Consider the following 144,179-nt stretch of genomic DNA (forward strand, 5'->3'; position numbering starts at 1 on the left):
GTTTGTCTTTCAATGTTATATGAGATAGGCTACTTAAAGTGAGGTTCCTCTGGAAATAAGCCTCGGCTTTCTAGGATCTCCTTTTAGTTGACCTTGTACCAGTGATTTATACTGTCATGAAATTGTACTTTTTTCTATTGCAAACTTAATTCTTCAATCAATCAATACCTTTCCCTATGCAAACTTCTAATACTTCAATCAATGGTATAATGAGACACCACCAAGCACACAGAAACCCCTAGGTGGCGGTAGCGGCCTCTATCAGCTTTGCGGACTTCACCAAGCATATGGTGTGTGACGTCACATCGTCCTCATCCCCTCCATCTTTCGCTCCGCCGCATGTCGACTCTGTGCACATTCACACCAGGTTTGGACTGATAATACAACTAAATTATCCGCTCTACGCACGTATATGTAACATATTAGCACAGTTTAAAGGGTGTACGGACCGATAGTTTGGTTCACGGACTTCGACGAGTCTGGGAAACGCGGGTATTTATTGACAGCTTATGAGGTGGTCGAGTGTTGAACAGGCTCTGCTGTGTTTTCATCTTGTATCATAACAGGTTGACATGAATGATCAGCGTGTCTGCTTTGTGTGGCTTTCATTGCCTGTTATCATCAGTGGTGGAAAAAGTACTCTAATGTTTTACCTAAAGTAAAAGTGTCAATACTGCAATGTAGAAATATAATTGTTACAAGTAAAAGTCCGGGAATTCAAAATGTATTTTGAGTAAAAGTACGAAATTGTTGGCATCAAAATGTACTTAAAAGCACCAAAAGTAATGTGTAATGATTGGAAAATAGCAGATCTACAAGCTCAGATAGGCTATTTTCAAACGGCCCAGGTATAAAATAGGGCTAAAGACAATTAAGTGGTTTATGTATGTTTTCTTTTTTAATTTATGTATGTTTTTGAATTTATATCTACAAAGTAACTAAAGTTTTCAAATACATGTGGTGGAGTAAAAGTACAGTATTAGGAGGATGTAGTGGAGTAGAAGTGAAAGTATTGTAATTTGGAAATGCTCCTGTAAAGTACAGTACTTGAGTAAATGTATCTAGTTACTGCACACCACTGGTGTGTCTGGTTTGTGTGGCTTGCTTGTTACAGTATATGCCCGGTGCGATTGAATGCATCAGCATTCATTCTGTGCATGTATATCAGGCTGATGGGCTTTTAAATCCACTCTGCTCCATTGCTAGCTCATTATTTGCTACATGTAGCTACTCTAGCTACTCTAGCTAATATCGCAGCAAGGCCAGTAATCATGATGGAAGCAGACTAGTAGCATGCCTGGAGCTAATCACTATAATAATACATAGTGTGTGATCGGTTATCTTGACATTTTCACAATCTTGTCACGTTCACAATGTACTGTACACCTGTTTTATAGTAACAACATGAATCAAGAGAAATTGGCCAAACTTCAAGCCCAGGTGCGGATAGGAGGAAAGGTATGTTGACATCCAGGAAATCACATTGTTTGGCTTGATATTTCAAGGTGGGGATCACAGTTATTACTGCACAATAACCATATCAGCTGTCATGGATCAGATAAGACACAGATAAGTGGGTGTTGTCAAACAGACAGTTAAGGCTAGCTGCAAATTGCAACACTAGATTTCTTTTAAATCGGTTGAATCTAGGGTTGCAATACCTCCCATAGGCAGCCAATGCATCAAAACAGTTTATTGCTATCTGATTGTGTTAAACGACGTCAAGCTCACAAATATTGGGGTTCTATGGGAAGCTTGGAGTATCCTCGTTCTATCTGAAAAGTGTTTGATTCATAAAAACCCAGCGTATGCATGTTATGAGTTACTTTCTGTGAAGAAATTCAGTTCAGGTGATTATATTTTTCTAAGTGCTGGAGTTTGGAAGCGCTCGTGGGAAGTCACTCAGCGGTCCTGTGTACCAGCTGGTTCTAAATGTCACATAGCCTAAGAGGCAGTGGGACATGGCGTTATAGAAGACGAGCGCTTCCGAAGTTCAACACTTAGGAAAAAAAACATGTCTGCTCGGATTTATTGACAGATATAACTCATAATATGCCTACGCTGGGTTTTTATGAAACAAACACTTTGGGCCCCTAGTTTGATATGGGACTCATATCTACGTGTGCCTATCATTTGCACGTCGCTTCAAGTAGATCGACCCTTTCCCCCCACCTCCCAGTTCCTCTGAATTTGTGTAGAGCAATAACTACCAATCGTATGACTTTTGGAATGGTTGACACATCGGTTAAGAAACGTGGTGTCCGTGATTCACGTTATGAGGAAGCCAATCAATATCTGATCTATTTTTGTTTTCACAGAGGCAAGAAGCGCCTCTGTGAGCGTGGTGTTATTTTCTTTCCATTTCATTCTTTTTTCTTTCCATTTCATTCATTTTCGACGTGCGAAAGATAGGCATCGACGTGCGAAAGATAGGCATGCCACTGTAAAAAACTGTCTATAAAGGGTATGCGTGTGATATCGTCATCATACCCGGAAGTTATGCGGGAACACCTACTGAATGGCAAAAAACTACTTTCTGGCCTTGACAGCCCATACATCCAAACAGAAAAGTCCTTTCGGATTACATTAAACAACGTTAAACTCACTTTGCCACTCGATTTGCCATTCACTTTATGCATTGTGCATACCCTCTATTGTGAATTTACGAATGGAACCATTTATAAACAATGCTTCCATTTGTAAGGACCCTTGCGTCCCTGATATTCTGCCTATTATTAATCAAGTCGTTCTTGTGAGCTATGCTCAGCCCCAAGCTAAACCTTTAACTGCGTTCTGGGCTTATTATGTCTGCTTTGGTTTCAGGGATCAGCTCGTAGGAAGAAGAAGGTGGTACACAGAACAGCGACAGCTGATGACAAAAAACTACAGAGTTCATTAAAGAAATTGGCTGTCAACAATATTGCTGGAATTGAGGAGGTAATTGAACGCACAACTGCACTGCAGACTGGAATAATGAGTTTCACTGATATAGCCATTTAGCTGTAGTAGAGGCGAAATTACATTCTTAATTAAGCCTTAATTGGTGTGTGACACATGCCTAAACTGTGATTGTTTTTAACATCTAAATTAGGGTTATAAAACTTCTATGAATTCTTAAAGAGTAGGCTATAGTTTTTAGATGATGCAATTTGGAACTTTCTAGCACTTCACCATTAAAAATATGGGTCTATTTTTACTCCAGTTGTTCACAAATATTACTAATGTAAATCTATTGTTTGTTCTATCAAGAAGAGCCGAGTCAATCACATAGAGAAAATAAAAAAGCATGTCTCAGCTGATATTTCTTTTCTCTTTTCTCCACATTTGTTTATGTTTGGGACACTGATTAAACACACACACATGTCCAGTATGACATAGTCTTCTAAAGCATTATTTTGTACGTTATAGTTTTTTTTCTCTCCCTGCATTTTGGTGCTTTATATCAAAGTATAAGTATAGAGAGACAGGACACCAAAGGCAGAGAGAGATGTGGTTGAACTTAAAAACGAATATGTTGCTGTTTGCACTTATCTCATGTACAATGCACTGATTCTCTTTTGCACCTTAATGTCTAATCTCATGTACGTACCTACTACCTGCTGCTATGTGGACCTACCAACACTCTGCCTCCCCTCCCTCAATTACTTTCTCTTCTTGAAAACAACTAAAACGATGGAAGTTGCACAAAAATGAATTCCACCCACTGTTTTACTGTATACATGTTAACCTGTGATGTGACAATAATGTCGATTGAATTGGCTGAGCTGCCTGGCACCCCATAGCCTTCTTAAATTGTTTGAAAACCACCCTTGATTAAATAGTGTTTCATGTAGGGATGGGACGATGTGCGATATTATCGTTTATCGTGGTGAAAACACTCACATTAATCGTATCGTGGAGATTTAATTTATCGTCATATTGTCCTCCGTCATGCACTGGGATCAATTCACCTTTATTTGCAGAGCTGCATGTCCGCTACCATTTAAACCCTCTATAATTAGTAAAAGTTACTTATAATATACCTACTTGATACAGTCTTTTTTTTCCACTCTTATCAAATGTCTTTGCCAAACAATATCCGCTCTACAAGCTCACAATGCATTGTGAGCTTTAGGGATGTTCCTAGCGACTAATTTCACTGACGTGTACACGACAATTTGTAAACGAATACTCGACTAGACGAAAATGAATTGTTATTTTTTTTTTAATTGTAATTTCACACAGAAAATAGCCAAAACTGAGCACTTCGATCTATTAGGGCAAACCTCGTTTGAAAAAAGTATCAAGAGTATATAAAAGCCTTTTAAAATGTTATATAATATTGAAATCTTGCTCAAATTGATCAATTACGTCATTGCGTGAATCTGGGTCAGATCAATAATTAGCGCATCAGTCTCAGCTTGGTCGCTACAACAGCTGATGTCTGTCTGACTGGAGTCGCTATAGTAACTGAGCAACAGCTCTGTTCTCTTCAAAGTTAGCTACATAATGGTATTCCATACTCAGCCAATGTATGATTAAGCATTCTCCTTGGCTTGTTCTCACCTCAAAATATGGATTAATTCATGGACCGGATCACAGATGCAGCGTGCAGGCGAGTGATTCACATCCAGTATCTTTAAGATACACGTCGCTTAATTGCCATTAATTTACTTGCGCAGCGGACAGCCTGCCTGGTGTGTGGCTGCGTGCAGCCATGCACACTCACTGCAGGTCAGTGCGACCACTGCAGCGCGCAACAGTCAGTCAGACTGTGACACCGACAGTCATGCTCCGCAAATCAACCAAGGGATTGCTTAATTTGCTTGTTAAAAAGTAACATTTTATTAAGAGAAGACAGTAATATGGGCGCAGAGTTTAAATGTTTAATAAAGTTAATATCTCAATAATTAAAAATATATTTAATAGAATAATCGAATTGTATTTTCAAAACGAATAGTGGTTTACAAACCGTGTACACGGATAACCGAATACACGCGCACATCCCTAGTGAGCTTGTAGATCTGCCATTTTTTGGGGCAAATGTTCCACCCCAGAATGATAATGGATGTTTGGGATATTTTGATTATCGCAATAATATTGTAAATCGCGATTTCTTTGGTCACAATAATCTTGATATGAAACTTTCTTATCGTCCCATCCCTAGTTTCATGATGTCCTACCTTTAGCACAGAGCCATCACATTCACTGTCGTCAACATGGAATAAAAGTTGGAAATCATTTGAAGGCCACTTTTGTAAGCATAACCCTAACTGTTTTACCTTTCTTAGGTGAACATGATCAAGGACGACGGCACTGTGATCCATTTCAACAACCCCAAAGTGCAGGCTTCTCTCTCCGCCAACACCTTCGCCATCACCGGCCACGCCGAGACCAAGCAGCTAACAGAGATGCTCCCGGGCATCCTCAGTCAGCTGGGCGCCGACAGCCTCACAAGCCTGCGTAAACTGGCAGAACAGTTTCCCCGGCAAGGTGAGTCTGTCTGTCCTGCAGGGTGTGTGGCAGCGTAGGGGTGGGCGATATGTAGGGCTGTCACAATTATTACATAATTGTCTAATCGTTATTTTTGGACATAATCGTGATTCTTTTTCATAATCGTCATAATCGTTTCCATGTTGAAAAATGTTCATATATTTAAATAAAATGTCAAAAATAGTGGAAATGGCAGATCTACAAGCTCACAACGTGTCGCATCGCGACGCGTTGTGAGCTTGTAGATCGGCTATTTCCACTATCAATGTTCTTTTTTAAGTTTAAAGTTGTCAAATATGTCAGTAATTGTGTCATATCTACCATCATGTGCAACTTAAAAGCAGAAATGTAATTGTCAACGACAAAAACACAATTAAATCTGGTACCATTTGTATACTGTCAGAGTTAAGTATACAAATGGTACCAAATGGTTCCATTTGTATACTGTCAGAGTTAAGAGAGAGACCTTGCCATTGTAAAGTTTGAGAACTACTGATTTAGACCAAAATGCAGGTTTAAATTGAATTCTGCAATGAATCTGTTGTATTAACAATTCAACAGGATTTAAAAACAATAAGGATCCCTCATTGTATCATGATATACATGACATTTCTGAAAAGTGATGATTTGGGGTGCTTTTTTTTCTGCTTTTTGACACAATATTCAATATTCTTTTTACATAGATCTGTATGTTGAAATAATGTGTGGTTGTCACACATGGACTTGTCTCACTGCACACCAGTGTGCCAAGGCGCACAGTTTGAAAACCACTGGCTTAGTACTCTATTGAATATTCCATTCCACTCAAATCTATATTTTGTCAAAATGCAGTACCTACAATACCAAAGTAATTAAAACATTTAAGCAATTAAATGTACACCTATCTTTCATGAACTTCTTCAGGGATGTCGTTGTGTGTGTCATGTGGATACCATTTGTTTAGTAGGGATTCTTTTATGCTTTGTTTTTCTCCACATGATAGATGTGTAATTTCCACATGGGTCCTAGCCATATGATACTGGATCTTGTGTTTAGGGATGTCACGATATGACATTTTGACGATTAATTGTCACTCAAATAATTGGCGATTAACGATTTAATTGTGTATTTGTCGTTGATAATTACATTTCTGTTTGGCTTTTATGCTTTGAAGTTGCATATGGTAGATATGACACATAACCTAAATATACAAATACATTACTGACATATTTGACAACTTACTGCTTAAAAAATAACATTGATAGTGGAAATAGCCGATCTACAAGCTCACAACGCGTCGCGATGCGACGCGTTGTGAGCTTGTAGATCTGCTATTTCCACTATTTCTGAAATTTTTCAACATTCACAATTATGACGATTATGACAAAATAATTGCGATAATGTCAAATAATCACGATTAGACGATTATGTAATAATTGTGACAGCCCTATTTGTGTTAGTCCTGCCCAAGAAATACTTTGAAAGCAATTATTCCTAAGTGGTGCATTTTCACTGAAGTGAAATTCATAAATATTTCAAGCATGATTTTGAAAGGTTTTTTCGTGGTGGTACTTTTGTAGGACTTGTGTAATTTAAGAGCATCTGTACGGTGCTGGAGTCTAGCCGTCTACGAGAGGGTCTGTGCAGTGGCGCCGGCAGTGGTAAAATAGTGAGGGGACCGTGATGTGGGCGTGGCCAGGTGGTGACGTCATAACCGTAACCAAACGTACACCTCGGACTTTAGTATAACTATCACAACAATCACTAGCACAATGTGTTGTTAGATGACAATTGTTAGTAGCTCTGGATTAAGAATTTAATTCAACTTTTTCACAATACATAACTTGTTTTATCCTGCTTTTCTTATTTCAATATTAATTATTATGCCCTACAATGTTGTACGCCTATGCCTTGTTATGCCTTCTGTAATCTCGGCATGAATGAGGGCTCTGCTGCGCTCAATGTATTTTCGAGAAAATACATTAAGTTTAAATGTGAATAAAGTAAGGGAAATTCCAGCTGTATAGTGAAAGTTAGAACGAACTGCTTTTACATCGTAGTCGACTGAGTGAGGAGAGAGAGAGTGACCGAGCCGACGCTGCAGCCCGGCCGTCAGTGAAGAAAAAAGAAAAGTAGACCTACTCACATGTTTTACTTAGAAGTCCCATGTCCAAAATACTTGCATGACGTTTTGGTATCAAAATGTAGCTACTGTATAAATAAAACGTAGTCATTTGCAGAACGTCCCATTTCACAGGTTTTAAAAAATGTACCATAGATACAAATATTTTAGCAGATCTAAGCTCACAATTATAGCTAAGCGTCGCATTGTGATCTTGTATTTTCATTTCTAATGGTCTAAATATATAGACTGAACTGGTTAATGTATGCCTTTATAATAATCGAAATCTGCAAAGTAACTTAACTGTTTTCAAATATTTGTAGTGGAGTAAAAGTAGCCTACAATATTTGCCTCTGAGAAAGCCTAAAAATTGTACTTACAGTAGGCTAAGGCTACTTGAGTATAATGTAGGCTAATTTGTTACTTTAGGCTACCATGCACTGCAGCCTGGCCGTCATCAGAAGTTCAGAACCGGTGGAACATGTAAGCAGACAGACTTGTGTATTGGAAGCAATTAGCATGAGTGACTGGGGGTCGCACTGGGCGGGGCTACTGCCCTCGCGCCGGTCGAGGAGAAAAAATACAGAAAAAAAAGAAAAAAAAGCTCGATAGCCTGAAAAGTGGGGTGGCAGTCCAGCCCAAACAGTCCATGGTCCGGCGCCTATGGGTCTGTGTGTCTGTCGATTTGTAGTAGTAGGGATGGGACGATATGAAAATGTCATATCACGATTATTGTGACCAAAGAAATAGCGATATAATACAATATTGTTGCGTTAATCAAAATATCCCCAAAACATTATCTTGGGGCGGAACAATTGCCAAAAAATAGCAGATATGCTCTGTTCAGGCTGAATCCTTGTCCAAATTTGAAGTCATAAGTCGTAGATTTGCCATACTGATGTCATGAATGACGATAGAGATTCTGCATTGGGTCAAGAGTAGGGCTGTCACGATTATTACATTTTACATGACGATTAATTATCACTCAAATAATTGCGATTAACGATTTAATTGTGTATTTGTCGTTGACAGTAAGATTTCTGTTTGGCTTTTAGGCTTTGAATTTGCACATGGTAGATATGACACATAACCTAAATATACAAAGAAATGACTGACTTCATACTTAGAAAGAACATTGATAGTGGAAATAGCCGATCTACAAGCTCACAACGCGTCGTGTTGCGAGCTTCTAAATCTGCTATTTCCACTATTTTTTACTTTAAAAAAAAGATATGATCCTTTTTCAACATGGAAACGATTATGACGATTATGCAAAATAACCACAATTAGACGATTATGTAATAATTGTGACAGCCCTAGTCAAGAGCCCCCGGAGATCATTGAAGGGATTCCCCAGCTAGATGATTGATAGTTAGGAATAGGGATGGCCAAATGGAGATTCTTTTCATAACCGAAAGGCCTTATCAGTTAATTAACCGTTAACACATGGGCGGCCAAGGTTTATAACATTTATAGCTGTTGCTGGTGCCACCATTGACTTACGTTATGTTTTGATGAGCCCCGCAAGCTTCGTGCGTGTGCACGTGCGTGTCCAGAGAAGATTGAGGAGGTACTCCATTTGTTTACAAACGCTCGCGAAACTCGCGGTAAAAAAATCGCGGTAAATTCGCGGTAAAGTGTCGCCGTGAAAACAATCAGCTCTCTGCCTCCATGGGGCTGTTTTTACCTCATTCTCAGATAAAGCCGTTCTTATGTTTCAAAGTAGAATCTAAAGCCATGTAAAATCCTTCCGTGTGGGGAGAGACAGGGGGCTTCCTGCCCTGGCTGGGTGACGTAATGGATTCAGGGCATGCAAAGGGAAGCTGCGGTCTCGAAAAGTTAACTATTTGTTGACTCGTCCCTCGACGATATAACTTCCTGTGGCAGGGTGACATCTAGTGGCCATAACTCGTCCCTGAACGCGTTTGGCTCCCCAAGTGTTAAGGAAATGTCTTCAAAAATGCGTTAAGGAAATGTGTTCAAAAATGCGCTATTTTAGCGATTTAAAAAAGGAAATACACCCGTTTTCCCCATAATAAAGTGCCATATTTACACATTACAAACAATAAAACTAGGAGAAACAAGAATACAAATGTTTTCTAAAAGAAATGTGTTTTTGCAAAGAAACGGTGGCATTGAAATGATCAGTCTGTAATGTGATGCGCTTTCGCCAGGCACGTGCGCACATACAGCAAAGGGGGCTGGAGCCCTTAACTTTTATCAACAGAATTGTCCACCAAAAGGCCATTCAGCCCATGCCTCTCTAACATTCTGTGCACTCCCTGGCTATCGCCTAACTAAACAGCCGCAGCGAGATGCTCGTATGTAGAACAATAACTTTCAATCGTATAACTTTTGGAATGGTTGAATCGGCTAAACGTGATGTCCATTTCATTAATTTTCTTCTCTCTCGCCCGTGTTTTGTGTGTGCTGATGCAGCGATCATTGAATTTGCGAGTCTGAGCTCAGCTTTGTTATTTTCGCATATCCTACTCTGTAACCAAGACGACTTTAGCGTTCCTCACGTCATCAACATGTAACATTAGAAAGTTGTGTTTTAAGCTCTTCTTAAACGGGATTCAATGTGACGGGGTCTGTTTTGTAAAATCCAATCGATGACGGAGCATTTGTTGAATAAGTCAGCGTGTACGACTCGCGTCGCAGACTCGCAGTTGCGTGAATGCTCGATGTTACACAGACATTGGTGTCCCAGAAATGTGTGACCACAGCGCGTAGTTGCATGGTTGATGACTTGATGTTGCGTAGATATTGGTGTACGGGGCTTTTGGTGTGACACGTGGGTTGATTTCCTTTTTCTTTTCTTTTTTATCGGTCAAAATTGACCGTTAGTGCTTACCGGTAACCAATTTCTTATCGGTTTAACGGTAACGGTTAGCCGTTGGCCATCCCTAGTTAGGAACCAACCCAGTTAAATTAACACTGAGGGGTTTAAAGCGTAGATTGGCGTCCACAGACATACAAATCTTATCAAATGGGTCCGTAGGCCTATCAAACTGGGGGTCCTGGAAATGAAAAAGGTTGAGAATCCCTGAGCTAAGCAGTAAGATATGTCCCTTGTTCCTTATTCCAGCTCTTGACAGCAAAGCTCCAAAGGCAGAAGACATTGAGGAGGAGGATGATGATGTTCCAGGTAAGACTGTCTGTATTCAGCATAGTTTGGACACGATATGCATTAGGAAGTCATTCAATGTAATATCACAAATAGATCAAATCTGTTCTGTGGAAATTACAAACTAAAGATTCATTAATGGTAGCTACTGTCTTTCTTTTAAGTTCTGTAGCTTTTATAGGAGAATTACAGACTAAATCACTTCCTTACCTTTTTAGTGTTATTTTATTTAAAAAAAACGTGTTATTTTATCAAAATGTGCAATATTGTCCATTTTGGCCGACTCCACCAGCCCACAACCGGAGCAGCGGGGCTTACCCAAATACTCTTATTCCATCGCTCCAAGTACTCTTTTTTTCGGTACTTCTCTGCTGTTTATTAAACACACTGATGAGCTAAGTCTCGCGAGAGGTAAGGTAAGCGATTTAGTACGTAATTCTCCTTAAAAATATATCAATTATTTGGCATAGCTGTTTTGTTTTGTTTTTGGGCACATTTCTCTAACTTCACAGTCAAAACCTTTCTGTCTACATTGTTTTTTTCCCCTCATGCAGATCTTGTGGAGAACTTTGACGAAGCATCAAAGAACGAGGCCAACTGATGTCCCCCAACCCCACCATGGTTCCTACACACATTGGACTGCAGTGAAGCAAATCAAACTCCCCCTGGTGTTTTAACTCTAGCTATCAAGACATATCAAATCCTAAACCCCCCCGTCAAACAGAGACTTTTCTATTCCCCAAATGCCTCCAAGAACGTCTTTGTCAGACTGGCTAGTGCATTTAAAAAAAAGAAAGAAAATGAAATAAAAAAGGAGTCCCTCTCTTTGGTCAATAGTTAAAAAGTACCTGTCACCACGATGTCCGCAGGATGGCAGTGGTCATAAAAGCTAGTCTTAAGATTTTTTGTTTTGTTTATGAAACTTGAAAATAAAAGCGATAAACGTGTTCTATATGGTGCTGTGGTTATTGCTCCGGTGATGTAGAACATTATATTTAGCTAAATTGGACACCTTAGTTCAGGGGTCTTCAACAGGGGGTCTGGGACCCCTAGGGGGGTCCTCAGAGTTACTACAGGGGGTCCTCCAAATCTTTGTGTGATAGAAACTTTTTTTTCTCCTTTTTTATATGAACCACTTGAACCCTAGTGTCCCTATTCTGAGAACTTTAGCCAGAAATAGCCGATCTACAAGCTCTGCGAGGCGTGAGCTTGTAGATCTGCTATTTTCGGCAAAGAGCTTTGGTGTAGAGGGGAAAAAGAGCACACTAAGTACAGAGTGAAAGGTCAAGTTTATTATGTATTGACAGTTCGTTCAAGTGGTTAAATATCTGAAAACACAAATTGACATGAATCCAAAATACACTGATGATTGTGCTGTCAAAAGATGAAACCATATGGAACCTATGAACAGGTTGTGGGGGTCCCCGGTTCATCTCTCTCTCAACTAAGGGGTCCTTGGCCTGAAAACGTTGAAGACCCCTGCCTTAGTTCATTCTTTTATTTTTTACCGCAGACATTTAGTTTAGTCGAGGCTCCATGGATGCTTTCCAAGCAGAATGCTACAGTGATGGCATAGACCCCAAGTGATGATGCAGTGCAGTGCTGATGAGTAGCCTATAGTGTACATGCCTCTCCATTCAATGATGCTGATCAAGCAACTTGTCCAGTTTTATTCAACAGCAGTGTGTGTTAAACATCAACCGACTTTGCATATAATAATTTGTTTTAATCCATGTTTTAGGCCTAGAATTATTTAATGCTTTAACTGTTGAAAAATAGCAGATATACAAGCTCACAGCGCGGCACCGAGTGCCACGCTGCGAGCTTGTAGATCTGCTATTTTTGAAAAATTGTATTTTTTGCAAGTCTTTGGATATACCTTTTTAAAAGAATATTTGTAAAAATGTCAAATATTTGCTTCTGGTTGGTCCCTCGGAAAAACATATTTTGAGATGGGGGGGTCCGTGGCCAAATACATTTGCTTTCAGGCCTAAATGGTATAATCAAAAAAGGTCATGTCTTATTGAAAACGCTTTTTTACACTATGCTTCTACTGTTTTCTACTTTATGTTTTCATATATACTGCACACTGGAGAGATACATTTATGCACACCTCTTGAGTTTCTTCAAAGAACTGCAGTGAGGGGAGAGGGGGGGGGTCATAGAGAGGGGGGAGAGGGGGGGCAGCCAGAGAAGCTGAAATCATCCAATCCCCCGCTTGTGAGGCAGAGAGAGAGACCGCTGCTTAATTCTGTTCCCCTCTCAGCATACAGCAGCCCGCAAATGTGCTATAGATTAAAATGCTCAAGTTCTTCACTGCCCGGGATGAGCAGAACGAGAGTCTTCTGGGCGCAATAACGGAGGGTAAGAATCTTAATTGATTTCATTCAAGGGATTCTCATTCAGTCGTTACTGGTGCGTTTATTGCAGGATTATGTATGGTTCTGTTCTGTGCCGCCTGTGTTTATGTCAGAGGGAAAAAACGCTGATTTAGCATTTGGTGGCGCTCGGTGATCATCATAGCCCTCCTCTCTCCACCTTAAAACATGCGTGTGCCTCAACGCACGGAGAGCGGGCTTCACTCGCAATTGTTTTTATTAAACGGCGAATATTATAATTATCATCAGGGAACATGTTCTGCTTGAATTCGCCTTGCGGGACGGGGAGCAAATGTCGCATTGCTGTGTTCAGTGATCGCAAGCGGATTAAACATTTCCACGTGTTGTGATAGGCATAGGCTAGATGCGTCACTGTCCCGCGAAACGAGCGCTCAGTCAGCTGAAAGCGAGCAGTCACACTGACCGGCGATGGTCCGTCAATGTGCTCTCTGCTCGGTGGTCCGCCAGCATGACTGGCAGCGACGGTGGTCTTTAGCAAAGCACCTGCAATGCAGTTTTATCCCGGCAAAATAGTTTATTTGAGAGAGTTTTTTTTGCCACATTCTCGGTTTATTTGAATGAGTCGGTTGTATAGCCTATTATGTGGTGTGTTGAACTATGACAGCGACAGTGTATGAACTGTCGACGTATACAGGAGGCCTAAGTAGACAGCTGAATATTTGCCATATCTTTTTTTTTTATTATTATTCTTCTTCTTTTGTCAATTAGTTGGATGATGATCCAGTGCCTTAATTCATCATGAAACACTGTGTGGTTACTGGGTAAATGAAATTGATAGCCTACTATAGATTATCTCAATGGAATCTATGCTGTCCAGTGTCAACTGTCAACAGTTATTAAAATATCCATTTTATAGGCCTATATGCTTTAAGCTGACTGAGATAACCGTGGCTGGTATCAAAACAAACCCATATTTGCTTAGACCTTTTGTTTACCATGCTGAATAAACAGGCCCATATAATAGCCCTATGCCAATTCATACATCATGAAGGTGCAACAGCCCTACAGACAGAAAATCAATGGTTCAATTATTGCCAGGCAATATATTAAGCCCTAGTCTGTCACTATACTATGTAGCTATACTGTACCACAAGACCATGGCATATGGTCATAAAAATGCCATAAGCAAATATGTCTTTAATAACATCAGTTATGCATCTACAAAAGATATTATACAACCCAAGATGACTATTGCACAGGAACAGAAAGATCAATTTGTGGTTCTGCTGTAGCCTACTGTATATTGAACACAGAATCATTTCAAGCCGTCGAGGCTTGTTATGGGCTTGCTGAAAATGACAGATTTCAATGGGAAAATGTAGCCTACAGAACCATTAAGAGTTATTTACATTGCATAGCACTAAAGGACCATTCATTGGCTAAATCATCCTTTGAACATTGATGGTTCGATAAAGTACCTTTCGGTCCGCCAACCGATCTGCAGCAGAACTATCTCTCTTCAGAGAGTAGCTGGCATCCTTTTAGCAATGACGATATTCCACTATAGTGTGACTCAGCTCACATACACCTTTCAGGGGCAAGAAGTGATGTAATGGGTCTTCAGTGATGATTGAAATCTATTAGCTTAGTGAGGGGGTGATGATATAAATGGGCCCAAGCTGTTTAGTGCCCATTATTACTCCAGGGAACACAAGTTTCTCCAACTAATGTGTTATAATCAATGTGTGCGTGCGTGTGTGCATGCGTTCTCGGATTGGGTCCTGAAGCATTAGTGTGTCCTGCTGTGTTGAGTGCCACTGGTGCGTTATGTGGCATTGGTCTGTGTGTAGAGAATCAATGTGCACTCGAGTGTGTCCTTTGGCCTGCTTGAGTGATGGAGAATAGATTCTTTTATAATCCTAACACACTCCCATATCGGCAGATGAAGGGGACACTCCGTCTCTAATGGACACCAAGCACCAGTGGCTGAACAGACCCTGCCTCCTGGTGCTCAAAGATGGGGACGTCACTAAACCAGGGCTGGGCAGCTGTGCTCACATCAGACCAGAGTCCCCGTCCAAAGCCCCCGCGGATGGAACCGTCCAAGGTCCCGATGGGAAGCCCGTCGCGGGCCAGAAGACGTCAGAACCCGCTCAGCCGTGGCAGGCCAAAAAGAGTCCTGCGGCCCCGCAGCTGCAGAGCCAATCTCAGAGGCTCCTCAAACACCTGGAGGAGGGCCATTGCACTGTGACCACCCTCTCCACGTGGGGGGAGAGGAGCTTCGGGGAGGCCTGCAGTCCCCTGGTGCTGAGCCCTGCTGAAGCTGCGTGGCCCGAAGAGGAGGAAGAGGAGGAGAATAAAAAGCCCCAGTCGCTCCCGTCCAAGGAGGACTCTGTGATCGAGGAGAAGGAGGTGGAGGAGAGCGGGCTGGAGCAGCCCAGTGCTTCAGATGTTCACCTGGACGAGGTGAATGGCAGTCTGGAGAACAATGAGCTCCGGGGACGTATCCCAGAACCTAATGGACACCATGAGACCAACGGAGACACTCTGGCCCAGGCAGCCAGTGGAGTGGGAGTGACGGGGGCTGACACCACAGCCTCCTCCGACGTGCTAGTCCCAGTAGATCCTGACAACGACTGCCAATCGGGTCCGGTTGGTATTCTGGCAAAGGAGCGAGGCTGTGTCCTTGGGGAGGTGGCTCCTGTGTGGGTGCCTGATGCCCAAGCGCAGGTTTGCATGAAGTGCGAGGTCAAGTTTACTTTCACAAAGAGGAGACACCATTGCCGTGCTTGCGGGAAGGTAAGAAAATGGGTGACACATTAGAAGATCTATTATATTTAAAGTTTAGAATTTCGATATTTAGTGTGATAAATAACTGCTTGTTTCCTTTTTTATCCTATCAGTTCAATCTCAAATTATCTTTAAGTGTGTTGAATGGTGGTTCATTGTGCAGATGGTGAATTGATGTGTGCCCATGTGTTGCCCAGGTTTTCTGTGCAGTCTGCTCTAATCTGAAGTTCCGTCTCACACACCTGGATGGCAAGGAGGGACGTGTTTGTGTCTCCTGTCACTCAAGCCTTCTTAAAAGTGAGAATTCAACCCTTGTTAAAAATGAGAAAGGAGTCGTTTCAGGACAAAAGGTCATTTCAGATAATGTTTACCACCAGGGAACCCGCAAATATAGCCATATCCCCTGAAGGCTTCCCTTCACCCCTTCCGAAATGGCCTGGCCTACCCCTACAATGTCAGAAAATGTTTGAAAAGGTTACAACATTTTTTACATTAATGACATGCCCAAAATAGGCATAGGAAATGGATCGCACACAGTGGCAAGAGATACTTTTCTTTTTGCTTTGTTGCATCTTAGGATGAGAAACAGACATTTTGGCTATCCAGCCTTGTGTACACTGAGGAAGGCCGGATACCCGAAACCTCTGTTTCTCATCGTAAGATGCATTAACTCTTGCCACGGTGTGATCAATTTTCTATGCATGTTTGATGATCTAAGAGGACACCACACCAGTCAAGAGCGTGGTGGTAACAAAAAAGTCTATTCAATTCCTAAAATAGGGACACCAGATTGAAAATTGTTAAACTAGCACATTTTTTTTCTTATGAATTTAATTAGAATTTAAATGATATAGCGTGTTTATTTATTTATGATTCACTTGAACTTTTTGGTTTTCCAATTGCGCCCTCTGCGAACTTGGCAGCCCCCACTTGGTACCACTAAAAAACTGCATTGTTTACAACATGTGGCATGACTTTGCTTGACTGTCACACTTTGTTCCCCTCAGGGACACCTCCCCGAGGGAGGAGGAGGGTGTGGTTTGCCGATGACATTCATAAGCAGTCGGAGTCTGCACCGACCACACCGGTCAGAGCAGGGCCCACTCTCTCACCACTCATGAGAAGACCCTGCCGGGGAGGACCGGTGGAAAGCCCCGTCGGCTCACCTCAGACCAGGAGAGCCGTTCGGCCACAGGAAACCAACATCAATGTGAGATAATGATCCTAACATTCATTTGACTGTGGAGAACAACATCGTTATCTCCATATTTAAACTTTGTTAATGCCCTGTACTTTGTCATGCTATAGTGTCACACAAAAGTAGCTAAAATAGCTTCTCGGCTTTTGAGCTTGTAGAGCTTCTATTTTCCATATTTCTTTATTTGAATTCTGAAAAGTAACAGTTTTGGACATATGAGGTTTTCCATCTGATAGCAACGGCATGATGTTTTTGTTCAGTGAAATTCTACAATTTACTCAATAATGACCCAGGGAACTGTAGATTGCCTTCATTGTTTTCTTTACAAGACCTTTTTTTTATTACCTAAGGTTCCAATAAGGACTGTACCTGTCCATCTGGTGCTTTTGGTTCAATCTGTATACTCTCAGAGCCATTTAATGGTTCCTAACAATTAAATCATTTAGCTGTCCCCTGGTTGTCCCCGCACCCAACGTTGAGAACCAGTTATTTTGACTACCGGCTATAATACGTATCAATGTATGCCCACTCTCTCTGCCTTGTGCCCCTGCCCCCTCTCTCCCCTCTGTCATATAGGAGGCATGTGGCCCATATGGTTGGGGGACTGCAGCTATAGTGAGCAGCCACATCAGTAGCTCTGCCAATCTTATCCCCCTGGATGGCCTACCTCCAATCCTCACCTCAACCGGAGTGAAAGGAGGTACAGTAGGACGGGTTCTATTCACGTGTTATCACAACACAACGTACAGTAATGGTCTCCCATTGAAGCGAGCTCAGAGACTGTACAGCACAATGTTATCTTGTGACTAAAAGGTCATCGTTTCATATCGCCACTAATTACCCAGGACACACTCTCTGGCCTCTGCCTATCCTGGACGATAGTGTGCCTCTTGAACAAGGAGCGTGTGTCCCGGTGGAATTGCTTAGTAGTACGGTTTAGCAGCTGTATGTGCAGCACTGTGTGTGTGTGTGTGTGTGTGTGTGTGTGTGTGTGTGTGTGTGTGTGTGTGTGTGTGTGTGTGTGTGTGTGTGTGTGTGTGTGTGTGTGTGTGTGTGTGTGTGCGTGCGTGCCTGCGTGTGTGTGTGTGTGTGCTTTCTCACACCCTGCCACTAATCTCCACTGGCCATGATAGTTAAAAAAGAAAGAAAAAAAAATAATAGCTCTTACACACAAGTTCAATCAAGGTTAATTAACAATAGCAATGAATGCTAAACTGATGTTAGATTCCGATGTTTAAAATCGGGCTCATCCAAGAAATATTCATTGTTATGTGTGTCCTTGAGCCAGCTTTCTTACATAAAAATTTAATGAAGCTTGCGCTCGTCCTCGGCGACCACAGATAAATCTCAGAAGCCTGCCGGAGCAGATAGTGGTGAAAGTGAGAGCACAGAGTGTCTGTGTTTGAAACAGACTCTCCAGGCTGATATCTGTGTGACCTTGTGTCTTCCTTAATATCTGTGTAACCCTGTGTCTTCCTCAGATTATACTGTGGAGGAACGACCGTCTGAGGTGCTTCTCATTCAAGAGCTGGAGAGTGGCAGGCCCAAACCTCTGGTCTTTGTCCTCAACGCTAACCTGCTTGCCATGGTCAAACTGGTTAACTGTATGTGCATTTGCTTTACTTGCTCAGCAGTCAGTAACTCAGCAGTTTGCGTGAAAAACAGCTTACACACGTCATTGTCGGGTATAGTCTTGCGTAGCCACTGCGATCTGAGATCTCCTCCTATAGACGCAAATTGCAACACCTAGATTGTTTATAATCTGATGAATCTAGGTCCATCAAAACGTTTTTCTTTCTTTTTTTTCTTTCTTTTTTTTGTTGCTATCTGATTGTATTAAACAACGTCAAACTGCAAAGTGTTTGTTTCAGAAAAATCCACCATAGACATGTTATGAGTGACTTTCTGTCAAGAAATTCAGTTCAGGTGATAATCTTTTATAAGTATTGGACTTTAAAGCGCTTGTGGGATGTCGCTCAGCGGTCCTGTGTACCACCTGGTTCTAAATGTCACATAATGCAGGAGGTAGCAGGACGTTGCGATATGGAAGACAAGTTTGGATATGGAAGACAATCTTTCTGAAACAAACACTTTGCAGATAGAAAGAGCATAATTCAAGCTTTCCATAGAGCCGCAATATTGGTGACGTCGTTTAATACAATCAGATAGCAAAAAAAACAAACAAGCATTTTGATGCATTGAATCCCTATGGGAGGTTTTGCAACCCTAGATTCATCAAATAAAAGAAAACCTAGTGTTGCAATTTGCGGCTAATCTCCTCCTACCAATACATCTGGTGGCATCTAAATTCAATCTAGTTGCTAAAACTGTCTGGAGACAATTTGGAGATTAAAAAAATAACTGCATTGCAGAAACAACGCAAAGACAGAAGGATTGTTTCCAAAGCAGTAGATTTAAAGGTGATACACCATGCATTTAAAAAGTATTTATGTCATATTGTTTATGTCCCAAAAACGTTTTTCAAAAGGTTTGAGGCTAAATTACCACTCCTGAATAGAGAGCCTCTCTCATTTTTGAATGGCTCTCAGAGCATTTCAGCTGCAGTACCACCTTTGGCCTGAACTGCGCCACCCCCCCAAAATCTTTTTGAAAAAATAAAAAAAAAAATTAGAAAAAAAAATCTTTTTAAAAAAAATGTTTTTTTGAAAAAAAAAAAAAAAACGGCCGATGATGACGTCACAATCGGCAGCAAATCTGGACAGCCTGTTTTAAGAACCCGTGGTATACTTTTAACCTTTTCCTTCTCAAAACCAGAGAAAGACACAACGGTCAGAAATGGGACTTTGTGAGGATAGAAGGTGCTAGTGGGACCCCAAAAAAAGGTTTTAAAATAGGAAAAGTGAAATTTCATGGTGTATCACCTTTAAGTTTGTTAGAGGCCGTTCTGGCCACTGTTTTAGCAAATACATTAAATGTAGATCTCCCCAGACGTATCCGTAGGCGCAAATCTGATCGCCGGGCAACGCAAAACTGCACGTCTTGCAGCGAATGATAAGCCTATAGACGACACTGATTCCTGAGGTTGTATGTGGACTCTGTGTAGATGTCAACAGGAAGTGCTGGTGTGTGACGTCGAAGGGCATGCATGCAGTAGGCCAGGTGGAGGTGGTGATACTGCTGCAGTGTTTGCCTGAAGAGAAGAGCTTCCCCAAAGACATCTTCAGCCACTTCATTCAGCTGTACAGGGACGCGCTCACAGGTCAGCCATTGCACAATAGTGTACTTGTGGAGTGTGGTTCTTTGGTTTAGCTCACTGTTGGGATTTCACTCTTAGGTCATGAGGTACTCATTTGATCAAATAACATTCTGGGGCTCTTTTAACGTAGAAACAAAGAGTCAGAACATTGTTACATGTTAGTGTTTTGTGCTGGTGACGCCCGAAATGCAGGACACCAAGGCAAGATGTAGTACACACCTAATACCCCAAGACTGTGTGTTTTAATGCAGGTCTTGCAGGTGACACAGATGAACAAAGACAGGAGCTATCAAACTATACTATCACACTGACACCACACTAACAAGGACTGACAACAAGACACAAGGGAACAAGACAAAAATTCACAGGGGAGTGATTACGAATGAGAAACAGCTGAGGCAGACAGGAATAATAGATCTAAGAACATACTGTAATACATACAGAAATACAAAACCTTGACAGGACAGTAAATGAGGAAGAAAGTCTCATCTGTGACAATTACAACATCACTGCATAATAACTGTCAGTAACTGTTGGCATATTTCTGCTGATTTAGTGATTGAGCAACTCAGTGTGTTATGCACCAGAAATAGCTGTGTTTTGCGCGCCACTGGGTACAGAATCCAAATCGAGTGTTTGTTTTAGTTTTTCTATCTTTTTGTCGATTTTTTTAGAGGAAACATCCCTCTCGCTTTGCTCCCTCTCTCTGTCTCTCTCGTTGACTGACTGTGCCTTCGCTCCCTCAAGTCGCACTGCTATTCGTGCATCAAAGTTGCATTTGTTTGCGGGCTTGTAGACCAGTTTTTTGCAGCGCTTACTTATTGGCAGTGTGGATCATAAAGGACCATTTCACCTCTGGGACAGAGGTTTAGATATTTGAGTATTTTAGCATGCTACAAAGCATCATTATGATGCTTTGTAGCATGCTGAAATACTAAAATATCTAAAAACACAGATTGAACACAAAAAATAACTCAGGATTGTGTTGATCGTGTCCCAAACAACAATAAAATAAGATCTGGTTGTCCCAGAGGTGAAATGGTCCGTTAACACCTGCCATGGGTGAAGACAAAGCCTATAGATTTTCATGTGTATGGGAGCATGCTACGGGCGCCACTCGGGCGTCTGCACTCGAGGCCCTGTGATTGACAGGGATGGTTTGTCAGGCTAGCATGTTTGTACATGCAGTATCAGACAGTATGCACATACAGTACATACTCATACTTTAGTAAAGTTCCTACATGCACTTTTGACATTTTAGCAAACGTTGGCATCTGATACAAAATGAAACAGGGTTCGGGCTTCTACAAAAGATAACATTTTTGTTGTTTTAATGAGTGATGGACACTATTTTGGTTCAAAGTAAAAAGATCAGACCAATAAAAAGCCCAATGCAAAAAAAGGAAAAAAAAGAAAAAAACATTTAATACCTTCAAATAAGCATCCTTTACAGTGTTGTCTAGGCTCAAGAACAGGTTGTTGGCTGAGGAAGAGTTGTTTTGTCAAGTAGTCTACATGTTTAAGTATTTTGTGTGTTTGTGAGGCAAGAAAAATGCTGCAAAGTATGCATAATTGAAAGCATTAGACGTTTTTCTTTTCTTTCTTTTTTTTGCATTGTATTCTGGTTACCTCCTCTTTTTAATTTGGACATTTGACTTTTGGAGAAGCGTAGGATATTCTTTGCGTGACACTATTTTGGTTTAAAATACTTAACACCATGTCCTGTAAGTATACAGTCCTAAATAGATAGGCCTGACATCCACTGTTTTTCCTCTAGGGAAGATCGTGAGCCACCTGACCCTGTCCCGCTTCGGCGGTTGCTTCCTGGGCAGTGACGAACACGCAGGCTTCCTCTACGTGCGCTCCACGCTCCAGTCCGTGCACGGCCTTCCTCTGCCCAACCAGCCCTGCCTCTTCGGCCTGCTGGTCCATCGGGCAGAGATCGCCTGGGCCAAAGCCTTCCCCCTGCGCCTCATGCTGCGGCTGGGGGCCGAGTACCGATGTAAGAGAGTGTGTGTTACAGTAAGCAATATTACACGAGAGGGCACTCCAGCCCTACCTACGGAACTCGCCTGTCGGCTCGTTCCTGCAGTAAGGCTGTCGTGCAGGATAACCGTGTTATATGCAGACCCTCGAGTGTAATATTGCGATTATACAACTGTTGCCCAAAAAAAAAACACGTCAACTTCATTTCATTGTAATTAAGATATTCGATAGGAATTTGTATTTTTTTAATGCCACATTTAGATACTATGTCCCTGAACGTTACATGAAAACCGCTAGCCAGCCGCCTAGCATAGTGTGGGGAGAGAGGCGCGCTTGCTGTCTTTCATGACCAACGCAGCTGATTTCTTCACTTGATGAGAGACAGTGCATCTGTGCTCGTTATATGCACTGTTGGAGAGCCTGTTTTCCATTGAGAGTCCGACTACCTGTTGTATAATTTACAGTTTACAGCAGGGTTCCCCAATTAGTTTTCCCCAAGGGGCCGAATTATGTCTAGGGTACCAAGCCGAGGGCCACAACATTGCAGGGGGGGCGACGGTGGCGTTCCCGCTACTCCAGCGACAGTTCAGATATCGTCGTTGTCGGGTGAAAATCTTTTATGTCCAAAACTGTTTGTTTTGCATTCATCATTTTAAAAATGATTTAAACTAGTGAAAACAGCCGATCTACAAGTACACAACGCCTCGCATCGCGAGGCGTTGTGTGCTTGTAGATCTGCTGTTTTCACTACTTTTGTGCGACGGCCTTGTATGATGAAGCAGGGCTTTGCTTTGCGAAGAAATTTATAAATTTGAAACTTGGAGATACAAGGTTTCTGCCCGACAGTGACGATTTACTTTGTTGGCCACCCAGCCCCCAAAATGGAACGAAGGCCGACATTTTATTTAAAAGATTTTCCTAATGGACCGGCCGGGAATGAACCGGCCGTTCGGGAGTTGTCCCGCTTTTCCCAATGGCCAGCACGTCCCTGGTTACAGTTTACAGTTTACAGTTTAGGCACTTAGCAGACACTTTTAATCCAAAGCGACTTACAATAAGCAGGTAATACATCACTATAATAAACAAGATAATATGTCAGAACATCAGCAACAATATGACAAGTGCATATGAATATCAATCTAAAAAACAATATAATCAATAGAATATACTAATACAATATGATACAATATAATAAAATCAATCTAAAAAACTATATAATCGGTAAAGAAAAAAAGGTTCTAATAAACCTAAAAAACAAATGCTAACTAGCTTCATGTTTGGTCTTTGAGTGTTTCAGTAGTGCTATGGGTTTAGGTGGAGTCTGAAAAGGTCACGGCGAAAGCTAGCGAGTGAGTCCGTTGTTCTAAGTGCGACAGGGAGTTTAGCTTGGGGGCCAGGAGGGCAAACTGTCTCGGACGAGTGGATTTTTGTCCTGGGGTTTTTAGCGAGGGTTCTGTCAGCATCCCTGTGTTGGCTGATCTAAGTGAACGGGTGGGGGTGTAGGGGTTGATCAGGTTTTGGAGGTATGGAGGAGCCATACCTTTGGCTGCTTTGAAGGTCAGCATCAGTGTTTTGTATTCTGTGTGTGTGTGTGTGTGTGTGTGTGTGTGTGTGTGTGTGTGTGTGTGTGTGTGTGTGTGTGTGTGTGTGTGTGTGTGTGTATGCGTGTGTGCGTGTGTGTGTGTGTGTGTGTGTGTGTGTGTGTGTGTGTTGTACCCCTGAAGGCTATAGCAATCTACTTGTGTTCATCTTTGGCAGCTGGACATGTACATAGGTCCAACAACTTGGGGTGCCAAAAAAAAGCAGCTAAACAGCTTGCAAAATTCTGTGCAATCTCTTCTATTATTGGTAGCCGCCAAATATGGCGAAGACATTGCTACTTGTACCCTTGTACAAGCAGCAGTGTGTGGGTAATGGATATTTTGTCCAAGATTTGCTGACTACATTTTTACAGCACCTTGTAATATTTGTGTCCTTGTATTGTATCTCTTACGTGGACATAAATAAATGATCAAGAGTGTGTGTGTGTGTGTGTGTGTGTGTGTGTGTGTGTGTGTGTGTGTGTGTGTGTGTGTGTGTGTGTGTGTGCGTGCGTTTGCGCGCGTGTGTGTGTGTGTGTGTGTGTGTGTGTGTGTGTGTGTGTGTGTGTGTGTGTGTGTGTGTGTGTGTGTGTGTGTGTGTGTGTGCGCGCGTGCGTGTGTGCGTGCGTGCGTGAGTGTGTGTGTGTAAATTCAGTATTGAATGTTCCAGTTAAAACACTCTCATCTAGTTGCCTTGTTCCTTTGTTCCTGTCTCTCTGCAGTCTACCCGTGTCCACTGTACAGCGTACGCTTCAGGAAGGCCCTGTTTGGAGAGACGGGACACACCATAATGAGACTGCTGGTGGTGAGGAAGGCGTCTGTCCTTATAGTTATACTTGTTCTAATTACTGCTAAACCTCCATCAGGGACGTGCTGGCCATTGGGAAAAGCGGGGCAACTCCCGAACGGCCGGTTCATTCCCGGCCGGTCCAGGCAGGCCATTAGGAAAAAATTAAAAATAAAATGTCTGCCTTCGTTCCATTTTGGAGGCTGGGCGGCCAACAAAGTAAATCATCACAGTCGGGCAGAAACCTCGTATCGGCTTTTTTCACTAGTTTAAATCATCTTAAAATGATAAATACAAAACAAACGGTTTTGGACCCGACAAGGTTTCCACCCGACAACAACGAAATATAACTCATGTAACTGGCCCACTGGCTTGTCACTTGTCATGATCTGAAATGGCAAATCTTTGAGTAGCAGCAGCGCTATAGAGAGAGATCTCTCTATATAGCGCGCAATGAGGGCCTCTCCAACTCTTTTACCCGGGCTGAATCAGGGGCCCAGTACGTCCCTGACCTCCCTTATCGTTAACATTTTAGACGTCTATCTGATGCTCTTATCCAGAGAAACTGTAAAATGAGCTTCAATGTCCAGGTTGCCAATATTATGAGAAAACCAATTGTTAGGAATAGAAGTTTAAAGGCTGAGATAACCCGTGATCCTGCAATGACTATCCTCTGTGTGGTTTTATGTTCTTCTGTTTTCAATGTTAGTGAAGATTTCATTTCTTGTCTGTTATTATTACATGCATTTTTATGCATTTTTCATGTTTCTGTGACAGTAGAATCTGAGGGATGATATATATACAGTAGGTGAAGTTGAAAGTTGAAGCTGATTAAAGGGGAATACCGCTCATTTTCAACATTGAACTATATGTCAAAAAACTGGAGGATTTATTGTGGTGTTTGGCTTGCAAAGTACACTTTGATGACATCAAAGTGTATGGTACTTTGCAAAGCCAAACCCCACAATCAATCCTCCAGTTCTAGGCAACACACATTTCCACGAGTGGTATTCCCCTTTAAGAGAGAATGCAACAAAACTAACAAACTACCGTAAACTGTGAGATGTTGCTCTCGTTCTGTTTGCAGGACTTTAGAAACTACCGTTACAGTCTACCAATGGTGCCAGGACTCACTGTGGATCTGGAGGCTCAGAGGACATGCATAAAGATTCCAACAAATGGCTATAACGAGGTATGCTTTAATGGTACAATGCCATAATGTAATGCCATTAACTTTATGTTTGTCCCGATGCTTCTGAGGGAGAGAGAGAGAGAGATGGTTGACTGAAGGTTATATAAAACATAAATAAAAACTCTCGACCTTGAAAGGAGCTGGCACCGTCATTCTGTCGTCAGAGCAGGGGTGTCAATTGGGTATGGCAGGGGGTATGCAGCTGCCATACCCTGGGTTCAGGGGGGGAAATAAAAGTTACTTTTAAAATATAAATACATGAATGTCTCTTTGTCTATCTGTGCTGGTTATTATGTTGTTAAAATACAGTAAAATAACTACCGGTACAAATGCAAAATTTTACAAAATGGTCACTTCAACAAGGTATTATAATTGTATTCAACACATTTCAGCTCCACAGGTGCAATGCATTATTGTTAATTGTGGCACATTTACTAACATTCCAAGTTTAGCTGCACTTGAACAACTGTTCCAGCCAGGCTGCCATATCCTAGCCTCGCAACAGCCAGACTCTCCCAGGGGAGAGTCTGGGAGTCCTCCGTAGACAATGCATTACGCAATGACGTAGTTACTCACTTTGACTGACAGGTCCAGTCAGTAGTCATCAGCGCATCAAAACATCGTCGGGAGAACATCAAATACGTCTTTTCCAGACAGAAATTCCAAAGGTGCAAACTGTTGTTCGTTTTTAAGTTATGAGATGCCGTTGATTTCAGATAAAACTTCGCTTAATGCAGCTTTTATTTGCGATTTGTGAACTCGCATCGGACATGGGGTCCGCCATGTTTGTTGTCAAAATGCGAGAGCTGTAGCAGCCGCTCGACCAATCAGGAGCGGTGTGAGGCGGGTTCGCTCGAAATGCAGCCTTTTGATTGGAAATTGAAGAACCTATTTCTCATAAAGAGACTCGATGGGAGGGATACCAGACCGAGAAAGGAAGCACATTGGTGATGACGTAACTCGGGATGGCTTGCGAGGCTAGCCATATCCAGCCCAAGAAACCATAGAAACGGGGGGAAAAAAAGAAAATGTACTTCTCAAAATAAATGAATCATGCCTGTTGATAAGGTATGGCAACATGACTGGTGTCTTGAACGCGCGCCTTCGCGCGCGTTCAAGACACCAGTCATGTTGCCATACCTTAGCTTTTTCTGACTGCGTCAGAGGTTTCCAGCTCATGCTGTATGTTCATCGGTCACTGTTGTCCTCTGTCTGTCTGTCTACCTCTCTGTTGTCCTCTGTCTGTCTGTCTACCTCTCTGTTGTCCTCTGTCTGTCTGTCTGCCTCTCCTCCTCAGCTGATGAAGGCCTTGAACAAGTCCAACGAGCACGTGCTGGCGCTGGGAGCGTGCTTCAACGAGGCCGCGGACTCCCACCTCATCTGTGTCCAGGGAGAGGACGGCCAGTATCAGACGCAGGCTATCAGCATTCACAATCAGCCACGCAAAGGTCTGCAGGGTCTAGACCAGGGGTTTCCAAACCTTTTTGACTCAGGGCACCCCTCTAAATCAGTGGTTCTCAACCTTTTCAGACCGCGACCCCCAAAATAATCATATTTGAACTGGGGACCCCCCCACCCCGACAAGCACTTAGAGTTGAGGCATTACATTTTGTATAACACGGTTCTATTGTGAAAATAGCAGATCTACATGCTCACAACGCCTCGCGTTGCTATTTTCACAATTTCTGCCTCAGATATTTGACAATATGGTAGAGGTCTTCACGGGTCCAATTTGAACTACCCGAACCCAAAAGGACCCGGGGGAAATGGACCCGGACCCATATGGCCCCGTCTATCATTTGGAATTTGAGAACCGTTACCCGATCAGCCCCGAGACGTGATGGATCCGATCCGAACGGCCCCGCCTGTTATTAGAAAAATTGGATCCGATACCCGAGCAGAACGAGAGATCCGAGACCCGAACCTGTCGCCCCGAAATGAAAGAATGCCAACGTTATGATATTAAGAGTTGTATCAGACATATTTCTTACCTAACGTCGCCACGGTGCTGCTGTTGCTGTCAGCGGCGCTGTGCCTCTCGCCAAAAGATGATCTTTTCCCAGACCAGTAAGTCAATGCGGACAGTTTGTAAATACAAATAAATCCATGTTTTTATTCCTTCTTATTTGGCTAGCCAATGCTAATGCTATCGTTTTCTGTCGCATGTGTTGTTCATTATATCTTTCTGCTTTGAGTGTCCATTTTGCTCTGCAGAGCATGACAACACGCAATGACAACTCCATTGTAAACCGTTAACCAAAACGTTACGTTAATATCTTTGATAATAATAACAATCCAACTGATACAGTCAGTGTTGTTGTGACTGAGTGAGTTTACTTCTCAGTTCTCACAACCAATGCAACAGATTACATGCTGCATCTTTAGTGCCATCGTGTGGCGTTATCTATTTGGTGCAGTTGTTGCGTTCGCTTTCACTTCAATCTCGGCCTGTCTCGGCTCCACTCGGGTAACAGGAGATACCCGGGGAACCGGGGCAGACGGCCCCGGCCCCGGCCCGCCCCGCGGTAAAAGCTCGAAAACGGCCCCGTTACCCGGCTCGGGGCGGTTCGGATCGCGGGTAATTTCGGATCTCGGGCAGGTCCGAAGACCTCTACAATATGGCCAAATGTTAATTCTTTTTTATTTTACATGTATTAAGGGTCTTAAAAGTCCTTGAATTGTTAATTGTCTCCACCAGCCGAAGGCTGAGGGAGAGTATGTTTTCCCCTCCGTCCGTCCGTCCGTCCGTGCGTCCGTGCGTCCGTGCGTCCTTCCTTGCGACCTCGCAGTTTGTGAACAGCTAATCTCAGTCACCGTTGGCCCGATCGCTGCCAAACTGAGCACACACACTCCCTGGATGCCAATCTAGAACCTCTGCCCCACATTTTTCAAATCGGCCTCATGGTGGCGCTATAACAGGCCGATTTGTGTGGCCTGCTTGTTACCAGCTAATCTCCGGCGCCGTTGGCCCGATCGCTGCCAAACTGAGCACACACACTCCCTGGATGCTAATTCAGAACCTCTGCCCCACATTTTTTAAATCAGCCTCATGGTGGCGCTATAACAGGCCGATTTGTGTGCCCTGGTGGAGACCTGTGCTCGGAAGAGCACTGCTTCTAGTTTAGAAATGTGCAGTTACCCTCTATACACTTACTTCTGTTTACTGTTGAGTGAGAAAACAATGTTGCACATTAAGTCAATCATCTGGGGACCCCCCAAAATCATTTGTGGACTCCCTGGGGGTCCAGACCCACAGGTTGAGAACCACTGCTCTAAATAACCTATTCATCTGCGGCACCCCTAAATTACACTGTTAATTTTTAGAATCTTACATCATATTACGCGAGGTAAATATGCACATATTTCCACCTGAGATACGGTATAGGGCTATGTCACGGAGAAATGTCCGTTTCCATTCAGAACTGACTGAAAATAACTTTATACTTGACATTTAACCACTTGAACCCCAGCATCCCTATTCTGGGGACCAAATAGGTCACCAAAAATAGCCGATCTACAAGCTTGTAGATTGGTTATTTTTGGTGAAGAGGGTTGGCCATAGATGGAAAAATAACTAATCAAGTAGAGTGCAAATAAGGTCTGTTTTACAAATCATAGTGACATGATATTAGTGATATTGATGAATTCCAAATACAGTATTATCAAATTATTCTGAGGCACCCCTGGATAGGGGTGGGCGATATGGAAAAATACAATATCACGATATCTTCCCAAGCTGTATCACGATACACGATTTTATCACGGTTCTTTTTCACGTTGGTTTTGATGGTTATTTTTCAAGTTACTTGACAAAAACTAGACCCTCCTTTTGGGAGGTCTAAATTGAACTTTACAAGTATGTAACTCTGACAGTATACAAATGAAACCAAATGGACCCTTACGGGTCCATTTGTTTTCATTTGTATACTGTCAGAGTTAAGTGGAGACCTTGACATTTTAAAGTTTGAGAACTACTGATTTAGACCAAAATGCAGGGTTAAATTGAATTCTGCAATGAATCTCTGTATTAACGATTAAACAGGATTTTTTACAAGGCTCCCTCAATTGTATCACGATATATACGATATCTCTGAAAAGGCATATCGTGGAGACATTGTATCGTCTCCACGATAATTATCACCATATCGCCCACCCCTACCCCTGGACTGGCATCACGGCACCCTAGGGTCCCACGGCACCCACTTTGGGGAAACCCTGGTCTAAACGAGAACCTCGTTTAACTGATTTGGTGACACGGGAGTCTCTGGACTTCCCATCACATACTGTAATGGAGCGAGTGCTAGAGGAAGTTCTTTCTTCTCTAAGTATAGAAACGTGTGAACTTCCTGCAATCAGCGAATGGAATTAGAAACGAGAGGGGAAGTCCTAACAGACGGTTGTAATTCACCTTGCCCTTCGCAAAATGTTTTATTTATGTTTGAATACAAGCCCTGGAATGAGGTGAAACACCAGAATGAGTGGGATAAGATGTGTAATATCCCTTTCATACCACAGGGTGGCACTTTGAGTTACCTTCTTTATAGACGTGCACGTCAACGATATAATGCAATGATTGGTGGACTGTCTATGAAAAAATAAGATGTAGGGTTTGACTCTCATGAATACTTTCTATGTTTGTTTTTTGTTTTTGTTTTCAGTTACTGGCTCTTGCTTCTTTGTATTCAGTAGTGCCCTGAAAGCGTCTGCGGGATACCTCGCCAAGTCCAGCATTGTGGAAGGTAGGAAGGACTACATACAGTACAAGTCTGTTGTAAGGCATTCAAAAGGCAGTCAATGTCCCCACACAGTTTACTTGCTCACCTCCAGGAATTCTGTAGTTTACATTAAGTACGTTCTACGTATGTGAAGCAAGTAAACATCCCTCCTGAATAACACTTTATTTAGAGTGTCGATCTTTGTATGTGTGTGTGCGTGTATGTGTGTGTGTGTGTGTCAATGTACATTTAAAAAGACTGCCTGTGTAGGAGCGCATGCGTGTTCATGTGCATGAGAGTGTGCGTCCTCGTTGCTGTCTGTGTGTGTGTTTCTCCTGTACGCTGTCCCTCTCCTCAGACGGGCTGATGGTGCAGATCACGGTGGAGACCATGGCGGAGCTCCGCCGGGCGCTGCGGGAGATGAAGGACTACACCGTGACCTGTGGACGGCTCGACCAGTCAGACAGCCAGGAGCAGGTCTTCATTCAGTGGGTGGAGGAGAAATGCACTGTGAACAAAGGGTGAGAAGAACCCTGTTTCTTAAAGGACAACTTTAGTTTTTTACAACAAGGGTTCATATTTTAGATTGTAATTAAAGAATATAAAAGATGAGTGTTAAAATTATTTCATTTACTTCTTTCTATTGTTTTAGAGATTCTTATTTCAGTGGTTGGGGGCATGCGTGGCTGAATATGTCATTTTACACAGAATAAGCCCATTCCCAAGATACAACGCAACCTTTCATGGTTGGATGTGACTTATGGGGGCTAGAAGTGTTACTGTAAATAGCAATAAAGAAACTGCTGGCTTATTGTGTCTAAAAAGACATATTTAGCTACTTGTACGCATGCCCCCATGTGTACGCATGCCCCACATTTTAGCACGGTAAACGCAATAAAACAATAGAACGAAGCAAATTAAAACATTTTAACACAATTTTTTTCTTTTCTCTAATTAAAATCTTAAATATGAACCCTTGTTGTAAAAAAAAGAAGTTGTCCTTTAATGTCTTAATGCATACATGGGCAACTGGCGTCCCGGGGGCCACATTCACTTACTGTGGCCTGCAGGTTAATATCAGAATACTTATATATTATTGATTTCAGCTGTTACAGTTCCAAACATGCAAACCTGACCTGCTTTAATTACTTTAGTATTGAAATGTTAGTCTTCTTTTTTGTCCAATGTATTTGTATTTACGTTAATAAAGTTAAGATAAGTATAACTAAATGCATTTGAAACGAGCACAGGTCTCCACCAGGCCACACAAATCGGCCTGTTATAGTGCCACCATGAGGCTGATTTAAAAAATGTGGGGCAGAGGTTCTGAATTAGCATCCAGGGAGTGTGTGTGCTCAGTTTGGCAGCGATCGGGCCAACGGCGCCGGAGATTAGCTGGTAACAACCAGGCCACACAAATCGGCCTGTTATAGCGCCACCATGAGGCTGATTTGATTCTAGATTGGCATCCAGGGAGTGTGTGTGCTCAGTTTGGCAGCGATCGGGCCAACGGTGACTGAGATTAGCTGCTCACAAACTGCGAGGACACACGCACGCACGGACGGACGAACGGACGGACGGACGGACGGACGGACGGACGGACGGACGGACGGAGGGGAAAACATACTCTCCCTCAGCCTTCGGCTGGTGGAGACAATTAAATCAAAATGTTACATTTAAGGATTCCAATGAATAACAAAAGATAATTCAGGATTCCAATTCAAAAGTAGCAAAAATAGCAGATCTACAAGCTCAAAATGTGATGCGCTGCGACGTGCTTTGAGCTTGTAGATTGGCTATTCTTTTGCTACTCTTACTGGAGATGAGAGGTTTTTGCTCGACAGTAACAATATGCAATGTGGCCCTCTGGAGTGAATGTGGAAATATAGTGGCCCTCTCCAACCATCATCTAAGTTGCCCACCTCTGTCTTAATGGCTTCAGATGGCTCTTTTCCACTACGATGTGTGTATAAACCCGGAACCTTCCAATAACCTGAAACTTTCCAGAACCAGGTGGAGTTCTGTGATGGTTTTCTGTTTACGTTTTCTGTTTACAACATACCCTCACCCTTCAGTATGTCATTTTGGAAAACGTTTTTTAAGTATAAGTTCAGGTTCAGGCCTTCAGGGTTACTATGACCTTCTGAGCAGGGCCCAAATTAGGTTCTGGGAACCTTATCTGAAACCGAGCCGTTGCATATGGAAACAAATCCAGAAGCTGTTTAATAGGTTCCACGGCATGGTTAGTTCTTGTAGTTGAAAAGGGCCAAAAGAGAACAATATAACAATAATTCACATGTACCGTAGTCACATGCGGAGGTAGATTAATAGGTAGATATTACCAGTGATTCTTAACCATTATAATGTCAAGGACCCCTTATAGGCATTACACCATTGATTGATTCATTAATTGAAGAGTTTATTATCAGTTTGCAACAGAAAAAAGTACAGTTTCATGACAGCACAAATCACTGGTACAAGGTCAACTAAAAGGAGATCCTAGTAAGCTTTACGGCTTGTTTACACAGGAACCACTAAAAACCACAGACGCATTATGATTTATTATCCCTGGGAACCCCGGTCTACTCCTCAATCCTCAAACAGAACTGTCATGTTTCCTAACTGTGAATCATTTAGCTGGGGACTCCCCTGGGACCCCACCATTAACTAAGACGTAGACTAAAGTGTCAAAACACTCATCTTTAATAGAAGCCCAGAGCACTGAAACCAAATGAAAGAAGAGAATATAACCCGGCAGTGGCACAGCCTATCCATTTTGCATGAGGATTTGACTTTATGACCTGCTGGTGGCAGGCAAGGCAGTTTGGGCTATAAAAGAATTATACTTCTGCCCACCTGCAGCAGGACATGTTTTGACACTGAAATAATCCATTTGGAAACAAAGGAGAGGGATGCAGCACATTGTCTAGACCAGGGGTTCCCAAACCTTTTTGTCTCAGGGCACTCCATAAATATTTTTTTAATCCGAGGCACCCCTATATTATAATTTTCACTCCCAGCACCTTATATTTATAGCATATAGTCGTTGTCGGGTAGAAACCTTGTATGTCCAAAACCGTTCGTTTTGTATTTATCATCTATAAAACGTACTAAACTAGTGAAAACAGCAGATCTACAAGCACACAACACCTTGCGATTGTGTGCTTGTAGATCGGCTGTTTTCACTAGTTTTGTGGGACAGTCTTGTATGATGAAGCAGGGCTTTGCTTTACCAAAAGACGTACACATGTGAAACTTGGAGATACGAGGTTTCTGCCCGACAGTGACGATATTTTTGTGATTATGTTGTGAGAAAAACATTGAGATAATAGCCATTTTGGTTAGAACTTACTGAAAATAACTTTGTACTTCAAGTTTAATATGATACTAAATATTTTTTCAAGTGTCCAAATAAATCCCAAATATTATCAAATTGTCTCGCGGCACCCCTGGACTGCCGTGGCGGCACCCCAGGGTGCCCCGTCACCCACTTTGAAAACCACTGGTCTAATACTCCAGTTAGTAGACTTTGATTCAATCCTCAGGTCAAATGACAGTTGCGTCCTACCAAATCTAACAGCAGGTTTGTGTCCCCCAGAGTTATCAGCCCAATCGATGGAAAATCCATGGAGTCCATCAGCAGCACCAAGATGTTCCAGAAGTCTGAATACAAAGAAAATGGGAAGATCATCCGATGGACTGAGGTAGACCTGAACATCCACTAACCATTCGATTTAACATCAGAAGCGTTCTATTCACCAGAGTAGATAAATGCATTGTATGTATCTGGTGCAAGCCGGTGGCCATTCGCATAGTGTACAATAAGTACTTGATGCAGGGGACAGAAATACCTCGCAGCGGTACAGTACTGTGCATACAATATACACTGTAAAATCCACAGTGATGATTTCACAAAACACTGAAGATTTTACTGTGGACATATTATACTATACCTAGCTTACAGTACTGTAATCATTATATGCAGTATGTACAGTATAGCCTGGAATCAGACGAATCCGCCCTTGGCGGATTTGGGTCTGGCCCCGCTCTATTGTGAATCCATTTCTTCACCCCGAAGAGTTGGGTGACCAATCAGGGCCCCGTATTTGTCTGGTCTAACCAATTGTGTCCAGAGCCATTCTTTTAACCCACCCCTTGGGGAAAAAAACCTTCCATATAGAAGTACCAGACTCATATCCACGCAGTGATATAGTCTGGCCACGCTAGGCTATGTACCGTATACATGTACTGCATACATTCAGTATTCAACCACAGCATGTCTTCAGACAGGGTAGGTTCCAGTAGGTTTCACGGACGACAGTCCAGCAGGGCCAGCAGGAAGAACATTAACACTGGAAGTGCATCCAAAGCGGTATCCTTACAGTACTTTGCATTTGTGTCTTCATTTGTGTGCACACATGCACATAAGTGTGTGTTGTCCAGGTCTTTTTTCTACAGAGGGTGGATCACGCCAAGGGAGTTGCAGCCGGCTCCGCCGAACACGATCGCTTGACGGAGCGGATAGCCCGGGCCTTTTGCCTGGCACTGTGCCCACATCTCAAGCTCCTGAAGGAGGACGGCATGGCTAAACTGGGCCTGCGGGTCACTTTTGACACCCAAGAGGTCAGCACGGTGCAAGATGTCGATTATACAACATTTCAAACGATACGTTTGATTCGTTGTTCAAAACCTTTTCTGCATAAGGGCCCGAAAAGATTTTGTGGTTTGATGGCACCAACATAGTATACTTTAAATTGCTGTTTATTGGTATCACAATTAGAACTATTAAAACTAACCATGAAATGTTTTTTGAGCGGTGCAAACCGCTGCTACGTTTCACTTTGTGTGTCAGCAAAATAAATTCGAATAATTGGAGATATGCACACGTGTGGTTTTTGCACCGCTCACTTCACACTGGTGGGATTTTTACACAATGTGTTTTATTTACATTAATGGCCACAGGTTGGGAAATCGCTGAGCTAGATGATGTAGGTCCTTGTGGGCAGCACTGGGTTAAGCTGGGTTAAGCTGGGAAAAAAAGCAGCTGGGTTGGGCTGCGATATCTGAATTTCCCTCGCGGGAGGAGTAGGTAACTATTATATCATGCAAGCTCCAGCAGTGAGGATGATCAAGATGATGCTCTTTCTCTCAGTGACGCTGACTGTCTCATTTCAGGTGGGGTATGTGGCCGGCAGCAACAGCCAGCACCTCCCAGCTCAGTACCTCAATGCCCTGGATAGTGTGTTGATCCCTGTCATCCACAGCAGGGGGCGCAAGAGGAACGAGGAGCCCATAGTCATGGAACTCATCTTCTACATCCTGGAGAACATTACCTAAAACACATTATACTCAAAACTCATCATCTCAACCACTTCCTCCAGCACTTCTCATCGAGTGCTACCGGGGGTTTCAGTAGCAAACCTCTGGTAGCAAAAAGGGGGGAAAAAAGCACTCATTCAAAAGGGCAGACCATACTGCGAATGTGTTCATCCTATCCACGCATCTCTGGTAGAGAAACGGAAGAAGAGGATCTAAAACTCGTCTAAAGTTCTCTCGTGTCACCCTGTCATATGGCTCGCACCCAGCAGCAGACAATCTGTGCAGAGACTGAAACCCACCATGAGCCATCAGATTAATGGTTCAGCGCTGCACTAGTAGTGGCCGTTTCATGTAGCTTGACATCATTCACATCACAACATGTTTTCAATACAAATACCCATATTTTGAGAATGCCTTTAAAGCTGGGAGCTGGATTCAGCCCTAGCAAAAACCTTAAAAGCAATGAGAAAAGAGAATGACTTGATGAAGTACCATACTAGACGTAGAAATGTAGCTATTTGATGCACACTTGAGTGAATGCCTAAGAATGTTTCATATTGGATGCATTTGAATTCCTTGATTGCTCATGAGATGTATTATAATTGTTCACCCTGAAAAATTAAACGTATGAATCTGAGTTACTGACTCTAAAAAATACAATAAATATAAATATTTAAATATTCAGGACTGTCCATCCATTCGGGTCATTTAAAACTTTGAGCAGTCTTCACGAAACACAATTTACCGTTCAAAAGAATTACAGCTTCAACGTTCAGCAGAATTTCCATGAAAGGTACAGTATATACCATAAATGTTTATGGTTGCTGCAATAATTGCTCTGAACAGACGGTTGTACACTAAGTGTACAATTTCTCAGGAAATGTCACTATATCGTCGCTGTCGGGTGGAAACCTTGTATGTCCAAAACCGTTCATTTTGTATTTATCATTTTAAAAATGGTTTAAAATAGTGAAAATAACAGATCTGCAAGCACACAACGCCTCGCAGTGCATTGTGTGCTTGTAGATCTGCTATTTTCACTAGATTTGTGCAGCAGTCTTGTATGATGAAACAGGGCTTCACTTTACGAAAAAACTTACAAATTTGAAACTTGGGCGATACAAGGTTTCTGGCCGACGGTGACGACATGTTACACTTTAAATCATGCGTTATCTAAATGGATATGAAGTATACAGTTTCACCCAGCGTTGTTTTACGAGGGATATGACTGTGAGGTTCAATAAACTTATCTTTGACCCCGACCAACCCTGAGCCATGCTCCCCCCTCCCCTCCGTTCACCCAGGCCGGCGGCTGTGTCGGGTGGGTGATGGTTCGCTATGAAGGGACGCTCGATCCGCAGCTCTTCCGATGTGTCTCCTCAAACAAAGCAGAATGGGCTCCCTTGTTTAACTCCTACATGCTCCACATACTTCAGATGGCTGAGACAACAGCACGGGCAAGCGGTTCAAATGCATTCATACTTAGTAGGAACAGAGTGCTTCTGTAAACCTAGGGCTTTTGTCCCAACACTTTGGCAGCTCGACAAATATAAATGGATACGACTTTCACTGGATGCATCGTCAAGTGTCCATCAGGACAGACCAAAACAAATTTGTGTGCGCATACAGTATGCAAACAAGAAAGCCATTTGTGAAAGCCAGTTTCATGGAAATGACCGAATGCAAAATTGAGACATGCTACTTTAAAATTCAATTTATTGGCATTTTAATTTTAAATAGACAACGTAACAAAATTTAGAAAGTCTAAAGCATACTAATACCATTAGTTTATTTCTTTTTTTGGTTGTAAAACTATTTACAAAAGACATATTCAAGTTTAGCCCTAAACACATGTCACTCGGCGTTTTCCGCCGAAGCATAAATGAGGCTATTGATGATAGAAACTGTACAGTGTTATCTGTCCACCAGGGAGGGTGGTCAGAGGGAGGGAGAAAGAGCGTGGGTGCACGGGGGTCAGATAAGTAGTGAGGGATGTGGGCTATGCATTCCTATGGACATGTAGCCACTGTGATAATTAACAATGAAGCTGTTCGCAACGTCAGTGAAGACAACATTAGGTCACAAGACTCACAACATCTTCTCTTCATACCATATCATGTTCCATTTACCATATTCACATGGCGACCATTTTGCTCTTATGTCATACTCGGGGTACTCGGATATGACCCCACCCCACCCACAAGTATGACTTAAGAGCAAAATGGTCGCCATGTGAACGCGGTCCAAAAGGTGGTTTCCCATACAAACAAGAAACTAAACAAATCACAATCAAAATGTGGGACCCCTACTGTGGAGGTCGCCGAGCACGTCATTTCCCCATGTTTGAAGTAGGAAAAAAGTACTTTAAAGAAACACAGCCAAAATATTCTTTGGAATCCAAAATAATAGTTCACATCGTCATACATCTTGGGTGTTTCCTTCCAGAGAACCTAGGCCTTCTTCATTTTGCTCACGTGGGAGCCGCCGTTCTCGTGGTGGGCCGAGCCGTTGCTGGCACCGTTGCAAACGGCCTTGCCACCGGTTGTCCCGTTCTCGTGGTGCTTGCCGTTGGCGTGTGCTGCAGCACCGTTTAGGCTGGCCTTAGCGTCCTGCTTTGGCAACCGCTTGCCCTTCACGTAGGCCTGGATCCAGAAGTTGGAGAAGAGCACGAAGAAGAAGGTTCCGTACATCCAGATGAGGTGGATGATGATGGGGAACTGGTAGTCACAGCTGTCCAGGAAGTAGTACTGGGTGGCGTGAAGAGATACCAGTACAAACTGGCCCTGTTGGGGGAGGCAATTTACAACTTTTTAATTGCCATGGCGTGCTATAATCACACTTACCTGTACTTCAGCAAGTTCTCACTGGTTGAGAAACAACAACCAGAGGGCATTTAACAGTAGAACAGGATCAGAAGGACAGTAGACTATACACAGTACATGCATCCAGAGGTGGACAAAGTACTCAACCTCAGTACATGAGTAAAAGTATATTACTCAACTACAAGAAGAAGTTGCTCTGTCAAATTTGTACTTGTGTTTAAGTAGCCTACTGGAGTACTTGCTTTTTTATTAAGGTATTTCATGATCAATGCATTGCCGTATTAGTTAAAATGTTATACATTTATCCCAAAATTCTAAGATTTTAAAAAGTGAAGATAGCAAAAAAAAGTGAAGATAGCAGCTCTATAAGCTCACTATGTGTGGCATCGCATGTGGTGAGCTTGTAAATCTGCTATTTTCACTATATTCTGAAAAAGAGCTTAAGTGGTTAATTGATAATGTACTCTTGATACTGATACTGCATGCTGGCAGTATCAAATCCTCAAGTAGCACTTGCTTTATCATTGCTGATAAAAAAAACTATGACAAACAGCTGCACCGAAAGCTAAAACATACCAGCTGAATGGCAGTCATGTATTTCTTCCACCAGAGGAACTTCTGGAAGCGCGGTCCAGCAGCAGAGACGCCATAGTAGAAGTACATTACGACGTGGACACAGCAGTTCACCATAGCATGGAAAGATCCCATTCCACCTGTGATGATGAGAACAAAGTTACAGTGCATACCAGACCAACCCCTGGCCACAACCAAATCACTGTCAACTGTTACAAAAGAGTCAAGAATGTTGAGATAAAAGGAGGTTAATTTGTAGCCTCGCGTTGCCAAACACAAACCAGCCGGTACAAAATAAAATTGCCCTCACACAGCGTGATAGTCTGGCAACGCGAGGCTAGTTACCCATTTAGGCCTAGAATTATTGAATGCTTTAACCAGTGAAAAATAGCAGATATACAAGCGCAGAGTGCCGCGCTGAGAGCATGTAGATCTGCTATTTTTGAAAAAGTCGTGAAAATATGTGCAAATCTTTGAATATATGTATTTTCAAAGCGAACGTTTGTAACTCAAATTTTGCTTCTGGGTGGTCCCTGGAACTAAATATTTTGAGATGGGGATCCGTGGCCAAATAAATATCATTTTGGGGGTCGTTGAAATGAAAAGGTTTGAGCCCACTGACAGTAGTCTCTCAAGAACAGACTAACTGAGCTCCAGTTAAGTGAAAAGGACCTTTTCTTTGACGATGGCGAGCCAGATTGCTGACATAGAGACATAGGTTTTTCAAAAAATCTTAGAAGGACTCAAAAGACACTTATAGAATCAGGTCAAAATTCTAATTTTCACGATTTTTCAAAAATGGCAGATCTACAAGCTTGCAGCGCGCGCTGTGAGCTTGTATATCTGCTATTTTTCAATAGTTAAAGCATTCAATAATGATACACAATAATGTGTACCCGTTCTAAATGGGTTTAATGGGTGGGTTGGAGTGCCAGATAATAGTGTTCCTCTCTAGAACAATCAATCACTACAATCGCACAATGTTCAAATCACTTGAGATGCACAAACTCAAGTGATCTCCAGTAAACATTTTGAGATGCAGTACAAGGTGTACAGAAACGCTGACCAAAGGTTGAATCAACAGCAGTCTGTGACTCACCAGGGGCGTAGCCCACCCCCCACCACCAGGTCCAGGGCATGAAGGAGTGGTGGAAGATGTGAAGGAAGGTGATCTGTCCACTCTTCTTCCTCAGCACAAAGAAGATCTAACCCAAGGAGGACATTACCAAAGATATCTTTAATACCCAACATAATAATGTCCAGTACAAGTGTTGGTGGCATAAGCGAAGAAGGGACATTGACTTGAACCTAACTTAAGTTTATTGATGTTGAACTTGGCTACCTGAGCATGATACTAATTGTGACCGTAGGTCGCAGTTAGTATGAAAACAGCTAGCTCATGTCTGTCAGTCACGCTCCTCTTTAATTCCATATGCAGTATGTCATCAATATTAAGCCCATATCTGGGAATGCCCATATATGGACATATTGTGTCAGTCTCATGATAACCAGTGTTTTTATCATTCCGTCCTTGTCCCTTTCATGCCCATATATGGAGATTTTATGCCCATATATGGAGATCGCCCTTAGGGCGTCTTCCTAGTATAATATCACTTGTGATGGAAGTTCTCTAGTGCAACAAAAATCAAGTCACAAATATCAGTGTAACCAGGACTAGTTTGAAATGTATTGGCAGAATTAGCTTTTATAAAAATATATTTTTCCATAAAATGAAAGGGAATGGAATCGTTACTTAACTTATTAATGATTCAATTATTAAATATATTTGCCAAGTGCCACTACACTAGTAGTAGTGACATGATGCATTGAGATGACAATTGAAAGAGCACAGTGGGCTTACCGTATCCATAAGTTCAATAATTTTGGAGAACCAGAACAGCCAAGCCACTCGGACCATCTAGAGAGGGGAATACAGACATTGATATTTATCTGAACAAGACCTTTACTACTACTACGGACTATGCAACCCTCCAATTGCGGGTCAATTTGTCAGGATTTGATCTGCAGTAATGAGGAAAAAGACTTACTCGTAGAGCTTCTGGGCTATCAGAGGTATCGACAGCATCACATCTCCATGTATATGTTGTAAGCCAGCCAGACATCAGGAACTAAATAACAAAACAAATTCAGCAAGTTAAGGATAAAAATACATCATATTTTTAATTGTTTTCCTCTACACCAAATCTCTACACAAGCTCACAAGGTGTTGCAAGGGTTTGTAGATCTTACCTTTTTCCTGATATATAACTACAACATGCATAGAACGGGGACGCTATAGTTCATGTTGTTAAAGGAGTAGTTCACCCCCAAAATGACCTTTTTGCTATTGATTACTCATGCCATGGAGACTTGAGTTCAATAATATTTTAATAATAATAATAATATAACATTCCTAAGACAATAATTTGATTACAATCAATGGGGATACATTTACTATAATCACATTTTTGTCTTTGGAATGCGACAAATACAATAAAATATTATTGAACTCAAGTCTCCATGGCATGAGTAATCAACAGCAAAAAAAAAAGTCATTTTGGGGGTGAACTACTCCTTTAAAAGCACAATCTTGGAACAGTAGAAAACTTTCAATTCTGGTTTCCTACCTCATAGACAATGAATATTGACAATGCCACAAGAGAAAAATTGTAGACTATCATGGCTCCCTTCAGCTGGAAGGGCTTGCGATTTGCCATGAAGCGTGGCCCAAGATACAGTACAAAGAACAGGTAGCACAGCAATATTGCAGTCATTGGACCCGGCTTCTCCATCAGTGGATAGGACTTCAACCGTGGGTCTACATTTTGAGAGAGACATTGAATTGGAGAGTGGCAATGATTATATTGCTTAGAGACAATCAAGCATTTTGTAGTTTTCAGTGAAATAGATTTGTACAGTAAATGAATACCTACCGATTCCCGACAAGACAAAGTCATAGATCTCCATGACTTGTGAGCCCGTCTCCTTCAGCATTTTGACCTAGTTTGGCCACCCAATTATCTGGGGAAACACAGACATGACAAACAAGATGATCATTTGTTTGATCGAGGCAAAGATGAAACAAAGGTTCAAATGTAAGTAAGTAATTAAGTCAAATGTATTTGGAGAGCACCTTTCACAGACATTGACAGACAAAGTGCTACAACACAGTAAACACACAGAGCCGTAATCACAGGGAGAGGATGTGAGAGACTGTTTGAACATTTGAGTCTTTAACAGTCTTTTGAAGATGTCAAAAGAGGCCATGAGATAAATTCCATAGCCTAGGGGCGAAACTCACGCTTAACCACTTAAGTCCTCATACCTCATATGAAGAATAGTGAAAATAGGCGATATACAATCTCACAGCACGTCGCGATTTGTGAACGTGAAAATGTTTCACCTATAATGACATGCCCAAAATAGTGACGGCAGGTTGAAAATGAACTTTTTTATCATGGCCTGCATAAGAAAATGTTCCACCTTCTTACCTACAGTACATGCTTTGGCGAAGCAATTGTGAACATTCACCAAAACCATCTCACTGAAACAATATGTAATTAACTCAAACGTTCTATTACCCCCGGCCCCCATAGACGCCATGTTCTACCACTTTTTCGAGTCACGTGTTCAAATACTGGATTCTGATTGGCTAAATTCCGGAGGTTATGAGAGGACAACTGCCGCAAAGTTGTGTGTCCGAGATCAATGCGCCTCAGTGTACATCCGGGGACTTCAGGAGGTAGTCGGAACACCTTTCCCCCAACCAACAAATGAAGGTCGCAGCGGTCCTATGTTTACTAACGTGCGTACTATCGTCGCCGATTTATTTGGATCCAATGCAATCCGCCAACTTTAAAGCCCCTTTTCTCTGAACCTATGCCTTTCTGGAAGCGAACAGCCTCTATTTACGGCCGGAACGGTGCTTTTAACTGACGTTAGCTTAGCTGTAAGCTAGACGCATGGATTAGTATGGAGTTGGCGCCATCTGTTGGTGAGTAGAAGATGTTGTTGGTGGAACTATCTGCTGTCTCGCGGAAGTTTTATAGGCAATAATGATTGTAACTTAAGATCCTTGCAAGTTACAACTATGTGTTTTCTTTCATGTATAAGGGAAAAAGTGGTAGAAAAGCTATTTACCACTCGGGGTCGGACATTATGCTCTGATAATGTCCTGTGTTAGGGTGTTATCGGACTCGGCTTCGCCTCGTCCGATAACACCCTAACACAGGACATTATCAGAGCATAATGTCCTCTCACTCGGGGTAAATTGCTTACTTATGATTCAATCAGATTCCTTTGAAACCAAATAATGGTTTCAAATAACAATCTTTAATTGGCAGCTGGTGTCTTCACCAGTGACCAATGAATGTCTTCAAGGAGGTGGCCCCTAAGCCTATGTTTCCATGCTGTTGCTTCATTCAGCAGCAGCAGCGCAATGTAATTACAGGTAATAAAGGACTGCAGTGGGTAGGGGACAGGGCAGCTCATCATCCCCAGCCCAAAGCGCACTCCAGTCCCAACCAGGGACGTGCTGGGCCCCTGATTCAGCCCGGGAAAAAAGAGTTGGAGAGGCCCTCATTGCGTGCTATAGAGAGAGATCTCTCTCTGTAGCGCTGCTGCTACTCAAAGATTTGCCATTTCAGATCATGACAAGTGACAAGCCAGTGGGCCAATTACATGAGTTATATTTAATCGTTGTCGGGTGGAAACCTTGTACGTCCAAAACCGTTTGTTTTGTATTTATCATTTAAAAAATCGAACCTCTGTTCGAAGTGGAGCTGTGTGTGTGTGTGTGTGTGTGTGTGTGTGTCTGGCCTGGCCTGAACAACAGCGCCCTCGTGTGGTCACAAAAGGTTACTGCAGTCTACATACCCGGAGACAGACAGACAGACAAACAGACAAACAGACAGACAGACAGACCCACACACACGGCCACGTATAGGGAGCTCCACACAGCTCCAAAAATGATTTAAACTAGTGAAAACAGACGATCTACAAGCACACAACGCCTCGCGGTGCGAGGCGTTGTGTGCTTGTAGATCTGCTGTTTTCACTACTTTTGTGCAACGGCCTTGTATGATGAAGCAGGGCTTTGCTTTGCGAAAAAAGATACAAGTTTTCTGCCCAACAGTGACGATTTACTTTGTTGGCCGCCCAGCCCCCAAAATGGAACGGAGGCCGACATTTTATTTGTATTTTTTTCCTAATGGCCGGCCTGGACCGGCCGGGAATGAACCGGCCATTCGGGAGTTGGCCCGCTTTTCCCAATGGCCAGCACGTCCCTGGTCCCAACAGATATCCCAGGAGGCTTTGCCTCTGCTACAGACACTCGTCAGACATGGCCTGACACCGGAGGGGGAGGTGCTACGGGGAAAACAGGCTGGACATCCCTTGTTCCACAGATGACCGTCTGTAGCTCTGCAGCCTCCGTTTGGGACTGCCAAGCACGACGGGTGGCTGGCCCCCGCTCAAGACCCGCAGCAACACACAAACAGGCAGCCCTGACCCAGCGAGAAACAGGAGTTGTGCGTTTGTACAGTAAACAAAAGCTATACGGTGCCAGCAAGTAGGCCTAGTTGTTTTTCTCTCTCTCTCTCAATCTTTGTTTCATTAACTAAAAGAGTGTAGAGAGACAGGAAACCAAGGTCAGACGAAAGGGAGTCATACGAGACACGCCAGAAAAAACAAATCAGGTCCTCTGGACTCACAAGGACCATGGGGTCGGTGCACTAACTGTCCGAGCCACCAGGCACCTGTTATCAAGTAGTGTTTATAACGAGGCAGCAGACTGTACAATCCTTAAGGTTGCTCATGGCGATGTTGACAGATTTTAACTTTTGCTATTGTGTTGCTCTCGTTTTCACTTTTTTTATAACATTGTGAATTAAATGCTTAAAATACACACCGCACTAAAACACAGCAAGCTGCAACTTTTACTTCCTGGTAACTAGGCCTAACGTAACGATGAGATTCTATGTGCAGCAAAACAGGAGCACTGCTATGGTTTTCAGGTTTGGGCATTCTCCAAGCTTGACAAAGGCCTCGCCATATCAAATCTCAACTGTTCAGAGCGTAACCCGCAACCACAACATTATGGGATGTAGAGTAGAGGGTGTGGTCGCCTCTTCCCACACTATGGAGCAAGAGGGGAGGCATGCATTGTCCTGATGTTCAATATACAATCCTGGAGTTTGCCCTAGAACTGAGGAACAACCCACCCTGAGTCAACACGATTAAAGGCTAATAATATCATGTAGAGGAATGTGATGTAGGAGAGCAGAGGTAAAGTTGGTGGCTGTTGCGAAAATGGTAAAAAGGAGTGTTTTCCACAAACAATATTTGGCAATGGCATTTATAAACGATGCATTAGTAACTAGTTATTATGGAGAAAAGCATTGCGTTGTTTAACAACAGTTTGAGAATATCTTCTTGCCAGAGGGATGTTGACATTTTTAAATATAATACCGGAGGTCTATTATTTATTTATTTATTTATTTATTATCATCGTTATCAGACGCTGTTTAACGGCACTAGTTTCCTAGGGAACTTGGGGACACCTGATATGGCAGCAGGGTTTTAATAGTCTGGCAGTAATTGTGCAGACATAAAGACTCTGTGCTCTGCTCTTTTCTATTAGGTATAATGTGGCACCTGTTCTTTAAAAGGGTGAACTTGTCAACATGGTTCAGTATTTCAACTCTACTTTGACAATTTCATATTTGAAAAGAGTAGAAAAACAAGCGAATCATCCTGCGACAATCGGGACATTAAAGGGAACCTCTCCAACATAAAATGTTCCCTCAAGGCAGTCAAAAAACACATGTCAAAAATATGTGCACGCATACAGACGGGACAATAGATTAGATCTCACCAACAAGGCATTCCTTACAGACGTCACCCGCCAAGTGTAATCCTTTGGATTCCGTTTACTCACTGTGTGTAAATATCTACCACGCCTACTCCTATCAATTTAAAAAGCAGATTTGCATCAAAGCTTCCTACTGGTTATGTAGGGCAGAGTTCATTACAGTGTGCTTTGGTTGCACCTGCAGGTGTGGATGAGCATTATTGGTTTGAAATAGTTCATTTCCCTAGCAAACCCAACACCAGTGGTGGAAACTAAGTACGTTTACTCAAGTACTGTAGTTAAATAGATTTTTTTAAGGACTTACTTTTTACTACTTTAGTTATTAGTTACTTTTCGATTTTCGATTTAGATTATTATTACAAAAGATATTGTGCATACTGTGTACAACCTATTTTATACTTTGGCTATTCAAAAATAGCTGATCTACAAGCTCACAACATGTCACATTGTGACACATTGTGAGCTTGTAGTTCTGCTATTTTCGAAGGATTTGGGGAAATAATGAAAAAAGATTGTGAAATGGGACAGCCGATCTACAAGCTCACAACGTGTCACATTGCGACACGGTGTGAGCTTGTAGTTCTGCTATTTTTGAAGGATTTGGGGAAATAATGAAAAAGATTGTGAAATGGGACATTGTGCACAATGACCAACTGTAAGTACATTTTGATGCCAATATTTTGTAATCTTGCTTTGTAAAATGTTCAATGTAGTGTCATGTTCAATGTAGGCCTTTTATGTGTAACAGAGTATGTCTACATTGTTGTATTGCTACTTTTGAAGTAAAGGAGTCATTCTTCCACCAGCTGCACAACACCACAGGCATTTCAGAAAACTCTTACACAAACAGCGGTGGTCAGTGGCCAGGTGAGTGGCCAGGTGTGCATCACGTGCCTCAACAAGAGCACCATCATATCTGAGGTCACAGCACACATCAAGGTGCCGGCCGTCTCACGTATCAACCACGTCTGGTCTTGTTCTGAGGAGAAATGCTTGACATAATAATGAGTAAAGACCAGGGTTGTAGGTGAGCATTCGGTCAGTTTACCATTCCCAGGATGGCATATGGTGGAAGAAGAAGGTGTGAAGGTGCAAATCCACCCTAGGCCACATATAGAGCTACAACTATAGATTATTTTCCTAGCGACTATTCTATTGATTACAAATAGCAAGTAATAGCTGATCTACAAGCTCACAATACATCATCGCACTGCGAATCGTCGTGTGAGCTTGTACATCGGATATCTTCGCCGCAGGACACTGCCATTCGAAATATAAATCAGGGTTAAGTGGTGCTTTTGTATCATATATTATATAATTCACGATTCTCAGTTCTCTGGAATCCACCTTTACAAACTAATTGTTCATGTTCAGATATGTATCAAATAGTCAAAAGTGTTACCATCACAATGCAATAGAACGGGTACACAGTATTGTGTAACATTATTTTATGCTTTAACTATTGAAAAATAGCAGATATACAAGCTCACAGCGCGGCACCGAGTGCCGCGCTGCGAGCTTGTAGATCTGCTATTTTTGAAAAATTTTGAAAATTAGAATTTTGACCCGATTCTATAAGTATCTTTTGAATCCTTCTAAGGTTTTTTGAAAAACCTATGTTTCTATGTCAGCAATCTGGCCAGCCATCATCAAAGAAAAGGTCCTTTTCACTTAAATGGAGCTCAGTTAAGGGGAACACACACTGGACGCGGAGGCGGTGCGGAAGCGCCGCGTCAAAACATACGGCCCCATTATTTTCAATGAACTAACCCACACCGGCGGCGTCAGACGCGCGCAGCCGCACGTCGGACGCCTCGCCTGCCGCGCCGATACACCGCTGTTCTATTTTTCCAGCGTTGCCGCGCGTTGAACATGTTCTCCCATGGTTCTCCCCACCGGGGAAATGGATGTACTGTTTGGCAGCGCGCCGCATCCAGTTGGGGTTACCGTGCGGCACTTCATGTGCGTCGATACCGCGGCGCGACGCTGCGCAGCCGTTCGCGTCCAGTGTGTGCTCCCCTTTAGTCTGTTCTTGAGAGACTACTATGTCAGTGGTTCTCAAACCTTTTCATACCCACCATTATTACAACAGTGTGAGTGTGACAGAAAGTGAGCAGATCAGCAGGGTAGTCTTGTGACAAAGACAAGCCTACCCCGAAGAGAGGAAACAGGCAGCATATTTCCACATCCTGAAGGCACCACGGAAGAAAATGAAATAAAGTACATTCCATTATTTTGATTGCTGCACTAGTAGAGATCCTAAACCTACTCAAATGTAACTGTAGCATGGCGAGGCATAGCCATTAACAGTAACACGTTGAATACAGAGTATTAACCCCACCCTTTTATAGGGCTGTTATTGTTTTTCAACAATCTTTGAAAAAATAGGGACACAAGGTTTAATGTGGTTAATGTCTTCCTGCACACGATTACGCCTGCCAACTCAAACTTGTGACGTCACCGGTCTGCTCCTAATCCCCGCCCCATAAAGTGTCATTGTTGTCTTAAACTTGGGAGTAGTAGCACAATAATGTCCTTGAGAGCTTGTTGTCATTACAAAGTCACTTGCAAAGTCAGCACTACTACGACTGGAGGACAAGGGAAGGAACCTCTCACTGTTGTGACAAGAGTCACTGGAGAACTATGCTCTGCATAACTTCAGCCACGTGTGTAACTAACATGCTCCTGTAGCATGTTTGGAATGAAATTACATTAAGGTTCAGGGCTTTGGTATGTATCCAACTCCAACAGATAGTACACTATTAGTCATGGGCAATAAGCTAAAACATTTGGGAAAAAAACAAGTATAAAGGGCCATTCATACTGAGCAGCACTATAACTATAATAGCATAGTTTTAAAAAGTCGAGTGGAGGTGGGAACTTCGGTGGGAAGTTGGTGTTACCAACTTCCCACCGACTATTACAAAAGGTTATAGTTATCTATATAGTTATTTTGCCTGGTGGGAATGGCACTTTGCTGTTCTTCTATTGTATTACTGTGCATGGACATTTTTTTTTTTCTTTTTCTTTTTGTAACTGTAACTGAGATGATATTTTGAATCTTTTGACTACCATTTTGGGCCACGCCTCAAGGAAACCATGACAACAGAGTAGCTGGTTTACAACTCCCAGTACAGTGGCTATGGAAGGAGAGCCCTGTCAATGAATCACAAGAATGGAAAAAGGGAGCTCCACTCACAAGGTCACAGTTAATGATGAACAAACTAGAGCCCAACCGATGGCAGAATGTTTGGTCCCATGCCAATCTCCATGTTGGAGGGTCCTAGATCACTTTCATTTTATTCCATTTAACCAAGCCCTATTCAAACATTTTCAAAAAGAGACGATCTACAAGTTCACAACATGTCACATCACTACACCTTGTGAGATCATAGTTCTGCAAAGATCTCTAAAAGGTTTTGAAGATTTTAGAAATTTTCCAAAAACTTCCCAAATAAGGATACCAGGTTGAAATTGGTTAAAAATCAGGACACGTCGGACATATAATTGCCGATACAGATGTCATCAAAAAAGCACAATAATCGCAGTATAATTGATATATATCGGCTAAACAAATATATCGGTCAGGCTCTGACTAGAACAAACCCGCAGGAGAGAGATGACAGAAAGAAAAAAAGAATACAACATCCCCTGGGAGACAGCAGCAGCCCCGGAGCGCATTAGTCAAACACACAGTAAGGCATCTGTTTACAAAGGAGTGCCAGGAGGATAGTTTCACAACACAGCCCAGGATTCTGTCCATGGAGCACCAGTCCTCAAAAAAAAGAGAAAGAAACCTTCCCTCCTCAGGGAGACGACTTGAAATAACCCCACCTTCACCGGTAAATATGTTCCAAGCTCAACGAGTAAGGACCAAACTAAGACAGAAGATAGTTTCTTTAGGTTGGCCTCCCGCCCACGTTCACCGCCTTACCTTGCTGGGACTAGGTTTGTTCCCCCTCAGTCGTCACAGACGGGTGCCAGTGTGGACTCCTGTTTCACAGTGAGCGGGACAAGGCTCTCTCTCTAAACTACAAGGCAGGGAGGCCGGCGCAACAGCAGCGGCAGCCAGAGGAGCAGCAGAAACGAGAGAGAGAAAGAGACAGAGAGAGGGAGAGAGAGACAAGAGGGAGGGAGAGAAATGGGAAAAGAGAGTGAGAGAAAACTGGAAAAGTGTGACTGGTACTGCAGCCCTCCAAGACCCCACCCTCCCTGACTCATACACTGGGATGAATAACTACCTCAGAGAAAGAGAGAGAGAGAGACAGCGAGAGACAGCGTATGCAAGGGAAAAGAGGTTGAGTGAGAGAGAGAGAGAGAGAGAGAGAGAGAGAGCGAGCGTGCGCAAGAGGAGTTGTGTGTAATAATCACGCACCCACGAGTGCATGCATGCAAGTGTGAGCCAAGCGAGAGAGAGCTAGCCTCTATTTCAAACTACAATGTGAAAACTCCTCCCAAGTGAGAAGATGATAGGTACTACCACCCACCTACTTACCCTCCCCCATTCAAATACTCTGAAACTACCTCACCACCAACAGACACACAACTATGGAATTGCCCTGTGGGTTTCTCTCGGGGCAGGCTGATAATATTATTCACAGGCAGGCGGGCGAGGAATCAGTGACCACTGTGTTATTATGAAGGGGGGCATTGTTATGCTGCAACCAGCTCCCTTCCACCCAGCACCCAGAAAGCGAAAACTAGCATCCGTTCCTCTCAAACATCTAAAAAAAAAAACAGACAAACAAACAATCATCAGTGATCATGACCAAAGTGTTAGACCCATGTCAAAGTGTGAATACATATTCTTTAAACATGTTCAGACAGAACAGATATATGGGGTTTACTGCGACGGTGTCATCCTCCCACACCATGCATGTCGAGACACTAAAGGTGACTTTCACATTCTTGTTTTATTGTCTTGGCTTTGTTTCAGCACCAACTGCAGCGTCCTGATCATGATGGCATACATCTTGGTCACAAACAAATAGACTGTGATTGTAATCAAGTTGCAGGTGATTATCAAATGACGACCATTAGGTGTCATGAGATTACTACGAATAAGATAAGAACCCACCATCTGACACCAAAATATAACTAAAGTGTGCTTCAAAAGACAAATTATTAACCAGAACAAAGAGCCATTTGAGCTATGTTGGCAAGTACTGCAATAACAAAAGCAAATCAAATAACCATATCGTCGTTGTCGGGCGGAAACCTCGTATCTCCAAGTTTCAAATGTATATGTTCTTTTGTAAAGTAAAGCCCTGCTTCATCATACAAGGTGGTCGCACAAAATTAGTGAAAACAGCAGATCTACAAGCACACAACGCCTCGCAGTGCGAGGCGTTGTGTGCTTGTACTGTAGGTCGGCTGTTTTCACTAGTTTAAATCATTTTTAAAATGATAAATACAATGCAAAACGAACGGTTTTGGACATACAGGGTTTTCACCCGACAACGACGATATATTTATGGTGATTTGCTGGCAAATGTGATGACAGACAACTGCTGTTGCTACTACAACTGTGACTCATACCATAACACTTAAATCGTTCTTGGTTGTACACATTGTGCAAGTAGATTTCCCCATTTGCCTGAAATGGAAATCACTTACTCTGATCTCGCCTCCACACCCAGCTATTCAAAGCAGAACAAACATTAGTGAAGATAAGTCTAACTGTAACATCGAGGATTACTAGAGATGGAGAGAGGCTATCCTTACAAGTCTGTTTGCTTATGATTGCTACAGCGAGCCACCCATGATGATTATGATGAACAATATTTTGTCTGAATGAGTCAGTGATCTTCTACTACAAGGGTCTTCACCAGGGGGTCCTGGACCCCTAGGGGGTCCTCAGAGTTACTAGGGACCTCCAATCTTTTTGTGATAGAAAGAAGAAAAAATCTCCTTTTAAGCCTGATTCATAAATAGATTCTGAGAATTTTAGCCATAAATAGCAGATCTACAAGCTCACAACGCCTCGCAGTGCAATTCATTGTTGCAAACTTGCAAAACAGAACTTGTGACATGCATGGCTGGTTGTACCTGCTGTTACTCTGGTGACAGGTACCCCCCCCCCCCCCCCCACACACACACACATAATAACAACACCTGACTAGAATATAGATCATGTGACAGACTGTTTTTGTGTGTTCTTTTGACAATTGTCATCTGAAACATGAAAGTCATGCAGAGGGGTGTGAAACAAGTGCCACGTGAAAAAGTGAGGACTGAGTGTTGCGAAAATGCCAATTAGGGCTGTTTACAAAGTGAATTCTACTCATTCTAACCCATACTGAGAAGTACTGTCACCAAAAATACCAATGAGCAAATGAAGGAGAACACAACAACAATAATATAAGGAATTATATTCCTAGTAGTTGCGGACAAACTGAACAGCATTCATGAAACCTGTATCAAAAGCTTAACAGCTTTTGGAAGACAATTATATTATAAACAAAAAGAGAGCCATATCCCAGTTGTGCTCTTCGTCTAGCAGACAGCACTCAGCTAATGTGCCTCCCCATTTCATATCAAGAATCAAATCAATCCATCACAATTGCTCGAAGCAACCAGTCATCCACTTGTGGCCATATCGCAAACATCAAGTATCCTTGAAAGCAAATCATACTGAGTCGACTGTGGGCTTTGAGTGGGCTTTAGCATCCTGTCAAGGACACTCAACGGCTACATAAAGCCCTATGGCCATTGCTTGGTGTAGTAATAATGACACATGTATCTTGCTCCACAGAAGGAGGGGGCATTAAGCCCGTATCAGAGTCGGGTCCGCGGTGGAAGGCTATCCACCGCGGTGTAGTGCCGTGTAGTCTTTTTGAGTCATAAAACTCCAACGTTAACGCTCAAAAAGACTACACGGCACTGCACCGCGGAGGATAGCCTTCCACCGCGGACCCGACTCTGATACAGGCTTTAGTCAACTAGCTGTAGCTGTAGCAGTGCATTTTCCAGGTAGGCGGTGAAAAGTTCAAACATCCAAGAAACCTTCTAGACTCTTCTTTCTTTCCACACTTCATGTACTCCTGACCGCAGGGGTAAGACTGAGAGACTGAGCAGCATGCTGCATGCCTGACATACATTTCTAAGCTATTCACCCAGTTTGGCTCTGCTCCAAACAGATCAGTTGAGCCCCTGGCCTTGACTATGCTCCTTTAAAAGCTAGTCCATCAGCTGGACAATATGAATAAAATCAAACATCACAATATATTTGACCAAATACTTCAATATAGATATTGTGATAATAACACTGTACCGGTATATAGAACCGAACGGTTGGCGCAACCGTCCGGGCACCTCGAGCCTAGGTTCGAGTCCTGATACAGCATGTCACACCCCCATCTCTCTCCCCATGTCAGTCTCATGATATGACTTGTTGTGAGCTTCTATTTTTGCTGTTTTTACTAAATAGTCTCACATCACATCCGATATAATTGCCCAGCCCTACCACTCCTCTCCCTTCTCAATGGTGCTTCTCCGTTCTTGCCACCCACCATCTCCCCACTAGCGTCCAAGCAGCAGACACTAGGGTTCATCTACAAACATGCAGGCTCCAGACCCCCCTGCCTTCCTATCTGCAATAGGACCCACAAAAATATAACTTTCTGATTCATTGTAATACATTTAGTTTGCATTCATCCCATCTCCCGTGTTGCAAAGTACTGTATCTTTTAGGTTTTACACCATGCTTTCACAGTGTGTAAAATGTTGCGTGCGCACAGCGGGTTTGGAAAGATCCAATTGATATCAATAAGGGGCTCATGTACGTTACGAGCATGTGCGCTTTGAAAAGCCTGGTGTAGCCCGGCCGTAACTGTGTCTAGAGAGATGACAACTGAGATACAGTGCGTTCAGCTAATCCCTCCTCATTCCAAACAATACCTCCTCCTCATTCCACATTGGCAACATTGTAAATCTTATCACCAACTGGTTTCGCTGCGACATCATCCAACGAGGGTTTACATCAGGGTTCCCCAATAGGTGGCCCACAGGCCATTTGCGGCCCACGGGGGGCTACTGTCTGGCCCCCACCAACCCCAGTAATAATGGTGGTATAAGAGCAGCAACAACACTAGTATATCGTCGTTGTCGGGTGGAAATCGCGTATCTCCAAATTTGTACGTTCTTTCGCAAATCATACAAGGCCGTCACACAAAAGTAGTGAAAACAGCAGAACTACAAGCACACAACGCCTCGCATCGCGAGGCGTTGTGTGCTTGTAGATTGGCTGTTTTCACTAGTTTAAATCATTTTTAAAATGATAAATTCAAAACTAACGGTTTTGGACATACAAGATTTTCATCCGACAACAACGAAAACTGTCGCTGGAGTCGCTGGAGTAGCCGGAACGCGACCGCCGCCCCCTGCAATGTTGTGGCCCTCGGCTTGGTACCCTAGACATAATTTGTCTAGGGTTTGTCTAGTTGGGAAAACTTATTGGGGAACCCTGGTTTACATAATGTAACCATTATCCATAAATGGTAAATGTATATAGCACCTTCTTTATCCAAGGCGCTTTACCTTCACCCATTCATACACCAATGGCAGATGAAGCAATTAGGGGTTCAGCGTCTTGCTGAAGCGTCTCTGGGGGAGCCCGGGGACGTACTGGGAACCTTCGGGTTGCCAAGAGGCCACTCTACCCCCCTGAGCCACTGCTGCTACTATCCATGACCTGACATCCTCCTACTGTACACGTGCTGTCAGTGTCAAGTCGGTGATCTATGACAAAAAATTACAGCACGAACGAACATTATGTCATTACTTTGAAAAGCCAATTTACATGGCTTCAGGCCATTTCCATGTCCACACACTACTGAGACCTAACACCAAAATCGTTTCCCTGGTATTGAATTAGCATAGGCCCAATTATTATATGAGGATATGAGAAAGCCATTTATCAAACCAAACCTGAGCAAGCAAACCACAATAGTGGTATAAGTTGGAATGTGGCTGAACTAGCTTAAAAAGCGTACTGTTTATTTCACCTTTCCTTCAAGTGTGTACTGTTTGGGGCGACACCGAGGTGTGTGTGTGTGTGTGTGTGTGGGGGGGGGGGGGGGGGGGGGGGGGGGGGGGGGGGGGAGGAGTGCAGTACAACCTTCTGGAAATCACTAGACAAAGCTAAATACCCACTACTGCATATTTGACACTCTTTTCATTCTCTAGAGACACACACACACGCACACACACGCACACACACACACACACACACACACACACACACACACACACACAGACAGACACGCGCACACCTATCCCCCTCCCCTCTACATAGTCTCCCTGAGGACTCGGATTTCTGGAACTTTCCATTGTAAATATGCAGAGGAGGACCTCGCCTTTATGCACATAGGAAGGCAAAAACCGACAGGTGCACATCTGATGTTGGTGGAGGGGGTCGCACGATGGTGGTACTCTCCGGTGGTCTGTGTCCACCCTAGGGCTGTCACAATTATTACATAATCGTCTAATCGCAATTATTTGAGGTAATCGCTGTTATTTTGCATAATCGTCATAATCGTTTCCATGTTGAAAAATGTTCATATATTTTCAAACATTTTCAAAAATAGTGGAAATAGCAGATCTACAAGCTCACAACGCGTCGCACCGCGACGCGTTGTGAGCTTGTAGATCGGCTATTTCCACTATCAATGTTCTTTTTCAAGTATAAAGTTGTCAAATATGTAAGTAATTTCTTTGTATATTTAGGTTATGTGTCATATCTGCCATGTGCAACTTCAAAGCCTACAGGCCAAACAGGAATGTTGTTGTCAACGACAGAAACACAATTAAATCGTTAATCGCAATCATTTGAGTGACTCAGTGACAATTAATCGTCATTTAAAATGTCATAATCGTGACAGCCCTAGTCCACCCATCTCTCCACCAACCCCAGACTGATGTAGTTACTTAGTTACTAGTACCTGTCCACTTTTAGCTGACATAGATTGCACAAATTAGTAAATATTGAAGCGACAGGTCTCGAGGCTTTTTTCTCTATAAGTACCACAGTGGCCAGCAGCAACAAAGTTGGACCAATTTTGAAACTAGCCCAGGTTTCAGGCAGCACCATTTACCATCTCCTAATTCTTAACATCAACAACACCTTACCTGAGATAATATTACTGGTGATATATTTGTAATTGTACATAATTACAAGTTTTCATCAACAGTAGTAAACTGTAAAGTAAAGGGGTCATAGCAGTTCTAACAATAAGAATATTCCATTTAGCCTTCAGTCTGTTACACTCAACCTCTCAAAGGGCTCACATACAGTATAACAAATGAAAGAATCTGACCGTGGCGTAGAATGTCAAACAGCCAATTCAAGGAAAAGAAAAAAAGAAGGAACTTCTGGAAGGATCACAAAAAAAGGTGAACTCGTTCCAGGATGGACTGATGTACAAGAGTAGATGCAGAGTCTGTCATATAGAAATGCAAAACAAACAAAAAGAGACGTGAATTCTATTAAAGTAGAAATAGTATTCCATTAGGGCCAATGATGTCAACAGGGCAATTGCTATAAAATATGGCGGCAGTGGCCCATGGGTAGAGCGTCCGCTTTGGGAATTCACCATTTATGGCAATGTCTGACAGAGGTCGAAGGACCTGCAAGGACATGCAACCAACACCAGAGTGGAAAGAGGAACTGCAGGACGGTCAGTGGAAGCAATGAGTTTCGTTTGTTTGTACTGTTTTTTAAAAGTACCTAAGTTGAAATAGGAACAAGAACCTATGCAATACCCAACCTATGTAACAGAATTGTTGTTGCTTCAGCCCTTTGTCATTAAATAATTTGCTGAGACAAATTTGTCAGTGAATCTGCTTCCAAGTGGTGTACAAGATACCCAACACCACTAAGATACCCATGTACCTAACCCAACAAAATACTTCAAAAACGTTGACTCAAACAAAGGGTCAAATTTGTTCTTCTGCTATACCACTAAAATGTGGAACGCCCTACCTTAAAGGAGTTTGAATCTCTAACTTCCTTTAAAACCGCTCTAAAAAACACTTACAGGTGTCTTTTCTGATGATATCTACTACATAGTACTGTGTTCTATCTGTCTGTCATTCAATGTTATATGAGTTAAAGAAAAGGATCTCAATGTAAATAAGCCGCAAGGCTTACCTGAGTTTCCTTTTAGTTGACCTTGTACCAGTGAACTGTACTGTCATGAAACTGTACCTTTCCCTATGCAAACTTCTAATAAATACTTCAATCAATCAATCACGAGAGCAGCATATGATGGTCCACAAAACTTTTCATTTCCCTGCACTGCACTCATTTTGTGATTCTACATGAGCTGAGCTGTGAATGGTGTAGGTTAGAAGCTTGTGCCGGGCTGTGTTATTCACTGTAGGGTTTGTTGACTCGTTTACTACATCAGTGGTTCTCAACCTGTGCAAATTGGAGGGGTCCCCAGATGATCAACTTCATGAGCAACATTGTTTTCTCACTCAACAGTTTAACAAACCAACATAAAGTTTAAGTGTATTATTGACGGTATCTGCACATTTCTCAAGTGACAATTTAAGGACTTTTTAATACCTCTAAAATAACAAATTAAACATTGGCCAAATTGTCAAATATTAGAGGCAGAAATTGTGAAAACAGCCGATCTACATGCTCATGTTGTTAGCATGTAGATCTGCTATTTTCGCAATAGAACCGTGTTATACAAAATGTAAAGCCTCAACTCTTCAGGGTGGGGGGGGGGGGGGGTTAGGATAAAGGAGTTAAAATGACTGTGATGCTGCATTAACACATTTTTGCTGGGGGACCCCATTGGAACCCCCTCAAGGACCCCTGGGGGTCCCCGGTCGCTTTGAGAATCACCAGTGGTTCTCAACCTTTTCAGGCCGCAACCCCCCAAAATAATCAATTTGAACTCTGACAAGCACTTGAGGAGTTGAGGCATAACATTTTGTTTCACTCAATTCCACAGATTAATATTTCGTTGCGATGTGTTGTGAGCTTGTAGGCAAGACTACTTTCACTGTCTTGTACCAATGTGTGGCAATTTTTTTTTATAGTATACCGTTAGCTTGTTTGTGCTTTTGATGCAGCACTTCTTTATAGTTTTTAGAGAGATTTTAAACATTTCTTAAAAGTCCTTGAACTGTCACTTTAGAAATAGGTTGAGAACCACTGCTCTACTCTATCTGGAATAAAGCATAAAATGCCAATGCCCAAAATAAATCGTAAAACGCCACACCCTAAAATTGGTATTTTGAAGTTGTAAAGCAGACCTGCCTGAGGCTGGGATTATGCAACATGCATGTGTAAGCTTGTTATGAATGGAATGACAACTGCATTCCATGTTTACAACTGTAAGGAAAGCCTATCACAAATAAAAGTCAATGCATGACATCATCTTTTGGTATGGGCCGTTATGCCAACACGATCGTAATCTTGAAAACCGCTGTTGCTTATTCATGGTCCACATAAATGTTTCTAGACGATTGCGTTTTTATGAAAAAAGAAAAAAGAGACCCAGTGAGCTGTTCACCAAAAAATGCATTCATTTCCCCCTTTTTTGACTACGCTGAGGAAGACCTATTGGGTTGAAATGCGTCCATTGTATCTTTCCGTGAGAGGTAAATAAACCGTGTGAAAAGGACCTTCATTGTGTGCTGGCTATTTCTTCACTTTCATGTCATTATCGAGCCGTGCACCGTGCAGACTTATTTAATCTGGAGTATTGCAGGCTTTCTGCTTTGCAGTCATTTCTCTCCCTTCTGAGTCTGACAATGACAATATTAAGCAAAATAATCAGGATTAGCACTTTAGCCATGCAGCACTATGACACTTTTAGAGCCGGTTGGGTTCGGGGAGTCACAAAATCTCAGTGGCACCGAACAGCCGAGTTAATATGACGGTACTCGGCCGGCCCCCGGAACCTCTGAATGACGTCATATTGTAGTTTAGACAGAGCCGAACCGAAAATAAATTTGGCTCTAAAAGTGGAGTATGCATCAGCCCTTACCATTTCCATTACTGATAGCTGAAACATGCATGTTGCCAATACAATGTAATATACCGCTATATTAATTCATGGTTTTCTTGTTCTTTAGTACACTTTTTGTCAATCCATTTTAGTTGAAGTATTACAAGTTGTCACTTGCAGTTGTCTGTTTGATTGATATTGATTGAATATTTTATTAGACAAACATGTACAGGTAGTACAGCACAAGTACAGTCAAAAAACCCTGCCTAAAAGGAACACACCAAAACAGTCTTGTTTCCGTTGTGGTCCTGTATCAAACAGGCTTTAGAAATTCAAGGTAGCACAAACCACAAGGGAAGTAATCTCTCAAGAACAGATGTAGTGCACAGAGATCACACTATCTCCTATGCGTGACTGTGTATGTATGTTTGTAACTATGTAGGCTAACTATGTTATACAGTATCTATGTATGTAGCATGGAAATACCGTTGTTGACCAGTGGCAGGCCTGGGTGACCAAGTGGCACTGTTGAGCAGGCCAGGCACACACACTCACTCTCTCACACAGCCCCCCCCCCCCCCCCCCCCCCCCACACACACACATCCACCGCTCACTTCAAACTTGGTTTGATTTTCATTTGACAATGGGTTCCCAGATTGCAAGGGAAGCAAATTGAACTGAGTGGTTTTATAAAACAGCATAACATAGCTATTGAAGGTTCAGTCAGTCTGTACTAGTTACTAGTTACTTTCTGACCTGCATTGGAGAATGTTAGTTGTTATTTACAGTTAGTTAGAAATAAATGAGTTATGAGGAAATTCCCAATATGCATTCTCAGATGGCAGCTTTCAACAAGTTTACGACCCTCTCCATTCTTAGAATTGTCTATACGGTCAACTTGCTTCGAAGGGAAACATTGATGTTGTGATTTGGGGTGGAGGGGTGGTACTGGTATAGCCCAATACAAAACGGATTGGCCTTATGACCTAGAATCCCTAGACTTGAGTAAATCTAGTTAGGGACAGTGAATGAGTAACTTCTCTGCTACCAACTACAGACACTTCCCCAAGAAAGAGGCTAAAGAACACAGAGAGACGTTATGAATGGGTAGGCTACTACTGCTACTGTACTGCAGTAGTGAGAACTGTGTCAGACTGGGCGTGTTTACTTCCTATTCCTAATCCTAACAGCAATGTGTGCTCAGCAAAAACATCCCTGAACTAGAATGGTGCAATTCTGGGAAATTGCAAGTGTGGTTACCATGACGTGAGAGTCACTATGGGAATCTGCTGGGAATGGAATTCCGCCTTACCATTTACATTAGATATTGTGACGTAGTGAAGCATGAGCAAAAGCTTCACTTTTCGGTTGTGCAGCCGCCCAACCCGGATAACGTTACTCAGAAAGTTTACAAAACACAGATTCACTTTGCTGGCAAAAGATTATCTGACCGAATACAATGGTGTAGGCCTAATAGAGCTGCGTGGGTCCGTGGGTATGGCATGGCAAACTGCAAACAGGTGCTCTTTGGAGAGGGTACTGTACAGTTACTTAAAGGACAAAAAAACAAGTTCCATTCCGTAAAAGAGGGTATCAAAAAAAGTGTACAGATGAGGTGGAGAACTAGGAAGGATCCAAGGCAGCTCTGTTCAGTTCAAAGTAGAACATATATTTGAAATTTAAATCTCATGGCAAGGAAAATTAAAAAAACTACCAACAAGAAAGCAAAGCAGAAAGCACCCATATGTTTCTGTTGGTTAATTTAGTCTATACAGCAGGCCTCGAAAGTGTGCATCCTTGAAATATAGATGACCTTGAACTGATGACCTGGCTGTCAATAACCAATAACTTACTGTAAACAGTCACTCCAGTCCACCCACCACTGTAATGTTTGCAATAATAGTCACAGTGTTTGCATTACCATGTGAGAGTACAACTATGGCATTCAAGCTCGTTCTAACTGTCACATTGCAAACTAGTTTCCAAGTTACAATTTGTTGACATGTCATTCAATGGTCTTATTCAAGTGACTCGTGAACAATGGCTGTGCAACAACTATGGACCAATAGTTGCAATTAGATACATCATAATCTGAGAATTGTGAAGTTAAATACACTGACAAAGCAAAAGAGGGCAGGTGGAGTTGAGTTGGAAGTAGTCTAGGAACAATTACAACGTGATCTGTTCTCTTTACAGTAGATCCTGTTGTGATAGCCATCACAGTTATTATCAGCAAACAAGGGCGAAACTATTTGCAACGTAGGCTAGTCTCTCAGTCTTTCTCGTCTCCAGTCCAGGTTATCTCGACTTGGAGCCGTAGCCGTTGCACCTACGCACACAGTCAGCAATAATCTCTACTCGTGATCCGTTCCTTAGCACTGTTATCTACAAGTACATCATGCATTAGGTAAATGGAAACAACTAGCCTAAATATAAACACAATAAAGCATAGCAATATTACAAGCGGGGCCAACATGAAAGTGAAACTACTGGGCCAACAATGTGGCATCCTCCCGTTATAGGCTATGCGACGCGTTAATGTTAATTATTTGATTTCATTTATTTATTTGGGGGGGCTAGTAGCTACACTGTCATACAACGTAGGCACGCTAGCCTTGGATCAGCTGGGTCACAGACAGACTGTATTTTATCAAGTCTGAAAAGTCAGACTCGATAAAAGAGATGGAAAATAACTGTTGAAAATAAAGGACCCATGCAGGTGCCAAACCTTTGCTGCACAAAGAAACTATATGGCTGCTTTATGCGAATTTGTACCAAAGATCAAACGCAATGACATGCATTTACATCCGGTAAAGTCGAGTTCCCCATTGATTCATCATCAACCATCATTTCACCAACTGCCAAATTATAGCGCACCTGCCATTTAGCGCCCATTGCTAAATACTGTCAGTATTGTGCACTGACAAAGAAAATGCCCAAAAAATAAATGTAAGGACCGACCAATAGCCTTACTAGCCTATTGTTTTAAACACAATAATTTTACTCACCATGCAATCACTGGCGGCCGGTGGATCGGAAAAGTGTAAAAAACAGTTATGTGTGGGATGGAAAACTCCGATGAATCTCCTCCTCCTCTCTCTGTCTCTCTCCTCTGCTGCGGGTGTTTGAAGTGTGTTCCTGGTTCAGCCCTTTGATGAGACTAGAAAAGGTGGAGTCTTCTTTGCCATCAGCCTACCGTCTGCCATCGCACGCTCGCCTGACGCCGACGTGATCAACCGGCTCCATGTGGCACGGTGCCCTCAGAGGCCTAATCAATACTAATCAGTAATAGACTGTCTGCCTCCCTCTGACTCACTGACACCTGTCCTTGTGCAAACACTGTAGCCTACACTGGGTGAGACAACTTCTTCAATTCTTATACCTCTCTGTATTCGCCTTGGGGTTTGATTGATTGATTGATTGATTGATTGATTGATTGATTGACATTTTTATTGGCAAAAAAAAGCATATTTTGCTTTGTGGTGGAAACGTTTTCAAATGTATAAATAATCTTTAGAATTTTTTCAAAGGGCCGAAATATATATAGGGCTGAAGTGTTTATGTTTTGTTGTTGTTGTAGGCCTAATAATCAAAATCTACAAAGTATAAACTAAAATGAAGTTTACAAATACATTTTGTGGAGTAAAAGTTAGGCTACATTATTTGGATCCGAGATGTAGTGGAGTAAAAGTATTGGAAATTGGAAATACTCAAGTAAAGTAGCCTACAATACCTATACATGTACTTAGTTACTTTACACCACTGATTATGATAACATGAGCATAATGTATTTTGTATTTTGTATGTTGCATGTCTGTCAAAATCATGTGTTTGCTGTTGAGTGCCATGCCCATGCAGGGGTGGGGGCTAGTAGAAACATAACATAGTAGAAATCAATATTACATACATGTCCAACAACAGAAATAGCAAAAAACTAAAACACACAGTGTAGCCTCCTGTAAATGGAACCTGATACAACTCAATTAATCAATGCTTATAATTAGACCGTCTAGCTGCCAGCTATGGTTAAACATGCAGCTCTTTATTGGTAACTGATAGCCTGTCTAGTCTGAGAGTGGGCGGGTCTATGGTCTGGAACCAGGCTAGGTAACTGACATAGGCTACCGTATAAGTTGTCAGTATCATTTGGGCCCATATGATAATAATCATAGTAGCAGAGCAGCAGGCTATGATGTTGTGCTAATCTACTGTATAGTTGTGATTTAGCAGCCTTTAGCTGTAATATTCCATGCTGTATATTTCATGTCCTACCCAGGATTTGAACCCTGGCTGCCCATGCATGTTGGAGACCAGTTATACCGCTTTTTCGAGACAGAATCCTTGCTTATGCCAGGGGGATATTGCATGTATGAGCTTAAAGCAGCTCTTGCCAATCAGCAGGGCCGGATGTAAGCTCTAGTAGTAGGTGGGGCGAGAGGAAATGCCAGGGGGGCAACCTTTTTAGGGGGTCATAACGCCAGAAATGCATAAAAACCTATGCATTTTGGCACACTTATACCAATGACACACCATGCTGTGTACAGTACAAGTCACAGAACTTAAGAAATAAAATACACAAAAAAGTAAAAAAATAAAAAAAAAACACAAAAAACAACAACAAAAGGTTAAAGAAATGATAAATAATGTGATAAACAAAAGACAGACATGTTACTGGTGTGATAGCTATATAAACTGATGTGATTGACAAAGATGAATGCAAATGATACTATTAACTGATATAGATATAGATTGATACACTGATATGACACTTGATAGATGATAGATATGATACTGGATGGATGGATTGATACACTGATATGACACTAGATGGATGATAAATATGATACTGGATAGATTGATACACTGATATGACACTAGATGGATGATAAATATGATACTGGTCTGGATAGATTGATACACTGATATGGCACTAGATGGATGATAGATATGATACTGGATGGATAGATTGATACACTGATATGACACTAGATCAGGGGTTTTCAAAGTGGGTGACGGGGCACCCCGGGGTGCCGCGACGGCAGTCCAGGGGTGCCGCGAGATCATTTGATAATATTTGGAATTTATTCTGACACTTGAAAAAATATTTAGTATCATTTTAAACTTGAAGTACAACGTTATTTTCAGTCAGTTCTAACCAAAATGGCTGTTATCTCAACGTTTTCCTCGCAACATAATCCCTAAAATATCGTCACTGACGGGCAGAAACCTTGTATCTCCAAGTTTCAAATGTGTACGTCTTTTGCTAAAGCAAAGCCCTGCTTCATCATACAAGACTGTAGCACAAAACTAGTGAAAACAGCCGATCTACAAGCACACAATGCGAGGCGTTGTGTGCTTGTAGATCTGCTGTTTTCACTAGTTTAGTACATTTTATAGATAAATAAATAGATGATAAATACAAAACGAACGGTTTTGGACATACAAGGTTTCTACCCAACAACAACGATATGTTATAAATATAAGGTGCTGGGAGTGAAAATTATAATGTAGGGGTGCCTCGGATTAAAAAAATATTTATGGGGTGCCCTGAGACAAAAAAGTTTGGGAACCCCTGCACTAGATAGACAGACAGACAGACAGACAGACAGACAGACAGACAGACTGACTGATATGACACTAGACAGACAATGACATTGTCATTATTTCCTCCAAATTTGCGACAAGGAAAACAAAAGCACGCATCTAGCTTCACTGGATATTCCAGCCATGGTCTTCCACGGTACCAGCCCAGGCTGAATGCGCGTGCTGTCTTGCCAAAATGACGTTTTGGAAACACAAGATTAGCGGGCTGTGATGGTGCTGTTGTGCTTAAGCCAGTGCTGTTAGCAGCGGCCACTGCTGCGTCGTGTACGGCGAAGCTTTCAGGCTGTGTTGCGGTGGTTGTGGAACTCAATGGATCGGGTCGAGGAGCAGCAGGTCTACCTCCCTGCGGCTGCGTGCTGCTATCGGCGGCCGCTGCTGAGTGCGTTGCGAACGGCGACGCTTTCAGCTTGTGTTGCCGTGCTTGTGGAACTCAATTGGGGGTTAGGGTTTGGGTCGGGTCGAGGAGCAGCAGCTCTACCTCCTGCTCCCTGTGTGCTGTTATCGATAATCGGCGGCCGCTGCTGCGTTGCGAACGGCGACGCTTTCAGCTTGTTGCCGTGCTTGTGGAACTCAATTGGGGGTTTGGGTCGGGTTGAGGAGCAGCTGTACCCCGAGTCGACGACGGCTCGGAGCCTGCCTCTGGACTGACTGAAGCCGTAGCAGCAGTGCTACTCGCGTCGCGAGGTTTAGAAACCAGAAATCGACGCATATTGACCGAAAGAGCCAGAGAAAGAGAACAGAAGTTAAAGTGAAACAAGCTGCAAGCACAACTAAAAAACAAACTGTTCCTTCTCTCGATTAGTTCCTTAATGCGCTGGACAAAACTGAAGTTAGTTGGCAACCAGAAGTGGTGTGTGTACTTGTCTGTCGAGACGAGACTGACTGCTGTTCCCTCCTACGCATTCAACGCATATCGGGGGCGGAGCTGCTGGCCTGGCTGGAACATTATTATTTGTTTTACTTATTTCGAGGTGCAGAGAGGGAGAGAGATGGCATTGGCGATCAGAGTTTTTAAAATGTATATATAATGAAATGGTGTTGGTTTTGGTGGTGCGACAGCTGTAGCATAATATAAAAAAAATATATATATATATATATATATATATATTTATTTTTATTTTTTCATGCCATCTTGTTTGGTGGGGCAGACAGGGCATTTAGGGGGGCAATGCCCCCCCTTGCCTATGGGGAGATCCGGCCCTGATACCCAACAGCAGTCTACATTTCTCAGTGGAAGAACAACCACTGCAGTGCAGATGTGCTAGTTATTGTATTAACATACCGGATTGCAGCTTTTTAACAGCTTGCCAGTATGCCTTCAGGCAGGCACAGACCGTACAGCAATCACTGACGCAATTTCCAGAGCTAATCTGTACTTGCTTTTAAGATAAACGGCATCCCTTGAAGAGATAAGGAACTAGTACTGTACCTACCTGTACAGGTGTAGCCCATATTGTAGGGACGTAATTTATTGTACTGTAACTACAGTACAGTACTACATAAACCATGCAACAGCTCAGATCCCATTTGTGTGTTCTTCATAAGTTCACAGATTTACTATCAATAATTAAACAAAGCATGGAAGTACTTGATACAACCGTGCACCATCATATATGGCAGGCTATACACTCTGTGCCAAATCCTCAGCCATGCTAGTCAGATTGTATGGAAGCTGACGGGACAAAAATATGTATTGGGTAAAAGGAAAATTGTACAAAAGGATTTGTACGAAACATTTCTGTGTGCTTTCCATTACCATTGCTTTACCTGAAGTGTAAAAGTTGAAGCTCAAGATAGGCAAGCAAATGTTCGCTTGGTAATAAATGTTACCCTGTTGACCTGCCTAGGATAAGCTCCTGTGTTACGCTGGAGTAACTTTTACCTACACTTTTTACCTACAAAGAGGTCACTGTCTGTGACTGCCGGGTAACGGGATTCTAGTGCAAAGAGACACTGATTTCAACACTGAGGCCTTCACTCAGATGCATTGCACAGTTATGCACACCCACTTTCATAGTTATAAAGGGGAGAGAACTAGAGACAGAGAGACAAAGGGGCTGGTTGTGCTGCGGGGCTAGCATGCATTGCATACATGTAAAGATTTTGTATTGTTTTATGCATGCATGGCAGCCTATAAGGTACCTTGTCAGACCTGGAGACTGGAACTGATATATCCAGCTTTCTGCACAGAACAACCAGGGTCAGCGCATTGTCAGATTAACCCTGACCATATAGTACTCAGTACTGTGTATGTGTGTGTGTGTGTGTGTGTGTGTGTGTGTGTGTGTGTGTGTGTGTGTGTGTGTGTGTGTGTGTGTGTGTGTGTGTGTGTGTGCGCGTGTGAGCGTACGTGCGTGCGTGCGTGCGTGGGTGCTTCTTCTTTTGTTGATGACAGAATATGTGATTTACGTGACCCTGTTGACCTGCCTAGAATGAAGAACTTTGGTACTCGCTCCCTCCTATGCCCGCCCCCCAGAAAAAGAATCTCTCCCCGAAATTCCAGACTCTCTTCCCAAAACAAAGTGTGTGATAGTGTCTGGTTTATTAACCAGGCAAATGCAAAATGTGTTCAAATAGTAACATTATATACAATTTATTTACCCAGATGTATTACTTGCAGTTCAACAAGCAATGACTTCAAATTTACAGCCTTCAAATACCTTTATAATACCATTCATAGTGTTATTATAGACTTATAATAGCAACTCCAAAACATATCAACCCATCTTTCTGTAACCATCTGTCTTTAAGCAGGCAAATGTAACAGTGTGCATTCTGCAACCATGGCTAAAAGTGCCCAGTGTGTACAGTAGGCCTACATGTACAGTACAATACATAGTTATGGTGACACCAAGTGGATATATTTGATCACTGCAAGTCAGGATCTTGGCTTGATTCTTATAATTTTACGATTTGACCTCATAATACCGGTATTTCAAATTACAGGTGAAAATATTATTTACAATTAGGCCTATATAATAAATATTATCACATGCTCATGCCTATTTAAAAAATCGAGCAGAAATAGCCGACATATATGTAGAGCTGCTATTTTAGCTATCTATAATTGTATTTATTTATTTTGATGACATCAATGACATGCCCAAAATAGGGATGCAATAGTGTTAAAGTGGTGATAATTGATCATGATAATTACACAAGCTACAGCAGGGTTCCCCAATTAGTTTTCCCCAAGGGCCGAATTATGTCTAGGGTACCAAGCCGAGGGCCACAGCATTGTAGGGGGCGACGGTGGTGTTCCTGCTACTCCAGCAACAGTTCAGATATCGTCGTTGTCGGGTGAAAATCTTGTATGTCCAAAACCGTTCGTTTTGAATTTATAAAATTATTTATTTATTTAAAATTATTTAAACTAGTGAAAACAGCCGATCTACAAGCACACAACGCCTCGCGGTGCGAGGCGTTGTGTGCTTGTAGATCTGCTGTTTTCACTACTTTTGTGCGACGGCCTTGTATGATTTGCGAAAGAACATACAAATTTGGAGATACGAGATTTCCAGCCGACAACGACGATATACTAGTGTTGTTGCTGCTCTTATACCACGATTATTACTGGGGTTGGTGTGGGCCGCAAATGGCCTGCGGGCCGCCTTTTGGGGAACCCTGAGCTACACTATATTCACAGCTCATCCTGGTAGATAAACGGTTGCTGTTGCATCATTCCATGAAATGCCTAGATAATGAGATGGTATTATTGATGATGTTCTGCAGATCTACTCCTCTGAAATCTTAACATACTCAAATAATACAGCCCCACACAGCGTGAGCATAAATGTGAATGTGAGGCGTCTGCTTTCACTCTGAGCCTGTGTTTATCTCTTCCTGTAGGCCTGCAGTCACTGTGTATCAGCCCCCAGTACCGGAGGGAATTCATAGCCACAAAACACGCACGCACGCACGCACACACGCACGCACGCACACACGCACACACGCACACACGCACACACACGCACACACGTCATTCTGTTGCTTATTAACAGTGGTGTAAAGTAACTACGTACATTTATTCAATATTGTACTAAAGGTAAGCAATTTACCCCGAGTGAGAGGACATTATGCTCTCATAATGTCCTGAGTGCGGGTGTTATCGGACGAGGCGCAGCCGAGTCCGATAACACCCGCACTCAGGACATTATGAGAGCATAATGTCCGACCCCGAGTGGTAAATAGCTTTTCTACCACTTTTTCCCGTATACATGAAAGAAAACACATAGTTGTAACTTGCAAGGATCTTAAGTTACAATCATTATTGCCTATAAAACTTCCGCGACGACAGCAAATAGTTCCACAAACAACATCTTCTACTCACCACCAGATGACGCCAACTCCATGCAGAGAAAGATGTCTAGCATACAGCTAAGCTAACGTCAGTTAGAAGGACCGTTCCGGCCGTAAATAGAGGCTGTTCGCTTCCAGAAAGGCATAGGTTCAGAGAAAAGGGGCTTTAAAGTTGGCGGATTGCATTGGATCCAAATAAATCGGCGACGATAGTACGCACGTTAGTAAACATAGGACCGCTGCGACCTTCATTTGTTGGTTGGGGGAAAGTCCCCGGATGTACACTGAGGCGCATTGATCTCGGACACACAACTTTGCGGCAGTGGTCCTCTCATAACCTCCGGAATTTAGCCAATCAGAATCCAGTATTTGAACACGTGACTCGAAAAAGTGGTAGAATACAATTTTGAGGTATTTGATTTTACTTTACTGGAGCATTTACATATTTCTGTAGTTTTACTTCTACTTCTGGTCCAACTCCACTACACCTCAGAGACAAATATTGCACTTTATACTCCACTGCAATTATATAGTTACTTTGTAGATTGTGATTATTATTACAATACATACATTTGCTATACAATGAATATACATACTTTTCTATGTTTAACTTTTAAGTATATCTTGATGCCAACACTTTTGTACTTTTACTCAAGTACATTTTGATTTAATACCAGACACTAGTAACAGAGTATTTCTTGGTTGCAGTATTGATACTTTTACTTAAAGGAGGACTTAAAACTAATATAGTAATAATATTAATATTAATATAGTAATATTAGTAATACTCCTTTAAGTAAAAGGTTTTAGTACTTTTTCCCACCACTGCTTATGTGTGTCATTACACTGCAGAGGGCAGACATCCTCCATCTGGAAGGCATCCATTTAGTATTTTAGTTACTTGACGAAGCAGCTACCGGTAAACAAGTAACTTTATTCTGCGTGGGCAGTGGGCACCACATTGCCCGACGATGAACAACGAGTACAACAGACTTAACTTGTCAAGTTTGGTTAATATGAAAGTTTTCAATATAGATCGTTGTACAGATTTTTGCTGTGTTTTGTTTTTGTGGCACGTACGTACCACTGCTTTTCTCTTATATAGCAATATCTTTTTACAAAGACAAGGAATTTAAATGATATGTTTTTGTGTATTCATATGGAAGGACCAGGCAGGGACTGCCAAACAAGCAGAAATGGTTGTGGGCAGGGAGAGAGAGAGAGTCTGCTCAGTCTGTCCTGCTGTGTGGTATAAGAACACAGCAAAAATCCTCAGTGTCACTTTAACTCCGAGAGTGTAGAAATGGGACCCTTGCACCCCTCAGAGTTAAACTGCTACTCAGGATTTGGGTTGTTTGCTTAGGCTTTCGCCCAGAGGGACAGGGTTTTGTGGTGCGAGTAGGGCTGGTTTGTCTTCCATACAGGATAAGAAGAAAGGGGGAAGAACAGCTACAGTAGAAGAAAAGAAGGAGAGGCATGGTGGGAGGGCAGAGAGACAGAGAGAAAGAGAGAGAGAGAGAGAGAGAGAGAGAGAGAGAGGGGTCTGTAAAGGCCTGCTCCCACCCCTATATATGCACCATTTCTGGAACCTCCCCTGTCGATTTATAGGTCCTCCATACACACACCCACATAAAGACACACACACACACGCACGCACGCACGCACGCACGCACGCACGCACGCACACACACACACACACACACACACACACACACACACACACACACACACACACACACACACACACACAGGGATAGATAGACAGCAGGGGCCTTTAAGCAGACAAAGTAAGGATGTGACATCATCTACAGGAAGAGAAGCCAAACAACTTCTTTCTATCTACACACACACACACACACACACACACACACACACACACACACACACACACACACACATGCCCCCCCCCCCCCCCCCCCCCCCTCCTCCTCCTCCTCCTCCTCCTCCTCCTCCTCCTCTTTCCACTTTTTTTTGGTCTCCGCAGTGTTTTGCTGAGAGAAGTTGGAGCCTCTGTGTCGCTGTTAGTGGCCGGCCGGGGGAAGGAGTCAGCGTATGTCCAAAGGAACTGGGAAGGGAAGGGACAGAGCAGGGAGTTTAATGTCAAAGGGGTCTCACAACGGAATTCTCTCTGGCTTTCCTCACAATCGCTCACCACATTCCGAGCCCCCCGCTCTGGGATTACAGCCAGGTACAGTGGAGAGATTTTCTTTTCCACCCATTCTGTAAGCTCTTTTTTTCCTTCCTTTCTCAGCCTCTTCCTTTGTTGCACATTTTGGGATCTGCACACTGGGTGTGTTTGCTGTACAAGCGTCTTTCGTGTCTTACTGTCTCTTACTCAGACTTACTGTCTGTCTGTCTGTCTGTCTGTCTGTCTGTCTGTCTGTCTCTCACCCTCACCCTCACCCTCTCTGTCTCTCTCCCTCTCTCTCCCTCTCTCTCTCTCTGTCTCTCTCCTTCTTCTTCTTCTTCTTCTCTTGCTCTGTCTCACATTTCTGTGTAGGATCTTGAAAGAACCATCGCTGTGTTCCAGTGTCATAATGACCAAATTCTATGGGAAATAATGAAAGTATGCACAGAGGGACTGCCAGTGCCAACTCTCGTACGTGCTCAGACATGCTTCAGTCTGCTGAGGCATGCATGCCAAGTAGTCAAAGTGAAAGTAACTCTATCTGCCACGATCATCTTACTCTGTGTGATCTGTGGCTTGTCTTGGGATCAATCGATTTACTAAGCGTACACAGTCAAATTCAGGGTGTTAATTTATCTACGAGAGTGTACAAATGGACCCATAAGGGTCCATATGGGTCCATATATATACTCTCAGAGTTATAGATCTGAAAGGGTCCATTTTGTTCCTAATGATTTTTCTGGGAACCCCCTGGAACACCCTCAGTTAACACTAAAGATTTGACTTTTACTACACAAGGGTGAATGGAAAAACAATCATAAAGAACAGAACTAGTTATTCATTCCCTCTTTCTTTATGCTCATATCTGTAGCTGTCTCGTGACCACATACTGTACTGCTACTCATGCTCCCCCACTGCTGAGATCCTGGTGAATATTCCACATCCAGCAGACTGATTTATCTTTACAGTGAGACGGGAGTATACCTCCATTGCACACCAAATTCTGTCTACACAGTATTATCAAATAAATGCTCAACTCAATCCAGCCTAATAGCGATCCCCCTCCAGACCATGGCTTATTGTATAACTGGTATGACCTTATGAAACTTCCCTCAAGTAACCCCCACTGTCTGTATCTGTTTTTAAACTACAGAATGAACATACGCTAAACTCATGGTGATTTGAATTTCTGAAACCTTAGCAAAACAGGAAGTGTAACAGTCCAGCTGTTTGGAACAGATGACGGGACACAAATGCGGATATACAGTTGCAGTTTCACCATCAAAAGCACTATCACTAACATGAGAGCACATTATTAAACTATGAGGCTTTATATGGTACTGCATAATTGTGTTAACTTGGACTGAAAGCCACTATTCATGTGTGCTCTTTCAATATTAGCCTGAATTATAAACTGTAGTTACTACAAGTACATCGCCTGCCATTATACAGCCCACCAGGTGTCATTTATCATAGTTTGGCAGTTGTGACTTGTCAAGCAATGTCTCTCCTCTTGATCCCATTTAAACCTCTTCAGTTACTGTGCAGGTACTAATATTAATGTATTTCACCTTCACCACAATCAAGTCGTTTGATCTCATAACCTCTTGGCCACTGTTAATATTTGATTGACGTCAAAATGTCAAAGCCATTGAGAAGGGCATCATCGTAGTCCGTTTTAAATAAATGACCTGCCAGAGAGTTAATAGATCTGAATTATATAAGTTGGTCATCTTACATGTTTTCATATCAGCTGTCACACGCACGCACGTGCGTGCGTTCCAGTTCCAAATGTGTCTACTCAGTTTTGGTTTCATCACTTCCAATGTCATTGATTATCCTGTAGCCTGTGTGAGGTCTATCTCCTAACTGGATAAAATGATGCCCAGATTCCAGACCTGAACATATATTATCTGTTTACTAAAGTAAGTGAGTAAGTCATATTTATTTGTAGAGCACTCTTCACAGACATCACTACAATGAAAGTAAAACATTGTAAAATAAGAAGACAAAAATAAACTAACCAGCATTTAACCAGCTGGTGAAATTCAAGAAATCAATACAGGATTATGTTACACAAAATCATAAAGGGCTATGTAAAGGCCTGTTTGAATACATACAACGTTTTTTTTAAATGTCCACGGAGATGAAGATTAGAGGAGACCCCTGTTGCTGAACGAACACACCACAGCAATGATTGTTATTTAAACAAAAAGCTATTTAACACTTATAATTTTTTTGCCCCTTTTAGTTTTCTAGAGATGTTTAGGTCTCCAGTGAGCTGCATCATGCTATTAGTTCCCTCAATTAAAAAAGGAATATCTCTACTGATCTGATTTGACTATTAAATCACACTGTGGCTATTTCCAGCTCCAGGTGGCAGTTAAGAGTCTTGTGATGGAGAGCATGGAGGCTATTTACAGAACAAGTAAATTCAACATTTTTGAAGTGAACTCAGTTCATATGGCTCACTAGACCTAAGTTTTGTGTGTTTTGAGAGGCACCAGACTTCAATAAACAATCATGTATAGGCAGATAGAGCTCGATATCAGAAAATAAATATGTTTAAAAACTGTTTTGAGGTACGAAATCCTATCAAAGGAAGAGTGACAAAGGCCTCACATGTCAAAATGGTTGTTATGGTCCTGATATGGCTGTTGATACGGTACATATCAACAGCCTTTGCTTATCAAACCAGGCAAGCTTTCCCTATGTATACAATCTGACAATGTTGTTTATGCATTGCAACTATGATTCAGCCATTTTTGGCCATGATGAAGCCTGATACGTGTCTGCTGGCCATGACAAAGCTATGAATTGGGAGAAAAGGGAGAAACAATCCTGTGGCCTCTCCTGACCTGTCCTTGTTTTTGTTTCGTTTCACAGAGACTGATGCAGCAACTTAAAACAAGAGCTCTCTGTAATCTGAACCATTCTACAACTCCATACCCATGTGAACCGACCTCATTGCTGGATCTGGTTTGAACCCTTCTCAGGAGAACGCGCCCATTCTCTCAAAGCTCTAACTAAACATAACCCGTCATCTCCTGGGCCACAATTAAGTCAATGGCGCTCTGCCTCGGACAAGTCTTCAGCAAAGACAAAACCTTCAGGCCTCGGAAGAGGTTCGAGCCCGGCACCCAGCGCTTTGAACTGTACAAGAAGGCCCAGGCCTCGCTCAAGTCCGGTCTGGACCTGAGGAAGGTGGTTCAGCTGCCAGAGGGCGAGAACATTAACGACTGGATCGCCGTGCACGTGGTGGACTTCTTCAACCGCATTAACCTTATCTATGGCACGGTGAGCGAGTTCTGCACGGAGCGCACCTGCCCCATCATGTCCGGAGGTCTGCGGTACGAGTACAGGTGGCAGGACGGGGACGACTACAGGAAACCCACCAAACTGCCCGCCCTCAAGTACATGAACCTAATGATGGACTGGATAGAGTCACTGATCAACAACGAGGACATCTTCCCCACTAGAGTAGGTGTGTGTGAATCCCTTCAAATGTAGCACATTTAAGGTGCAAAGATAGTGGCCGGAGTGTATATCCAAACTATGATTGTCTTTAATGTATGCATAGGGTAGGTAGAGTCGCCGGAAAGAAGGTTGCAGAGATTTTTATTTTTGTATTTGTTTTACTGAGAATAAGGTGGGATAATAAAGGTATCTATCTATCTATCTATATAACTTTAGGCTTAAGTATATCTTTACTGAGGTTAAGATTAGGAATATGGTTAGGTTTTGGCACCGTTTTACTGAGGTTAAGGTTAGGAACCTTGTATAAGTGAACTGTACTGTCATGAAACTGTACCCTTTCCTATCCAAAACTTCTAATAAATACCCCAATCAATCATTCAAAAGGCATAAACCATCAGCCCAGGCGACCTTCTTTCCGGCAACTCGACTGGTATTCATGCATTGTACAATCTTTAGTGTTAATACAGTACAACTCTGAAGTTAACTTGAACAACATCAGAGCTAAATTAACATTGAGTGTTGTTCGTTGTGCCTGCAGTATAGGCTACTGTACAGTACTGTACGGTTGTGTTATATCGACATACAAGTGTGTCCAATTCTGCTTCGTAAAGTGAAACAGTGGCAGTTCAAATGAAGGTTAATTACGACCAGGGAGACATTTAGATGAGTGTTTGAATGGATGAATGAGCCGATTGTATCTCATCAACGCTGGACATGACAGCCTGTATTTATTACAGAGAATGTATCATTCACATCATGCATAGTCTCTGTACATTACATATAGTGTATTATGTGTGATGCAATAAGCTGCACTGCACAAGTCAGATTCTGTATCAGACACTGATTGCTCCCTGGTGCTGCAAGCGTGATAGAAGAGGAATCACGTTAAATATTCATAAGTTGAATTGTAATTATGACCCATAATGTGGTTAGATCCATTGGTGAACAAAGTAGGCCTACTCACAATTAAGTACTCAACTCCAGCACTCAAGTCAAAGTATGTGCCATATATTACTCAACTACAAGTGAAAGTTGCTCTGTCAAATTTATACATAAGTTAAAGTACTTTTAAAAGGATCCCCGGCTAATATGACAATATTAAATAATAAGTGGTTAATTCATAATGTACTTCTTCACCTACCTAGATATTAAATTAGTCAAAAGTACAATATTCATCTTTGAAATGTATTGGAGTGAAAGTTGTAATATGCAAGTAATGTACAGAACTCCAAAAATGTACTAAAGCTCAGTGCTCAAGTAAATGTACTTAGTTATTGTTCACGCCAAACATTGCTGACAGGTTCTTCTCTCCTCTGCACTGCTGTACAGGTGTTCCTTTCCCCAAGAACTTCCAGCAGGTGTGCAAGAAGATCCTAAGCCGTCTCTTTCGGGTCTTTGTCCACGTGTACATCCATCACTTTGACAGCATCTGCAGTATGGGAGCTGAAGCCCACATCAACACCTGTTACAAGCACTACTACTTCTTCATCTCGGAGTTCAGCCTCATTGAGAACTCTGAACTGGAGCCGTTGGTGAGTTTCGTGAGACCTTTTTTGATTGATTGATTGATTGATTGATTGATTGATTGATTGATTGATTGATTCATTCATTTATTCATTCATTCGTTGAAAGAATCTGTCAAAACTAAAGGATAAAACATAAAATCTCACTGATTATTTCCATTGTGGCACTTTCAGTGTAAAATGTAATGTGTGTGTAAAGGGATAGCAGGGATAAACAGAAACATCGAATCAATAATACACCTACACATTACACTTTAGAGGTGTAGGGGTTAATATGGGGAGTGGTGGAAAGAATAATAATTAAATACATACATAAACCCAATTGAGTCCCCAGATAAATTATTATATAGTGAGGGTTCCAGAGAAGAGTTAATCTTTTTTATAATTTTCTTATCGTATTCTGATTTCCGCATCTGCTGCTCTCTACCAGTGTCGCTGAGTCTGCTGACATGACATTTAGGAGTGCTTGATCACCCTTAAAATGGTCTAAAAATGTAGCTGGCTGGCTGTTATTGGAGTGATTCACAATGTCTATGTCAAGGACCCCTAATTTTATATGTACTAGACCACGGACACATGTGTGTGCACATGTGTACACACTCAGAGTTACAGGACCGTATAAGCGTCCATTTAGTTCCTATCAATCGTTTAGCTGGGGACCCCCTGGAAACCCTTCAAGGACACCTGGGGGTCCCCGGACCCCACGTTGACAACCAGTGTGTGTTTACTACGTTGGCACAGCTGGATAATGGAGCTCCAAGCGTCAATAAAAAGCCTTGGCTATCATCATTATGAGCCACAGCTTATGCAATTCCCTGGGCAAAATGAAACCGTAATGGGACAGTCATGTCTGGGGAAAGATAAATCTTGTAGACACAAACAAACAACACGACACAGCTCTATTTTGTTCTCCTACTTTGGGTATCCAAGAATGGTATTTTTAGTTGTGGGAACAGCTTCAGTGATATTTCTCATGATAACAAAATAAGCGGATACTTGTCATCGTCTTTGAAAATGGAGTATTTCATAATAATCACTATACTACTAACTGACTGGATTTGTTTTTCTTGTTTTGTTCTGTCTTCTGTTCCTACAGAAAGCGATGACAGAGAAGATATGTAATTAAACCAAACCACTTGGACAATGGAGTTTACATTTCTACATTCCCTGAGCCTTTAGACAAATCATCAGCTTCGACACCAATTGCTCAAAGCAAAGGACAGTTAAAGGATTTGAGCTGTGATGGTGCTTTCCCAAGTTTACTGTGGCTAAAAAAAATCACTATGTTCATCTTAACACACTTGTGTTACTTTCAGCCATGTTCAAACTGAAAGTGGCCCCTAAAGATATTTTTAGAGTCTTGCATCATTGTGATGCTTTGATAATGTTCATTTTAGGACTGTCTGGACAGTATTCACCATACTTTCTTTTTACATTGATTGTCTGTTCTCTATGTCTTATTTTATGTTTTACCTTTGTATGTTATTTTTTACCCCTTTCTTTATATTGAGCCTTATTTTGTTGAGTCAAAAGTGTGTTTTCCTTGATACCCTACTTTCTAGTTTGATCTTTTAATAGACAGAAATTCAGGCAAAAAAACGTACAATGTCATTACACCTTGAGGTGCCTTAAGATATAACTGCCTCATAGTACTGAAGAAAAGATTTCAACAGGATAAATAGTAATTTATTTAGTTTTTTTTACAGAGCTGCTGTAAAAATGTTTTATGAAGTTTAGGCCGTATTATATCTATGATATCAAGAGGCTGTTCCAAGGCAAGAGACTGCCAGCTCATTCCAGAACAAACTAAAAGTAGACAGGGGCCGCTAAAGGTCCCGCCTCTTTTTTGTCTGATGAAATATCGTGTCAGTGGTACTCAACACAGCAGCAGGGTCTGGAGACCCCCAGGGGTAGTTAATAGTATTAGTATCCAAAAGTGCAAAATTTGGTTGCACTTTTAAACACTCTCTTTAAATAATCCTGAGGATTTTACAGTGTAGATTGGAGTACCAGAGATAAACATTGTATATAAAAAAGGTGGTCCTTGAAATAATAAAAAAAAGAACCAGACCAGTGCAATTTCGTGGTTTGATGACATTCATTCATTCATTCATTCATTCATTCATGCATAACCTTTATTTAGACTCTGAGTAGGCCTATTAATTGAGGGTCAGGCCCTCATTTTCAATATAGCCGAGATACAGTACATTCAAATAATCAAGTTTCAACAGCAATATACAAATTTCACATACAGCAATATTAAAATATAAATCAGAATAGCTACAGAAACAAGACATTTTTTATATTAAAGAGACTAAACAGATATTAATTAAAACAGTTAAAATCTAAAACAAAAGTGTTATGCCTCATTCACACTGTTAAGAAACCATTGTCTTGAATTGACCTAAAGAAGAGAATGATCTGAGTTTTAAGGACTTTCTGGAGCTCATTCCAATCAAATGGAGCACTGTCTGACATTGTTAGCTGGCAATCGATGTCATGATGAATTAATACATGACTTAATAATAGGAACTTGGTCATGGCAAAAATATTCCCCTTCAGTGTAGAATGGGGCGTGGTTCAAGAGTTTAGTCTCGTGACGTTGATGAGGGTTATTTCGTTTTTTTAACGTTTTTTTTTTTTGCCGTTACTAGAAAACAGCAGATCTACAAGCTCACAACGCGTCGCGTTCGCGACGCGTTGTGAGCTTGTAGATCTGCTGTTTTTTGACGCGCGATAGCCCTTTTTTTTAGCCAATGGCAGCGGTGAGCGTGTTGCGGGTGGGCGGGGCGTGCATGTGTTTGTGTACTTTCCCTCCTGTGCGTCCACTCCATACATCCTCATCGGACTGTTGTTGTTCATGGATCCTTTCATCAGCTGCTCCCCCAGATGGCTTTAGTGACGGAGGATTTCAGCCACTTTGGACACTCATTCAAGGTTAGATGACTCTCATCACTGTCTATTCTTTTATTATTATAATAAATCAGTGGGTAATACACTTTTACTAACGTTATAGCTTTAAGCGTTATTCCGGGGCGTTCGATAGTCCGACGCTGGTGAATGCTCATTGCTGCCAACCTGGTGAAATGCTAACCTAGCTGCGTCGGCAGGTGAATGCTAACCGGCTGGCTGGTGGTGAATGCTACTATACCTAAACCTAACCTGAGTAAAAATGATGCCGAAACCTAAACCTAACTCTTAGTCGGACTAATGGGACGTCGACATATCGAGCCATTTATTGATATGGGGGATATGAATGAATATTGCTAGCAAGTGAAGTGACTTTTGCCAATCTGATAAGGTGTATTTTAGTCCTTTGTCTTGTAATGTAGTGAAGTTAATGGACGTAAAGACTGTGTATCGTATCGCAGTATCATTGCTGGCGTGTGGGACTGACACAAGCTAAAAAGCTTAACGTTAGCATTGTTGTGCTAACGGTGTACTGACAGTAGCATAGATAGGCATGGTCCTCGGGATCTCCGATTATTAATAAGTGACATTCACCGATAAACACAGTCAAAAACAATGTAACGTTTTCTGTCCAATAAAGTTGCACTATATATGGTGGCTTCTAGTGAAGCTAGAACACTACTAGTACATGTGCCGAGTGAGTCTGCTGACCACAGCATACTGAACTTCAGGAATGATGAATGACTTTCACTGAGAGCTGATGCACAACAACGCGTTAGTTTAACTGGGTCCATTTGGTTACATTGGTAGATTTGGTACACTCCAAACTAACATTCAAGGTTAAATTCAACCAACATTCAATTCCAATCTGATTGAACTTGAACCTTATACAATAAGAAATCGTCCCCTCTAGTGAACTGATAAGGGACACAGTTTGATCCTTTATCGTTGCGAATAAATACATGGCACGCAGCCTACAAGTTCAAACAGCTCATACCTGTATATGTACGTGTTCATGACTTGGTGAACAGGACCTAAGTTGTCTACTTGTCTTTGTCTTGCCTCTGTAGTCTGCACTGTGCTTTTTTCTGTCCACACCAAATCTATTTGCCAAAAATAGCTGTAGATCATCTATTTTTGGCTGATGTTGATAAACTGTACATATATACAGTTGGATTTTATATTTTTCTTGGCAACTAGACGGAACCAAATTGATTAAGAGATGGAGTTGAAGTCCTTACTCAGGCTTCTATGTGGAATTCGTTTAGCTGATGTTACATTACCATACCCCTGCCAACACTAGACTGTGAGAAAGAGGGGGATTTTCCGGGGTATCTGCAAATGACATATTGCTCCCCACCCTATATTACCCTTCACCACAGATTATTAATAGAATAAATACAAGGATGTCAAATATTAATTTGTTTTTAAAATTAATAGTTCACTCTCAATAAAATAAATGAATAAAAATACAAAACGTACAAAAAAGTGTTCAAAACTTAAAGTCGACATCTAAAATGTACAAAACAACAAAAATCTCAAGCGCACACTTTGTGAGGGCAAATGTGCGTAAAGTAATGACTACTACGTGTGGAAACTTGTACTTGAAAGTGGCTGTTAGTTACACCTAGCAGAGTCTCTCTCGTGACCCTCTTCATTGCTCAAATTCTTTGCTGTCGCTCTGAGCTGATGTATAACGTACATGTTGCCCTGCCCACACTTGTAAATGCCTGAAATGTTTAAATTTCAGTTGGCAGATATGGTGAGACACAGGACTATGGCCGAGCTGCAAGCCATCCAGCACTCATTCCAGGTAGGCTCAATGTTTGTATGTACACTGTTAAACATTGTGGTTTTATGCGGTAAATTTGTAACTTCCTGTATGTTGTCAGATAATTTCATGACATGAGTAGCCTCTGGTGCCAGTAACCAGTTTATCTTCATTGAAATGTGGAAGTGCTTATCTGTGAGTCATGCACTATCAGTGTTTGTATGTCTGCTGTTGGGAATATCCAAGGACAGATAGGGCCTGCGTCAGTGTTCGTATTAATTTCCTTGCTCACCACGCTACTGTTTTGGGCAGATTGCCATACAGGGAAAGTAAAGTAACCGTGGCACAATTATATGGGTCAGTGGGGCATTTCTTTTAATCCTAAGTGGGCCATGTCTGTATTTGTATACACTATACAGTAGCACACATAAACAAGGCAATTCAAAGTGATTTAAGAGCATTAAGACAAACTATACAGGAAACACGTTATAAAGGGCATTTGAATACAGTTACAATATTTTTAAGAGTTAAGACAATAGAAGGAATAAGCTAAAAACAAATATGAGAATTAAGTTACGGGGCAGCACAAAAAAGGACATCAGCAAACAAAAGTCTTCAGGTTTGATTTAGTTTTTCGTTAGAATTGAGAGTTGTTATAACTTGTCTTACAGTATACACAGAGTAGCTGTAAGCTATGGCGAATTGAGAGTTGTTATAACTTACAGTATACAGAGTGGGCTGTAAGCCATGACTTGATTTTTGAAAGTCATTGCGTTGCGCTGATATTTTAACTTTGTTCTCTCTCTCTCTCTCGTCTCGTCCTTTCTCTCCCCTTCCAAACCCACCACCGCATGATATTTCTGGTCCCTCTGGTGCTTTCCCTCCCTCCCTCCCTCCGTCCCTCGCTCTGCCTCTTCCTCACTGTTACAGAGTAGCACGCTGGCCGTGGGCCAAGTGGGTGAGAGCTGTGAGGGGATCCAGCACAACGGGACGGCCACCGAGAGACAGCACCTCTCTCAAGGCCAAGCAGGTACTGTACTGTCCGTCTGTTATCAATGTACTTTTTGCCATGTGCTGTTTGTACTAACATGTCTTGTATATCGTCGTTGTCGGGTGGAAACCATGTATGTCCAAAACTGTTCATTTTGTGTTTTTTATCTTTGCTGCCATGAGCTAAAATAGAGTTGTTTGCTATTTTTGAACTGAACAGAGTTGCCTTGGACCTCTTCTTCGTTCCCTACCTCACCCCATCACAGTTTTTTTACACCAGGGAATGGAACTAGAATTGTTGTTGTCCTAACTGTTCATTTTGTATTTATCATCTATAAAATGTACTAAACTAGTGAAAACAGCAGATCTACAAGCACACAACGCCTCGCATGTTTTCACTAGTTTTGTGCGACGGTCTTGAATGATGAAGCAGAGCAAAAGACGTACACATTTGAAACTTGGAGATACGAGGTTTCTGCCCAACAGTGACGATATGATGCATGAATTTGTTAAAGAGAAACGTCACTGTTTTCTTTTTTATGAGATCATTGATTGTGTGGCAAAAAAATACTATTTTTGTGTGTATTTCTCAGTGATATTTTGACATCACAAAATGACGTAAAATGTTGTCTTTTCACATCATTTCCACATGTGGAAACTTGTTCTTTAAAGTGGCTGTTAGCTACACCTAGAAGAGTCTCTCTCGTGACCCTCTTCATTGCTCAAATTCTTTGCTGTCACTCTGAGCTGATGTATAACGTATATGTTGCCCTGCCCACACATGTAAATGTGTTAATTTCAGTTGGCAGATATTGTGAGACACAGCACTATGGCCGAGCTGCAAGCCATCCAGATAGTTTGACCTCACAAAATGACATACACTTTCACATCATTATGAGTATTTACTGTAGGCACGATGACAGAAATACAAAGAAGACATTGGGTATTTTTTGCCACGCATCTCCTCACATCAGAACAATGGGATTTAGGTTAAAAATCGGCTGAATATATTTTTAATACTCTTATTTTGCATGCATGTGCACACTGGGCTCTTTAATTGGTACATTACTTCTAGTTATTCTTAATTGGTATGTTATAATCTGTTATGAAGTTTTTACTGAATAGGTGATTGGTCTACCTGTTTTCTTAGATTTGCCTACTATTTATTTCCATTTGATGTATTGATGTTGATGATATACGGATATTACCTTGCTTATTGTAAATCGCTCTGGATTAAGAGGATCTGCTAAATGCTTAAATTGTAAATTATACAGAGATGGAGAAGAGTCAGCCTCTGAACATCCCAGATGCAGCTAAAAGAAGGAAGAAGAAGAGAACAAGAGCAACGGACAGCTTTACGGGCACCTTTGATGGTAATGACTCACAAATGATCAGATTACGAACGTAGCTAAATGGAATAATTTGATCATTCTTGGATGATGTAAGACTGCTGCAGACTTACCGGATGTCATTTTTCTCCACAGACCTATACAAGCTGACAGATGAGCTGCTGGGTCAGGGTGCATACGCCAAAGTGCAAGGATGCATAAGCCTCCAGAATGGCAAAGAGTATGCTGTAAAGGCAAGTTAGAATTCACTATATCAGCTTTATTTCACAGGATTCATAAAAATGTCAATGCCATGTAATTTACTCAAGAGAACCACAATAATTTCCCACTGTTAAATGAACCACATTTTGGGACCTTATTTCATTGTAAAAAAAAATTGGGAATGTACTGGTTAATCTTAAGTATGCCTTGCCTGGCCCATAGGGCAGGAGCCTATCTCCTCTTTCCTTGGCGTGAGGCAGCTTCATGTAAAAGTACACACCCTGGACATGACGCTAGTATGTTGCAGGGACTTGCCCCAATCTAACACTGGCTAGTCGACAGGAATGTGATTCGAACACTGTACTTTATAATGTTTTTAAAGGGCTCGTTCCAATCACTAGCAGGTGTGGTAATTGTGGTTGATTGATGATCAGGACTGTCATCCTTGTTTTAGAAAGTATGTGCTAAATGCAAACATTTTTAACACATCCATTTTTCATTTGCATAGATCATAGAGAAGAGTGCAGGCCACAGTCGTGGCAGGGTCTTTCGAGAAGTGGAGACACTTTACCAATGTCAAGGAAACAGGTGTGTGTTCTTATCCTCGCCCTGACGATTGTTATATTCCACAAATGTCCCTCGTTCATGAACAGCACATTGTAATTCATGGTAAATGTTCCTCGTTCATGAACAGCACATTGTAATTCATGGTAAATGTTCCTCGTTCATGAACAGCACATTGTAATTCATAGTAAATGTCCCTCGTTTATGAACAGCACATTGTAATTCATGGTAAATGTTCCTCGTTCATGAACAGCACATTGTAATTCATAGTGAATGTCCCTTATCCAGGAACATTTTGGAGCTGATCCAGTTCTTTGAAGATGACACTTGCTTTTACTTGGTGTTTGAGAAGTTGTGTGGAGGTAAGGCTCCTAATGTGTTATGTGTTACATATACACCATCAAAATAAGATGTGAATACTCCCAATGCCATTAGTGGCTTTTATTTGTCTCTAAAAGTGAAATTTTGCTCTCAGGCTCCATTCTAACACACATCCAAAATCGTAAGCACTTTACTGAGCTGGAGGCTAGCAAGGTGGTCCGAGACATCGCCCAGGCCCTCGACTTCCTCCACACAAAAGGTATGTTGCTTACTTTATCATCTACGCCTGTGAGAAAGACCTGCAAACGCTGTGGATTTAAATGTCCTCATTGTGAATTGTGCTTTTCAACAGGCATCGCCCACAGAGACCTCAAGCCTGAGAATATCCTTTGTGAATACACTGATCGGGTGAGATTATAATGACGATTATCAAACATATAATTTTCGAAATGTCTGAGTGAGTGAGTGTCTGTCTGAAACAGCGTTTCTCCTCAGTGGCTGGAGCAATTGATCTGAAATCGCATCACCATTAGCATATGAACACACCTGACATAACTGTGAAGCCCGTTTGTCACTTTCACAAATCATATACTGTATATTAGCATTTTTATGGTGTATCTACTATCTATTCTGCATCTAGCATGAGGCACATCTATTCTGCATCTAGCATGAGGCAACATGTTTAACCAGCTCTCTCTCTCTGTGTGTGTGTGTGTGTGTGTGTGTGTGTGTGTGTGTGTGTGTGTGTGTGTGTGTGTGTGTGTGTGTGTGTGTGTGTGTGTGTGTGTGTGTGTGTGTGTGTGTGTGTGTGTGTGTGTGTGTGTGTGTGTGTGTGTGTGTGTGTGTGTGTGGGGCGGGGGAGGGGGGAGACACAGTATCTCTGTAGCCATTAAACAAAGCGGGTATTTCTTACATTGATGCTCCTACATATTATCATGCAAGCACCAGTTAAAGTTACTTTCCATCCCTCATATACTGTATGCACACTGCACATCCCATAACCCACACACTGCACATCATTTTGGAGCTCATATCTTTGAACGGGTAAGGGCTAGTGTTTGTAATTGTTAACCACAATAACCCTGGTGTCTCTATCTTGGGCATGGTGATATAGGTGAAAATACATAAAGGGTTGGGTTTAGGCTATAGTATAGGTATAGGGCATAGCAGTGGGCATGGTTTTCTGGTGCCACGGCCATTCATTTTTCTCATAGATTTACACAAATGTAGATAGTCTATTTTCAACGGTTACAGGTTTAAATGGTTAATGCTGTCCATTATTGTGGCTAACAAAAACTAATCAGCAGGAAATAATTAATTCATCAGTTTATAGTTATTGTGTTCTTCACATCCTCAGGTGTCCCCAGTAAAGATCTGTGATTTTGACTTGGGAAGTGGGGTGAAGCTGAGCAGTGCTTATACGCCCATAACGACTCCAGAGCTCACCACACCGGTAATGTACCAAAAACCTGCATCTCAACATGGTAGTTCCATGCAAAGATACGTAGATACAGTACAAAATAGATGTAGATAGCTTGTGTTGCATTGTGTACCATTACAATAAATCAGTGCTGTATTCTCATCAGCCTTCATAAGATAAAGTAGTAATTTTATTTTGAATAACGTTTAAGTAGAACAAAACGATACAGTACAAAACAATATAAATACCTTACAACTATTACTTGCCAAAATGAAAATAAAATGCCAGGCTTGACAAGGAAACCATGTATTTCAATCCATTTAGACCAAGTCTAGACCCAGACTCTGCTCCCCCTTAACACAACGGCCGCCAAGGTTTCTAACATGTCTAGCTGTTGCTGGTGCCGCCGTTCACTTACGCTTTATTTTGAAGAGCCTCGGAAGCTTTGTGCACGTGAGTGTCCGCTGATGATTGAGGAAGATAATCCATTTGTTTACAAACGCTCGCGAAACTAAAATCCAAACCGGGGCCGACCATCACGGTAAAGTGTCGCTGTGAAAACAGGCAGATCTCTTGTCGCTGTGAAAACAGGCAGATCTCTGCTTCCCTGGCGTTCTTTGCACCTTATTCAGAGATAAAGCCCTTTTATGTTTCAGCATAGAATAGAAATCAATGCAGCCTAGACGCTCCATTTTGTTTCTGTGCGAGTCACGTTAAGACGTATGGACCAGGGTCTTTCATAGACAACACAACATGCGCGCAGCTGCACGCTGCACAGTTAACCCTTTGTCTCGTCTCTCAACGAGACAACTGATTTTTGGCACAGCGACCTCCAGTGGCCGTATCTCGTTACTGAACGAGTTTGGCTCCATGGGTGTTAACGATCCCATTCCCTTTAGGGAAGATTTAAAAAGAAACATAGGAAATGTTACTCTTAAGGTATGCTGGTAACCCATTCCATGCTACAGTTGTTACTGTGTGTGCATGAATGTACAGTGTCCAATGTTTCTCTTTTACTGGTTAAATAGACTGCCATATTACAGGTTAAATAGACTGCCATATTACAGAAAGAAATTTGATGCGTGCTGCAGCGAGTATCATGTCTTGTCTGCTGAACTAGACTTTACTAAATAAAATACATGATGTAATTTAACCGTGATACTTGACCTAGTATTGATCCTTTGGTAGCATGGCAACGGTACTGTGTGGTTTTAATCTAGTCTTGTCTTCTCATCTCAGTGCGGTTCGGCAGAGTACATGGCTCCAGAGGTGGTGGAAGTGTTCACCGACGAGGCCTCGTTTTACGACAAACGCTGTGATCTGTGGAGTCTGGGGGTCATCCTCTATATTCTGCTGAGCGGCAGTCCACCCTTCACGGGTCACTGTGGCACAGACTGCGGCTGGGAGCGCGGAGAGACTTGCAGGACCTGCCAGGTACGCTCTCACCTACCTACTTAGTCTCGCGAGGCCAGACTGTTGCCTCCGCGATTTGGGCAAATTCTCCCGGCATACAGTCTGGCAAACGGAAATAGAAACAATGAGTGCGAGATAAAGCGGATGTGATGCAACCGCTCCCTTGGTGCTGTAGCAATAACAAGTCCTACTGGAAGCGCGATGTCTTCTTTCAATATTTCTGGGGGTGTTATTTCGTCTTTCTCTGGTGTTATTGGTGTTACCTCCATGATGTTTTCAAACGTTTTCTTAAACTATACACCCATAACAAGAATAGGCCGCTCGAATGACTTTGTCTGAGCTATTGTGTTTCTGTTATGTTTCCAATGGGACTACAGTTCAGTGCAGCACTGGCTACTTCCGATACTCGCCGTTCGGGAGCTGCCGTTCCAGACTCTATATAGCATTCGGAGATTGTGGAATAGTTGTCTGGCTACGCAAGACTACTACCTACTTAACAAACTGGACATGGCAAAAAAAATGTCCTGGGAAATAAGTCCTTGACTTGGAAGATATATGATGTATTAAAAAAGTGATGCCTGCAGATTTCCTTTTTTGTAAGGTAGAAGGGGAATTGGAATTTGTAGGAGTATGTCGGAGGCACCCCATCGCATTCAAATTAAATCGCAAAAACAAATCTTTTATCCCAATATACTGTAGTAAGGCGGTATCTTATAAAGGTGTGGTGGCTTCAATATTAATCTTGGATTTAACGAGTCGCTAGCTACGTCACGTGCACAAAAATAAATGATGGGAAATGCCCATCACAAGTTATCTGAACACTATAACAGAGATTAAAACATTCTGGAATATTGTTTCTTTGCAGAGCCACTTGTTTGAAAGTATCCAAGAGGGAAAGTATGAGTTTCCGGAGAAGGACTGGGCCCACATCTCGGAATGGGCAAAGGACCTCATATCCAAGCTGTTGGTCCGCGATGCCACTTTACGTCTCAGTGCTGCTCAGGTCCTGATGCACCCTTGGGTGCAGGGGGTATGTGTCATTTCCGCTGTTTATGAGAATGTGTTTGTTCTTATAAAATATTAGTTTTTGCATACACAGTATCAGTGCTGTATTTCCCTATGGTGCAAGCTTTATTTTGTGATCGTTAAGAAACTGTTGCAAAAGATTCTATTTCCACTGACACTTTGGTGATTTCAATTTCACAGAATGCTCCAGAGAGAGGTCTTCCAACTCCTCATTTTCTACAAAGGTAAAATATGTTGCTTGGATCAGAGACGTGCAGAGAATGTTAGAGAGGCAGGGGCTGACATTTCTAAAAGTAGCAGACCTCCAAGCTCACAACGCGTTGTACTTGATACCACACTGAACTCAGCATAATCAAGTGAATACTGGAGATACTGGTGTAGTAACAGCATATATTTTTAAACAGAGAGGGCAATTCTTTCAACCTAAGATGCTGCATTCAAGTTCAGGAGAGTTTGGACAAGGCAATTCTCTTGAATGCTGCCTTCGGGTATGGCTTGGCAAGAGGGCGTTTTCATTTTTTCACCATAGTAAAAACTGCATTCATAGTCTGGAGAGGGCACTTTTTACAGGTGGATAGAAGTCTATGAAGTATATGTGTGCACGTGCCTGGCTTGGATAATAAATATGCATGTTTATAAAGCACTTATAACTAGGGATGGAGCCCTAAACAAGGGTAGCTCAATAACCCGATAACAGATGTATTGATTACCCGGTATCAATAAGCTTTGGGCTTATCAAGCTTGTTAACGAGCATAGCTGCCCATGATGTCACGTTTAAACAATCAAGACAAGAGGCTATTACAGAACTATTCATAATATCAAGCCATTTAACACTTATTGCACATTAATGAAAGGTTGTTCTAATGATATTAATGATAATATTTGTTACTTTTGTCAACTGTCATCTTCATAACAACTGAACTGGCCAATAAAAAAAGATATCAGTTATGTTCAGAATTTGTCATCTCACTCCCTTAACTTCCTCAAAATATTAGAAAACACTCAATAGTGGGCTCGATAAAAGCCCGGCTCAATAAGCAGGATTGATAAGGTGCTCATTATCAATAAAAATTAAAGGGCTCCATCCCTACTTATAACAGCACAGAGTCCTCAATGTGTTCCTTATAGAGCAGCACAAATAATAATTAGATTAGATGGGTCACAAATCCATGGTGTGTGTGTGGGTGTTCGTGCTTACACATTTCTGTGGTGGACAAAAAAGGGGTTCCGGCACTTGTTTCTATCTCATGGCTAGCAAATAACAATGGGCCTTTTGAGTACAATTAATCATGAGTATTTACCACGCAACATCATGAGTATTTTGTCCACTGTCCCACACACGGTCTTCTCCCTGCCGTCTAATTACAGGAACAGCAGCACCAAAGATCTGACCCAGTTTGCTGCTGATGCCATCGCCTTCAACCGGCAGCTGTCCCAGCACGACGAGGAGCAGGAGAAGGAGCAGGGGGACGTGGGGGTCATCGTGTGCTCCATGAGGCTCTCCCCTCCGTCCAACTCCAGACTGGCACGCAGGCGGGCACAGTCCAACGCCCTGCGCACCACGGACTTCATGCCCGCTTCAGAGAACCTCGCAACCTGATACACATTACACACAAGTGCGTGATTGTGAAAAGCCCCAATACAGGACCTTGAGAAATCCCCATACTGAACCATGAGAAACCCCAGCTTGTGTATTACACCCTTTAGTTTCTTGTCCCATTGATTTCAGGTTCCTGCATCTCTTCTCTAAAGGCAAGTTGGTGTGGAACTACAGTATGTCAAGGAGTCCAGTAGCATGCACGCGCGCACACGCACACGCGCACGCGCACACACACACACACACACACACACACACACACACACACACACACACACACACACACACACACACACACACACACACACACACACACACACACTCTTCTCATGGTCTCTGGCTGACCCCTGCATTGTCTCATGTGAGTTCCTGTCTATTTATTTTATTTTTTGTATATACTTTTACATTTTTAATCCATATCAGGATTAGCCACACAGTATTGGAAATGATGACTAAATGCACCGGTCATCTGTCTAACTCCTGTATGATTCCATTGTTTCCAACTTATTATTGCCAGTAATCTCATCACTTACACAGAGAGATTGAGCATGAGCACTAAGGGAACATTTTATCCTTGGCTATTATGCTGAACAGTTTAGTTCAGCACTTTTTCTTTTTTTTTTTAGATTTTTCTTTTCTTTCTTTTTTGCCAGTTTTTGAGTTGATAAGTGTTACAAAAGGTGGATACTGCATTTGGGGCCATCATTCTTTATTTGCATTGCACAGTAAAGGAACAGTATACATTTTGGAAAATGATGCATAAAGGGCCTTGTCCTTGCATTTTGAGCTGCTAGCACCTTTCTGCAATGCATTTCTATGATAAAAATGCTGGAGCGCTCCTCTTCCCAGGGCCGTACATCTTGTTTAGCGTCCTTTTTTTTTTGGCTGGAGCGCCCTGGACGCTTCAAATAAGAAATAGTTAAACTTTGGGAGAGAAGCACTGCTCATCAATGTCACTTTGTTGATTATGTTTGAACCGTTTCGGGCATCAATAAATGCTCTGTGCACGGTGCGATTAAGTGCTCTTCGCTTGAATAACATTTTCTGTGGACTACGGCCCCTTACAGTAAAGCATACCGTAATCCCGTTTTCATGGCAAATGGTAGCCTATTATTATCAATCTGGGAAATGTTACGAAGCCTACATTGTAGCCGTTACTGTTTTAATGAGGAAAATCATTCTCATAATTTCTCATTCTCACAAAAGGTTTTATTTGTATCCTCCCAAACTGTGGAAATTGTTATTGTTTTTAAACAGTGTTGAATGGAGAGTTATTTGATGCTTTAAGAGCACTGCTTTCCAGGCACTTGGGATTATTTTTGTGTTTTCCTATCCTTTCTTCGCCTAGTTTTAGCTTTATTTGAGTTGAGTGGGTGCGCGTGGGCTGAAATAGTCAACGCTGGTTGGAGGGGAATGTCCATTACTTCTGCACAGACCTTGGATTTTCCCTTAATCTAAAGCTAGCTCTTCCATGCTCTTAATGTTTTAGTTGTAGCGGCAATGCTATGCATTTCTCCTAAAGTGTGTGTGTAGAACTTTGGTCTTGAAAAGCACTGGAATGAGGAAAGTGGATGAATGCAGATTGAGAAGTTCAGGATTTGATCAAATGATTTGGTACTTACTAGAAATGTCTAGTTTTCACATCTTCAATGCAATCCGATCCTGATTTATTATGGATGACTTATTGTTATTTCTTTGAACTACTTTAGCCATATACTTTACAAAGATGGCGAGGATATAGCAATACTGTGAATAATATGTTTGGGTCAAGAAATATGAACTCAACCTCTCTTGATATTAATCTTTTTTAACATGTTATCCTCATAATTACCATAATTACCTCAGATTCCTCAATTGCACCACTTCTTTGCACATTTTGTACAAATGCAAAACCATCCAGAATAGACTTGCATGCTTTCCTAACAGTAACGTAGTCTCTTGATTTGATATGCATATTGCTTGTCTGAATTACTTTGACATGTTTTAGATTGTATGTGATGTGATAGTACATGTTGCTTTTAAATTGATGTGTCCTTTAATGGTTTCCGCATATTGTTTATATTCTAGGTAGGTTGAAGCCTAATTTATAGTACTTTGAAATATGACTGCGTAACTTCCTGAAAACAACCGATACAATGCAGTGGTATGACGAAAGTACAAATTAGACTTTACGATAGGGAAATTCGACTCTGGAGTCAAAGGGATTTGTTTTTATACTGGAATATGTATGATGGTTGTATGTGAAATGGTTTTGAATTTGCCAATGAAATAATTGATGACACATATCAAAGACTCCGTTTTTTGATTTGATGAAGACGTCCACCACATTGTGAATGACGCTGAGCTATGAATTTATGTAACGTTTTTTTTGCTTTTGATGTATTGGAGCCAGCTTGATTGCCTCACACCTTTGAGGATATTTTTTAAATGGGGTCACTGATGCAAGTCTGCCACTTATTTCTCTCATGCTATTAACTTTGTTGCATGATAATGTCAACAAGTCACCCCCAATTTCACCCAGTTGCCATGGTCACTCCATCCCCATAGCAACCTTCACACAAGCAAGGCAGGAGTGGAGTGCACACATTAGAAAGCCGTCGCTGTCTGGCTAAGGCTATATTAAATCCCACTCACTGGGCCATATTAAAGCCCCATCCCTACTGTTTAATGACATTGGTTGAAACGGACTGTAATTAGCATGCAGTTATGACTAAATAGCCCACTCACTCACATTTCATAGAAGCTCTCATGAGGTCCAAGGCTAATGCTCTCATAATGTTCAATATTCTCAGAGTCAGAAATATTACAACAACAGATGTTTTCGGAGGGGGGTGGATGGGAGCGAATAAAAGATGGGAATCCTGACCCAATTTCTCACTTTCAGCCATAGCACCCATACAGTATTAATTGAATTGAATTGATTAATTGAGATTCTCATTATTTTGTGAATGAAACGTATGAAGATGAAGGTAGGAGTAGCAGACTACAGAAGTGTGGGAAATATATGACTCTACGTCAGGAGCAAGTATTTTAAATGTCAAAGGGCTTCAGGAATATTAGGAGTAATAATCTTGCTTTGCTTCACAATATGAATCTTTTGACAATGCACAGTAGCCTAAGACATGCTAGATTACCCCTCCCCATCCTCCTACTTATAGACAAAACACAAATGATCAGTCAATAGGCTAAAAAAGTAACAGATAACAAAGCAGATATTCTAATCGTGTGGTGTTCTGGACTGTGCCATTTTCTTATAGGCACACTATGGGCACACTGACCACAGAGAGAGACACATATGGATACAAAGGGCGCCCTCTAGCGATGTATCAAGTTGAATCTATCTGCACTAGTAGAGGCTGTGAGTGCAGAGCGGAGCAGCAGTCCTCTCTGCTCTTCCTCTCACCTGCATGAGGCAGGCTGTAGTGCTTTTTCAGCAGGCTGTTAACTGAAGTCCACGGATCCATCCAAAGAAAGGACTGCACACACAGCAACACATCAAACAACAATATGGAGCTGATCTTGTCAGTGTAAGTAAAAAAAAAAGATAGCCTAGTCTGAATGAAGTCATGTTAAATAAGGTTTTGTGATGTTTGTGTAACCTACTTTAGGACTTTATTTATATAAATATATATATATATATATATATACACACACACACACACACACACACACACACACACAGACACAGAGACACACACACACACACACACACACACACACACACACACACACACACACACACACACACACACACACACACACACACACACACACAGGTGTACTGTATATATATATATCCATTGCTTCGAAATGAACCTAAATGTTTGCATTTACAAGTAGCCTAGGAATATAGGAAACAGCGATAGACATTTTCAACATCGACAACTAAATGGGTCCGAGATTATTTCCTGTTGCAGTGTTGTCAGTGGCTGAAAGGAAATAAACTTGGATCCAAAGTGTTTCCTATTTCCATGCAACTCTGTCTAGTTCAGAGTCAGACAGTCAAATAGGCAACAAGCTTGAACAATGTCTTAATGTTGCTGTTCTGTTTTTCTCTCTCAGTTGTTCATCTTTATGCCTTCTTTGAGGTAAGGTATAAGGAGTTGACCAGCAGACACTGTCCAGCGCCTCTGTATCGGACAGAGATCAGCCTACTGTCCTTCTACTGTTCAGCCTCTCTGTATGGGACAGAGCCATCCTTCAGACATGGTGGTCACTGACAAGGATTGTAGAACTTCTACCAAGGCTCCCGGCAGGAAACGTCATGCCCTGCAGCCTCAGAGCATGCCCTCCCCAGCTCTATGCTGTGCCTGTGGGCTTTGCCTCATGCTGGCAGGCATCAATATCACCCTGGTGGGAGCCTTTGCCTTTGGCACTTTCATCCCCACTGGCAATCCGTTGATCATTGTTGGTCCGCTGCTCCTACTCATAGCCTTGGCCTTCTTCACGGCGTGTTGTGTGTTCAGCCGAAGGCCCCCGGCGCACATGGCCAGGGGCAAGGCTAAGGACAGAGAGGGCTGGGGGCTGATGGGGTTGGGGGCGGCCGTCTTTGAAATGGAGACAAGCGAGCACACGCTGCAGGACACCACCGCCATGCAGATCAGTGCCACCGACTCCCCCAGCTCGTCCCACAAGTCAAGCTCCAGCCATGGGGACACTGCGGCTGTCCTGCGTGCCTGTGAGGATGGAGCTGCTGCTGCCACAGTAAGTGAGCTGTACATAACAGAGCCCCTCTGCGGTGGAGACAACATCTACATTGTAGTAGACGATGCTCCGAGTGCTCCAGATGACTTTGGCGAGCAAGTATATTCAGACATTGCCATCTCATAACAAGTAGACAGTTTGTCTTTAGTCCGTATAAGACAGTGGATCAGTGTTGGCATTTGTAAAAAGGCTCTAATTATCGCAAGTCAATATTAATGACTCAGACTACTTTATAGTGTTGAAATGTTGCCCAAATAAGTAAAATTGTTCAATGTATTTTGCTGATTTATGGTTTTTGATTCACAAAGAGGAAACAAGAGCATTGTACAATATGTTAATCTAAGTGCCTGTTTGTGTGATTCTAGTTACAGTAAGTGAATCAGAAGCACCCAGATGAATCATATGTTTACTGACACTACTGGTGAATATGTTTGGGTCTTCACTTTGAAGAATTGAGTGCTGTCTTTCTGATACTTAATAAAGAAAACAAAACTATTATTACTACTAGTATTACTTCTAGTATTAGCCTGGTAAAATTATATTTTACCATCCTCCACAGTAAGAAATAGTATTTCACATGCAATTACACACATTTTCTGATGCTCATTGTATGAACTGCAATGTAACTTTGAGCCTTGATTGGAGGCTGTTCAGTAGCAGTCTTTGTCCCTCACACTTCATTAAAAACAAAACAAAAATAAGGTGCATTCAAGTAGCTGTATTCTGAATCTGTGCAGTATTGGATTGATGTGATGTGATGTGATGAATTTTTACGTATAACCAATGTTATTTTGAAAGTGAATATTCATTTACATAAGTTTTCGAAAAATAAAACTGAAATGTTCTTTTGCACACACTTTTTTCAAAGCAAATGAGCTTTATTGGCATTAGAAAACAGGCCTACTTTTACTTTGCAAAAGCAAGTGTCAAAATATAATAAAAAACTGTTGAAAATGGGGAACATATACAGTTAGAGGGGGTACAGCATTGTGTAAACAGAGCTATTTCACATTGTGTCGTTATATACGTTATACACACACGCACACACAAAGCTTCATTTCAGTTTGAAACCCCACTTAAATAATTGGACCTTTTATGTAAGATACACAGAGACGGCCATGAAAGACAACTCAACACTCATGTAACAGGTAGGATAAAGAGAGGCCGGATGTGAAGATAATTTGCTGTTATCAGAGGAGGCAGTGCAGTCTGTGCAAACAGCTTCCTCCCAGTGCGTAGTACTAGTGCCCATCACATGGCATCTGACCCAACAGCTGCTAGCCAAGTGTTTAACCATCATTACACATCTGTCGTCCACAAACACATCTATGCGCACAGCCAAGCCATGGAGGAAGATTAAAAAGAAGCCCCCGCCACATGTTAATAAAGCACTGCTTTATCATCAGTTGTTTGCTACAGATAAGGACTCGTGAATGGCTGTGGATAGCTGTCCAAATAGTGCAGGAATGATTCAATTAGCCAAGAGCAGAGTTTAGATAATGAGAATCACATATCTAGTCTAGGTAACCTCAACTCATACTGCAAAAGCCATCATGCAGATAATGTTTTCTGCAGGGTAACAAAGGGAATTCCATCCAATGCAGAGCTAAAAGAAAGTAGTTTCTACAACTCAATTTGCATTGAATCTATGAAGTTATGTTCAGATTCGTTTTGTTTTTGTTTGTAGGAAAATATTTGCAAAGTGAATGTAATATGGTATTGGCCTTCAAAAATGACACTCTTATGATAGTTATTTCAGCAAAAGTAACCATTCCTGGCTGGGGCGCCCGCTGGCCTTTTAGTCCAGGCGCATACCACATACGTAGGCTCTAGTGCCTGGCAGCGTGTCGCGGGTTCGGGTCCCGTTCCCGACGACCTTTGCTGCATGTCTCTCCCTGTGTCTCTCTCCCTCTTTCCTATATATTTTCACTTGATCTATCAATAAAGGCAGAAAAGCCAAAAAACACATCTTAATAGAATAGTAACAATTCCCAAATGCAGGGCCAATAATGACCCTTCCTTGTTGGAGGACGTGTCAGCGAAATGTAGAGAAGCAAGTTTGTTTGGTTGAAGCGTGACTGAAGACAGAGCTGTGAAAATCAAGCTCATTGAAACAATCTCTCTAAACCACAACTATTTCAGTGGGGTTTAGGGTGATAATGATATGACAATGATATTAGTAAGTGCTTGGATGGTTTACTGCTCGCTTCCTATACTGCAACTGCATGAATCTTGGACTTCCACCCCTGTCTCCTCTTCTCAGGATACTTGAAGGAGTGACAGGGACTTCCTATCAGTAGTGACGTGCGGGTCGACCCATAACCTGCAGGTCTTTGATTATAGTGTTGTTACTTTCCACCACTCCCAATCAGTCGCTGATGGAAGAAGTAGGCCAATTCAGGTTTATTTTTTAAGTAAAAGTAGTAATAGTAACTAAAAGTTTTTGCTTCAAAAGTACCTCAAAGTTGTACTACAATAGGCTACAGTACTTGAGTAAATGTACTTACTATACACCCCCCTCCCCTGCAATCAGGCACACAGCCCTCAGAATCTCTTCTGAGGGCTGTGAAAGTCTTACCACCAATCAATTCCATGTGCCACCTTACAGTAACATGTAATGTGTTGTACATGTGCACACACAGACAACTCTACCACTGCTGTACACACACACACACACACAAAATGGTAAATGGATTTCATTTATATAGCGCTTTTCTCCAAAGCGCTTTACTTTACAATGTACTTCAACATTCACACATCGATGGCGGAGGGAACCATGCAACCGACCAACCTGCTCATGGGGAGCAGTCATGGGTTCGGTGTCTTGCTCAAGGAGGATTTAGCCAGATGAGCTGGGAATCAAACCAACAACCTTCATATTCCAAGACGGCCGTTCTGCCTCCTGAGCCCCTACCGCCACACACACGCACACGCACAAAGACAGACAGCTGTTGAGCTTCATAATGTATCTTGGAGGATAAAGTCCATCAAATGGCTGAAGAGTTTAGCCCGCTTATCAGCGGGGGAGCTCGCAGTCTGAGGAGAGATGAAGGCAGTCAGTGAATTATCTGGTCCGGAGCTAATTTGATTCTTCCTGGGTAATTATGTGGAAGTGATGCTTTAGTGTAGGGATGGATGGATGGACAAACGGCTCTCCTCTCTGCCTGTCTCAACTCTCAGAGAACAGTCCAGATCTGTCAGGTTAAGATATAGCAGCGTAATTTCATCGTCCAATAACCTGGTCCGCTCGGCTTCATTTCACTGTCACTTGAGAAGCCTTAAGACTAAACTCACTAAAGCAGTGCCAAGAAGAGGTCAACAGGTATAATAATCCAGACTTTTATAAAGATGAATACAGTCGTATTCTTTTAACCTGCCACTCACAATCGACCATCTTGCCTGCCTCGGTAGCAGAGTTCGATTTGTAATGAAAACACAGTCAGGGGGGCATTTTCTTAACCAATTAAGTCCTACTATTACTATATGGGTGTCTATGAAGTTAACATTACTCTAATAGACGACAGAATTTTAACATCCCAACTTTCACACACACTGACTTGCAGATAGAAAGCTATCCAGGAGCAAACTTCCAGCATGCCGTGGAGCTACTGCTACTCAAGAAAGTGAAACCCACCCCCCAGGTTGAAACAGACGGGCTATCGTTCGGAATCAACGAGCGCTCCCGGGCCATGGAAATGGCAGTGGCGATGCCCAAAACATCTTTCCCAGTGGCAAAAATCATCCTCCCTGGTCACCATCTCTGAGGGCCTGGAGCAGCGTGAGAAGAGGATCATGTGTGACCTGAACGCCGCCATCACAGCCCAGAACCACTTCCCCCAACTCCAAGAGCAGGACCCCTTCTGGGCCCTGCTTTAATATACAACAAAATATACAGACCTTTAATATACAACAATATATTGTAAAAGATGTCTGGAAGGCATGAATTTTATACGACACATGTAGAGTACTGTTGTCTCTGTTTTTGACAGAGTTAATACGTGTAGACCAGAAATACTAAAGTGAAATAATATAAAACTGACTGAGGAATATAATATAGAATAAAGAATTCACAGGAAGGCTTCAGCTGCTGTTGGAACTCAGTCAAAAATGTAACCGAGGCAGGTTTATTCACTCATTAAATACAAAAGTCACATAATGTCATTGTAACAGGCAATTCCGGACATGCACTTAATTCATAATAATAATTCATACAATATGTGAGCACATATCATAAACATATATCTTACACGATACAATTGAGATCATTATGTCAACAGTCTGCTTGTAATAATGTAACATGAATAATGATCAAATCAATACAAGGGAAACGACTTGAACTACTGGTTAATAGCAAGTCTTTATCGTCCCACAGATAGATACAGTAGATACCTTTATTATCCCAAGGGGGGAAATCAGTCGCCCCGAGGCAGCATAGCTCTGGTCTAGAGTGTCAGCGATTCTCACTGAAGCTCTGACAGGCGGCTGACTCTTAAGACTAGACCCAGATTTTCTCAGCCCCTACGAGGGCTCAACTTCAGTCAAAATAAATTAAACTACTTTGCTACTCACCAAACCAAAGGTAGTTTTGTGTAGTTGAAAGTCTATTCTCCGTGTTGGGAAACCTCTCAGCACCCCAGTGACCCCACCCACTCTGTAAAATAAGACCCATCCAACTCGACCGCCGCTTATTTCCGGGTTGTGTCCAAGGTTGTGTCTGCGGTGGCTCCAAGTGGGTGCATTTTATTTCATGACAAAAATAATGTATTTTACAGAGTGGGTGGGGTGCTGAGAGATTTCCCACCGTGGAGAATAGACTTTCAATGACGCAGAACTACCTTTGGTTAGGCGAGTAGCTAAGTAGTTTAGTTTATTTTGACTGAAGTTGAGCCCTCGTAGGGGGCAATCCTGGTTTAGTCTGAGTCACCCGCCTGTCAGAGTGTCGGTGAGAATTGCTGATGCTCTGGACCAGAGCTAGAGGCAGCACAGCAGTTTAAAATTATTTACAAAGTTACAGAGAAGTATGAAAAGAAAACTTGGCAGGGTACACCAAAAAAAGAGAGGAATATATAGTGTCAAAACAGTCAACGCTCATAAGTTTAATAGCAATACTTTACAGTCTGTTCCAAAGACTGTCAGAAAGTGTGGGTGTGGGAAGTCCGATAATCTTAGAGCCAATACGAGTAACACGGAAACGTTTGTTTTTGTTAAACGTGGTCAATAGTATATTCTACTCTAACGCCTTCAACTTGGCCTCCCTATTTTGGGCATATCATTGTAGGCAAACCTTTTAAAGAATGTTCTAAAATAGCAGCTGATATACAGGGTCACAAAACGTTGCAACTAGATAAGTTGTGACCCTGTGGAATGGATGTTTTAATATCTGTCGTACAATGAATTAAATGTCACAACTAGGATTTACCACAATGTAGAAATACTGTTACAAGTCTAGTATTCAAAAACGTACTTTACTAAAGTGCAAAAGTATTGGCATCAAAACATACTTAAAGTACCAAAAGTAAAAGTACTCAATATGCAGAATGTCCCATTTCAAGTTTTCAAAATGTATAAAAAATAGCAGATCATAAGCTCACAACGCATGTGATGTGAAGCATTGGGAGCTTGTAGATCAGCTGTTTTCAAACAGCTGAAATATAGAGCTTAAATGGTTAATGTATGTTTAGTAATACATCTATGGGCATTCCCATATGAAGTCCTGTTAGATATGGGCATAATATTGATGACACCAGAGAACTCCATATATGGGCATAAAAGGGATTCTGTTAGTGTGACATCACAGCGAAGCCAGAGCGTGATGTCAGAGCGTCAAACCCATAGAAACACAGTGTCAGGCGTGACAGAGATACATACATACAATCAAATTCAGAACTGAATTGTTAAGCATTAAATGAAAAGGAAACTTTATACTGTATGTCTATACAAAATGACATTGACCCATGAACCTTCAGATTATTCAACCTTCAAAAGATCCAACCTGAAATGTAGCCTATAGCCTTTGAACCAAAAAAAAGCAAAGAAATTTAAGACTGAACAGCCCTCACCAAAAAAAAAAAGTCATTCTCAGTCCAAAAAGTAAAAAGGAGCATAGAAGTACCCAAGTGTGCAGTCGGAGGAGTGGTGAGTTCTCCTAAGGAAACAGGCAGGTTAAGCAGTGGGTTCTCCAGTCATGATGAGCAGTCCTCTTTCCTCACAATGTCCACTTTAAAGAGAAGAGTCACACAGAAAAGTGATGTTAGATGAATGAATGCAGGACAACATGTCTCTGACAGAAAGGCAAAAACCATCTGAACCCATTTAGTCTTCTTTTACATCAATAATAAACATTGTACCTGGGGTTTAACACACAATACTCAAAAATGCAAATCACACATCACTCTATAAAATTAAGAATAAAACAATATCTTAGACTGTTTACATTTTGACCACACTGTGTTGTACCTGGCCAAAGATTAAACATTAATTTTGTTGTAAAACATTATCAAAAAGCAGACAACAGATTACCATAGGACATAACATTACACCTCAAGTTCAGTGTCACACAGAAGTGATTTGAGATGAATGAATGACACCATAGACTATCAATAATAATAATAGCTTGGACTGAAACACTTATTTAACAACTGACTAACATGACAGCTTAGTTACCCGTGAGGGATGCATGCTGACCTGTCTGCAAGTAAGACTCTACAGCAGTGATAATCAAACTCTGCAATTTTAACTGGCCCACCAGCTTAATGTCCTCGAAGTTCACTGATATTGTCCTAGATAAAGTACTATGTTCTATCCGTCTGTCTTTCAATGTTATATGAGATACTTAAAGTGTGGTTCCTGTGGAAATAAGCCTCGGCTTTCTAGGATCTCCTTTTAGTTGACCTTGTACCAGTGATTTGTCATGAAACTGTACTTTTTCTATTGCAAACTTCTAATAAATTCTTCAATCCAACAAGCTTTAAACTGAGCAGATTGGACCTTGCTGTCCAGAGAGCTGAAAACATCTTGAAAAGCGGCCATTGAAATTGCAGATTGTTTTTATTTACCAGTGGCTCTACCCGACTAATTAGCATACCCATAACGTCATTGTAGGCCTAATACTGTACAAATCAAATTAAAGAGATTTACTGTAGCACTACTTAACTATTGCATCAGCCACATGGTAGCTAAAGAGTCTGGGTAATCTATTTTAAGTAGATTGTTTGATTTGATTAGATTTTCCTTCTCATCCATCTTTAAAGGAGCTATAGTCAACTTTTTCATTGTAGGGCCGACACTTTGTTTACATCCTAGTCTATAGACTAGAATGTAAACAAAGTGTCGGTCTGACAATGGCCAAAATGATTATTTTATCATTATTTTACGCTTTTTGTGGTCATTTTTGAATAGAAACACATATATGAAGCTTATTTTTTATAAAATACTTTCGAAACATTATTTTTATTTTAGCATCTCAAGAAAAGGTTGACTATAGCTCCTTTAATGTTATCCTAGCAGGCAGACCGATATCAACCCAGACAAAGTTTTTGTGTTTGTCTGGAATATGCCATTATTAAAAAGAGAGAACATTTAGCAAATTACATTGATTACAAATTGTGTCATTGACAAAATATAAATGGAATTCCAAGCCATAAAATAATGCACATTGCACTTGCCTTAAGTTATGTGGAAATAAAGCAAATCAAGTAATGTCATTTTATCAACTGGCCCATGGCCCCTTGACATTTTTGTAATGTGGCCCACTGGTTCAGAAGTTTGAGTATCCCTGCTCTACAGAACGTACCCAGTGTGTGACGATGATGATGATGATGATGCATGCTGACCTGTCTGCTATAGTAGGACTCTACAGAATGTAGCCGGTTATGATGATCTCTGGTGGTAGGCGTGGGATCTCTCCATCCAGATGAAATCTGCACTTTCAGCCATCGCCTTGAGAGAACGGAGAGGATCTGGAGCCTGTAGCACAACAGGCAGAGGAAGGAAGGACTATGGTTAAGTGGATAGTGCTACTGTGTAGCTGCATGCTCAGTATGTTGAGCAAGGCACAAACAATGCCAGGCTTATGGGATGCATTACCAAGGGACTTCTATTGCATGAAAAAAGAAAAGAACATCGTTTACCCTTGAGGGCTTGGCCTGGCTGAGCTTGCGAGATGTGTTCAGGTCTCATCTCCTCCATGGTTCGGACTGTGTTTGAAAGGGTTGATGTCTCTGTTCAGACCCTCAATCGTCTCCATCATCTGACTCTTCCTCCCTCAGTGCAGTGATTCCTTCGTCAGTCCAGGACTTCCTCCTTTCTTTGAGCATAAGAGTGTCTGTGTGTATTGAAACATTTTGCTGCAGTCGGGTGGAAACCTTGTATGTCCAAAATGTAATATCTTAACATTTTATCAACATCATACAATATTACAAGAGTGTTGCACAAATGTAGTGAAAATATCCCATCAACAAGCTCACAACACAACACAGCTTGTTGTAAGCTTTGATAGGATATTTTCACTACGTTTGTGCGACACTCTTGTAATATTGTATGATGAAGTAAAACTAAATGTTATAATATTGAGATACAAGGTTTCTGCCCGACAGCTACAATGGAGGGTATGCGCATGCGGCATGCCATCATCATCATACCTGGAAGTTATGCGGGAACGCCTACTGAGTGTCAAAAAACTACTTTCTGGGCTTGGCGGCTGATAAATCCAAACAGAAAAGTCCTATCTGATTGCATTAAATTGCATTAAACAACATTAAACTCACTTTGCCACTCGATTTGCCATTCACTTTATGCATGCGCATACCATGCGTTTATAGAATAGTTCTTACATTAAAGTCTTTGGTAGCTTCTTCTGGGTCCAGGAGATTCCATTTAATGCTCAAGGCTTCCCAGGAGGGGACACACACTACTGTGCACATGTGTTGTTGTGGCTGGCATCTGCTTGGAAGTCTGGAATGATCTGATTTTGTGATGCTTTTTGTAACATGTTTGTTTTAAGGGATGAAGCCGTTAACCTCATGCCCAACCCCCAATATGGAGGACTATGGATTGTCCTTAGTGTTAAGCTTCTCCACGACGGCAACGTAACAATCCAGGGAGAAGACCGATTTAGTCATTGCCAATTCCCATTTTTCCCCAAGTATCTTGGAGTCCCTGTTGCTGCAACCTACCCTCACGTGTGGAGGTATAACTACTATGTGCATCAAGGTTATTATAGGTAAATTACATTAGCTAAATAACAAAAACTAGAAGCTTTCAATATCTCAACCCCTGACAAAGATCCCATATTACAATAAAAACGAAAACTAGGATTTCTGGGTTCGTAGGCGCAAGTGTTATCAATCGGATAAAGAGGCAGGCAATGTAACAGCCAAAATGTCTACAGTCACGTTCTGCCCTTCAGTAAGGATGACTAGCAAAGGCAGCTAGTCATCAACAAGGCAGCATTATCCTGTCAACTTTTTCACAAAAAATATAAATAAACCAACATTCCCACATTAAAAACGAATTACAACTAAACTGAGGTAAAAAATATGGAGTCAAAACTAAATACAAAGTGGGGGCACCAGCTGGCCTACTGGTCCAGGCGCGTACCACTTAGGCATTGATCCTGACGGCATCACCGGTTCAATTCCCGATCCGGATGACCTTTGCCGCATGTCACTCCCCGTCTCTCCCCCCCATTTCCTGTCAGTCTACTGTCCTATCCAATAAAGGCATAACAGCCCCCCACCCCCCCAAAAAATAAAAAAATAAACTAAATACAAACTAATGAAGTATTCAGAACTATAATAATCTTGATGTACATCCTGCAGTGCAGCAAAAAGGACATGATCACTTGTTCCTCACTAGCTTCCCACCCAACATGGCCAATTGTGTTTGTTGAAGCACCCAGCTCAGCTGGAGATACCTGGATATTGAACCCAGGTAACTGCGGTGTTGGAAGAGTGTTGACTCTACTCTACCACACCCAGACGCCCCAGAACGTTTAGATTGTGTGTTTGTGTGATATACCGTATAATACAGTACATACAAACACAATATAGATATACACAGTATAGACAGACAGAGATAAATACATATATATTTTTTTGTGCTTTTTTTTGTTGTTTTTTGTAATTTTCCCACTTAACAACTATTCCTAAAATGACAACAACTTGATGTTGAAACTCTAAAGTCTAAACCATATAAAGTAACAGACAAAAAGTAAACATGCTTACCTCAGAGTCGTTCCCCTTTCTGGAAGCACGTCCACGCGCACCAGGAGCGATCAGGAGAGAGGCTCGACTGACCAACATCAACTGGGGGGACCTCCACCTCCAGTCCGGGGAAACTCCAGCACGGTCCACAACAAACAGACAGATACAAATAGCGTTCCCCTTTCTGGAAGCGCGTCCACGCGCACCAGGAGTGATCAGGAGAGAGGCTCGACTGACCAACTCTGACTGGGGGGACCTCCACCTCCAGTCTGGGGAACCTCCTGTGTGATACACGACTGACAAGACAGGACAGGACAGGACAGGACAGGACAGGAGAGACACACTGATGCATTTATGTAGAAGTGAGTGATTTTGAAAACATGACCAATGATGGAAAAACTCCCACACCTACTGGGAGAAATACAACAATCTGAATCTGAAACCATGGATTGACAATGACATCTAGACCTACTGCACACAACCACCCTAAGGACTACAAACCATGGATTGACAATGACATCTAGACCTACTGCACATACAGTATGAAACAGATTAATTAACTAACTAACTAACTTTAATTGAGGCGAAGTGCACACTGCACAGGCCCACCGGTGTGGGGACAAGCCCTGGTGAACAACAACCTGATCCTATGGCCACACACTGACCTCTGAACCTACATGGACATCAAGGAGCAAACTCCAGCAAGCCTCAACTAAACAGGTCTCAGCAGCTCCCACTGTCCAGACTCAGCTCCCCGCCGAAGGCAGAATCGAGGAAGAACTTCATGTAGAAGTTGATCATCTGATCCTCCTCTGCGGGGATGGAGCTATGTGGCTCCCCACTGTCCTGGCTCAAATCCTCGCTCACTGCTTGATCAAGGAAGGCGTCCCAGTCATAGTCAGCCACCAGTTCCTCCAGTACGGGGATGGTAAACTGACTGTCTGGGGGCCTATCCAAGTCACAGCTAGGAGGAGGAGGAGGCACAGAGACAGCGGAGCTATGTGGCTCCCCACTGTCCTGGCTCAAATCCTCACTCAAAGCTTGATCAAGGAAGGCGTCCTCGTCATAGTCAGCCACCGGGTCCTCCAGTACGGGGATGGTAAACTGACTGTCTGGGGGCCAATCCAAGTCACAGCTAGGAGGAGGAGGAGGCACAGAGACAGCGGAGCTTGCCACACTGCAGAGCTCCATAAGCTGGTGCTGGACAGGAGGGAGTGTGCGGGGGACTTTGGCTTGGCTAGTTACAGAGGCTTGGGGGAGCTTCCTCTTGCGCCCGCCAACCCCCTGGCTCGGCACGTTCTGTTCCGTGCAAGTGACCTCTTCACAGTGCCCGGGGAGCTGCTGCGAGCCGGACCTGGGGTCGATCTGGACTTTGTAAACGCCGCTGCTGAGGCGCTCAACATGCTGCGTGTCAACTGTCCAGAAGCGCCCCTTTCCCGACTCGCCTTTCTCCTTTGGGAGCTGGATGAAGCCTTCGTTGACGGACAGGGTGTGCCGGATGGTGCTCTGCCAGGAGTTGGTTTTGGCACAGCGGTAGAAAGAGAAGTTCTCTCTGAACCACTCGTAAATAGAGGTCAGTCTGAGCTTTCTCTTCTCGCTGGCCTGTATGGCCATGAAGATCAGCGTGGCATAGGAGTAGTGTGGCTTCTCATGGGCGTTGGTGTTGTAGCCCACCACACCGGGGCAGGGGCTGTGCGTCACAACGCCTGAGCTCTGCTGGGCCTGGCTGCAAGCCGCTGGTGTGGGCATGACCGGGGTCAAGGGAAAGCCAACGTCCCCGGCCTGAGGGTACAAAGCCACCACATACAAAACCAATGGCTGCTGGGTGGGGATGGAGAGAGGCTCCCTGCTGAGACCTCCTCCTGGCTGGGGGACAATGCTGTTGGCACCAAGGGCAGAGATGTCCTGGGGCCAATTAAGGCTCATCAGACTATCATCCACCTTCTTGGGCCACAGCCGGTTAACACACTGGAGAGGCAGCATTGCTAGGCTATGCTCTGAAACCTCTAGTCTAGAGTGTGTGTTCCGTTAACTTTAAATAAAGAAAAACTCACCCAAAAGCACCTAACAGTTCTACAAAGAGTAGATCAGATAATTTTAACAACAAGCGACAGTATGACCGAGTCTGTGATTTAAACGACAACGGCTTCCCGTCTTTCAGTCAAACCAACGTTAACCACCACAACAAATGTAAACAAACAACCAGCTAGCAGCTACTGTACTAAAACGGTAAACTAAATATGGCTGAAAATGACCGGTTAAACAAGCAGTGTAAACTACAAACACGTCCGTGTGTGTGTGTGTGTGTGTGTGTGTGTGTGTGTGTGTGTGTGTGTGTGTGTGTGTTCCGTTAACGGTTTTGAAAACAAACAAAACTCACCCAAAAGCACTTTACTGTTCTACCAAGATTAAATCAGTTAATTTTAACAAGCTACACAGGATGACCGAGTCTGTGATACAACGGCTTCCCGTCTTTCAGTCAAATGTAAATAAACAACCAGCTAGCTACTGTACTACAAACCGTAAACTAAATATGGTTGAAAATGACCCACAACAGTTGCAAACAAGCGGTGTAAATCAACTCCAAACACACGTGTGTGTGTGTGTGTGTGTGTGTGTGTGTGTGTGTGTGTGTGTGTGTCCCGTTAAGAGAAAAGAACGTACCTCAGTTGGTTAACCTGAAGACTGGATCCAAAAAGTGTTCAAATGTCCAAAAATATCAAATTAAAAGTGTAAACGGTGAAACAGCAACAGAAGGATGACAGGCGTCGATGAAAAGCAGCAGTCAGCAGTGATTGGTCAGTAACGGTTCTCTGTGGAGCAGCTAAAATGCACGTCTGATATCAATGAAGTCAAGATGAGCACTAACGTTGACATCCCAAGTCAAGAAGTTAAGAACACCTGTTTAAACCGGAAAGATGCTCGAGCGCTGTCCCTATTGGTCCGCTGGTCCGCTGCCGCGCAGTGGACCAATAGGAGCGTTGCTCGACGCTATTGGCCCGCTGCCGAGCACTGGACCCAATAGGAGCGCTGCTCGACGCTGAGGCATTTTCATTTGTATTATTGTTATTATGATTATTAAAACGTATTGAAAACTATTTTACAAAATGTATCAAAACAATAAAAAAGAAGAAATAATAATCAGAAATGTATTATTATTATTATTATTATTATTATTTGGAGGGGGGGGCGTGGGTTCACAAAATGTCCTCATAGATCTACTATTTTCCAAAAAAATAACTGATTAATAATTATAATTAATTAATAATGAATAATGTATTTTTGTGTAGGATTCTGCGCTGATCATTTTGCTTCTTCCAGAGTAGTGACCACAAGTCAACAGTAGAGGGTGCTAGAAGCTTGAATGGTGAATGCTTTGTAACTTACATAAGGTACTTTCCTCCTTCATAACTAATATTTACGTATTAACGTTATGTTGAGATGGTTATGTTTCAGGACTAGGGTTAGGAGAGGCTTTTTAAGCCGTCTTAATTAGTTAGCCGTTTGGGGAAAAGAGCACTATGGGAAAAGAGCACCTTATGTGGACAACACACTGGACATATTATTAACCTAATAATATTAGGGAACTGACCATGAATGTACGCAATCTTTGACTTTCTGAAGAAACTTTCAGTGAATTGAGTTTGTAAGTCGATTTTGCATAACATGCACATATGCTACACAGCAATCACCACCACAAGCCATGTTTAGTAGCCTAGTGTTTGTGTCGCTGTCGCATCATGTTTCCTATACATGTGTAGGCTACATCTGACAACAGTTTTAGGTAAAAACTCATAGGACTGCAATGGTTTTTATACACGTTTATTTATCACTGTGCGAGGAAGGTGAATTTATTGTTCACCTCTCTCTCTCTCATCTGCAGTGCTGCAAAGTATGTATACAAAACATCTGTTGGATCAAACAGGACTCCAAAAGGAGGTATGCTATACACATTTTACTGTTTTCCTTGGAGTCATTCTAATTTAGAGGCAGTGCCATAGTTTTGTACTTTTTCTGGTTTTCATGTGTCTATAAGAGGTTGACAGTACTTCATTAGAACCCCTGGTGTGGTTGTTGTTATGAGCAATTCCCTTAGTATTTTGGGTTTCTTCCTGGAGGCTGACACCTTGTGGGTCAAAAGTGTCATGGCACCCCATCTTTAAGGATTTCTCCTACACGTTTGGAAGCAGGACAAGCAGAACAGAAAAGATTACATCACAATAACAGTGGATTTAACACAGCATCTCTGCAGCCATCATTCACATTCTTATGTGGAGGCGACACAGGCTGATCTGATGCTGACCTCTCTCTTTTGTACACACTACCCTCACTATTCTTGCTCTCAGGCAGAAACCTTGTATTCAACGTGTTGTGTTTTCATAAATTAATGCCCTTACTTCATCATACAAGTGTTGCACAAAAGTAGTGAAAATAGCCGATCTACAAACTCACAATACGGCACATTGTGAGCTTGTAGATTGGCTATTTTCTCTCTATTTCATATTCTTTTTTTAAATGGTAATCAACAAACTGAATGCACACTGCATTGTTCTCTGCCTCCCGCCACAGCCTTCCAGGGGTGCACAGCGGCTGATGACAAGACTGCAGCAGTGGAGGGTTTTCTGCACTACCTGATGGTCCCTGATGCCATCTGGCAGTATTCTAGCGAGGACCAGTTGCAAGATGTCCAGATGGCTATCGAACGCAGCATTATGAACCACATCTTCAAACTGGCCTTTTACCCTAACCAGGATGGGGATATTCTCAGAGATCAGTGAGTATCTAGACCAGCAGTGCCATGCTGATTCAGTCTGTCTCAATTAACAGTGATTCAGTTCCCTCTGCGACTCTGTGTAAAGGTTTAACCACTTAAACCCTAGACTTCTCTACATGGGCCACTTTCTTCCATCTACCATTTCTACCCCAACTTTCTTTGCTAAAAATAGCACTTATAGGTTCTCAACACGTCACATTGCAGCTCACTGTGAGCTTTTAGATCTGCCATTTTTAGCAAAAATGTTCCCCCCAGAATAGCTGTGTTCAAGTGGTTAAATTGCAGGAGCTGTGTTCTCTATTTTCATCAGTGGTGGAAAAAGTACTAAAATGTTTTACTTAAGTAAAAGTATCAATACTGCAATGTATTGTAGATGTACCCTGTTACAAGTAAAAGTCCGGAATTCAAAATGTACTTGAGTAAAAGTATGAAACGAAAACATGGTCCATCTATGCAAGCTCACAATGTGTCACGATGCCACACATTGTGAGCTTGTCGATCTGCTATTTTCAAAATATTTTTATACATTTGAAAACTAAAATTGGGACATTCTGCATAAAGAGTACTTGCTACTTGTTATACTGCAAGTACATTTTGATGCCAATACCTTTGTACTTTTACTTAAGTACATGAATTTCAGACTTTTACTTGTAACAGAGTATTTCTACATTGCTTACTTTTACTCAAGCAAAGGCATTGCGTATGTTTCCAGGTCACTGCAGCAGGTTCTGGGTCCCAGGCAGATTACACTTCATACTGGTTCATGTCTCCTGGTTCTTGTGCCTTCTCTAGGATCAAGGTTGACTGGGGCTTCCTGCGCGGGTTACAGACTCACGTGACGTCCCCATCGGGAGCATCGCGACGGCTGTCCTCCGCATCCTGGCGCTGTTGGCTTTATCAGAGATCTTGTGGAAGTTTGGAATCAGCAGGTACATTTAATTGCTTGGGGCAGCTGTAGCTGAGTGGTTAGTGAGCCTGCCTGGGGAGCCAGAGCTCCTGGTTGTCCCTTGTACAATTCACGGCCAGGTCAGCTATGTGTCGATGTGTCCCTGAGCAAGAGTCTTAAGCCCTAATTGCTCCCCGAACGCCATATGGCTGCTCACTGCTCCTAGTTGTTATAGGATGGGTAAAACGCAGAGGACACATTTCACGTATTTGCAAATGTACTTTGACAAAAAAAAACACCCTAAGGCATGGGGCCTATATTATATTACGGTATATTATTGCTGGAGTGCAGAGGGACACAGGTTGATTTCAGTGGTCTTAACTCAAAATGTATATTTGGAAAGGCTGGTCGACGGTTCAACAGGTTCATGAGTACATTTTAGGCATTTTATTTACCTCTCCAACACACAGACAGTGAACAGCCGGCGACAGGTACAAACATAAATAACACTGGCCAAAAGTAAATGTTCCAAAATTAGGAAACTAAACTTAAGAAAAACAACAAACAGGAACTTAAGAAACTGCTACAAGGCTATGCCTCCATGAGGCCCCTAGCAGCTCTCCCCTGATGCTGTCTCTTACAAGTCTCAAGCCAGACTGATATTGGCTTTCAAAGTTTGTAAGATTGGTCCATTTTGGACAAAATGCCTCAAATCACAAACGCAGAGTGCAATTAACATGAAATCGCGCACACAGGTTCCCACTAGGCCGAGGAAGTGCCACTTCAATTTTTTGAAATCAACCTCATGGTGGCGCTATAACAGGCCGATTCGTGGTTTTACCTATAACTCCATCGATCAGTTTCAAACTTTGTAAGCGCACTCCCTGGATGCCAATTCAGAACCTCTGCCCCACATTTTTCACACAGGCCTGTTCTAGCGCCACCAGGAGGCCAATGTAAGGATAGTCTTTTTTTTTTTCTTGCTTTGTTGGTAATACAACAGATGAAATTGCAGTAATTTGCAAACCCATTCTAATTTAGCTACACTCATTAAAGTGGTGATTTGTGGATTTAATCATGTTGACACTGAAGCTAGGCCCATACCCCATAGTGATTATGGGTCTCTATGGTTAGATTGTGTCAGCCACATGATTTTCATTGACAGTGGTAGAGTGGAACCATTGTGTTCATGCAAATGTGATACATTAGAGCAAAGAATGTGTTCAGTAGGCATACAATAAATGTTCTAGCCTGTCAACAGCACAATAAATAATATTCATATTCATCGATAGCTCTTATTAATAGGTTTCAGGGAAAATGTCTCCACCTTGTGGAAAAAGCATTAGTATGAGAATTTGTGACATCACATGATATTGACAGGTGTCGTTAATTAGGCTACCCCGTCCCCACATGCCACATCAGGACAGAATGAGGTCCGGGTGAAACTCGTTGGAAAATGGGGATATCTTTCAGGCTTTCTGCCTGTGCCAGCCCAGAACCTTCATGGATATGAAACTAGATGACAAATAGCTGCTCTGGTCCATATAGAATGAGTTCCAACACGGACCAGAGCTGACCCCAAGTCGCAGTAATTAATTAATTATGACCACTTTCCGGGAGTGCATGATGGGAGTCATCTATGGCTGTGAGTTTGACATATGGAATGTGCTTTAATGGGCTATAAGCCTATCAGTTATATAAAGAGCATAAAACAAGTTGCTGAATTTAATCTTGGTTTAGCATGTGTGCATGGAGTAGCTAGGCCTATAGCTATTAGTTTAGCCTACCAACCCTTTCAATGCCAGTCAACTATAGCTTGCTATGACATTTGAATATTTGTTGATAACATACAGCAGACGTGATGTGAATAATGTATTTTTTTCCTTTTGCATGCAGGTCAGGAGGAGGAGACCTAGGCCTACTCATTATGTGCACAGTAAGTTCGTTTGTGGTGTAATTTTCAGCGGTTATAACTGACCCCATAGCATACTAGCATATGCCTACTTTAGTTTATCAAAGTATGTTAGTCTTACAACAGTGAGGAGGAGTTTGTTTTCAGAATTTCAGAGCAAAATGTTTTAGGCCTATTTCATTTTATATTGTCCAAAATGCTATATAGGCTATTCATGTACTGGGAGTCTCTAGCTTTTTCAGCCTAGCATGCGCTTTCCTTAATTTCCAATATTATGCAGAGGTAAATTGTGTGTATAATAGTCATATTTTAATAATATTGTAGTAAGTGAATAGAGAATAACATTTAAGTTTTATTAATTCCCTGTGTAATATCTTGTTTATGTCACTGGAGGGCGATATTGACCTGCTCCAGTGTATGAGATGGACTAGTTGTTGAGTTACCTGACAGTTTTGTATAACAACTGAAAGAATAAAAGTAATATCATATTTCATATAACAAACCCCTTGGTTATTTTGACTTCTAAAGACAGGTTTAAGTTATAGTATGATGTGTTTCATTTAGTTGTTGATGTTTGCCCGTGTGGGTAAATCCTATAAGCCTTACAGCTAACTTAATGCTGGCACACATAAACACCTAAACCAGTAAGACTCCCTAATCGGGAGATAATTAAGCGACCGTCAGGTCACATACACAAACTTTAGAAGGCAATTGTAGGCAATCAGGAGGGAATATGGGAAATGGGACAGGTCCATGTTGATGACATGACTTTAAAGATACTGTGTACCGCTTTGCGTGATTTTAGGGCAAAATCTGTAGGAGCGTGTCCAAAAATGTTTTTGAAAAAATCGGCCTGATGGTGGCGCTAGATGGGACAGATGCATGTTGATGACATGACTGTAGAGATACTGTGTACCGCTTTGAGTGATTTTAGGGCAAAATCTGTAGGAGCAGTGTCCAGAAATGTGTTTTGCAAGAATCGGCCTCATGGTGGCGCTAGAAGAGGCCATGTGAGAAATGAGGTTGTGGTTTGGCAGCCAAGGAGTGTGTGTGCAAAGTCTGGCATGGATCGGGGCAACGGTGGCGGAGATATGAGTAGGGGAAAAGTGTGACGTGACGGACAGACTGACTGACAGACAGCGGAGGTTTTGATAGAACGGTGGCACAGTAAGGTGGCACAGTCGGTAGTGCTGTCGCCTCACAGCTAGAAGGTCCTGGGTTCGATTCCTATCGGGGGCCGCTGTGGGCGTTGGGGGCGTGTTCTCTCCTATGCGTCATCAGTGGCCATGGGGTTGGCAAAAGGGCCTTTCTTTCTGTGTGGAGTTTGCATGTTCTCCCCATGTCTCCTAGTACCCACACAAAAACATGCAGTAATCCTGGTCTCTATACTGCCTCCCCCTGGCCAGCCGCGGCCCCTGATGGAGGGGAAAGGAACTGGTTGGAATAACGTGTTCCTTCCACACGCTACGTCCAACCGGGGAAGCGGCTTGGTATAGAAGGAAGCATGAGGTCAGTCCGTTGTCTCCCCAGGTTGGCAGAGGGAGTGTAGTGCCCAGGATTAGATAATTGACACCAGGGGAAAAATGGGTTACAAAATCAAAGGATAAAAACATAATTAATTAAATAAATAAACACCTAAATCAAATGAAACACACCCACAATTACACTTATGAACTCCAGTGTCATAAAATGGATCCGATGCTGACAAAAAGTTTTTGTCTTGCATGCCATGGTCTAGAACAGTGGTTCTCAACCTTTTCAGGCCGCGACCCCAAAATATCATATTTTAACCCCCACCCTGACGAGCATTAAGAGTTGAGGCATTACATTTTGTATAACACAGTTCTATTGTGAAAATAGTTGATCTACATGCTCACAACAGCATGTAGATCGTCTATTTTCACAATTTCTGCCTCTAATATTTGACAATTCGACCAATGTTTAATTTGTACCCCCCCTGGGGGTCCCGACCCACAGGTTGAGAACTGCTGGTCTAGAAAATCACTTGTTATGGTGTAGATGAGCCAGTCTGGGAAATGTGCTTTCAATTATATCAAACTTATGCCTATACTGTATGTATCACCGCCTGGAAAATTATGTGAGCTAGGCTACCATTAAACTTCACCGTCCTTGGGCCTCTCATGCATGCCTCCAAGCTTACTACATGTTTCAGTTGGGATGCACATTATCCTCCCGTGGCCACGAAACGTAGCCGGGTCTTCTCGTAGCCGCCGAAAAATACATTTCCCCAAGGAAATATAGACCACATTCCGAGATAACTGGGAGATAGAACAATAGCAAGGTTATGGTGTCTTTGACCCGCTCTCTCAGCATAATCATCATGCAGGTGAGTGACCCGCGGTGTTTCCCTCACAGAGCCAGCACCATGCAGCATGCGCCCGCAGTTCCGCGAGTCATTTGTCTTTCCTACAGTACCTCTGAAGTTTCTTTTATGTCCCACCCATGCTGAGTACAATGGGTCTTTAAATGTCTGCCTCTTAAAAATGAAGTGCCATTAATATTATTCCTCTTGTGCGGTTATCCTTGGAGCATGTCCCCTTCGAACAGTAGCTGGCTACGTCTAATTCCTAATAGCCACCGCGAGTGTTGTGTGCTGACTCGGCTATTGTAAAACAAATGATATCTCTGTCCCTGTCTGAATAATCCTAATCTATTTCAATGGAAGGGTCTACACTAGAACGACGAGGGTTGTGGATATTACCATCAGATGATAAATGCCTAAATGCCCACCAAAGCTGAATCAGACACCACATTTTAATGGCTTGATTGCTCTATTCATTTCTCGCCTCATTCTCTACCAGCCCTGCCCCCTCCTTCTAATGCGGGGCTGGTCATATTTTGTCCCAGATTAGTATAGATGCTGGCTGACAGTTGCCTCTGCTCAAGGTATTTAGGAGACATAATTCATTCATAGATCTAGAAGTGCTCTCATTTGTCATCCCCATTTTTCTGCCGACTTCCTCTTCAGTCGCTGGTTCCTCTGGGTGGACGGGTGGGTGTGTGTGTGTGTGTGCGAGAGTGTGCGAGAGTGTGTGTGCGTGTGCGTCATGGGAGATGAGGGCCAGGGCAGTTTCAGCTGATGTATTAGCTGGCATATGCAAGCAATGAATTATCAAGGAGGGAAAGGAGTCAATTATCCACTCCTAAAGAGGGGCCAGGCCTGTTTGGCCTAGGGGGCCCTTTCCATATTTACCAAATCATTTCACAGAAAGGTGGGCTGAGAGACCTAGGGAGTGATGAGAGAGGAGGGGAGACAGTGAGTGGGTGGTAGACGCAAGCATGCGCACACGCACACACACACACACACACACACACACACACACACACACACACACACACACACACACACACACACACACACACACACACACACACACACACACACACACACACCCATCCTCAACCCTCTCAGACTCGACACATCCTTGCCCCCTCACCCAGCCCAACCCTCTTCGCTGCATCAACCTCGTGCAGGCTCAGTACCATCTTCTCAGTATAGAAAGGTCAGAAGTGACATTTGGATCTTTTTAGTAATAATATATATTTTATACACCTGCTCCTCAGAATGATTTCAACTGAGCTGGAATGATCATGCCCATGAACCAGGCATCCATTTTGCTGTGTGTCCCAATTCTCTCCCCTACCTTTCCCTTGAATCAAAATGGGACCCTGATCGACTGTTGACTTAGAGAGTGCATATGACAAATGGAATATAGCCACACTCTTTATCCTGAAGTCTCTCAGCTCCTCTGTGTCCCCGGTCATTTTGCCGTTGACGTTTCCCTCTTTTCAGAGATTGAACGTTCTATCCCGAGTTTGACGAGGGCGGGGAGAGGGAGGCGGGCGGTGAGCCTCTGTGATGGCGGGCAAACGGTGACGCTGAAGTCTCTGAACACCGCGGGACCCTCGGACCACGTGCGGTACCGGGGCTGACGGAGCCCGCGGTGACTGACGGGGCTGACACTTAGGGAAATGAGGTCGTTAGACAGCATTATGAGTGGGCTGATAGCTCGGTAATGGGTTTTAACGGTGGAATTTAACACGGGAGCCCACCGGGGACAGGCTTGACGTGCACGGGCAGACAGGTGGGTTCCTCCGGAATAAAGAAGGCGACCGACTCTCTTGGGCACCAGAGAGACCAGGCTGTGTTGAGAGACAGAGAGAGAGGATGAAGGGAGAGGGAAGGGAAGAAGAGGAGGTGCAAGCGGTACTCTAACAGTGGCGTCAGTTCAGAAAAAGCTAAGGTATGGCAACATGACTGGTGTCTTGCACGCGCGCAAGACACCAGTCATGTTGCCATACCTTAAGAAGAACATTCTATTTCCACCCGTTTACGGTTTCTTGGGCTGGATATGGGATATGGCAGCCTGGAATGGTTGTTCAAGTGCAGCTAAACTTGGCATGTTAGTAAACGTGCCACAATACCTTGTTAAAGTGACCATTTTGTCAAATGTTGTAGTTATTTTACTGTAATTTAACAACATAATACAGATAGACAAAGAGACATTCATGGATTTATATTGAAAGGTAACTTTTATTTCCCCCCCTGGACCCAGGGTATGGCAGCTGCATACCCCTGCCATACCCAATTGACGCCCCTGTACTCTAAAAATAAAGTACAGCCAGCCAATGATCCTGTTTAACACGAGGAAATCAAGAAGAGTGTTTCAGCCGATGACTGACCTCATTTTTTTTATCCTCCGTTCCCCTGCCCTTCACTTTGATATAGTAGTAGCTAAAGTTATTTTTTTTATTATTATTTTATTATGTTCAGTGAAGTTCATTTCTCTACACATCTATTTTGAAGAGGAAAATAACTTGTTACCTAAAATCGGAAACGGGGAGGATTTCTAAAAGTCTGTGTTTTCTAAAAGTGTTATATCTCTCTTTGTCATCCAACCTCCTATCTTACAAATGACAATTATTCACATTAATGGTGTGCAATCAATCATTTTGAGTGTAGGTGGTCACATTTGTCAGGTGCATGGTCAAATGGTGGATCGATGCTCCCATTTTGGAATAGAGATGAAGTTCTTCAACTTTTATGCATCTGAATGAAATGAAATATAGCCTGCATCCAGATGATGGCTTCTCCCAAGTACTGAAGACCATTTTGATCCGTTATGGCTCAGCGGTGGACGGTTCTGATTCCTAAAACAATGGAAAAGTCTCCCTTCCTTTGTTGTGTTTTGGAAGATTTGTCATTTTGCACGCGATATATCCACCCCAGCGTCCAAGCTGCCTTGAGACTTAAACATCCCAAGTTACAAGAAAGGGGTTTCTAAATATAGCCTGTAAACGATAAACTCTTAAGTTATAAGACATAGGCTAATGCGCAAGGGTGTTAAAACCAGTGGGATAGTTTAGGAAGCAGATTAGGGAACGTATCAAAGACTTGTGCAAAGCTCCCATGAAGGGCTGTGGTGCGGTTGTTTGGTGGGCATCTGTAGATGCTTTCTTTTTTAAAGGCATGAGGTAGCTAAGAGAGCTTTGGCAGCCATGAGCAGGGTTCGATTTGCTATCCATGCCTCTGCTTTTGATATCACCCCCCTCTGGTCGCTAATTTTTTATCGCTGGCGGGGGTATGTTTTATCCCTGCTTCTGGTCAGACTGAGTTAAACACATGCATTTCCTTTTTGGGTATAATTGCGACCGTCAGGTCGCAGTTACTATCAAAACCTCCACCGGCTGGCTGGCTGTCAGTCAGTCAGTCTGTCTGTCCGTCACGCCACACTTTTCCCCTACTCATATCTCCGCCACCGTTGCCCCGATCCATGCCAAACTTTGGACCCCTCATTTATCACATGGCCCTCTTCTAGTGCCACCATGAGGCCGATTCTTGCAAAACATATTTTTGGACACTGCTCCTACAGATTTTGCCCTAAAATCATGCAAAGCGGTACACAGTATCTCTACAGTCATGTCATCAACATGGATCTGTCCCATTTCCCATATTCCCTCCTGATTGCCTACCATTGCCTTCTAAAGTTTGTGTATGCGACCTGCCGGTCGCTTATCTCCCGATTAGGGAGTCTTACTGGTGTATACTGATATGATTTTTATTTATGTTTGACAATGTCACAAATTCACAATTGAACAATATATCATTAGAATGTAACCCTGGTATCCCTATTTTGGTAAAAAATTTCCTTTTTTTTTTATCCCAAAATATAGCAAAAGGCAATATGACGCTGTATGAGTCTGTATAGGGTGCGTAGTGATGTTTCGATGTGCCGTTGTTTGAGCGGACAGTAGCCCGTATCGCGGGTGGGCGCTAACCTGCCGACGCTGGTGAACGCTAACCTGGTGAATAAGCCTAAACCTTAACCCTAACCCTAAACCTAACCCTTACCCTAACCGGAGTACTGGGGATTCGAAACAGCTTGACATCGGAATATTGAGATTTTGCCAGTCTGTAGATCAGCTATTTGTCATACGAAGAAGCATATAGGACATACATGGGCAACTGGCGGCCCGGGGGCCACATGCGGCCCCCACCTTCACTTAATGCAGCCCGCTGGTTAATACTGGAATACTGACATAATATTGATTTCAGCTGTTACAATTCCAAACATGACCTGCTTTAATTCAGTCTATATTAGTAGCTTAATGACTAGTATAGTAGTATTAAAATGTATTTCTTGTATGTCCAATGTAGGTATTTGTATTTAGGTTCATAAAGTTAACATGAGTATATAACTAAATGTGTTTGAAATTAAATCAAAATGTTACATTTCAGGATTCCAATTAAAAAATGACAACAAATAATTCAGGATTCCAATTCAAAAGAAGCAAAAATAGCCGATTTACAAGCTCAAAACTGCGATGCGTTTTGAGCTTGTAGATCTGCTATTTTTTGCTTCTTTTGTATGAGATACTAGAAAGTGACAAAGTAGGACGTAAGCAATATGCAATGTGGCCCTCTGGAGTGAAGGTGGAAATATAGTGGCCCTCACCATCATCAAAGTTGCCCACCCCTAATATAGGACTTAAAGGGATATTACACTTTCAAACAAACTTTTAGGTCTAATCAGGCTTGTATGAACACCCTGAACAGTTTTTAATTTGCTTCATTCAGTATTTAGATATTTGATGTAAATGTTACCAGCTCCAACACGCCCAGGCCCTCTCCACACACACACCCATTGTAACTTCAAACTCCATTTTAACCATGATAGATTCATTAAAAACACACATTATTTTTTCTGGTGACTCATAATACCCTCCTAATACGTGAGCAGACCGTGTTTTTTCAATAACTTTTTTCATTTATTTTCAATAAAATATTATTGTATTTAATGTTTTCCATTTTCCCAAAGAATTATTAAAAATAAAAGAAAAAGGTTATTGAAAAAACACGGTCTGCTCACGTATTAGGAGGGTATTATGAGTCACCAGAAAAAATAATGTGTGTTTTTAATGAATCTATCATGGTTAAAATGGAGTTTGAAGTTACAATGGGTGTGTATGTGGAGAGGGCCTGGGCGTGTTGGAGCTGGTAACATTTACATCAAATATCTAAATACTGAATGAAGCAAATTAAAAACTGTTCAGGGTGTTCATACAAGCCTGATTAGACCTAAAAGTTTGTTTGAAAGTGTAATATCCCTTTAAGTGGTTAAGATTTTTATTTTATTTTATATATAATTGAACTCTGGCCATGAGTGACTGAATGTCTCCACATCACTCCCATTACTCCATTGCCATTGAAAAAGAATGGTCCACTTTACTGCAACAGTGGAGGCTGGCGAGTGCTGTTTGGGAGGAAGATTTAGGGTCTAGGCATTATGGCTGTCTGATGGAGGGGCGAGAGAACTCACATGAGGGAAAGGAATGGATGAGGCATCATGGGCAGAGGGATGGCGAGGGGTGTCACTGGGCTGACTTCAGGTTTGGGTGAGATGAATCACGTTTGGCCCCTCTGCAAGGTTCGCAGAGGGTAAATGAGGTCAGTATTCCCGGGTAGGATTTCCAGATAGAAGGCTCCCACTACAAATCAAGTCAAAAAGCTTTGCTCTTTGTTCCGGCCCCACCTCCTCCAGGCGCCTGTTTCACAACGCTCCAAAGAGTGGTCTCTTTATTCAGCATTATCGGGACGACCTGCGTGGGCGAAAGTGATTTCTAATGGTTTTATTAGAGGTGTGTGTGTGTGTGTGTGTGTGTGTGTGTGTGTGTGTGTGTGTGTGTGTGTGTGTGTGTGTGTGTGTGTGTGTGTGTGTGTGTGTGTGTGTGTGTGTGTGTGTGTGTGTGTGTGTGTGTGTGTGTGTGTGTGTGTGTGTGTGTGTGTGTAAGCCTTGAAGTATCAGCTAACTAGAGCAGACCATCTCACAGCGAGGCTACTTTGCTTTGTATCTTTGGTAGCCTAGGTGTTGGTTGTGAGGGGCTTATGGCCAGGCAAGCAGTTAGCAAGGTACTGCTCAGTATTGGCTATTACTGTAGTGTATAGGAAGCCGCTAAATTTGGAGGAGGGCATTGTTTCCTTTATCCATGATTTACTGTATGTCTGTTGTGTCTGACAAGTATATTTGTATGTAACAATGTTCTTCTGCCGTCTATGTACTTTGTACCTGGCTGTTTTCCTATTGTCTGACTGCACTGCACTGGCAGTGTTTATGTCCTATGTACAAGGCATTCTTGTACTTCTATTTATGGACATAAATAAATGTATAAAACGTGTGTTCTGTGTGTGCTTGTATTAGCGTACAGTACACAGTCAAATCCTAAATGTTAACAGCATAACATTTAGCATTTCACACTGAGTTAATTTAACACTTAGGATTTTACTCAGCAGAAGGAGGGCTACCTATACGTATGTATGTTGATATGTAAACATAACATGTCCAACACCCTCTTCAAATGCACCGCTTTGATCGGCATCTTTTGGTGATTACTCACTACATTACTTTCACTTGCTCAAGTGAACACAAAGGCTTTGTTCTCAGCGAGGGCAGACAAACTGCAAAATAACAGCCCTTCTCTCTCCCTGAGGTGTGGATGATTGCAGCAGCAGGCTTAAGTGACAGGTAAATTGCAGGTTAAGTGGAGAACACAGCCTTTTAACAAGAGACTCCAGGCTCCAGCAAATCCTCCTTAGTCTCTAATCTGAATACAAAAAACAGGGGTAGGGGGGATTAAATCTGACCCTCCAGTGTTCTGTTTGTCCCCGGCTTCATTCAAGGGCCTGCCTGTAGCCGGCAGCAGTGCCGTACGTCCCAGGTTTACATTTCCCTTTGTGTAACATGGCGGCATTTGTAAAAACAAAGTGCTTCCTCAATGAAAGACTCTCCCAGTGCATGGCTAATTTCCCCCTGGACAAAAGGGAGGCCTTTGAGTTGTCGGCTTCGCACACCAGCACATCTCTTATCAGGTGTAAGATGTACGTTTTCTTTGGGGAAAGGGACTGTTTATGTAATTGTGAATGAAGTGCCATAACTTGACATCCATTATCACTTGGGGGGGGGGGGGCTTTGGAGGGAAAGCAAATCCTCCTTTATTTAGCAACGGCGATGTTTGGAAAGAGGAGAAGGGAGAGAGAAGTGGCTAGGGTGAAGGCAGGCGGTTAGGACTTGCCGAGAGAAAGGCGCTTTGGGTTGTCAACGTTTTAGAGGCTTAGAGTCAAACCTATCCGGGCTCAGGAGAGAGGAGTCTGGGTGTTAGGCAAGCAGAATGACTCCTGATAGAAGGAGTTTGCGGCTCAAGTCGAGAGGAATCGTCTTGGCTCCCGGATGAGGGGAGGGCTGATTGATTCTCTGAAGTTTCCTGTCGCCGAGCCCGATTACAGGTGTGACTGGATTAAAAAAAAGGGAGAGAAAAAAAAAGAAACAAGGGATCTGACGGAGGGGAACATTAGAAATCAAAGAGAGGAGAAGATGAGGGCTGCCATAGACGGATCAGCATCACACAGACGCATTGATGTGTTTGCTGTGTGTGTGTGTGTGTGTGTGTGTGTGTGTGTGTGTGTGTGTGTGTGTGTGTGTGTGTGTGTGTGTGTGTGTGTGTGTGTGTGTGTGTGTGTGTGTGTGTGTGTGTGTGTGTGTGTGTGTGTGTGTGTGTGTGCGCGCGCGCGCACGTTTGTGTGCGCACGTGAGTGTGCACATGCTCAGCGATGATTTCATGGGTATGTTCATATTTACACACTTTGGTGTATGCGTTTGATCTCTATATGCTCAGCACCAATCATCAGGTCACACTGCTTGGCCCTCTTCCTCCCCATGCTCTGCACAGGAGCACATTGTGCTGCTGGAGCAGCAGGCGCCGCCTCATCACTCATTTCTGGTTAACACATCTCAAAGCCAGGGGCATGTGTCTCGCCTGCCCATAACGGCCCACGACAAGATTGAGTATTGTAGGCATAGGGGAGCCGAAGCGAGCCGGGGCTCCGAGAGGGAAGGCTCCAGGAGTAGGAGAGTTAGGACGCATATCCAGACCTAAGCTGTCACGTGCACGTGCTGTAATGGCTTGTTTAGTGGCAAAGTCCAATCTAGGGCCCCAGAGAGCCATTATTCCTGGACTATCGATCGGGCCCCACGGCCACCACGACTCGAGCCCCTGTCCCTGATCCTGTTCGGTAATAAGCGTACTCGTGTCAAGGCGGTAATTATCATTGATCTCTAGGTGCTATGACAGGGCAGCGGCCCCTTGCCGTGATTCATGCCCAGCATGGGGCTACTGGACTCCAGGCTGGTATAGCTAGCCAGACACCATGTCACCAATCTCCCTCTAGTCTCACTTTCTGATGGGGGCATGGCTCTGGAAACAAAGTGGAGAAGGGGAAAGTAGGAAGACATGGCACAATTTCCAGTAGAGATCGGACGTTCGCGAACAAATCGAGTCTTTTGAAATGAACGATGGGAGCCGGTCCGCAGTAGCTGGGAGCCTTGGGTTCCTTTCTAATGAACAGTGGTGTAAAAAGTACTCAAATTTCTGACTTTTGATTTTGATTTGATTTGAGGCTACACAAGTATTGGTATCAAAATGTACTACCAATAGTAGGAAGTACTCATTATACAGAATGTCCCATTTCACAAGTTTTCCAATGAATAAAATATAGAAAAATCTTTAGAAAATAGCAGATCTACAAGCTCACAATGCGTCGCAACGCGACGCATTGTGAGCTTGTAGATCGGCTATTTTCAAATATGGCAGAAATGTATACAGGTATATAGGGTTTAAGTAGCCTAATTTGTAATCATAAATTCATAATAAAAATCTACAAAGTAACTAAAATGAGCCAGTCTTTTGAACGGATCTTTGAAAGGAACGGATCCCAGAGATCCAGCTCACTTCAAAGAACCATAAATCCCATCTCTAATTTCCAGGTAAATGTTGTTCATGTTGTAGATGTAACAAGTAACAGATAGTTTTCCAAATAGGTCTTCATTTCCTTAAATTTCCGTCACAGTCTGGATAGACTGTGATTTTTAATGCAATGCAATGCTGTCACATCTTTATTTAAATGCAGAGTGCTGCTGGTGATTGCAGCCAGTTGGTCTCTGTTCTTATACCCTTGCTCTGCTTTAAATGATGTCCATGTTTATTACCATTAGCGTTTTGTCTCACATGCTCACATTGTCAAGCATGCTCTCTAATTGCTCCGCATTAAATAACAACATTGCGGTTTGGCCTCCGGTGTATTCTCGCAGCCTCGCCCACTCTGTGACAAGCCCACTGTCTGGCTTAAAGGTGTAGCATTGAAACTGTAAAGGGCAGAATAGCAGCTGTAATGTTAGTAATAAAGCTGAGGTTGGAAAGGTTTCTCAACTGATTCTGACAGGAAATTAGGTCTACTAGCCAGGATAAAAAATCTACCATAATCTGCTCACTGCAAATACATTCATTGGCCCAGAAAACACCCACAAAACTGATGAAAAGTGATGACTCATCACTTTTCATCACTAAACCATCATTTTCTGGGGCCATTTTTAGCCCAAGGAATGTTTTTTGTGCAAAACAAATGCTTGCAATGGATTCAGCATCATGACAAACCCCTAGTTAGACCCCTCACATCCTACTTAAAGCAGACTTTTTTCTGGGTATTTTCCTCCTGTATAGAAAGTCGATGGGAGCCCAACTTGATTTGGCCACTGTGGGTATTTGCAGTGAGCAGATTATGGTAGATTTTTTATCCTGGCTAGTAGACCTAATTTCCTGTCAGAATCAGTTGAGAAACTAAATAACACAATTTTTTCCAACCTGAGTGGATTTTTTTCCTAGAATTACTAGACTAAATTCTATAGGTTTGAATATGTGAGATTTCAGATGGCAATGAAATATCTTGTGTTCGATGAGACACTTGCCTCCAGAACCTACTGTACAGTATTGATGATTCCTGCCAGAGCCTCCTTCCTGTATCTTAACTGTTCTGCTGCTGTTGACGACGCTCACCGTCATTGAAAGGGTTAATACCATGGCGCCGTTGACGGTGAGGACTGTCAATCTTACTGTATATACAGTAAAGATATTATTACTTACTGTACGTCGCTCCGGTCCCGCCCGCATCGGTAATGTCCGCGATTTGTTTACAACGCACGTCGGGCGTGCACGCGAAGTGAAGCTCCTCCATAGTAAATCCATTGAGAGGCCCATAAAGAAACTTCAATAACTCATAAAAGACATTTGTATACAAAAAGGGGTCTCCACTCTGCACACTCTAGACACGGGATGCGCGCAGCCATGTTTCCCTTCTGGACCCACACTGTCATGTGACTAGATGATGTAATCGTTGCCGTCAAGTGATAATCCAAAAAAACAAAAAGAACCCCCTTCCAGCCCTTCAAAATAATAGCGGCGGCCTATGGAGGAAACGGCGTGGCACCGAGGCACCAAGCAACCTTCAGATTAAGAGGCACTATTAGTGTTAATCTGTCCTCAGCTTTCCTACCATCTGTCTCAGTACACTGCCCAGTGCCCACTCTCCATGTAAAGGCATAGTATATGTAACTTTGCCCTGTGTTTACATAACCAAACAGTTTTACCAATTAGTTCCCTCTATAGGCTGCCAGCAGTTATCATCCCTGGAGTGTGGTGGATACCGTGGATTACTGCATGTTTTTTGTGAGGTGCAAACTCCACACAGAAAGGCCCTTTTGCCCATAGACATAGAAAGGTAGACGCCTCCTTCGGCTCTGGGGCATATGCATCGCGGGACTCGACGACCGGTTGTTTCCGGGCGTTTCCCACTTCTACGTGCGTCACAGAAACGGAAGATGGTATGCCAATCAGAGGCAGGTGGGGGCGGGTCTTTTCGTACACAGCCTGTAAGAACAGCTGAGCCGCGCAACATCGGAACTGGATGGAGACATGCCAATAAAGCTCTGTTGAATTGAATCGACAAGTCCCGGAAAAGACGCGATGTGATTGGCCTGTAGTCACTTTGACTTGCAGTGTGGTCTCCGGCACTCCAAGAAGGCTCAAAGAAGGAGAAGACACCCACCCGGAAGTTGGCACACCACGGTCCATGCGCCATGACACTTTTGGGTGGCGGAAGTGGCACCGCTAATGTTATTCACCGAACCTCCGGTGCCACTTCCGCCACCCAAAGTGTCATGGCGGATGGCCATGGAGCCTAAAATGATGTCGGTGTCCATTCCTTCTTTGATCTTCCTTGCGGCACTCCAGGACGTCCGGCCTCCAGTTGTTGCACGTCGCTCCAATGAACTGTAGGTACAAAACTATGGAACCGCCTCTTTAAATAATCACAGCCATTCTAAAGGGTTAGTAGCACCCAGAGGGCTGTATAGAGAGAGTGGCGTCACTCCTGTGGTCTTCATGGTCTTCCACGCACACATCTATTGGCGTATAGTGACAAACCGCGAACCGGAAGTTTACAGAATGCATTGAAGTCTATGAGGTGTAAAGTGACAATGAACCACGTGACCAGCACTGTTTCTGACCCCGCAGTGGCAGAACTCTCTGATTAGACGACTCTGGTAGCACCCATCCAGGGACTTTTGTAGGGTAAGCCTTAGGGTCCAGCTTTCACAGCCATAGAAGCTGAGCTTTATACAGTGGGAAGGTACACTGTAGGACTTCCATACACTGGCCATGTCATTCAGAGCCATCAATACAAGTCCTTTCCTCACTTTAAAGTCTTGCTCTGTTGAGTTGAACAATGAGCCCAGGCATTTAAAGTAATTGATTTCTTTCAGCACATTGCCTCCTGTTGTCATTAGAGATGGACGTGTTTTAGGTTATAACCTTATGATTTGTTTGGGCATTTAGCACAAGAACAACTGTGTCACACTTTGTCTCCACTCTGGTCATGAGGGCAGACCTCCATTCAGAAATACCCCCACTGAGGTTAGGGTTAGGGTCTAGGTTAGGTTTAGGTGACACCTCCATTTAGAATAACGGAAGTCAATCTTCTGAATGGCAATGTTTCTGAATGGAGACCCTGTTCCTCATGGTCAGATAGCAGGCCACACATGTCTGTGTGCACGTGAACTGCAGCACAGTCAGTGAGTCACAGTGTGCAGAAACACAATATTAAGGCGTACAGTATGTTTTTATTAGTACAGTAAGTGAACAAAATGTCTGTGTGTCTTGTATCACTTTAGATGACAATGAGAGTTGCTCGCTGTGGTTTGTACTGCAACGCTGTTGACTTCTTCGTGTTTCTGTGCTCAACTCCTGCTTTATTTTTGATTAGACGCGGTCAGCCACTCATGAATTTAAATGGCCCATATACGACTGCATGACTTTTACTGTAGAGCGCTTTTTATCGACTCTATCTCTGATTGAATCTGATGGCTGATGCTTCCTCTCGGTAACCCCCCAGCCTGAGTGAAGTGACAGCCGAGGGTGGGGGGGGAGTGGGAGAGAGGGAGGTGGTGGCAGGAGGGTAGCCGGGAGCAGGGGTGTCACAGCAAATTCTGGGCCCTGGGTACAAGGATTCACTGCAGGCCCCCCCATGAATGTTAGGGGGAACGCATTTAGACTAATGCATTATTATGCATTATTTTGTGCTTTTTAACTATTGAAAAATAGCAGATCTACAAGCTCACAGCACGGCACCAAGTGCCGCGCTTCGAGTTGCGAGTTTGTAGATCTGCTATTTTTGAAAAATCGTGAAAATGTGTGTCTATTTCAATTTGAATATTTCAAGATTTGTTGAAAAAACAATGTTTCTATGTCAGTGGTGCTCAAACCCCCAAAATGATATGTATTTGCCCACGGACCCCCATCTCAAAATATTTAGTTCCAGTGACCCACCCAGAAGCAAAATTTGAGTTACAAATGTTCGCTTAAAAAATACATATATTCAAAGATTTGCACACATTTTCACGACTTTTCAAAAATAGCAGATCTACAAGCTCGCAGCGCGCAGCACTCGGTGCCGCGCTGCGAGCTTGTATATCTGCAATTTTTCATTAGCTAAAGTATAAAATAATTAAGGCCCCTCCACCTTGGGCCCTAGTAAAGCCCTTTGCACACAGGCGCGTTTATCCGCACGGATAAAACGGACAATTTAATTTTTTTAAAAGAAAACAATGATTCTCTACGACCTCATGCACACCGGATCCGAATTAGCCGTTGCGACGAGTGGCTGCGGCCGTGCGTTTTTTTCCGATCTAACCAAGTTCGATTTGTGCGTCTTGTCGCATGCGGTAAAAAAACTCATCACTCCTTTTATGACTCCTTTTGGGATCCGCAGCGCCGATTCCGCACAGCATTGCACACCAAATCCAATGCGTTTCATTCATGCAGCAAACGAAAAAAAAAAAACGCAACTGTCCTGTGTGCAAAGGGCTTTAAGGTGGTTGCACACTGCTGCGTTTTTCGGGCAGAATATCGGAGTGAATTTCGGAGCACGCAAATAAAAAAATCAAACTCACGTTATGTCAGTCACATTTGCACACTGCCGCCCGTTTCGCGCACCACTCTGTCCCTTGCTCTCTCTATCTCTCTCTCTCTCCTTGCCCTGAAAAACGCATTTCGCAACGAAAAACGCAGCAGTGTGCAACCAGCTTTACTCAGTCCCACTCCCCCCCCCCCCCCCCCCCCCTTGTGACGCCCCTGGAGAGAGAGAGAGAGAGATAGGGGAGACAGGCAGACAGCCCGAGAGGAGAGAGCAATAGAGGGAGGGAGAGCCGGGCGGAGGTGGGAGGTGTTGGAGCCAGGCAGGCAATCAGTTTTCTCTTTGTGGGCGTTGGAGCGGGACTCGTGTCACCTGCAGACCAAACCCCATTTCCTCTGATTAAGTCCTCTGAAAATATTCCATTTGTCAGTGTCACGGCCTCGCCGTGTTGCGGGCGGCGGCGAGCAGCCAGCCGTGTCTGTTGACTGTGTCACTCTCCAATTTACATCAGACAACTGACAACATCATCATGTTCACCGCCTAATGTCCCCGCGGCTCGCCCCCGCGCTCTCAAGACATTTTCTTTTTGGAGCTGTGTGAAACACAGGCTCCCTATACGTGGCTGTGTGGGTCTGTGTGTCTGTCTGTCTGTCTGTGTGTCTGTGTGTCTGTGTGTATGTAGCCTGAACTTCCTAAACTTCGCCACGCTACTAGTCCCACAGTTTTGCCACCACACACTCGCGCCATATGTCAAATCGACCGGCTTACTCGGGAATCGTGGGCTAGTAACTTGCTAAGAGAAAGGTTCAATAGTTTAATTGATATTAATTTATTAGTGAATTAATTTTCCCCATTGACTTAGAATGGGAATCGCAAAAACTCACATTCAATTATTTGTCTCTCGCAAACCATAGGGGCTAGAGTTTCAAGACTTGGAGAGGAGGTTCATAATGATTTCAAGGATTAAATAAAAAATAATTGTGTCATTTGGCCGCATGGTGGCGCCATAACACCCCACTTTACGTTTTGGCCTGTAACTCTTGAACCGTAGGTCGGAAAATTAAAAATATTTTTTCCCTGGATTCCTTGGGTCATGACGCATCTCCCCATATAGGCCACGCCCATTTGCGCCATGATAGATTTTCCGCCATCTTGAATTTTCTCCAAAACACACTTTTTGCTCCTTTTCCTACATATTTTCTTCAAATGTCACAAAAATCGGTACACATGATCCACACACACACACACACACACACACACACACACACACACACACACACACACACACACACACACACAGCTCCACTTCACACGGGTGTGATTTTTTTTGGTCTGTCTCGATCTCCGTGATGCACACGCTCCACTTAAACTTGTGTAGAGCAATTAGATCATCTGTTATAATGATCGCTTGGATTTTATGTGTTTTAATTAGTGGATGCCTTTGTGGTTCACCAGTTATTGTGCAATGCAAGAGCATACGGTGCCCGGCATGTATGAATTCTCTGTTGATTGAGACAACACGTACGCTTGGTGTTAAATGTTTGGTCGACGTCAGGGGTCTTCAACGTTTTCAGTCCAAGGACCCCTTGAGTTGAGAGAGAGATGAAGCAGGGACCTCCACAACCTTTTCATAGATTCCATATAGTGTCATTGTTTGACAGCACAATCATCAGTGTATTTTGGATTCATGGCAATTTGTGTTTTCAGATATTTAACCACTTGAACCGTCAATACGTAATAAAGTTGACCTTTCACTATGTACTTAGTCTGCTCTTTTTCCCCTCTACACCAAACCTCTTTGCCAAAAATAGCCGATCTACAAGCTCACAACACCTCGCAGCGCGAGGTGTTGTGAGCTTGTAGATCGGCTATTTTTGGCTAAAGTTCTCAGAATAAGGACACTAGGGTTCAAGTGGTTAATATAAAAAAAGAGAAAAAAGTTTCTAACACACAAAGATATGGAGGACCCCCTGTAGTAACTCTGAGGACCTCCTAGGGGTCCCGGACCCCCTGTTGAAGACCCTCGGTCTACGTGACGTTGCAAGTTTGAACTCGAGGCGTTTGCTTTCTTTTTTTTTCTTATTCCCTTTCGAAGGTTTGTTCCGCGGTTGTGTTTGTTATTCATCAGTGTCTGGTGTATCAATAGCTCCCATCACTCAGGTCTCAACCTCTCCCCCTCCACTGATCCAACCCCATTAGCAGCCAATGTCTTTTTCACAAGCAGAGCCGGCACGGTTCAGAGAGGATGGAAATTTCAATCTCCCCTTCTATCATTTTCCCTATCATTACTCCATTCACCACGCCATTTCCTATTCTCTCCATCCCGAGTCCCGAGAGAGAGAGAGCGAGAGGCAGAGGGGAGCGAGCGAACGCGGGGCTGAAAAAGGAGGGCACCGTCGTACGCTCACCGTTCCCAACTTTAATATGAGCGGCCGTGAAAGAAAGAGAGAGAGTGAGAGAGGGGGTGTTTATACATTATTAGGAGTCTATTATAAAAGCGGCTATCACATCCCCCCCCTCCCTCTTCTCTCTCTCTCCCTCCTTCCTCTCATTCCCTCGTTCTTCGTGACAGGTAGCGGGCGGGTGGGCCGCCTTTGATGACTAGACTCAATCACCTGTGACAGTTTTGATTTGATGTCACTCTTTGGGTCGCTCTATTTGTTTGAGCAGTTAAGAGGTAATTGTGTGACATTGGCGGTGGAAGACGTGCTTTGGCGGCGGACCCGCTGAACCGAGGGGGACGAGACGAGGGAGTGTGGCGATAACAAATGAGGGCTATTTTCCCCCAGCATTCCCCGTTTTTTTGTGTGTGTGTGCGCGTACGTGCGTTTGTGTGTGTGTGTGTGTGTGTGCGTGTGTGTGTGTGTGTGTGTGTGTGTGTGTAGTGTGTGTGAGTGCAGGCACGTGCACACATAGACATCAACGGGGGCTTGAGCCCCTGCCCTTTTATTCATCTGTAAAAAAACGTGCCCTCTCCAGACCATGAATGCAGCATTTTACTATGGTGAAAGAAATGCAAATGCCCCCCTTTCCGTGCCATACCTGAAGGCGGCATTCAAGAGAATTGCCTTGTCCAAACTCTCTTGAACTTGAATGCAAAATCTTATGTTGAAAGAATTGCCCTCTCTGTGTAGGAATCCATACTGTTATGCCACATCGCCAGTATTGACTTGATTATGCGGTATCGCTCACCTCACAACGCCTCGCAGCGCGACGCGCTGTGAGCTTGGAGGTCTGCTATTTTCGATGTTTCCACCAAAAGGCCCTTTTAGAAATATCAGCCCCTGCCTCTCTAACATTCTCTGCATGTCCCTGTGTGTGTGTGTGTGTGTGTGTGCATGCGTGCGTGCGTGCGTGCGTGCGTGCATGTGTGTGTGTGTGTGTGTGGCTGAAGGCCGAGGGGGACGAGGGGCCCCCCTCCACCCTGTAGCTGTGAGATGCACATTGAGGTCGCACCCCCCACATCATCACTTTCTCTGATCTTAACAATCTGTTACTATGTGCTTTCTTTTTTCCTTTCAGAGGTGAGTCTGGGTCTCACTCTGAGAGGAACTTTCGAGCCCCCACATAACATTGCAGCGTTGTTGAATGACAAAAACTTTTCTGCCTTCACATTTTCGACACCCTGTGAATTTATCTTAACCCATGCGAGTCTTTAGTTGTCAAGCCCCATTGCAGCACAAACCTTGTTCTTAAATCTGATCGGGATTTCTGCTATTGTTGCTGCCATTTGGGTTTAGATTTCCTTTCTTCATTGAGTGATACTCAAGTCTTCAACTCTTCCCTGGCTTGGAAATGCCAGCGTTAATCTACAATCCCCCTTCCTTTTCTAACATTGAAAAAGCAAATTGGAATCATGGCTGGAAAGTGCTGTGAGCCATAGATTTACTCCCTGTGTCGTTCTCCACACAGAACCCTGAGCCAAGGCCCGTTCCCTTACAGTAAGGAGTACGTTGGAAGAAGAGATGCTGTGCAGATCCAATCTGCAGGTGCAGACTTGGTCTAGAAAGCGAGGGAAAGCAGAGGAATCAGGTATGAGAGCATGTATTTACCACTCTCTGACCACTATGCTGCGCTGCACTGCTCTACTAGTCTGCAGCCTCTGGGTGCCAGCGAAAAGGCTTTTTCTCCCGGGGCTCTGCACATTGAGCTCATCCATTTGTTTGTTATCTCAATCCAGGATTTGGAGAGATACAAAGCTGATTAAACAACAAAAGCATATGGGAAGATAAAGGACACTTAGGTAATGGGTTTAGGCTGCCTGTTTAGCACGCCAGAATCATCCCCTCTCGCTCAAGCTCTGAATGCGTTTGTTATTCTTCTCTCTGTCTTGATCCAGATGGGAAAAGGGAACACGTAAAAGAAAGGAAAAAACAACAACCAAGCTAAATAAAAGGGAGAGAAACAGAGGAGCGTCAGAAAGGGCTTTGGGTGACAGTCTTGTGCTCGTCTGCAGTCCGTGAAAACACGCACCACAGCAAAGTGCAGCAAGCAGGAAGTGAGGAAACAGCTGAACACTGATCTGCTTGTGCTGCATTATTGTGCTTTGGCAATTGGCAGCACCACCAACACAACTCAATCACACAACATAATATACACGAAATGAATTTGATTTTGCAAGATTATTTTAGTTGCAGAAATTCCTTGAGGCCTGTGTGAAAAATGTAAACTACTGTAGCCCCTATGTACTAATTGTCCCCACCAGCCGAAGGCAGGGGGAGAGTATGTTTTCGCCCCTGTCCGTCCGTCTGTGCGTCCGTCCGTCCGTCCGTCCTCCAAGTTTGTTACCAGCTAATCTCCGGCACCGTTGGCCCGGTCGCTGCCAAAATGAGCACACACACTCCTTGGATGCCAATTCAGAACCTCTGCCCCACATCTTTCAAATGGCCCTGTTCTAGCGCCACCATGAGGCTGATGTTTGCAAGACACATTTCTGTACACTACTCTTACAGATTTTGTCCAAAAATCACGCAAATCGGTAGACAGTATCTCTACAGTCATGTGATTGACACGGATCTGTCTGATTGTCCATATTCCATCCTGATTGGCTGATATTGGCTTTCAAAGTTTGTAAGATTGGTCCATTTTGGACAAAATGCCTCAAATCACAAATGCAGAGTGCAACTAGAAGAAGTGCTCTTCCGAGCACAGGTCTCCACCAGCCTCGCGTCCTGGTGGTGGTATAATAGGCCAATGTAAAAATGGTGGCATGTGTTCTTCACCAATCTTAGGCCTTTCATGGCGCCACCATGAGGCTGATTTGAACATTTTGTAGTGTAATTTCTTCCTTGGCCTTTTGCGAATGTGCGTGCACAATTTCATTACAATTGCACGCTGTGTTTGATTTGAGGCATTTTGTTTGAAACGGATCAATCCTGCAAAGTTTGGAGGCCAATCTAAGCCAATCAGGATGGAATATTTAATACAGGACAGATCCGTCTTGATCATATGACTGTAGAGATACTGTGTACTCATTTGTGTTCATTTTGGGTAAAATCTGAAGGAGTAATATCCAAAAATGTGTCTTACATAAGTCGGCCTCCAGGTGGCGCTATAAAAGGCTGATGTGAAAAATGCAAGGAAAGGGTTTTTCCTTGTTCTATAGGGAGCGTCCTTACAAAGTTTGATACTGATCGGTGGAGTTATAGGTAAAACCACAAATTGGCCTGTTATAGCACCACCATGAGGCTGATTTAAAAAAATTTAAGTGGCATTTCTTCCTCATCCTAGTGGGATCGTGTGTGCGGGATTTCATGTTAATTGCAGTCTGCGTTTGTGATTTAAGGCATTTTGTCCAAAACGGACCAATCTTACAAACTTTGAAAGCCAATCTTAGCCAATCAGGATGGAATATGAACAATCAGACAGATCCGTGTCGATCACATGACTGTAGAGATGCTGTCTACCGATTTGCGTGATTTTTGGACAAAATCTGTAGGAGTAGTGGCCAAAAGGTAGTTTTGCATAAATTGGCCTCCTGGTGGCGCTAGAACAGGCTCATGTGAAAAATGTGGGGCAGAGGTTCTGAATTGGCATCCAGGGAGTGCGCTTACAAAGTTTGAAACTGATCGGTGGAGTTATAGGTAAAACCACGAATCGGCCTGTTATAGCGCCACCATGAGGCTGATTTCAAAGATTTGAAGTGTCATTTCTTCCTCAGCCTAGTGGGAATTTGTGATTTGAGGCATTTTGTCCAAAATGGACCAATCTTACAAACTTTGAAAGGCAATATCAGCCAATCAGGATGGAATATGGACAATCAGACAGATCCGTGTCGATCACATGACTGTAGAGATGCTGTCTACCGATTTGCGTGATTTTTGGACAAAATCTGTAGGAGTAGTGTACAGAAATGTGTTTTTGCAAACATCGGCCTCATGGTGGCGCTAGAACAGGGCCATTTGAAAAATGTGGGGTAGAGGTTCTGAATTGGCATCCAGGGAGGTGTGTGTGCTCATTTTTGGCAGCGTCCGCGCCAACAGCGCCGGAGATTAGCTGGTAACAAACTTGGAGGACGACGGACGGACGGACGGGACGCACGGACGGACGCACGGACGGACGCACGCACGCACGGACAGGGGAGAAAACATACTCTCCCCCTGCCTTCGGCTGGTGGAGACAATTAACATGATATCGCGCACACACTTCAAATTTTTACAATCAGCCTCATGGTGGCGCTATAACAGGCCGATTCATGGTTTTACCCTATAACTCCACCGATCAGTTTCAAACTTTGTAAGCGCACTCCCTATAGGCCAAGGAAAAACCCTTTCCTTGCATTTTTCACATCAGCCTTTTTATAGCGCCACCAGGAGGCAGACTTATGTAAGACACATTTTTGGATATTACTCCTTCAGATTTTACCCACAATTAACACAAATCAGTACACAGTATCTCTACAGTCATATGATCAAGACGGATCTGTCCCATATTAAATATTCCATTCTGATTGGCTAAGATTGGCCTCCAAACTTTTCAGGATTGATCCGTTTCGAACAAAACACAGCGTGCAATTGTAAATGAAATTGTGCATGCACATTCGCAAAAGGCCAAGGAAGAAATGACCCTGCAAAATGTTCAAATCAGCCTCATGGTGGCGCCATGAAAGGTCTAAGATTGGTGAAGAACACATGCCACCCTTTTTACATTTGCCTATTATACATTAGCACCACCAGGACGCGTGGCCTGGTGGAGACCTGTGCTCGTTAGATATTGTTATGATTATTGCAACCGTCAGGTCACAAGTTACTACTGTATATGAAAAGCTCCACTGGCTGTCCGTCCGTCCGTCCATCTGTCCGTCCGTCATGTCACACTTTTGCCCCCTGCTCTATCTCTGCCACCGTTGGCCCTATCGATGCCAAGCTTTGCACACAAACTCCTTGGATGGCCCTGATTTCTCACATGGCCCTCTTCTAGCGCCACCATCAGGCTGATTTTTGCTTATCTCCTGATTATGGAGTCTTACTGGTTATTATATTATATTATTTAATTTGATCAGTACAAATATTTCACATAGTTTATTTACCTGACTCATTGAAGACAAGACGGGGTATGTCAGAACCAAGGACCGCTAGTATGAACCGCTATGAACTTCGCAAACTCGACCTCTGAGCTTAGCGGTCACACCTACAGAGGTCAGTTAGCAATGAGGAGGAGAGTTGGGTGGGATAGGGTGTGTGTGTGTGTGTGTGTGTGTGTGTGTGTGTGTGTGTGTGTGTGTGTGTGTGTGGGGGGGGGGGGTGGGGGGGGGGGGGGGTGGGGGTGGGGGGGGGGGGGGGGGGGGGGGGGGGGGGGGGTGGGGGGTGGAGTTAGGAAAACAATATTTATGCTCGTCCCGCTGGTTCCCTCTCATGGAAAGAATCCATGAGAAAGGTGCTTACTTAGGCGAGATAAAGAGACCGATGAGAGGCAGCGGACGTGGATTAGGGGGGAAAGGGAGACGATCACGGCGATCACCCCCACCTCACCTCCCTCTGCCTCGGTAGAGCCAGGCAGGGGAGCAGGGGTGTCGCACCAAATTCTGGCCCTGGGTACAAGAATTCACTGCGGGCCCCCCACGAATGTTCTTCATAGGGGGAGGGGGTTTAACCCATTTAGACTGGGAACGCATTATTACGCGTTGTTTTGTGCTTTAACTATTGAAAAATAGCAGATATACAAGCTCACAGCGCAGCACCAAATGCCGCGCCGCGAGCTTGTAGATCTGCTATTTTTGAAATATCGAGAAATTCTTTTGCGAGTCTTTGAATATAATGTTTCTATGTCAGTGGTGCTCAAACTTTTTCATGTGAAGGACCCCCAAAATGATATGTATTTGGCCCACGGACCCCAACTCAAAATATTTAGTTCCAGGGAACCCCCCAGAAGCAACATTTGAGTTACAAATGTTTTCACACGACTTTTCCAAAATAGCAGATATACAAGCTCGATATACAAGCTTGTATATCTGCTATTTTTCAATAGCTAAATTATAAAAATAATTAAGGCCCCCTCCACCTTGGGCCCTAGTAACTCAGCCCCCCCCTGTGACGCACCTGCAGGGGAGAACTAGGATGAGAGAGAGTCAGTGTCTGGGCTGGTTGGATATGGGGGAATATTAATCCTGGTTTAGTGTGAGCAGGACCCCACAAACGGCTCAAGCAAACAGAGCTTAGACGAGGCCAAGCTTCGGAGAAAGTCCTAAATCTTCACATTAGCTCCCCGCGTTTCTTCTGCTGAACCCATAAGCTCTTTTTCTAAAGGACAGCACAAACAAACCGCAGCCCCCCCGCCGCAACCCCCCCCACCTTCGTAATACGACCCTGTGCCAGTCCCCCCCCCCCCCCTCTTCTCTCTCACTTATACACGCACGCACGTACGTACACACACACATGCCACACACACACGTACGCACACACTTTCGAAAATCAAGACGATTTTGAGAATCCAGATTGCTGGAAATGTATAAATCCAGGGGCCCAAGTGGATCGGGAGAGATTAGACGGGTCCTCCTCTTAAAGCAGCAGGACGCCTCCCCATTATGTTGCCTCTTTCTCCGGTGTGCCCTATTTCTGTGTCGGTGGAGAAAAAGAGTGCAAAAGAGAAACACTTTGAGGGTTTGTCGTGCTAAGTTTGGTGATAACCTGTGCACTGAAAAAGCGTAACTGAATTTGGTGTATTTGGTGAATGATACTCATTCACTGCCGGTGTTTCCACATGCTAGAAGTTTTCATTCTGTTTGAATATTTCAAATCGTTCAAATATTCGTCCATCTGAAACAAGAAACCCCCTGGCATTCTTTGAATTCTCCCCAAGTCTTTACCTGGAGGGATAATGGGGATATACACCGGATTGCTGTAAAAAAAATATAAATAAAGAGATCATTTTGGATAATATTGAAATTCCCTCTAGAGTTTAAAGAGTATGATCATACTGTAGTGTATAGTATAGTAAACAAGTGGATGTCATGCTTTGGAAGACAAATGAACTTAAGTACATATCAGCTGGAATTTGTGGAGGAAGAGGGAAGTAGAGGAGTAAAATATCTGAGCTACTTCATAAAAAGTATTTTTTCCACCGTTTGTGAATTAATTCCCGATTTTGTCATACTGCAGTGTCACACAAAGTAACACAACATACAAATAGCCAAGCTCGTGGTTTGTAGATCAGCTATTTCGGCTTTTGACTAAATGATAACTACATTGGATCCATTGAAATGTAGGTACTTTTTTACATTTCCTAGAAAAGTAGCGGTTTTGGGCATACAACACCCGAGAAAGACCATATCAGACTGTCCCATTGGTGGAGATGGGTGGGGGGGGGGGGGGGGGGGGGGGGGGGGCTGGGTGGTGAAGGGAGCGAGATGCCGAACCTCATCCCATCACCTGCAGCTTCCTGGCAGGGAGGGAACCAGGGAGAAGATGCCTTCTCACTGAGTTTCATTAACCTGACCACATGTGCCCAAAGCCCCGGTATTAGAGCTAATCAAACAGACACCGACACACTTGCCGCAGTCTAGCAGGTCACCCAGGGGTGTCACAAGGGGGGAGGGAGGGGGGGGGGGGGGGGAGTGGGACTGAGTTACTACTAGGGCCCATGGTGGAGGGGCCTTAATTATTTTATACTTTAGCTATTTTTTTGAAACGTCGTGAAAATGTGTGCAAATCTTTGAATATATGTATTTTTTATGCGAACATTTGTAACTCAAATTTTGCTTCTGGGGGGAACTAAATATGTCCCTGGAACTAAATATTTTGAGATGGGGGTTCGCGACCAAATACGTATCATTTTGGGGGTCCTTCACATGAAAAGGTTTGAGCTCCACTGACATAGAAACAGGTTTTTCAAAAAAAAAACTTTAGAAGGATTTGAAATATTCAAAGGTTTTCAAGACGATTCTTCAAAAATAGCAGATCTACAAGCTCGCAGCGCGGCACTCGGTGCCACGCTGTGAGCTTGTATATCTGCTATTTTTCAATAGTTAAAGTAGCCAGGGCACAGAATTTGATGTGACACCCCTGAGGTCATCCAGGGGACCAACCTGCATGCTGCCGCGTCCAGTGTTGGATGCACTCATGTGTTAGTTAACTGTGTACACATGCACACATGCAAGCACGTACACACACACACGCACGCACGCACGCACGCACGCACGCACGCACACACACACACACACACACACACACACACACACACACACACACACACAGACGCACACTTGTGGCAAGCCTCTTCTGTAACCATAAGCACTGGAAATATAATTTGCGGGGCTCAAATGAACTGTGCCTGAACACTTATAGCCGGGCAGATAACAGAAATAATCGTTCACTTGCGGATACAAGCACCAAAATTGGCACACATACTCCTTAGGGATTGCTCTTTTCATAAAACCATCTGGCCAAATCAAATTTCAAGATGGCGGCCATTTTTCAAGATGGCCGCCATAAAATACCATAGACCTGTCCTATTTGAATGATCTTGGTGTCAAATCATACATTTTTCACTATGTAGAATCCAAATTTGGACCCATGGACTTACTCACTGGCTTCCTTGTACCATATATCAGTCCCGGAATCCTAATATTCTGCTAAATTAGAGGTTTGTGTTATGTCTGACTCGGATAAAATGGGTGGTAGTGTATATCTTAGTATTGTTAGAGGTTTATAGTGTGTATGTGTGTGTGTGTGTGTGTGTGTGTGTGTGTGTGTGTGTGTGTGTGTGTGTGTGTGTGTGTGTGTGTGTGGGGGGGGGGGGGGGGGGTAATGTAGTAATGTAGTAACTCAACAGAGCGGATTTCAATGCACAGCGGCTGACGCGGCTAAAATGCATGGTAGATATAATAGCGCCGTGGGATCACTCTTTGTCTAGTCTCTATTCTTCGACCTTTTCGACTTGGGTAACCCTGCCAGGAGTACAGGAGTACAAGACTCCTGCCGACATAGCTCTGGGGGTCATGGAGACACGCAAACTGCCTCACCACGATAAGGTGATGATCCCGTCGAGGCAGGAGGTAGTTTTTTTTTTGTCTTTTCTTTTTTTTTTTCTTTTTTCTAGGGCCTAGGCAGTATAGTACAATAGTATAGTAGGCCTATACTACAACGCTTCTAAACCTCGCACCTGCAGCTGCACAGTGCCGTGCAGGTCAGACCAAAGTGGTAGCATTTGCATCGACTGCAGCATTCCAACTTGCATCCACACTTGGTCAGCTGCTGGCAACTCTCTGCAATGGGTGGGAGCTCAGTCCAATCAATCTGCCACAGATCTCCTTTCTTGGTCCAGCCCCAGTTGTCAGGAGTCTGCATTTCTGGTTGACATACTGTTGACTGACTCCAGATGCAGGCCGCTTGATAGGAAGCGCGCTTCACATGTTGCTTCAGTGCTGCTTGCGTTGGAGGAATGGCTTCGTATGGCCTCTGCTTCCGAGCAAACAAGTCCAACCTCGCATCATTGACACCTTCAGCTGTGCTGGATCGGTCGTACATCATGACCACAAACTTCTCCAAGGTTTTCAGGTCTTCATCATCCACCACAGGTGGGTAATGGCTGAGTTTGCTGAAGACACCAGAAGCCTCATCACAAACATTCCAGGTTTGCCACGCAGACTTCTTCCCCTTTACGCGGAATGCTGAAACAACATCGCAGCCAGTGAAGGCATGGAAGAAGAGCATCCCTTTGCTCTTTTCTGCAAGAGTGCAACACAGGTCATGAACAGAATCCACTTTAAGTTCTGTCTTTGGCCAAAGGCAACCCACTGCCCAGCCCTGAGGCTCATAGGGCAGGAGTCTATGTACTGTTTCTGTGAGGCTGCTTGATGTACATTAAGTACCCCTAGTGGACATGATAATAGTTTGTCACAGGGACATACCCCAATCCAGCCTTTGATGCTGAGGTCATAGATTCAAGATGTATGACAAGGTCCATATATGGAGTTCCCTGATGTCTTCAATATTAAGCCCATATCTAACAGGACTTCATATGGGAATGCCCATATATGGAGGACAAATTGGCCACATACCACACTAACAGAATCCATATATGGCCAATACAGATGGCCAAGACAGCCCATATCTGTGTGACTGGTTCTACAGACAGGGATCTCCATGTATGGGCATAAAAGGGTATGTTGTCAGTTGTCATGGACATCATAGTACTTTCACATAACAAATAACTGAGTAAGCATGTTTGGGCTCTCACAGCATATCTCCATATACAGTACATGGACCTCCATATATGGGTACCAGGGGGTCTCCATATATGGGTAAACAGCCGTTTGGATGGCCCCCTGTAGTAACGCTGAGGACACCTGGGGGTCCCGGACCCTGTGGAAGACCCCTGGTATTAGCTACAGAGCCCAGGTACAGGTACAAAAGCTTTTATGCTTCAAGTATGATCTAATTGTTCTGGAGCAGGAGCAGAGCAAGGACTGTACTGAGATAGGCTCAGGGGTCATTCCGGGGGTCCCAGGTGAGGAGAGACCCCCACCAAAAGTCATAAAGGTTATTCTGGCTGCTTCAAAAGTGCAATATATGAACTTAGAATGTTTTAAAACCTTCAAAACAACTCTAATATTATGAGAATTGGACATTAACTGGCTGACATACTGTTCTGCGAGATCCTAACATAGATGACCCCCCCAGAAAGGGGGCTGGGGTCAGGAAAATCTGACACCCATCATTTTCTGACAGTTTGGTCCCTATAAATGCCAAAGCAGTAAAAAAATACATTTTAGCAAAGAAATCCTTAGAAGTACACTTCTTATCACACTAGGTAGTAACTCCGAGGACCCCCAGGGGTCCCGAAGCCCCTGTGGAAGACCCCTGGTATTTGTTACTACTTTTTTTTTGTTTTCAGAAAAAAAGTTTATGCTTCAATTATGATCTAATATGACATTGTTCTGGAGCAGGAGCAGAGCGAGTACTGAGATAGGCTCAGGGGTCCATCTGGGGGTGTCCCAGGTGAGGAAAGACCCCAACCAAAAGTCAGAAAGCTTATTCTGGCTGCTTCAAAAGTGTAATAAATGAACTCAGAATGTTTTAAAACCTACAAAACAACCCTAATATTAAGAAAATTGGACATTAACTGGCTGGCGTACTGTTCTGGCATGCAGGTCCCAAACTAGATGACCCCCAGAAAGGGGGTGGGGGTCCGGAAAAGTTGACACCCATCATTTTCTCATAGTTTGGACTCTATAGAACCAGGATCTGCAAAAAGATCAATTTTAGCACAAAAATCCTACGGGAGCTGTTTTTTGGACGCATCGCACCACACTATTAGCAGAATATTAAGATTCCGGGACTGATATATGGTACAAGGAAGCCATTGAGTAAGTCCATGGGTCCAAATTTGGATTCTACATAGTGATAAATGTATGATTTGACACCAAAACTATTCAAATAGGACAAGTCTATGGGATTTTATTGCGGAATGCAAGATTACTGTATATTCAATGGCGGCCATCATGAAAATTGGCCGCCATCTTGATTTTTTTTTTGGCCAGATGGTTTTCTGAAAAGAGCAATGCCTAAGGAGTATGTGTGCCAATTTTGGTGCTTGTATCCGCAAGTGAACGATTCACCTGTAATATGCACTTTATCTGCCTCGCTATTACCATTTGATGTGAGTGGAGTGTGTCCAATACTTTTAAGTCACATGGCTAAATATGATGATTGGCAGAACATGATTTAAACATCAAATGGAACCTTGAAGCACTTCATCACCCATGGTCCTACTTTAGACGTATTCAAGAGTTTCCCATTAAATCAGAAGACTAAAAGTGAAATTTAAATTTCACACGTGAAGGGGAAGAAACGTGTGTTAGCAGCTGCACCAGGGTGAAACTCTTTAGGGCCACAGGGCATACTTTTCATACGTTTTTTACATAACTGAAGAAGTTTGTTCAAAGTGAGATATTACTATACACAATTTGACGAAAGTGACTGCTAACAAAATATGACTTTAGAATTAACCGTATATTTGAGGTCAAATGACATTTACTCACTTAAACCTTAATAGTTAATGATTTTTTTTTTTTTTAATATAACTTTTATCCCACGATTTTGCAACCCATTTTTCACCCAGTGCCAATTATCTGATGTAATCCACTCCCTCTGCCAACCTGGGGAGAGCAACGGACTGAGCTCATGCTTCCTTCTATATGCATGAGCAGTCCAAGCCGCTTCTTTTCACCTGACGGGGGAGTTTCCCTGGTAGGACGTAGCAAGAGATAATGATTTATTGTTATATTCTTAGTAGCACTACAGACCAGCTGGAGTTAAAGTTTGCCCTATAAAAGCAATTATTTTGCACACTTTTTTTTACCTTTATTGGCGATATGACAGGAAACAGGGAGAGGTCAGGAAAGTGACGCAACAAAGGTCTGTTATAGGCTCGGGAATCGAACCTGCGTCTTTATTGTCAGGCTGCATCGGAGCCTATATGTACGCGCCTGAACCACCTGGCCATCGGTGCCCCCTATTTTACCCTCTTTTGTAAAAATTCTAACTTACTGAGGAAAGATTTTGACACTTAGAGTAATGGCTAATTATACATATTTTTTGACAGGCATACAAAAAAACTGAATTTCTGCATGTGATATTTGCCTAATACGCTGCACACAGCGCGGGGGACAGTAGCAGTTTATACCTGACAGTGAATACAAATCCACTTCTATGGACAATAATTATTAATGAAAGGGAGTAAAATGGGGGGGGTTTTATGTGTACTGAGGGAGCACTGGTTGTATTTAAGCCTCCCACTGGCAGTATTATCCAGCCTATATGTACCTGTCTGTCAGACAGCAGAACATGACACCAAATGCACCTTCATCAAGAAGAGCCTGGAACATATTAGTCCATGTTCAAGATGGTGAAGTGAGGACGGTGCCTTGCCTTCAGTCTCTCTGCTGTGCTTGCATATTAATGAGATCCACTGGAATTTACTCTTTTGAAAAGTAATTTACACTGGTACAGTATGAATCAGTGTTGATTTTGACAGGACATTTTGATTTAGTTTTAGCCATAGTCTTTTGAATACAATGTAATTTAGCTTTAGTCACATTTTAGTCATCTGAAAAGTTGTAGTTTTAGTCCAGTGCTAGTCAACTAAATAGCGTAAGACAAACATTTATTTTGATTCTGTTGTAACGGCTGATTTTACACTTGGTTGCGCTCCGAAAATAGCCAAAACATAAAATGACTTGTCTTTTAGTTCTACTGGATCTCTTCGATCTCCACTAGTCCCTATGACATTTTTGTCTAGTTTTGTTGGCGAAATTGTCAATATATTTAGTCTTAGTCATCATAGCCTCGTTTTGATTTAGTCTTCGTCAGTAAATAAAGGTAACTGGCGAATATCTTTCGTCATAGTTTTAGTCGACGAAATCCACACTGTTGTTTACACTGGTTAAATACAATCGTGAGCACATGCCAAAGTGTGGACAGTCTGCACACTCAATAGGCAGCCACACATGCATACCCATACGTATCATGCAGCCACTCACGCACACGCGCACACGTGCACACGTCACGTGCACACAACTGACAGGTTGCTCTGTGGCCTTCGGATGAAGCCCCCGGGGGCATTTCAGAGAGGGTAACCAGGTGTCTCCACACACAGACGCCCACTCCTCAGTTGAACAACCTCCATCAAGACGCCGCCCCTCCACTGATCAATCTTCCGGTGACACTTCATTTAGACTGCGTTAATGTGGAATTAGGGCCCATTATGGCTATTGGCAGGGCCTGACAGTCC

The 144,179-nt window shown here is 42.8% G+C and overlaps 5 protein-coding genes across 7 annotated transcripts; 4 read left to right on the forward strand and 1 right to left on the reverse strand.

The window, feature by feature from the left end:
* The first annotated feature begins 318 nt into the window (after positions 1-318).
* btf3l4 (basic transcription factor 3-like 4) lies at positions 319-11,651 on the forward strand. Its single transcript, XM_080724888.1, has 6 exons — positions 319-367; positions 1,398-1,458; positions 2,824-2,937; positions 5,271-5,472; positions 10,665-10,724; positions 11,258-11,651. Exons 2-6 carry the CDS (start codon positions 1,405-1,407, stop codon positions 11,302-11,304), a joined length of 477 nt encoding a protein of 158 aa, XP_080581014.1. The 5' UTR covers positions 319-367; positions 1,398-1,404; the 3' UTR covers positions 11,305-11,651.
* Positions 11,652-13,003: 1,352 nt separating this feature from the next.
* On the forward strand, positions 13,004-36,384 carry zfyve9b (zinc finger, FYVE domain containing 9b; the record flags this gene model as incomplete). Its single annotated transcript, XM_080730414.1, has 16 exons — positions 13,004-13,067; positions 14,985-15,841; positions 16,030-16,129; positions 16,840-17,042; positions 17,607-17,730; positions 18,512-18,634; positions 20,095-20,250; positions 22,025-22,249; positions 24,536-24,618; positions 25,688-25,792; positions 27,090-27,240; positions 30,451-30,531; positions 30,866-31,028; positions 34,106-34,211; positions 34,951-35,130; positions 35,683-36,384. The coding sequence occupies 16 exons, from the start codon at positions 13,004-13,006 to the stop codon at positions 35,842-35,844; spliced, it is 2,883 nt and encodes a 960-aa protein (XP_080586540.1). The 3' UTR covers positions 35,845-36,384.
* A 1,680-nt stretch (positions 36,385-38,064) lies between these two features.
* elovl1b (ELOVL fatty acid elongase 1b) lies at positions 38,065-62,161 on the reverse strand. 2 transcript variants are annotated; one of them, XM_080726228.1, is made up of 8 exons: positions 62,069-62,161; positions 42,155-42,242; positions 41,849-42,039; positions 41,270-41,350; positions 41,083-41,139; positions 40,321-40,426; positions 39,225-39,361; positions 38,065-38,609 (listed from the first exon to the last, which is right to left on the reverse strand). In XM_080726228.1, the coding sequence occupies exons 2-8, from the start codon at positions 42,213-42,215 to the stop codon at positions 38,277-38,279; spliced, it is 966 nt and encodes a 321-aa protein (XP_080582354.1). In that variant the 5' UTR covers positions 42,216-42,242; positions 62,069-62,161; the 3' UTR covers positions 38,065-38,276. The 2 variants fall into 2 exon arrangements, with proteins under 2 accessions (XP_080582354.1, XP_080582355.1); XM_080726229.1 differs by lacking the exon at positions 62,069-62,161 and adding an exon at positions 50,027-50,139.
* An 11,996-nt stretch (positions 62,162-74,157) lies between these two features.
* mob3c (MOB kinase activator 3C) lies at positions 74,158-77,217 on the forward strand (the record flags this gene model as incomplete). Its single annotated transcript, XM_080736088.1, has 3 exons — positions 74,158-74,575; positions 75,898-76,100; positions 77,188-77,217. The coding sequence occupies 3 exons, from the start codon at positions 74,158-74,160 to the stop codon at positions 77,215-77,217; spliced, it is 651 nt and encodes a 216-aa protein (XP_080592214.1).
* A 1,732-nt stretch (positions 77,218-78,949) lies between these two features.
* On the forward strand, positions 78,950-91,928 carry mknk1 (MAPK interacting serine/threonine kinase 1). Of its 2 annotated transcripts, XM_080725858.1 has the most exons (14): positions 78,950-79,028; positions 80,752-80,814; positions 81,703-81,802; positions 83,037-83,135; positions 83,247-83,344; positions 83,821-83,900; positions 84,165-84,238; positions 84,352-84,456; positions 84,550-84,605; positions 85,555-85,650; positions 86,857-87,051; positions 87,896-88,060; positions 88,237-88,280; positions 89,426-91,928. In XM_080725858.1, exons 1-14 carry the CDS (start codon positions 78,981-78,983, stop codon positions 89,655-89,657), a joined length of 1,455 nt encoding a protein of 484 aa, XP_080581984.1. In that variant the 5' UTR covers positions 78,950-78,980; the 3' UTR covers positions 89,658-91,928. The 2 variants fall into 2 exon arrangements, with proteins under 2 accessions (XP_080581984.1, XP_080581983.1); XM_080725857.1 differs by having other exon boundaries at positions 84,352-84,605.
* The last annotated feature ends 52,251 nt before the right edge of the window (positions 91,929-144,179 follow it).

Source organism: Nannobrachium achirus, assembly GCF_963921795.1.
Source record: "Nannobrachium achirus genome assembly, chromosome: 1".
NCBI classification, from domain to species: domain Eukaryota; kingdom Metazoa; phylum Chordata; class Actinopteri; order Myctophiformes; family Myctophidae; genus Nannobrachium; species Nannobrachium achirus.

Bases quoted from the DNA above. Each gene is read 5' to 3' on its own strand.
- mknk1 (XM_080725857.1), top strand. From the start codon at position 78,981: ATGGCTTTAGTGACGGAGGATTTCAGCCACTTTGGACACTCATTCAAG. The intron at 80,815-81,702 runs GTAGGCTCAATG...TCACTGTTACAG, and splicing joins CCATCCAGCACTCATTCCAG to AGTAGCACGCTGGCCGTGGG. The intron at 88,281-89,425 runs GTAAAATATGTT...GTCTAATTACAG, and splicing joins ACTCCTCATTTTCTACAAAG to GAACAGCAGCACCAAAGATC.
- elovl1b (XM_080726228.1), bottom strand. From the start codon at position 42,215: ATGCTGAAGGAGACGGGCTCACAAGTCATGGAGATCTATGACTTTGTC. The intron at 42,040-42,154 runs GTAGGTATTCAT...CTCAAAATGTAG, and splicing joins CTTTGTCTTGTCGGGAATCG to ACCCACGGTTGAAGTCCTAT. The intron at 39,362-40,320 runs GTGAGTCACAGA...TCATCATCACAG, and splicing joins GGGGGTGGGCTACGCCCCTG to GTGGAATGGGATCTTTCCAT.
- btf3l4 (XM_080724888.1), top strand. From the start codon at position 1,405: ATGAATCAAGAGAAATTGGCCAAACTTCAAGCCCAGGTGCGGATAGGA. The intron at 1,459-2,823 runs GTATGTTGACAT...CTTTGGTTTCAG, and splicing joins AGGTGCGGATAGGAGGAAAG to GGATCAGCTCGTAGGAAGAA. The intron at 10,725-11,257 runs GTAAGACTGTCT...CCCCTCATGCAG, and splicing joins GGAGGATGATGATGTTCCAG to ATCTTGTGGAGAACTTTGAC.